The sequence below is a fragment of the Chenopodium album genome, chromosome 19 (assembly GCF_948465745.1).
Source record: "Chenopodium album chromosome 19, dcCheAlbu1.1, whole genome shotgun sequence".
Taxonomy (NCBI): Eukaryota; Viridiplantae; Streptophyta; class Magnoliopsida; order Caryophyllales; family Amaranthaceae; genus Chenopodium; species Chenopodium album.
In genome coordinates this window covers 3562164-3668484 of record NC_137852.1, presented here as the reverse complement: position 1 = coordinate 3668484, position 106321 = coordinate 3562164, and the positions used below count along the sequence as shown (strand labels likewise).

General features: G+C 34.0%; 11 protein-coding genes and 2 pseudogenes across 15 annotated transcripts; 9 read left to right on the top strand and 4 right to left on the bottom strand.

Annotated features, from left to right (window-relative positions):
• The first annotated feature begins 7170 nt into the window (after positions 1-7170).
• LOC145596150 (LOB domain-containing protein 17-like) lies at positions 7171-8371 on the top strand. Its single transcript, XM_081652574.1, has 2 exons — positions 7171-7449; positions 7937-8371. Exons 1-2 carry the CDS (start codon positions 7171-7173, stop codon positions 8369-8371), a joined length of 714 nt encoding a protein of 237 aa, XP_081508700.1.
• A 3751-nt stretch (positions 8372-12122) lies between these two features.
• Positions 12123-13887, bottom strand: LOC145595112 (AT-hook motif nuclear-localized protein 15 pseudogene; annotated as a pseudogene). The gene is made up of 2 exons (XR_014102914.1): positions 13798-13887; positions 12123-13488 (listed from the first exon to the last, which is right to left on the bottom strand). The product of XR_014102914.1 is annotated as an AT-hook motif nuclear-localized protein 15 pseudogene (transcript).
• A 3711-nt stretch (positions 13888-17598) lies between these two features.
• Positions 17599-21093, top strand: LOC145595113 (thylakoid lumenal 15 kDa protein 1, chloroplastic-like). The gene is made up of 9 exons (XM_081651475.1): positions 17599-17801; positions 17891-18031; positions 18118-18213; positions 18325-18397; positions 19305-19366; positions 19632-19713; positions 19796-19856; positions 19947-20005; positions 20198-21093. The coding sequence occupies exons 1-8, from the start codon at positions 17685-17687 to the stop codon at positions 19996-19998; spliced, it is 684 nt and encodes a 227-aa protein (XP_081507601.1). The 5' UTR covers positions 17599-17684; the 3' UTR covers positions 19999-20005; positions 20198-21093.
• Positions 21094-22445: 1352 nt separating this feature from the next.
• Positions 22446-28145, bottom strand: LOC145595154 (uncharacterized). Of its 2 annotated transcripts, none has more exons than XM_081651523.1 (4): positions 27139-28145; positions 24086-24631; positions 23452-23558; positions 22446-22711 (listed from the first exon to the last, which is right to left on the bottom strand). In XM_081651523.1, exons 1-3 carry the CDS (start codon positions 27994-27996, stop codon positions 23454-23456), a joined length of 1509 nt encoding a protein of 502 aa, XP_081507649.1. In that variant the 5' UTR covers positions 27997-28145; the 3' UTR covers positions 22446-22711; positions 23452-23453. The 2 variants fall into 2 exon arrangements, with proteins under 2 accessions (XP_081507649.1, XP_081507650.1); XM_081651524.1 differs by lacking the exon at positions 22446-22711 and adding an exon at positions 23164-23294.
• A 5121-nt stretch (positions 28146-33266) lies between these two features.
• Positions 33267-33911, top strand: LOC145593567 (uncharacterized). Its single transcript, XM_081649834.1, has one exon. It carries the CDS (start codon positions 33267-33269, stop codon positions 33909-33911), a length of 645 nt encoding a protein of 214 aa, XP_081505960.1.
• A 3922-nt stretch (positions 33912-37833) lies between these two features.
• Positions 37834-43365, top strand: LOC145593815 (tropinone reductase homolog At5g06060-like). Its single transcript, XM_081650184.1, has 5 exons — positions 37834-37980; positions 38126-38333; positions 39924-40140; positions 40236-40342; positions 42941-43365. Exons 1-5 carry the CDS (start codon positions 37889-37891, stop codon positions 43127-43129), a joined length of 813 nt encoding a protein of 270 aa, XP_081506310.1. The 5' UTR covers positions 37834-37888; the 3' UTR covers positions 43130-43365.
• Positions 43366-52781: 9416 nt separating this feature from the next.
• LOC145595110 (protein phosphatase 2C 37-like) lies at positions 52782-54640 on the top strand. The gene is made up of 3 exons (XM_081651472.1): positions 52782-53345; positions 53476-53796; positions 53889-54640. The coding sequence occupies exons 1-3, from the start codon at positions 52908-52910 to the stop codon at positions 54324-54326; spliced, it is 1197 nt and encodes a 398-aa protein (XP_081507598.1). The 5' UTR covers positions 52782-52907; the 3' UTR covers positions 54327-54640.
• A 3777-nt stretch (positions 54641-58417) lies between these two features.
• LOC145594875 (protein HESO1-like) lies at positions 58418-65662 on the top strand. The gene is made up of 9 exons (XM_081651220.1): positions 58418-58617; positions 60020-60183; positions 60547-60711; positions 62661-62839; positions 62918-63013; positions 63223-63292; positions 64107-64231; positions 64541-64651; positions 64742-65662. Exons 2-9 carry the CDS (start codon positions 60045-60047, stop codon positions 65306-65308), a joined length of 1452 nt encoding a protein of 483 aa, XP_081507346.1. The 5' UTR covers positions 58418-58617; positions 60020-60044; the 3' UTR covers positions 65309-65662.
• A 149-nt stretch (positions 65663-65811) lies between these two features.
• Positions 65812-74053, bottom strand: LOC145593814 (putative methyltransferase PMT11). Its single transcript, XM_081650183.1, has 9 exons — positions 73266-74053; positions 71521-71670; positions 71132-71402; positions 69840-69950; positions 69264-69423; positions 67687-67944; positions 67392-67514; positions 66977-67054; positions 65812-66457 (listed from the first exon to the last, which is right to left on the bottom strand). The coding sequence occupies exons 1-9, from the start codon at positions 73944-73946 to the stop codon at positions 66250-66252; spliced, it is 2040 nt and encodes a 679-aa protein (XP_081506309.1). The 5' UTR covers positions 73947-74053; the 3' UTR covers positions 65812-66249.
• Positions 74054-77194: 3141 nt separating this feature from the next.
• On the top strand, positions 77195-82574 carry LOC145595109 (BTB/POZ and MATH domain-containing protein 3-like). Of its 2 annotated transcripts, none has more exons than XM_081651470.1 (4): positions 77195-77800; positions 78349-78697; positions 80190-80460; positions 81962-82574. In XM_081651470.1, exons 1-4 carry the CDS (start codon positions 77379-77381, stop codon positions 82174-82176), a joined length of 1257 nt encoding a protein of 418 aa, XP_081507596.1. In that variant the 5' UTR covers positions 77195-77378; the 3' UTR covers positions 82177-82574. The 2 variants fall into 2 exon arrangements, with proteins under 2 accessions (XP_081507596.1, XP_081507597.1); XM_081651471.1 differs by having other exon boundaries at positions 80190-80498; positions 81962-82080.
• A 5764-nt stretch (positions 82575-88338) lies between these two features.
• Positions 88339-93127, top strand: LOC145595108 (uncharacterized). 2 transcript variants are annotated; one of them, XM_081651468.1, is made up of 11 exons: positions 88339-88742; positions 89208-89281; positions 89371-89455; positions 89542-89673; positions 89772-90008; positions 90197-90439; positions 90684-90727; positions 91688-91870; positions 92019-92109; positions 92561-92604; positions 92690-93127. In XM_081651468.1, exons 1-11 carry the CDS (start codon positions 88517-88519, stop codon positions 92810-92812), a joined length of 1482 nt encoding a protein of 493 aa, XP_081507594.1. In that variant the 5' UTR covers positions 88339-88516; the 3' UTR covers positions 92813-93127. The 2 variants fall into 2 exon arrangements, with proteins under 2 accessions (XP_081507594.1, XP_081507595.1); XM_081651469.1 differs by having other exon boundaries at positions 88340-88742; positions 90203-90439.
• Positions 93128-100311: 7184 nt separating this feature from the next.
• LOC145596149 (protein FAR1-RELATED SEQUENCE 5-like) lies at positions 100312-102440 on the bottom strand. Its single transcript, XM_081652573.1, has 3 exons — positions 102278-102440; positions 100809-101800; positions 100312-100674 (listed from the first exon to the last, which is right to left on the bottom strand). The coding sequence occupies exons 1-3, from the start codon at positions 102438-102440 to the stop codon at positions 100312-100314; spliced, it is 1518 nt and encodes a 505-aa protein (XP_081508699.1).
• A 739-nt stretch (positions 102441-103179) lies between these two features.
• Positions 103180-105641, top strand: LOC145595590 (hypothetical protein At1g04090 pseudogene; annotated as a pseudogene).
• Positions 105642-106321: the final 680 nt, after the last annotated feature.

Here is a 106321-nt window from a genome sequence, read left to right as displayed (position 1 = left end):
TTTCCCCCTTAATTAAACTTCTTAGCTTCTATCCTACAAATCCTTCTCCCTTTTTTTTGGTGCGGAATTTTATTTTATTTTATTTTTTTCTTTCTTTGTCTCTCATTTTCAATCGCTTGAACCTTATCCCGTGTTCAACACAATGCAAGCTAAGTAGCTAAGTGAGGTTTGTCACATTGTGTAAGCCTTTTGTCATTGACTCTTGTATGTCCTCTCGAGTTCTTTTCAACCTCTCATTATCTTCTATCCCACTTGATTAATAATGAACTGTCGAAATAGACTAAGTAGTAAATAGTTAAGTGTACATTCTTTAAATTTATTAAAATTTTGTTACATAAATTAAGAGTACATTCATTCAAAGTATTTATTCCGTTCCATTCGTAACAAATTTTTTTAATAATAATAATATTAAAACAATTGGTCCTCTGTTTAACCTTTAATTATAGAATTATATTCTAAACAATGATATATACATATATTCCTGCAAAACACACTAAAATAAGTGAAGTGTGTATTGAAATTTGCTATTGTCAAAAAAAAAAAAAAAAAATAAATAAATAAATAAGTGAAGTGAAGTGTGTATTAGCCTCTTAGGTATGCAAGAACAACACAACCTAGTACGGTGCCACATGGACTTAGCTTGGACCTTGCCTAGGCCACGGTTTTAAAGTTTTCAATAAGACATGACATGTAGCCAGTAGAAACTGAGCTCATCCATAGACCGAGCCTATCCAAATCCTAGACATGTGTCTTGGCACGGCTATAGCCATCTTTAGTGCTAGCTACAGTTGCTAGTGTCATACTTAATTACTTACAAATATATAACTTCATGAGCCAGGTTGGGGTTTTGTAATGCTTCAATAGAGAAGAGTCAGCAAAGTAGCCAACTCGGCCCACTAATGATTTCTATTCGTACTAGTACTTCCTTAGCAAGATGCAACTGTGGATCATAACACACCACAAATTAGCTGGGCCAACTCATAAAGTCCTAATTACTTGGTAATTTAATTTGTCTAAGTGTACATTCTAAGCTCAAGGGTCGGCTATCGCATCATTAATTTGACCACCTTAAGGCCCATGTACTTTGACTCTCCTTTGCCCCCGACTATTTGGGAATTGGGACTGTATGTATAATCAAATACCAATAGATGTCTAGATCGTACAAGCTTATACGAGTATTTTTATTGACAAGAAGCTAATGTGAGCATTAAGACCCCTATTATGAATCTATTAGCTTTATTTTCATTTATTCTAATCAGATACACAAGTTTAATAAAAAAAAATGAAATAATACTAGTATTAAAGATTAGATAAGTGTTACATGTGTTCAATCTATACTAATATATTAAAAAGCGTTTCTAAGAAGGTAGTAGGTATATGTGACACGTAGATCCCTATTGTGCTACGTCAATCACTCAACTTTTCATTTCACCTCTTGGCTCTTCCTAATTCCATATGTTTCTCATTATTGCATGTCATGCACTTTTAATATAAAAAGTTTTTCACAAGATTTGAGCATGCAACCTCTCATTCTAAAATTAAGTGTCTTACTACCACCAAGCTATGTGATATTTTACGTTATCTTTTGAATACAAGACATTAATATGTAGCGAATAATGGCAATACGATTAATAAATTTAAATTAAACAAATTATAATTGAGTCATAAATTAAAATGTAAAGTTATGATCATCCCCTTGTAATGACTCGGGGCATTGCTTGAACTCAAAAACTAGTTTACTATTGAAACAAGTCTTAATAATTTCATATATATATGCTCAAATAATTAAATATTGGGTGAATAAAATAAGCTAGTAATAACCTAGTTAGAGCACAAACAAAGAAAATACTCTCTTGAAAATCATTACAATAAAATTCCCATATCTATGTCTAGATGCACATTTAGATAAAATTTCAATATTTGAAGTATATTAAGATTTTTCTTTCAAAGAAAGTATAAAAAGGTTGTCACTTTTTATGCAATAATTAAGCTTTTCATCGTTAATTCATTGGATGCTAAAAAAATTGTGGATAGGAAGTATTATATTTGGTAATAGCCATTGAAAATCATACACGTCAACTAATAAACTTGGTGAGATGAAAATGATCCGGAACAATTGCACTAGCATTACTTCCAGCAATTGAGGTTTATGTTTAACTAACAGTTTAATATCGCTTTTTGGAATGAATGAACTGACAATTACACTTATAGTTATATTGTCTTGATGATGAGATTATCTCGGATTATTTTTTTCCTTTTACAACCCTTTTTGTACATACAACTTCCAAAAGCTACTTAGTGAACTCTTCATTCGTGAATTAGAGGGAGGAAGGGTAGTGAACCCCACCTCCAAGCGTAATTACAACTCACAACAATTTCCCCGCTCTCATACTTCTTAGCCAATTTTCATTTATTTCAGACAAAATAAGTTTCTCTTAATTAGCTTATTTTCAGAATTAGGGTTCGTTTGATTCACCTAATTAAATATTTAAATTAATCTGAGCTTATTTAAACTTAATGACCCTTATATAAACAACATATGTCCAAAGTTTACGTTAACTTTTAGTTACAACTTCAAAGTATTATTTGTGATATATAAAATATTCTTAAATAGCAACTAAAAGTTAACGTAGTAGTAAAAGAAAAAAAAAGGAAAAAAAAATCCCCGCCACCATTTTATGGCGTCTATTCCAGCTAGAATCAATGCATGCGTTAATAATTAATAAAAGAGTAGTTAGCAATTGGCATTGGAGCCAAAAAACCCGAAAGCTTAAAACAAGTTTGAAAGGACAAAAAGTGAAATCCATTTAATTTATTGGAGTAAATTAGGCTAATGTTTCCTTTCGCTGTCTTTGGTGTATGCATGCAACGAGCTGGATTTACTCTCTAGCGCTTCATCATAAATATTTAAGCAAACTACTAGAATTACAAAGTTAACACTGATAGAGTATAAAAACATATTCCTGAGCTTTAACCATCAGTTTAAGCTTTTGGTTGAGTTGGTCCTCTAATATGGTATCAGAGCCAGCGTGACACAAAGGTCACGGGTTCGAATCTCATCCACCCCCCACTTTCAACTGGAATATTAAGCGCAGGGTATAAGGAGGGCCCATGCTGCATCCACATTTCAAACCCAAAGGGTCTTTCATGTGAGGGGGCGTGATAGAGTATAAAAACATATTCCTGAGCCTCAACCATCAGTTTAAGCTTTTGGTTGAGTTGTTCCTCTAATAAACACAATTTAATGACCATTGTCCAAACATTCTACGGAGTAACTAAAAAGATAACAATTCACATCGGACAACGAGATCAAATTAGGCTAGACCAAAAAAGTTCGATCTAAAATGATTTTCAGGCCAAAATACCTTATATAAGAAGAAGTGAAGACCAAAATATTTTAAGGTGAAGAGAATATAACCTTAATGTCTGTTACCCTTGTAATAAAAAAAAAATCCAAAACAAGTGTCGATTGAGAGTTAGGATTGATTGAACCCGAGAAAGCAAACCACCAACATGTAATTGAGTTAATCGAAACGAGATTGTTCTAAAAAGGTTGATAAAAGTTGGAATTATCGCTAAGCTACATTTATTTCTATTAGCTTTACTCTTAAATCATTTGAAAATGTGATCTCCATGTAATTTAATTTTATTTCTTTCCCATAGCACTTCTTGAGCCTTTAATCATATGACATTAAAAGCAAATAGTGTTAAGCACTACTCAAAATTGCTGCCATATACTGTAAAGATTTTAATGCTCACTCCTTTTTGCTGTCTAGGAATGATAATGACAAATTGTGTAAAATAATGTTGATGGTGTGCTTAATTATTGAGAATAATGCTAAATATATGATGAGTCATAAATCTATATAACTAATATTTAAACCTAGTAAATATGCATATAGGACATTACAAGATCCTGTTTTGCTAGATTAAGAGTTACACAAATTTTATAATATAGCCGCCATGCACTAAGATTATATTTGATCAAGACATGCATAACATGACAGCATCTTTATGCTAAAACTCAATCCAATCAAAGGCAACATTTTAACAGAAAAAAGGATTGATTTCGGGAATGATTGTGTGCTAAGGTAGGTAAAAAGGACCTTATAAGGTAACACATGGTGAATGTAAATTCCATAATTGCTAGGATATAGGTAATGATCTATTGAGTATGAATCTAGGATTGTGACGTTGCAAAATTTAAGTAGTTTCTCGATCTTATTTCTTATATTAAAAGTACCGCATTCTTATAGTGTATACAATTTTAATAATTGCTCTATTATATATATCAGGCCAAGAATTGAAATACATTTTTCTTTTCTTTTTTTTTTATTTTTTATTTTAGGTTTACATTTTGAAAAACAGGTCAAAGAATCGGTTGAAGATTGTCAATAAAATGAGGAAAAAAACATTACCAAATGTAAAATTAAAAATAAATATAAGAACAAATTTAAAAAGATAGATAAAAAAGGAAACCAAGAAGATCGAACAAAGAAAAGTATAGCTTTAATTAGTATATAATTTCTACACAAATATGTTTTTTATGTTCAACCAATAATTTAGCAAGCATTAACTACGATTAATATACTCAATACAGTATAAATTAATATGCATGATCTAATTCAGATAAGATAAATTATTTAGAAATGCATATGCATTTGTGCATGTACATTTGTACTCGTACCTTGATAGAAAAAGTGATAGGAGAGTCATCAAGCTAAGTGAAGAATAATGAGTATGCTCCCTCTTGAGGATATAGAGGTCCATACTCATGAGTATTATTAAATACGTGAGACTTATATTATAATTATCTTTAATCAATAAACACTACTAGAAAACAAGCAAATTACGACGGACATGTTCCGACGGACCGAATTTCCGTCGCAAAAAGTGAAATTTCCGACGGATTTTCAGACGAATATAAATTCCGTCGGAAATTTTAATTTCCGTCGGAATATACAATTTCCGACGGAATTACAGTCCGTCGGAAAATTACGACGGAATTTTCCGTCGGAATTTACAATTTCCGACGGAATTATAGTCCGTCGGAAAATTACGACGGAATTTTCCGTCGGAAAATTACAATTTCCGACGGAATTATAGTCCGTCGGAAAATTACGACGGAATTTTCCGTCGGAAAATTACAATTTTCGACGGAATTTTCCGTCGGAAAATAATTAAAAAAATTATACTTAAACTCCCAAACCCTAAAGCAGCCCCTTCCCCCTTTGTTATTTCCGCCTCTCTTTCTCTCTCTAAGTTTTTGCTCTCTCCTTCTCTCTCTCCCCTCCTTCGTTCCCCCCTTTCTCAGTCTCCTCTTCTCCTTCTTCTCCTTCGTTCTCCCCTCTTCTCTTCTCCTTCTTTCTCCCCTCTTCTCTTCTCCTTCTCTTTCCTTTCTTCTTCTCTTCACCGCCCTTTCTCTCTCCTTCGTTTCTTTTCTCTTCACCTACATCAAATAACGACAACAACAACGAGATTCGCAACAACACGCCACCACCAACCGACAACAACAACCGCAACAACACACCACCACCAACATCAATCGCGCGCAACACACCACCAACAACATCAATCGCGCCCAACAACCACCGTCTTTTTTGGTAGATCTTGTGTTAATTTAGGATAGATTCGTAGATCTAGTTTATTTTATATGTTATTGTAATGATAAATTGTAAATTTAAATAGATAATTGTATATTTATATAGTTGATTTAATTTTTGTTGATTAAACATCGTTTTATTTTATGAAATTTTGATTAAATATGTAGATCTACTGGTTTTGTGTGTTATTTCTTGCTTTAGTCGTGTAATTTTTTTTTTTTGGGGTTAATTTACGGTTTTTGGGGGTATTTTATGGTTTTTGGGGCTAATTTTTTGTTGTGGTGGTGTCGGTGGTGGTATATGGTGGTGGGATAGGGTCGGTGGTGGTGTGTGGTGGTGTGGGTTGTGGTTGGGTCCGGATGGGGGAAAGACTGGTGGTGTTGGGTGGTGGTGTGTGGTTGTGGTTGGGTCTGGATGGGGGGAAGACTGGTGGTGTGGGGTGGTGGTGTATGGTTGTGGTTGGGTCTAGATGGGGGGGACTGGTGGTGTGGGGTGGTGGGTGGCTGTTTTTTTTTGTTTTTTTGAAACATTTTTACGACCGAATTTCCGTCGAAAAATTCCGGCGGATTATATTCCGTCGAAAAATTCCGGCGGATTATATTCCGTCGGAATTTTCCGACGGATTTTCACCGGCCTGAAAATCCCTGCCGACGATATTCCGTCCGTCGTAAATTCCGTCGTAAATAAGGTTTACGACGGAAATTCCGTCGTAAAATGGCCATTTTCCTACGAAGGATTTTCCGACAACCTTTTACGACGGAATTCCGTCGTAAACCTTATTTACGACGGATTTGACTTATTTTACGACGAAATTTTTCCGTCGTAATTAAGCTGTTTTCTTGTAGTGAAACAAGATAATCAAGTACTTTTTGATGATGATTGCTAAGTATAAGGAGAAGCCCACAAATTGACCCTTGAATAAAGAAAAATATATATTGTACTCATTTCAATTCTAAAAGGGATATCATAAAATAAAAAAAATCTGACTAACTATTAATAATAAACATTAAGTTTTATACAAATCATACAATTAGTATATATGGTTATATATGCTGATTGTCATAAGCAAATAACCAATCACAATGTTGATTACGCAACTAATTTCCATTAAGCACTTAACACACTAAAACATATTGTAGTGGTACCTTTTTAAATGGGTTAATTGTATTTATTAAGCAAACCTACCAAATTGAGCAAGTAGTGCAAAATTTTATTAGGGCTTTTTTAGCATAGAAAAATTTATCAAAATGCATGTTGCCATCAAAAGAATAACAAACATGTAGCCCATGAAGGTGACCTAAAAGAGGTTAACTTTTAAAATAAAGTAAGTATTGTCTAACCCTTAATTAATTTAGCTATTAGAAGAAAGATTAGCTTAATAAGCTTCTAAAATGAGCACTATAAAAGGCAATCCATGGTTGTCCAAATTTAACAAAATTATTAAGAGAACACATTTACTAAGAGTTAAAGCATCAAACAAAAACACACAAAAAAAGGTGGATTTGAGTAAAAAGATTAGAAAAGTTATTAGCAAAGTATAGTAAAAACTGTGTAATTAAGGAGGAAAATGACAGGAGTTAGTACATCTTGTGGAGCATGCAAATTTCTGAGGAGAAAATGTACAATAGAATGTGTTTTTGCACCTTATTTTAGCTATGATGAGGCAGTTGCTCATTTTGCAGCTGTTCACAAAGTATTTGGGGCAAGTAATGTTTCAAGGTTGCTTCATCATCTTCCTGAACACTTTAGGGGTGAAGCTGCCTTAACCATCTCTTTCGAAGCAATCGCTCGAATGAGAGATCCTGTTTATGGTTGTGTTGCCTATATTCATGCCCTTCAACAAGAGGTTTGCTTTCCTATTTAGTTATAAATCTTCTTTCACTTAACCTAGCTTCTAAAGAAATTTCAATATTATACTACTACAAGAGTACACAAGCTATATGTAGGCAAATCATTGCAAATTGAATTGATATTTAGTGTGCTTCAACATTAATGTTTTCCATCATACTATGTTTCATTTTATCTGACCACTTAACTAACTTTACCATTTTATTTCATATGAAATTTTACAACATTCTTATATATACGATTCTATTTGTGGGCTTAAAGGATCAATGTGGTAGTACTTAGCTTAAAATATCCATGCATTGACCAACATTTCCTAAAATTCTTGTAAGCACGCACAACCAAATTAAAACAATATATACATATAGAATGAACTAATTAAGCAGCAAGCAAGCATGATGTTTATACTAGCTTAGTATCATTATACAGATACTATCTTGATTCAATCGCGGCGAGAGGCTAATATTGTACCATGAATAACACTGCAGGTAGCAACTTTACAAGAGGAGATAGAAGTTCTAGGCAACCAAATGGTGAATACCATGAGCATTGGAATTACTAGTGATTGTGAAGGTTCTCAAGCAACCAACAACAATCCACTTACCTATGATTCATCACCCTTATTATGTTCACAAGAATATGATCAAATCATGAACAATTTACCAGAAGATTGGAACACTACTAGTACAAATTATCAAGTGGAAGCAGTCATACATGCAGAAAATAATGGATCATCATGTAGCACCCAAATGATGTTGAACAACAATCATATGATGAACTTATTCCCAGGACAAACTCTTTTTGGTATTACTGATACTGGATATGGGCCCCAAGAATGTCTTCTAGAAGGGTTACTTAACCCTGAAACTTTTGATAATTCTACTCTTTTTGGCTGCTTATCTCATACTCCCTCAATCCAATAGTTATAACTGCTATGCTTTATTTGAGTCATGTTAAATAGTTAAATTTTAGCTAGCTAACTGGTAGCGAAATGACCCTGTTACACACTTACTTTATCGACTACATACGGAGTAGGATATTAGATAAGGTAAGAATATATACTTGGGTGATTCGCCGTCTTTTAGCTAACTAAAATTTAGTTGTTGAGAGGTTTTTTATTTTATGAATACTCTCTCTATTTAACAATTTTTCAACCTTGGTATCTACTCTGGAACGGAAAGTCCAGTTATATAGCGGAGTTGGTGCTTATAAGTTATAAGTAATTAGTTGCTAGTGTGTATAAAAGCACAGTGTGTTTGCTTCAAACTGATATTAGAAGGTTCATTAATTAGTCTCTTTTTATCCACTTATATTGCTACATTATATTAGTATATGTACATAACCTTACTATATATCTTTGGTGTAAACTTTGCTGGATATATTAATCATAATAATGAAATTATGTATGGTAGCTGATTTGGAATATGACCCCACCCTAAGCCGATTTCAATATTATTAAATAATGTAGTCATGTATGTAGATACAAGTTGTGCACGAATATAATAAGATTATATTTGTATAAAAATTATAGTGAGAGATGCAAATGATACTTTGTGACACATAGAAACTCATGAATTAGTGATAAATCACAATTCAATACGGGTACAAAATAAATAGATTGAATATTAATCCACCAATAAAAAAAATACTTAAGCCTTTTTTTTTTTTTTTTTTTTGATGAGAACTTAAGCCATTTGAGTTGCAAACATTTATAGGTATACTCCCACAGTTCCTCCCAAATTAAATTACATGGTCACAAACTTGACTAAAAAGTAGAAACATAATTATGTGAAATTATGGAATCTTATAAGGTTAATCTTATAACACTACGATGTTCCTTTCTATTCATTTGCATTTAACAGGATATATATGTTCAAAGTTGTGTCTTAAGATTTATTCTGATTATCATTATTCCACTTACTTAAGGATAAATAAATTCTAATAAGCTCCTTTAGGAAATAATAAGAGCTATCCAAGATCAACTTGCAAATAAAACAAGCTATGGAGTATACTAAGTTTCTTTCAGAAAATTTAAGATATGGTCATATTGATGAAAATTAGGTTATGAAAGCATGGTTAGTGATTGCAAACAAGTGTCTCTTATATTTTACGAGTATTTGAAATGAAAGGGTATTATTAAACTATTTTATTTTATTTTTTTGACTCATAGGGTATTATTAAACTAAAAAAATAAAAAGGCAAACAAGAACCGTCTTTTCTTAAAATGAAAAGGAGTTACTTATTCATATATATAGTCGAAACGATAAAATGTTACGACTCTAAAACACTACAATTCTTTTCTTTGCTATTCTGTTTCTTGTAAAAAAAAATTCCAAGGTGGAAAAACACTAATTTTGATTTTGGGAGTTTGAATTACTACCTCCGTAAACTTTTAATTGCAACTTTGGTGGATTATTTGTAAGATATAAAATATTCCAAAGTTACAACTAAAAGTTCAGGGCATCAATGACAAAGGGATGAACAAATATCTTGTGACTGGGCGCACCAAAATTGTTTCTGAGTTGGATAACATATGTTCAACTTATTTTGACAATATCATAATAATAATCATGTTTATCAAGAATATTAGTACAAAAGCCCAATGCATCTTTCCAAGTAAGACAAACTTAACCACGATTATTAACGGGCCCCTGATAATCAAAGTCTCATTGAGGCTAACAAAGTTAAAGCAAAATAATACATCACGAGTAAAATTTTAATCTTAAGCTTAACCTACTCCGTTATCAAGTTTTTGGATCCTTGTACTTGCAATACCAATTACTCTATATATGATTCAAGGAAAAGGTGTTATATTGTACTACTAAAGTACTTATTATTAATTTTAAAGACGGCTTAATAACGTGGTCTTAATTTTTCAGTATGAGTTAAATAAACCCTAATTCGATACATTAAGAATGTAGAATAATACCAAAGACAATGTGAAACGGTTAATAAGCATATAATTAGGCTTTTTTTTTGTTTTTTTCCTTTTTATAGATCTTGCTAACGAACAACCCCGGACGTTAGATAATCCTCTACTTTACAATATTAATACCTTCCATTGCCATCAGCCCATCACAAACCTAGCTAGTTCCATTCTTATATCACAGTGGAAAATTTTGCAGGCCTAAAACCACCCAACCATACCCTCTTTGAGCAGAGGCAGGAAGGTTGTCCACCGGCCACAGCCACTGCACCGGCCGCCATGGTGGGCAATGACATTCGGGAGTTAGACAATCGTCAAAACAAAGTTAACAGTAGCTAGTAGCAGTAATGGAGCTGCTAGAAGCTGAGTTTTCCCTTGTATATTAACATAAAGCTAAATTCACTTTCTTGATTCCTTTCCTCTTATTTCAGTTTCCTAATTATTCCTTTCTTCTACGGAGTATCTAAATGCAACTCAGACAATTCTTGTCAGAGAGAAGCTAGACACTTAGGGCAAGTACGTGTACGACTGTACGAACCTCGTGGTGATGTTGCTGCAACTTCAATTCTGTCAATTTTATGGTACAAAAAGAGAACTAAGGATGACCAAGACAACTACCATCCTCCTTATTCTTAACTTCAAAATCAATTTTCAAAGGACAAAAGACATCACCTTTAACAATATCCTTTGTAATATCCTTAATTCTTCCTAGTACAATCAATTTAATCCTAGAAACCCTTCAATCTAGCAATCAAGACTAATTACAACAGTATTTCCTAAAACCATTTCACTTCATCACACGGCAAATGGATATCACTCTAGAACCCTAGTACAGTTATTACACTTAAGAATGCTTAACTTAACTTCACATCGGCTAATTTCATCCTTAAATACATATATCTACTAAAACTGGAAGTTTCAACTAGTTTGGAACTTATTTGATTGCAGAAGTTCAGTACATATAACTTGCAACATGCATACAAGTAGTCACCCAAACATAGAATTATAGTTTCATCTTCGTCTCCAGACTCTCCACTAAACACATACACACAAAACTCTTCTTTCATGTTCTCGTGTGTATAATTTAAAACTTTAATGAAGTATTTTGCAATCTAAATGGTTCAATGACATTCATTTAATCCATTATCATCCTCCTCATGTACAAGATTTTGAAGCTAAAAGGGGCTAGGCTGAGTAAGTTACTCTTCTATCATCATACCTAAGGCCTTCAACCTAATCAACATCAACCTTAATTTCAGGTCTCTCCCATAAAATACAGTAAAGTATTACGATTTTTTTTTTCCTGCGAAACCTTAAAATCTTATTACTAAAACAGTACGAGTACTACCTAAGCTTAATGATGCCCTCTTTAAGGAAAAGAATTGATGTAACTTAGTTCTAGAACCACACTCACTCACTGGTAACTGATGAGACATCACAATTAACAACATTGAAAGATGCTTTGACAAATATAGCAAAAAATACAGTGGCAGAACAAAAATTAACGATTGAAGACGGATTAAAATGATGATGTGAAATATCAATTGTCTCTTCAATCTCATGAACTACCATTGAATGCTGAACTATACTGCATAATATACTCGTATCGACGAGAATAGGAAAGAATAAACATTAATTACTAACATTCTATGTATTCATCTTGGTAGCTTGATTAAGATGCAAACTAGATCAGTAGATATCAATATCCACAACAAAGCTAGCAAACATTACAACTGAATAACTATGACTTCAAAACGAACAAACTAATTAATCAATCTCGAAGAACTATGAAAAAACTGTTAATATCACAAAGATCATCAAACTGAGTTCTCTAACATACACCTAATTAATAATCAATCCGCTAGCAGCTGCTACCATTAAAAGGATAAAAAGAAGTCCTAATCTGCTAATTTTCCACTGAAATCCTAGCTAATTCTTACAAGAGCTAACCACAAATTTAAGCATGCACTCCTAATTCTTTTGACAAAATGTTGTTAGTCCACCCCAAAGCTAACAATATCAACCACAAAATTCAAAATTTCTCGCCCTTCATAATTCCCTCATTAATAAGAAGGGGGAGGGCGAGGAGGAGGACCCCAAAACATATCATGAGGCATCTGACCATTTGGAAGCAAATTAGGAGGCATATTAAATATAGGCATTGGCATTGAAGACGTACTTTGATCACCTGCCGGGGCTGCGGCTCCTGCAGCTGCAGCTGCTGCTGCTGCACCCCCTCCTGCTACCAACCCACTTCCACTCCCATGTGACTGCTGAGATGCTGAACCGCCAGCACTTGCAGCCCCCACCTGCTGAATTGCTTCGGGCTGCGTTCCTCCTGCCTCCGCACCGTTCCCCTCAGGTCCTGCAGCATTGGACTCCTGGTCTTCAACTGGGAGCCGTTCATATGTAGCATTGCTAAAAGTAGCAGCAATAACCAACACAGGACCTGATGCCACAAGAGGCCCAACAACACCACCCCCAACAACCTGCCCTTGCCCACCAGCCAAATAAACCGTCAACCCGGTCGCTCCAGGTGGTGATGGGGACGGGAGAAACGCCCCCGAAAGAGAAAGAATCTCAAACCGTCCATGAAGTGTAACAACACCACCTGGAGCAGCCGGTTGGCGTAGTGTCACATTGGTAACAATCCCACTCCCGCTCAGCACCGACACACCCCGGTGTCGGCGCTGAGCAAAATTAGCCAAACTATCAGCAATATCAGCACCAGTACTAATCTCCAAAACATGACTCCTCAAAGCATTAGGACTTTCTTTAGTAATAACAATTGGAGGTTTAGGCTTATTCTTAGACCCTGGTGGTCTACCTCTAGGTCTCCTACCACTACTACCACCACTATTTCCACCACTCCCAAATTCCACCATTTCAAACCCGCCTCCGCCACCGCCGCCACTACTAAAATCATGATTATCCTCAGACTCCTGATTATTCTCCCGGCTATCGTCCGAATCCGGGTTCGGGTTTCCATTGTTACCATCAACATTATCCGGGTTCGGGTTTTCAGACTTTGATTGATCAGAAGACATGTGTTCAACTCCCCTCATAGCTACATTACCAGCCCACCATCTGTTTGCCATTTTTTTTTTTGTTTTGCTGGTAAAAAAATCAACAAACCCACACCAATATTACACCAAACAAAATAATATACAGTGTATTTCCTAAATTAATTTTTTGTTTTGATTTTCTAATGTCTATTCTTTTGAAATTCTTACCAAACAAAAAAAAACAAAATTGACAAGAACTTGTAAATGGTCAAGAAAAGTGGAGCCAACTTTTGTTTGATTTGGTAAATTGGGTTTTGTCAAAGACTTAAAAAAGCTGTAAGTTGTTACTTGTTAGTTGAGAATGCATTGAATTGAAATTTGATTCCCAAAAACCCTCTCTTTATTTTCTCTCTCTTACCTTGATTCTAGTGTTTTTGCTGCTTTTGAGTCAAAATACCGAAAGCAATACAAGCAACTTCTACTTCAAATTTCAAATTCTTCATCCCTTCCACCTGAAAAATTAAAACCAAGAAATACAAATGCTAATTAAGATAAGAAATCAATAATATCAACAATAATCAAATAATATTTAATCTTAATAACACAACAAAAAAAAAAATTAAATAAAAAACAGGAATTAAACAAAACCCACCTCAGAAAATCTGAAACTCTGACATGCAAACTCAAGGGAGTTAAGAACAACTCCAAAGATGAAATCTTTCGAACGAGGGGAGTCAAAAAAGCTCTTTTTTTTCTAAATTTTTTTTTTTTTTTTTGGATTTATAATACTATAAAATTTAAAGATGACCCACAAATTAAAAATTAATTTTTTTTTTTTTATTTTTAATTTCTTCTACCTCAATCAATCTAAAATATTCTGTACCTTGTTCTACTCTAAACTCTGAAGAAAAGAAATCGTAGAGAGAAAAGATAACAAAAGCGGTTAGTGGGTATACGGCTGAATTGCTGTTGTGAAGAAAGAAAGGGCAAAAGCGAGAAGAGAGAGAAAAATAAAAAGAAGGGTTAGTTTTAGGAATTCCAAGAAGGGAAGGATTCTTATGTTTTTCTTCTTGTTCTTACCCTTTCTGTATGTGGGTGGGGTTCCTCCTCTCTTTAATTTTTTAGGGTCTTGTTTTTATTTTGTCCTTGCAAATCTTGTTTTCCCTCCTTGTATTATGTGTCGTAACTTCAAAGGACAATTTATTAAAGTTACTAGATTTTGTCCCTATGTAATTAATTTAGCTAGTTAAGATTGACCCGACTTGATCTAATTGACTCGTATTCAAAATTTTGAATTTGACTCTAACCGAATTGACCGAACTCAATATCGTATTTGAGCTAAAGCTGATATGTTATCGCTATAATTGGTTATATACGTACTTAAAATCTAATCAGACACGACAAAATTCTGGTAACTTCAATCGGACTCAATATTATATTTGGGCTAAACTGATATGTTTTAGACATAATTGGTTTTTGTATGTATTTAAATTTAATTAAATATAACCATAATCTAGTAACTTTAATAATTTCAAAGTAATACTTGAACATTCAAAATTACCAAAGAAGTCTAGGGATACCGTTTAGGATTTCTATTTGCCAATGAGGACAAGAGTATGGGCATAGGTTGAGCCTGCAAGACAAGAATTTATGACAAGCAAAGCCTAGGCACAACCCACTAATTTATTTATATATCGAGCTGGCGTTTTCAAAAGGAAAACTCTTTAATACAGTACACGTGTTATGCTACCGGTCCCTAAAATAATGTTGGTTGTATATAAACAAGCAATTTATATTTGCTCAAATCATTAGTTTAAAATGATGTCCATTTATAGATCGTCCATTAACATAAAACTAGGCTACATCATATCATCATCAGGTCATATCGGTTCCGCCCATGATCAACTCTATGAACGCCACGGTATATATATTTCCTTTTAGGTTCTTTTAAATGTTCCTGTAAATTCTGTGATAAACAAGTTTCCTGTAGGAAAAGCAAGCATGTTGAAGGGTCCCATTAATCAGCCGGCGCAAGATAAGGATTTCCATCCCCAGGGCCCAGGGGTTCTAATATTGAATACTGGGGAAATTCAACAGTTTCTAGTTTTCATATGTGCCCCTTTTTTCTAAAAATGGTTTTCCTTTTCTTACCTCTTTTAAACTTGTTGGATCCAAGTGTTCAACCTACAACAAGTAAATTTTATCTACTGTAAGTTTTAAATCTAATCGTACATATTTCATGAAATGAATTAAAAAAGATCTCAGATACAACTATAATTTTCCTTTAAAGATTTATTATCGAAACAGGTCAAAAAGCATAATTAGCTTACACGTATTATTTAAGGTAAAAAGAACAAAGCCTCAAAATAAGGTGAGTGGCCCGGAGCGGTTCAACTTCCAAAGGGAAGCGGAGGCCGGTGAGTCTCAAGTTCCAATTCGAAGGGGGAGCTAGCAAGCTGGACCCTGGAGAGATGGTGGGGCAATGTGCAACGTGCGCATGAGATGAAGAAAGAACAAGTACCGACAAGAAATAACAAAAACATGCACAGTAATTAACATAATAACACTAGAATTTGAATTTGCACTATGTTTAAACAGTATGCAGCAATAGGCTACCAAAATAGCACCGCATGTATGAGATCGAGCACCACCTAGAAAGTTACAAGCAGCAGCAGCTGTTGTTTACTAGTCATACATTTACATTGGATTTGTGGGTGGGTGGGTGGGTGGGATTATTGGTATGGGTGTAGCAGAATAGAGGAACCCACCAGCTTTGCGCAAAGTAACTATTGCGGCTCCCAAGGTCACCTCCCCTTGCATCCATTCTCCTTCTCTTTCTTTTCCCTCTATTTATTCATCTACATGGATTATTATTCCAGGAGTTTTTCATTATTTATTAATAATAATAATAATAATAATAATAATTAATTGTGTTCTTGTGTTAATCGTGGGTTTTTCTTCAATTATATTCTTTCATTAAAAATGTACAAGTAATAATTTATTCATCTTGCTCTTCTTTATTTTGCATATGCTCTCTTTTTTAGTTTCAATTGCATCAACCTTGTTGGTTAATAAATACAAATCTCTAACTACTATCTAAACTTGAATAGTTGAATTGTATAAAAAAATTTACTTTACGACGTCTTATATATCAAGTATGGGAGCATGATGGTCCATCAGTAGTTGTGTTACATAAACTCGTTTTAAAGGCTTTTATTTATTCATAAAATAAAAGATACCCTGTAATATATACAAGTAACTAAGTAAGTAATACTCATAGTAGAGTATAATATATCCATCAGTTAAGACCATGTTTTGGATACGCCGATCCAATTCATTGGTATCTCACATTAGTTAGCATCAACAAATGTGTAATAAATAATCTAATGAAAATTTTTCAACACCTTAATGCATGGGATCCCACACACATAATTGGTGATTAGATTATCTCTTGCTATGCTAGATTGCTAGGCTGATCTCCAACATTATTATTTTCAAAATAGTCATATATCACATTCTTAAATCTTTAGAGATATAAATAAGCCTTTTTTTTTTTTTTAAAGGAGAGATATAAATAAGCCTATTATACTTTTAAATCAACTTTTATGACCAAGAGAGACACTTTTTAAATTAGTTGTTACATTCACTCTAATTTTGAGAAAACTAGGTTTTTTAAATTTAATGGTAATTGAAATTCAAATATAGAAGTCTCTATAAAGTACCTAGGCAAATTAATAATTCTACAAAATTCATTAAAAAAAAATTAAGAAAAAAAAGAAGAAGAAGAAAACTTAATAAAGTAAAGTTTAGGAGGAAAATTTTCTTCCAGATTAAACTGTATTTTAGTATAGGTATATATTTTTTATAATTGATTTGAAATTACATACTGTATTATATAACCTTCGAGCTTTAATAAATTGTTTTTATTTTTCTAGACCCAAAAATACAAAGCACGAGATATTTTCAATGAATCCCATGAGACCCTAGGAGACCATGTAGGTAGTTGAAGAATCACGAAGAGCCCTAAGAGTTAAGGTCTGGCTAAGTGGTTTGAGTCTATCATATATTTATAAAAAAAAAAAAAATATACTGGTATATATCTTTATAAAATCCTACAGCCAAAAAAAAAAAAAAAAAAAACCAATTATCCAATAAGGCAATAATCCAAAACTTAAAAAAAAAAAAAAAAAAAAAAAAAAAAAAAAAAAAAAAAAGAAAAAAGAAGAAGAAAAAGAAAATCCAGATGATGTAGAGCAACTCACAGAGAAAGGCAGAAAGGTGTGGACTTGGTTATTGACAACAGCAATGGCAGCACTGAATGTCTCCTTCACTCTCAAATTCCCACATAAATCTTTTCTCTCTCCTCCTAAACCTCTTCTCACCTCTTCTCTCTCTTCCCCACTTCATCATCCTCCTCACAATGTAAGACATTTTTCTTTCCCAATTATCAAACATTTTCAGTTTTTTCACCCTAATTTAGCTTAACTTTTCTGGGTTTTATTCATTAACAGGAGCTTCAAAAACTACAAGCATCAATTAATAACAAGAATGGGTTTTTATTACCAATTCTGGAAAACCCAATTGCTTCTGCAAGTTTTGCTCTTCTTCTCTCTGCTTCACTTTGCTTCTCTGACCCTGCTCTTGCTTTCAAGGTATCTAATTTTCTGCATTTTTCATCTCTTTATTTTTTTTTATTATCTGAATTTAATTTAATTTAATTTTGGGAAAATTAAAATAGGGTGGAGGGCCATATGGGCAAGGAGTAACAAGAGGTCAAGATTTATCTGGGAAGGATTTTAGTGGACAGACCTTAATTAAGCAAGACTTCAAAACGGTTCGTTTAATCCCTGTTTTTTTTTTTGGGTTAATTTTGTTGTTGTTTTGATTATTAATTATAGGCACCCTTAATTATAATGGGTTTTCTGCGAATTGAATCTTGATGCAGTCAATTTTGCGAATGGCTAATTTTAAGGGAGCTAAATTGTTGGGTGCTAGCTTTTTTGATGCAGATTTAACAGGTGTATTTTTTATCCACTTATATATGCTCGTTTGTTCTGTAAATGTTTTTGTAATCCTTAATTGTATAGTATAAGTAGAATGTGGCTATTCCTAGTTTTGATCAGAATGTGTTATTTGACAATGCATATTAAAGTTGCAATCGTTGTTGACAAAATGAGAAATATAAGGCCTTTTGTAGAAGTAGCTTGTGTAAGATAGATAATCATCATAAATGATAAAATCTAGAGCTTATTAAGTTGTAATAGTCGATAATCAAGATTTTTAGGGCTTTCAAGAAGTAGCTGTGTATTCAATGATAAGCATTACTAGTAAAAATCAACTGAAATGATGTGAATTTAAGGAAAATCCTAAGATATATATATACCATTTGTGAATTTAGAGTAGGATTTGGTGAAGTGTTTCCTTAAGAAATTACTCAGTAATTTGTTAATATGGAGTGCTAGATGCGAGTTACTAGACTTGGGTAAAGGTAGAGGAAAATTCAATATGCAAAGGATTGCAAACTACTCGATAGTAAGGATGTTCTCGGATTCTTTTAATGTATATGGGATTATTAATTAGGTGATGTAACCATGCAAGAGTGAATATGATGTGTAATTGTGTATGAATAGTTAGGGTTTAAGTTGGCTCAAGTTTGGGGGAATTTTAATGGCCCATGGTATGTAAGACACAATATGAAGAGCCTGAACTTTTCTTTGATAACAATAAGCATCCTTGGATTGCCCACTGAATCTATTCTAACTTGATACAATGAAGTTCATAGAGTTGCTCATGGGTCCTCTTCTCTATCACAATGTAACGTAGCTTTGTAAATGATTGCCATGACTTATATTGTTCCTGGCTTTCTGCTGGACATGCATAACCTGTATGTGAATGTTATAATATTGGTTCTGTCTGGTTCTGTAGGGGCTGATCTTTCAGATGCTGATCTGAGAGGGGCCGACTTTTCCCTGGCAAATGTGACCAAGGTAAACCTCCGACTTAATTTGTTGTTAACATGCTGTGAAGACGTTTTTGTAATTGAGATACTACATCTCAGACCAAAAGCTTATGCATTTCCTAATAGTAGTACAATTGATTTTGTTCTTACGACATGACTATTTTGTATTTTAACCTATGGTAAATGATAGTGATCTACAGCAATGCACAACAAATCCATTTCAATACTAGATAATGGCCTTAAACATAGTAGTGATTTCAAATGTTTTAAATACTTCCATTGTTATTTTGCAGGCGAATTTAACCAATGCTAACTTGGAAGGTGCTCTAACCACTGGGAATACATCATTTAGAGGATCAGTCATCACAGGAGCTGGTATACACATTTAATTCTTTCATTTTAGATGCATTTTTTTTTGTTTCTCCTGAAAGACAGGCTAATTATAATCACCAAACAGATTTTACTGATGTGCCTTTGAGAGATGATCAACGAGAATATCTTTGCAAAGTTGCTGATGGGTGAGATAATTTTTTACCAATTTAGTAATTTGTACAATTTTCTTCATCTCGCTGTAGTGGTGACCTTAAGAAGCCTGTCTTTATTTTTAGGGTAAATCCAACAACAGGAAATGACACAAAAGAAACACTATTTTGCAAATAGATTCCAGGTATGTATACTTGTTAATTCTTAATTGTATTTTTGTATTGTGTGGATCATACTCTATGGGCTAGTAACTAGCACTAAAAAGTCAAAGAAACCTTTGTATTTCAAGATTCATAGTGGCTAACCATTTTGAAGCTTAGACTGCATTTCATGGTGCAGGAATTTTCTTTATTAGTACTTACATGGTTTCTTTCAGGTTTAGCCCTGTCAAATATGGATCATGTATGTTAAAGTTTGGGCATGCATCTCCGGAGATCAATTCTGATTTTTACATATAACATCTGGAAGTTTCGATTATTCACTAGACACGGGAAAAAGTTGCAAGATACCAACTGAAGGTGAATTTAGTTATAAATCATGTAATTGTATTGATTTAAAATGTAAACAAGCTACTATCAGGAGCTCAGAAACTGTATTCTTTGACAGAATTATTACACTGTAAAGAATTTACTAAAAAGAGACAGAAAACCTATTGGAGAGTTTCGGCTCCTTTCCATATTACAATAATGGATACTTAATTCATAAAAAGAAAAAAGCTATTATTTGGTGGCGAAAGGCCGGAAGCTAATGGAGTAGCTGAGCTCAATTGTTCATGCCAGTGGCGTTCTTGACAGCTTCAGCAGCACCCCCTGCCTTGGCCATCATTTGTGAACCAGCCTGCATTAGAAATTGTGTATCGTTATTTTTTTCATAATAAATTGATAATAATGGTCATTTAAAACATAAGCATATGCGAAGCCAAACCTCTTGGACTGATTCCTTAGCAGACTGGAGCATGCCACCGGCTTGGCTGGTCTTTTCACTGGCGATGTCTGAAGCCTGGCTAGACTTTTCGCTGGCCATGTCTGATACCTGGCTGGTCTTTTCTCCGGCCTTTTCTGACATCTGGCTGGTCTTTTCTGACATCTGGTTGCTCATTTCTCCGGCCTTCTCTGACATCTGGTTGGTCTTTTCCTGTAATTGGAGAAAGAAATGATAAATCAGTTTTCTATTTTCCTGTAATTGAGGATTCGACTGCAAGAATGGTTTCAATTATCATGAACTAGGGTGACATTGTATGAATGAATGTAATGCAGTAAAATTATTAACAAAGTCTGATATTTGAGATGCTTGAAATCTGATTTACAAGCTTATAATTTCTTGAGCGAGTGCCAGCTGCATTAGAGGCATTCATAGTTAAAAATAGATGCTTTGTCGTGCAGTACTCGCTCAGGAGGAAAACATTTTCAGACATCCATATTATGGATGTGTGAATAACATCAAGTGAAAAGGCGAAACATCATAGCAAATTACCTCAGCCTGGGCCTTGGCCTCTCCGGCGTTGAAGCTAGCGTTCTGGGAGTTACTCATGTTGGATATTGCTGAAAGTAATGTAGAAGAAAGTGTGTATGCAGAAGATTAATGAGATAGAGAAGTATGTAATTGCTGATGTTAAAGAACAATTAACTTGCACTATTTATAATGTTTGGAGATCCGCTTTCTACTTAACATGTGTTTTGCAATCCGGAATTTTATTTTAGCCACAATTATATTTTACAGCAAGAATTGAGGAGATTTTGACTCATTCTGCTTTTCTCTAGAATTTGTGGTTTTAACTTACTGAAAGAAAATGGAGGTGGTTGCGTTCAACTCAAATTGACAATCACAAATACCCTGATATAATTGCTTGGTTTTAGTTAAAAAATGCAAAAAAATTTCACCCATAATTTTACCCCTTATAAAAGGTGTACATTGTTACACTTATCATCGTAGTCTCATGACTCTCATCATTTGAAATACTTTGTACTCGTATATGAGGTATATCATAAGACATCCATGTTTTTGAAAAAATGAATTTTGACTTCCAGTTTATTTTAAAGTAATACTTCGTATATCGTTAAAAAAAACATTTACACAGGAGGGTTTCGTATTTGAAGTTAGCAAAACCATATGAAGATGTTTCTAACAATATGGTTTCATAATATCTACCAATATCTAAAGTGGGGCTTGGTTTATAGTAGTATAATGAAGAAGATGCTATATAGTTTACCTAGCTTCGTGGAGCTTCAGTCTTCATTTCAAAGGTGAACACGGGGTTAGAGTTTGTTAAGGAGAAAACAGACTCATAGAAGCCTGGTGTCACATTTATCAATATTCGCAAACAAATTTGGCAAGCAAGAATAATGACGAAGAAATTAGGTGCATTCTATTCTCTTAATTTTCAATTATTTAGAGCTTATTAGACTTCATGAAGACTTATTATAGTTTAAAGTGAACTTAGATAGCCATTATGTGTCCTTAATAAGTTGAACTTTTGTGAATTTGTGCTTCTTGAACTTATTACAGTAGAATTTATCAAAACTTTACGGCCTTAGTAAGCATAAACATCAAAAAACTGCAACTAGATAATTAACAGCTTTATTACTTCAGAAAGAAAATATTACAAACATGTCAACTGTCTGAGGACTCCAGGCTGTGTTCTGTATAGTTCATTGTAGGCTGATGTCGCTGAAGGCGAACATGAAGGGTTACATTTACATACCTACACAGACGATCTTCTAAGCAGAGAAAAAATAGCTATCTGTGTGGAGTATTTGTGTACATAAACTAACTCTAATCTACTCCTAGTATAAGAAAAGAAAAAAGATAAAGCGGAGGAGAGTGCTCCTTCCTTTCTCTTCTATTTATAAACTTCGGTGCAGCCTTAAATAGAGCCGAACCTCCACATTACCTGAAAATTCAAAGAATTACAATTAAATCAACCATTTTGTTCTTTCCTGCTATCCCATGAGATTACACTTGTATAAACAAGCATCTAGTTACCAGGCCAGGAATCCCTTTGCTTTCTAGCATGATAAACTTTAAATATTCGATCTAAGAGGAGCTGATCTGAATCCTGAATAGCAGGATGCCAGGACATGACATCGATAATCAACAACACTGACTACGTATTGCACTAATGTAGAACCATGAAGTGTTTCGTAATGCAAGGGCTAATTAATTTCTTTTGGAATCAGTTCATCAGCTTTTCCTGCCATAATCTGACCCAAATTTACTGACATTATCAGCATATCATAGTATCCTGCTCCCACTAATGCTTTTTCTTCATCACTTTCAGTTTTCTTTCAAGTTAAGGTGCAGACAATCCATTAATCATCGACAGATTCAAGACTCCAATGAGCACAGAATAAAAAGAATTACTTCAAATAATGCAGGAAGGCAGTCATCCAGATTAAAATTTAGTATCTCCATTCGCATGGCATGATTGCATTTTATATAATCATATCTTTAACTAAGTGGAAAAACCATTCAGCCTGTAAATGTGCACAAACCCAACCTCACAAAGTCAACTCCTAGATCAAAACATTTTTGTATAATACTAATGCAGTAATGCTGTCTAAAATGTACAATTAATCGACTAACATATCTAAAATGAAATTAAAAGAAAGAAAGAAAAAGCTATAAGCTAACCTTCACATAGTGATAGTTTCCCTCGGCTTACAGCTTCTAATCATTATTCGCATGTTACTGTACACAGTCGGGCTGTTTCTAATCTGGCAGCACTCCCTTCGTGGTGCCTGTTCATGCAATCGTATTAAACTTGTTTGTACACATAACTTAATTTAACCTTAAAGTTACACTGTATATTCCCTCAACATATGTACCACATTAAACAGAATAGATGCATTCTCATGGTCATGAAGCAGGGCATCAACTCTAATGACCAGACATATAATAAATTAATAACGAAAAAATACGTCACAGGGGCAGACCTATATGGTCAGTAATGTAAGATGCTGCTAAAACTTTTTTAAGCTACCAAAATCAAGGAAAAAACAGATTTTTTTCAAAGATAAAACATATTGTTCTACGAAGTACATTAATTTAGACTGATATAGAAAGCCCAGGTGTTGTTAAAATACGTCTCACAATAGAAGTCTTAGTCCCCCATTTAAATAATTCTAAGTCTATGGCTGCAAAGTCATACCATCATACCTCATTGCTGAAACTATGGTCAGTTGCTCAAATACTCAAAACTCAGTAGCAAAATGCACAACAGATAGATAATCAATGGAAGCAAAATTCTTCTTCTAAGTAAACAAACCTTCATCCACTTCTCAGGGCCCGTCTTTGAAGCAGAAATTGTTATATTATCCACTGACAGTGCATTCTTGTAAGCTGGTTGCTCACATTCTTTTCCATCAGCAGCAGTAGCCCTCTTATAAGTACTTACGGTTTCACCTTCACCAACCTCCTTAACTTGGTCCAGGAAATAAATGATAGGCCTCTCACAAGGATCATCCTTCATGGGACGGGTATTGAACACAAAAGGTCCATCACTAGAACTGCGCCAGGTACGAAATGTCTGCAGAGGTATACTGAGGACCTTGGATGATACAAGGGAAGGATATAACTGCACAGTATAGCCCCACGATACGGATACTGACCATTTACGGCTGTGATCATAGCAGAAACTCTGCTGAATGGCAAGATCAGGATCAACATGGTATGCATGCAACAGCTTTCTTAGAGAGTCCAACTGATTTTCACCAGGAAACAAGGGCTTTGCACCAAGAAGATGGTGTAATGACACCAAGGGAGCCACAGGATGTGCAGCTAAAAGACCATAGACGTCTCCTCTGATGTCAAGCTAAGCAAAAAAACAAATGAAAACTATAATAATCAAAATTAAAAGACATTCTTCTTATAACAAAAACAAAATACTTATATGCATCAATCAGATTATCAAGGTGGTATTGTTTTCATCATCCTATTAATAAGGAGTAACATAGGTTGTAACTTGTTACAGCATACAATAGCCCACATCAAATTGTATTTTGTTTCACAAAATTAACATCCTATGCTCTTTTTTCATCCAAAAACATCTACCAAGAGACTAAGACCAATTTACTGGTATGCCCGCCAAAGATTATGTAAGTATTAAAAATACATTGCTCCATAGAGTCCCTACAATAGTTCACAGTTGTCTAAGCAAAACACTTGTCCTTTTAACTTCAGGAACAAATAAAGGATTAAAAAAATATATATATTAGAATAATTTCTTTTCTTAGTCCACCTAATCCGGAGCAATTTCCTACTACTATTTCAAAATAAGAGTATAGAAATCATAACCAAAAGGAACTTGACTAGGTCCACATGAAATTATACCATAGTACAAGGTGTTATAATTTTGACAGGCAATAACAGTACAAGAACACCTGAAAGCAACAAAAGTTTGCCACTCAAAAAGATAGAGACTTGTTGATAGCACTAGTAGTAATTTAAAAGGAATTAATAAATAAACACCACCGTCTAAAGTGGATCACCAAAATAAGTGAAATGCTATGAAAGTGGATTAGGTGTTTTTAAAGGGACAGACACGCACGCACATACACACACTAATTAAGAAGGCCATTGGTTTTGGCACTATCACATTAAAAACCTTCCCTTAAAACACACCAAACCATGTCACTAACTCACAGGTTGTAGAAAGTATGTATGTAAAGTATTTCTTAAGGCTGTTAAAGGTTATGAAATCATTTATTAATTTATACTTTAATAGTCAAAGTTAGCAAAATTAGATTTGAAAATTAAGGCTTCATAAGGAGAAGGAAAAATATACATCTTAAAGTTTGGCTTGTAGCATTTTATCATTTTGTTTTAAAAACAACCAACTTCTGCACTTTGTATTAAAATTCATGCTATAAGCTAACTAAACTACTAATATCATCAAAAGGTCAAATAAACAAAGTGATCATGCCTATTTAAAATAGTTTAATCATGCCATAAAATCCCAAAGCCTATAACTTAGTTAAAATAATTAATACGAGTACGAAGTATGCTGTGTTTCCTATCTACCTTTCCAAGATAGCTGGTTAAAAATTCTTATCTTCTGTCATTTTAAAATGTTAGAGTTAGTACTATGTGAGTAGATCTAACCATATACACTGGACAATTGGACAACTGGTTGGAAATACAAAAACGCCGCATGTGCTCCTCGACACTTGGCGATGATTAACATTGTTTGGTGAGCAACTTCCTTCAGTCCTTCACTTTAAAACTCATTCCGGCTCGAAAAGAATTGTCACATTATCACTCCGTCATTCAAATTACGCAATCAAAGCGACTATTAATTAAGGATAGATAAAGTACAAGTTTATTGATTAGCTAAAATTAATGGACATGTGAGTAATTTCGATAAAGAAAAAGAATCTCAGTAAAACAATATCAATTGGGCAAAATGATCAATAGGGTGGACCAAATGTGTATATTCTCCATTCATTTTTGTTTCATTTGGGGTAAAATAAATTACTGTCTAAGAAATTTAGTACATATAATAAATATCTTTGCCAGAATTTCATGATTCTACAGTCAAATTATATCACAAGCAGACTATGCAGTTCACACATTAGAGACTGACAGACTGCCTACCTTAAGAATACGGTACAACTTTTCAAATCAACGATACACAACTCCATAATAGACACTCGTTATCTTTAACCCGTTTTTTAAAACGTCATTAGTGCATCAAAAACGACATAATACAATTACTAAGGTTTTGTTCACTTCAACTCGTTCACATACACCGTACTTGATATTTTTCACTAATAATCTACTTAAACAACAAAAATCAGTCTAAATCAGCACATAGCTCAAGCCCTCAAATCCTCTACACTAGCATTTACTTAATATGTTGAAAAAGCTTCAATTTCTCGTAGATGTAATTAATGAAGTCATCACCAAACTAACAAGTAGACTCCTAGACATCATACATTACAAGTGTTTAATGGCCTAAATTGGCAACTCGGCAACCCCAACACGTGGAACATTCCCCACAAAGTCTGATTGTTTGTCCAACACCCAGAATTTATGAACATGAATCTATCTAAGCCATACACACAGTCTTCAATTTTAGAAACTATAACTCCCGTTTCACTCCATTCTTGAATGACAACATGCCCAGATTGTTCACAGTAATAACACCTCGTCCAAATTTAGTTATCACATTACTTACTTTAAATTACGCAATCAACGTGACAAATAATCCCGGATACAACATTTTTTAAGTAGTATATAGAATTTCAAAGTTGAATTTAAGTCATAATTAGTCAATTTAAACCAGGAAAAAAATAAAAAATAATAACTAAAATAACTTACCTGATGAAAGCCAGGTTCTTTAGTTAGAGGAACACCAAGTTCAGCAACACAAGCAGATACTTTTTCATCAGACCCATAAAAATTATGATATCTCTTAATACATCCATCCAAAATCCTCACCAATTCACAAGCTAAACCATAGCTCACCGCAAAACCACCCCCACCAAACGCAGTTCCATACCCATGCATCACATTTTGCTCAACACTCTCGCTCGATCCCCCGATATAGTACATTTCGCGGTGATCGTACTTTGACAGCACCTTCACGAGGTTCTCCGTAAAGAACACCGTGTCGTCGTCCCCCATCACGAACCACCTCACCCCGGGCAACCCGACATCGAAGCTTTCCTTCAGTATCCGAGCCATTCGATCGGAGTTCAAATGGTCATTTCGAGTCGGGCCGAATTCCAATTCGGCCCGACTCGAAACCCGGTACGGAGGAAAGCTTCCCGGGGTGATCTTAGGAGGATGATCATCCAACCAGACGAACCCACGAGTAGTGTTGGGGTCCCACCATAGCTGGGAGTACTCTCGTCGGGCCTCCCATGTCTTGGCAGACCCACCAAGCCCGAACATTATATGGGTCATCCGGGTCGGGCCAGGGTCCGGGCTCGACAAATTGCAGGAATAATGTGATGAATAAAATGTAGAAGAAGAAGGGATGACAGCGGAGAGAGATGAGAAAATGCGAGTAGGAGAAGGAGGGAGAGCGGTGAGTAAGGCGGTGAGGGCAAAAATGGAAATAATTAAGAGAAGAGAGAGAAGTAAGGTGGATTTAATTAAGCGAAAGAGGTGATTTTCATGGGGTTTATTTTCTGGGTTTGAAGAGTTTTTCATGGTGTTGTTGTTTTGATTCATTTTGATTGAGTTTCTGGGAATTTGAATTTTGGAGTTGCAGAGATAAAAGGAAGAAGAAGAAGGGTAAAAGAGGAAGAGAAAGGTACGTTTTTTTTGTTTTTGAAGGTTTAGGAAAGTGAGTTGTGTTTGTTTGTGTGGTTTCTTTTCATTTTTTTTTTGTTTTTCAAAAAAGATGGAAACAACTCAAACTAAACAAGAGATTTTTGATGTCGGTCAAACTTTGGTCACAAAAAGTCAACTAGAAAATTTTGAAATATTTTTGTGAGGTTGATCAATGAAATTAGTAAAGTGGGGACATTTGAGAGAACTATGCAGTATGTTGTATTTATATGGCTTCCACAAGACCACAATAATAACATAGGAATATTTGAGATTTGAGATTTGAGATCAATGAGATATGATAGTGGTAATCAAATCTTGTTCGATTTTCAATCTATAAGCTTCGAAAGGATAATGTGTTTCTATGATTTTAACTTCCTTCTTAGATTTTGGATTTACCCATAGCAAAAATTTATAAAGTGTAAAATTATCGTTGGAATCATAAGTATTTTGGTGTTTTCGAATCTAGAGATTTGATAATGTTTAGTAACACAAGTAAACTATGCATATATTAATATGTATACTCTAATCTCCTAGCTTGATAACTATCAGGAAAAAAATCTCCTAATTTGGTAAATCAATAGGGTTCATATTCATATTATGCATGATTCTTTCATTATTATGAACATTTCTTGGTGAAATTATCCATAGAGATATGTACCTAACACGCTAATTGCAAAGATAATGATTGATTTTGTACCAAACATACAATATTTATTTTCATTTACTTAAACTACCGATTAATTCACTTTAATGACAACCATAAAAATCTAATATATATATATATATATATAAAGGGGAGTTTTTTCCCGAGATTTTAGAGAGTCATGTAGGATCTAATTTTCTTAGCGCGCCACGTAGGATTATAGATCTTAATAGTAGCCAATTAAATAAGAGATTATTAATTTTTTTTAGAATTAAATAATTCAAATGCCACGTAAGCAAAATTAGCGAATGAGATTTTTAAGTTTAAATTAATTAAATATTAAATATTATCTTTTTTTCTTTTTTTTGAAAGAAAAATATTATCTTTTAATATTAGGTATATATTTAAAGGGGAGTTTTTTTCCGAGATTTTAAAGAGCCACGTAGGATCTAATTTTCTCAGCACGCCACGTAGGATTATAGATCTTAATAGTAGCCAATTAAATAAGAGATTATTAATTTCTTTTAGAATTAAATAATTCAAATGCCACGAAAGCAAAATTGGCGAATGAGATTTTTAAGTTTAAATTAATTAAATATTAAATATTAAATATTATATTTTAATATTAGAAATTTTTATCTAAATATATAACAAATTTTAGCTCATAAATAAATAACAATAAAAATAAAAAAAAAAAATTCAAACAAACCGTGCATCGCACGGGCTTCATCTAGTTATAAGTATTAAAACACAGTACAAAATATGAAAATATATATTATTATGACTGTAGGTTGTATGTGACGTAGCTGATGACTAAATGGTATGACGCAAGTACATTTCTATGTATAAAATTTTCCTTTAATTGTTAACAATATTTAAACTGGATCATTACTAAACATTGGAAGAATGAAATTAAATTTTGGATACATTGATGCATATAACCCTCAGCTTGTCAACCTTGAGAGTTGCTACCTATAAACAATTAAACATTTAATATACATTTTTTAAAAATTGACGCATAACAAAATCATACATTCAAATCCGTTTGATTAATGTTTAAATCTTCACTTAAATATTTTAGCAATAATCTACTAATTACTTCATATATTATACTTTGAATCTTGAATTGTATACTTTATACAAAGTACTCGAAGTTTTTTTTTTTTATTATTATTTGTTTATTTATTTTTTTTATACGTAGCTTAATCATTTGGAGCCTTGTTTCCTACCTATCCTAATTTGGGTCAAGTAGATCCAAGTGCATAACACTTGCACTATTCCTAGTAAAGTCTCAAGAAATTTTTTGTCAAGGCATCTAAATGGTTTATGGTAAATAAACACAAAAGTATTAAGTAGATATTTGAAAGACATGAAAATGTATTTGAGCATCAAATGGGTTCACTTTATCCTATGAAATTAAAAAGTCCCACTTTTTGTCAAGGCATCTAAATGTATAATGCTGGGTTGGCCTACTTTACTTTATTCCATTATTATTATCGTATTGTGTGGGCTTTGATCCAAATAGCGGTCGCTCTATGCGCGTCGTTTCATGGGCCTTATAGTCCAACAATACTCTTCATTTTACACATACGTGACATTTCATGTCATTTTTTTTTGAAACATTTCATGTCATTTTGTAACAGGAGAAAAACCAATTTCCACTAAATTATTGTTAATTTGTTATCATCAATTAGCTTAGCTATTGATAATTGTTTATAATTAAGTATTCCCTATATTTCAAAAGCGAAATCTATACAAAAGGTGGTTTGGTTGTCAGACCGTCAATTAATTATACAAAACATTAAAAGTTAAGAAGAAAAAGGTCAAAACTAGTGTATAATGAAAGTTTAATTACACGAATGGTACGAATAATGAAAGTATGGTAATTGCTTGTGGAATAAATGAGGTGTAATTGTATAACTAGAAAACTTTAATCTATACTAATATATTAAAAGGCGTTACTAATATATAATGGGATTCGAACACCTAACCTTTTGTGGGAAAAATAGTTACTTAACCATCTAAGCCAATCACAAATTATGTTATAAATATGAAAATAAATGTATATAATTGATAATCACAAGGTCTAATTAAAGTAGCAACCGGTGTAACGCCCGGGCTACACACTAGTTTATCATTAAAAACAATCTACGAGTAGTGCATATATATATATAATCTTGTTTATGAGCTAGCTAGAAATCGGTGGAAACTAAAATGAATACAAGAATGTTAACATCAAGAGGTTGACAGTACAATTATGCAATTTGACTTATGATATCTTACATTGGAGTAAAGCAACTAATTAAAAATCAGCACCGCCAAAAGTAACCCTCTTTAGCAAGCTAGAACAGCTTCCCTGTTATGACTCGATGATCAAATCTAGTTCAATAACTTTGTCAAATTAAGGTAATAGATAAATTTCAAACAAAAATATCAAGATATATAATAGATAATCCGTACTAGTTATTACAATGATTTTGAAAGTTATTCTTCACTACTGTTTTACAATGCAAAGTACTACATGATACATTGATACTTGATCTTCTTAGTTAGGTTAGAAGTCTCAAGAGAATGCACTTCGAGACTCCTAGCTTTGGAGTGTCGAGTTCGATATAAGATATTCACAACCCATTTGTTTATATTGTTTGAATAAGTAGTTTAGTACTGGTAGGAAAGTTTCTCCGTATTTAATTAGTTGTACTGAGTTAAATATTTTTGGCAAGGTAGTCGAGTTGATGGCTATCTTACGGTCCTGGGGTGAGCATCAAAGGTTGTTACAACAAGGCTTCTAAATAAAAAAACCTAATATACTTGACGTACTACTTGAGGTAGATTGGCCATTTCAAGTACGTGTATAAGTACTACACTAGAAAGAAAGAAGAAATTGTACATTGCTTTTTCTTTTTAAAATTTTGTAGTAATTAAGCGTAAGAAATTAAATTAAACACAAGTTTGCTTAAAAATGGTGGATGACGGAGAACGAAAGTCACAAGTCACGGAGGAAAGTCTCTTTCACGAGACAATATTTGCTCAATAACAGGAATTATAATAATATTTCATATTTTCATTACAAAAATAAGCCTAGCTAACTAAAATGTTTCAAACATTCAAATTTAGACTTTGGACGTATCTTTGGATAAGCAAGACCATAAAATCGTTTGCAAGCCGAACCTCTGAAAGATTTGAGATTCCGTTCATTAGCCAACTAATCAAAATCCAGATTATAACTATTTAATTACTTCCTCTGTTCTTTTTTTACTTGACCTATTTCTTTTATCACGTTTGCCAATGTAAAACTTTAACGATCAATAACTTAAATTCTGCATAAGTAAAAATTATAAAAGTTATATGTTATGATAGTAATTATAGAGACGAATCCAAAAAGATCACACATGAATATATTTTTCTTTACATATTATTCACAAAAGACGGTCAAAGGAGGAGTGATGAATAGTGTAAAAGTCAAAGCGAGTCAAGTAATAAAGAACGGAGGAAGTAAGATTTTAGCAAGTACTTTGACTGATTGATTTGTAGCTAGGTTATGGTTATACTTATACTACAACTATTTAATAGTTGCTCAATTGGTATTGAACATTTGAGCCTCTTAGATATGACATACTACATACAAATATACAACACATCCCCAAGCTGCTAACCTATTACCTTTTGAATCATTATGTATTGTTCATATATACATGCAAACACTTTATAGGATATCGGTAACAAAATTATATTTCACTCTATGATACTATGAAAGTTCACTTAATATGAAAGTTCTGCAATTACTCAAAAACCGATGATATACAACTAATCTTAAATTAATAGAGAGAACAACATAAATGTACGTAAATTTAAAACCTTGATACCAGTATTTTTTTTAGCTATCAAACATAGATCAAACCAAGATGCATTGTGAGACATAATGTACATATAGATGCGAATCTAAAGTGTCAATCAATTAAGGTTTATATTCAGAACTACAAATGGATTTCCAATTGTCTTCTTTCAAGCCATCTATTTTAACCATGGAAGGGTTAGGGTTCCATCAAAGGTATGACAGTTGCATAAATTCCTTCTTATATGTGGGACCATCCAATAATATTTTCCAAAAATAGCAAGTTGCACACACTTCAAGACCCCCTCAAACAGTACAACTCTTTTAGGAAATAATGACTCATATATAAGAAGCTAAGCTTCTTAATTAACTTCCCATCTACCAAAAAACATTAAACTTCTTTTTCTTTCATAATTAAGCAGCCTCATAAAAAGTCAGTTCATTGACATTTTTTCCCTAATTTAGTTTCTCTCTCTTCTTTTGTTTTTCCCTATTAAATTCTCATGTTACTTTCATGCCTTTAATATCCAATTAAAACACACTAACCAAATCATTTAAGATATACCAAGTTTCATTTATATCTAGCTACTTAGGTAAGTTTTTGTGTTACAAGGCATCATATTATATATGTATGGAGCAAGCAAAATGTTTGAAAATTCTTGGAAATATCATATTCCAACAACAAATACTATGAAGAGATTCCACCAAAAATCATGTTCTTCATGGGAAGATTATCAAGAAGAGGCTGCCTTTGCTAACGACGCGATTCGTGGGTCCCAAGGAGGATCAATATGGCCTCAAAGATCATATTCATGTAGTTTTTGTAAGAGGGAGTTTAGGTCAGCTCAAGCTCTTGGAGGACACATGAATGTTCATAGAAGAGATAGGGCTTTGCTCAAACAAGTAACCTCCCATAAAATTGATGATCATCATGTGATCAACCGGCTTTCGAAACCAACGCTTCCCATTAATCCATCTCAGGTTTGTAGCCCTAAGACTAGTGTAACACATCTTTCTTTATCTAGGGTTTCTTCATCAAATTCTGTTATTAGTGGGGTTAAGAAAGTAATTAGTAGCCCTAATGATGTCGTCGTTCAAGCTAAAATGTCCATGGGGTTGGATTTAGCTATTGGGACATACCGAAAAGATGAGGATTATTTTTATCCTCAAGGAGATTATTTGAAGTATAATAAGAGGTTTAAGAAAAATGTTGTTTTGTTTCCATTTTTTGAAGAGAATAGGTGTTCAAATGTTAAGGATGATATCGATTACAAATACCGGAAAATTCAAGTCTTAAGGCTGGTAAATCTATGGAGGAGTTGGATCTGGAGCTAAGACTTGGTGATCCACTTCATAATAAAATCAAGTAGCAAGCTAACAATCATATGTTGAAGTTGGAATGAATTAGCTTGTAATACCCTAGTTATGTATTCACATTGAATCAGTTTTTATATATACTACGTATTAATTACATAATTTTGCTAATTAGATTAAGTATTTTACATGTTTATGTCGGATTGTATGAACAAAATTCAATACAATGATATGATTGTTCCTCTGATCAGTAGTTATAATTGCATAGCTTCTCATTGTACTTAGTTTGCTTTTTTTTTTTTTTTAGGTCTTAAATATTTACAAGTACATTGCACGAATACTTAATAATGATTATTTATTTTACGAATTGAAGTATTTGTGATCATAAATTGATACTCCAATCCGTATAATATGATATTGTACATAGTATATTGATTTTACTCCCGAAGCAAGAAAGTGACATGCAATGACAATGTCACTTCAATGTACATGCTTGAAGCATGAAAGCTCCTTTTTCAAACCCCCAAATCAAATCAGTCATAATTCATAATAATGGTGATCTAACAAAATTAATCTGATATGATCGAGGGGTCAATGCAACAAATTAACATTATGTTTCAATAACAATGTGCGAAGAATCAATTATAAACTAATTAAGACTATTATTTAATATATTAGAAATATTTTTTTTTTGTTTTTGAATAATTAAAAATTCTAAGAAAAAATACATAGAATGAGTGTTAAATATCAATTCCTAGTAGAATATAAATGTTGGTCTTCTACAAGATCTAATACGTCTTTTCATACATAATACTTGTAACAGTGTATAATACACATAACATACACACTCTTATAAAATGTACAAGTGTATAATACACTCGAAATAGGACTTTGTAGAAGTACAACATATCTTCAATTGAGGCGGATTTAAATTAAGATAAAATGTATAACAAACACGTACAATAATATACTATAATTAATATGCACACTCAAATCAATCTTATGAATATATATAATAATGTATTGTATAATCAGTGCCTTGATAAAACTCTTCTACGAAAATTCTAGCAATTCCATGAACCAATCCAAATCCACGAAGAACCAATCAAGTTGTCAATTAAGAAAAAAGAGGGAGGTTTGTCGTGGTCGATAGAATATAACTTGTGCATTTGGTTAATCACAAAGGACCTTAGAAAAACAATAATGTTTAACTAATATAATTGGCATTATTTACGGGGTCTTTGTCTCTAATTTCTTTGACTTGTCGTGTAAATACATCGTCTCTGTCAATGTCTACATATACTTAGCCATTTCAGCTGAGATCAATGGAGTTTCGGTGGAATGATTTTATTTTAATATGCTTTTAATTACTTGTATAATATAATATAACTTGTATATAGTATGTGATTAGTTAGCCCTAATCTTGGCATTAGTCTTGTAGACACGTAGGTATGCTTTGTTATTCCACACGGAATCGAAGTTGATCATACATGAATCCCATTGGACAAATTAATAAAATTAGTTTAGTAAGACTAAACGGATTAATTAGCTACCTCACACTTAATAAACATGCATGGTTGTACTCGTCAAAAAAAATAAACATGGTTGTAAAAGAATAGAAAAATAGTGTTTGTTTCAAAAAAAAAGAATAGAAAAATAAATCATAACTCTCTTATGTGGCCTCGCTAAATACAATATCTATAAACTTATTAGGAGTTATGTGGCTTATATTTTAGTTGTTTAGATTCTATTCGTGACTACGTGAGTACTAATGTAAACAGAAGCATAATCATTAAAGTTAAGTTTTTGTTAATTAGCATGTAAAATTGAGATCTGTAAGTTCTATCATACACCTGAGTGTACCTATATAATAACACGACAGCAATGATTTGGAAATTGACAAATGACAATCATTTCACCAAAAGGTTAACTTTTGAAATGAAAGTCCAGAGAAAGTAGAAAATGTACAACTAGTGAGAAAAGGATGTACTAATATAATTAAACCTAGTACCCATAACAATGCATGCAAGTGATGCAACCACTAACAAGAAGCAAAGGCAGCAGTTGACAAAGATTGTTCATGCTGTAAACAACAAACAAGTATCCCATAATATTCATGTAACATCGCTTTTGCCCATAAATAATTACTCGTATTTACTTTTTCTACCTTTTATATATATATATATATATATATATATATATATATATATATATATATATATATATATATATATATATATATATATATATATATATATATATATATATATATTCCATAATATTTACAATTCCCTCATTTATTTTCTGCATTTAAACTGAGAAATAAAGAATTGTCTGAGACATGAAAACTCAGTTTACCAGAAAAGGTAATGCAATGTATCCTTTTACCCATAAACTGATAAGAGGTGATTAGGTGAATAACTAGTTTCTACTAGTACGTGGGATCTTTAATTTCCTAGGAGAAATTTTTTGACAGAGCTGTAAGAGATCAGAGCAAAATACAGAGTAAATTTCTAGGAAGTAGCTTTTGTACGGCTGATTATATATAACATTTAGATTTTCACATCTGTCGATACATATATCTGATAATTAAAATCTTTAAATACCATCTAAATAAATTATAAATTGATATTTTGAAGACATATACTAAGTCAAATCTAAAATAATCCTACATGACTAAATTGTTTTCATACGTATAATTATAGATCACCGATACAATCAAAATAGATTATGTAAATTTTACAAAAATCAGAACATTGCAACTTAAAAAAATAAACACGTAAAGTATTTACTACGTACTTCGTATACAGTCTTGCAGCAAATCAGTTTATTATAAAGAGGGTCTGACTTATAAAATTTACTGTACTAAGTGATGAAGAAAGGGAGACAGGAGTTAGCACATGGGTTTATTAACATGCATGCATGTATGAGGACATGAGGTACACAGTTTCGGAGGGATTTAATGTAGGTTTCAGAAACCAATTGAACGAATCCGAATTATCTTTCAAATAATGTGGATGGTTACTATAATTGGGTTTTTTTTGAGAATCGATCGTTTATAGTTTTAATGTGATGCAATGTTTTGTCTTTGGACTTTGTTGTTGAGAGTTTATTTATACTTGCTCTTGAAGCATTGGGTAATTCACTTGTTTGGAATAAGCTCCAATCACTTGTATAAGCTGTATTTGTGGTTGGTAAAGGTTTATCATTCAACTAGGTACCTGCACAATCAATAAAGATTAGTTGTCACCAGGTTTGCTCGAGAATAACTATATAATAAGAGTAAAAAAGGTGATTTGAGAGTTTATGAGGGTTTAGGCTAAGAAAATGGTACCTTAGAAGTGAAATATGCTTGGGTATTTATAAAAATCCCCAAGTTGGTGCCACGTGTTGGTCCATGTAGCAAACTTTTTTGTCAAGTGGGCGGTGGGTGTCCACGTGGCCATAAGCAGGTGGCCATGTGGCCAGCGTTATAGGCCGATATGGGCAATGGGCAGTATTTGAATATGATTTAAAAGTAAAATGTCTAACCTAATTTACCTTATTCATATCGTTATCGATATCATCCGTACAATCAGTATAGCGAATACATTACGATTAAAAAAAAAAAAAAAAAAACTCGTTACTCGTATTACATAATATAAGCACATTAAATTAAATTATCATAATACCCAATTGCATGTAAATCTACATCAAACGGGGTGTGTAACTTGTGATAATTGGATTTGATATAGTACTCGTAACAAGATCAAGTGAGCCACACTACTAAAAAAAATTAATTACCATAGTTCCAACAAGTCAACAACATAATATTGACATCTCAATCTCAATCATATCGACAATTGTATGAAGAGCTTGTCAACACCTAGTACCTTCAAAATAAAATTAATCAACCAAATTGATTGCTAATCATCAGAATTTACCTATTTTAAACCAAAGTTGGCTATTAAATTAAAGTCCCTAAAAAATCCAAAATCATAAAAAATTGAAGAACAAAAATGACAAAACCCCAACATAGTGGCACCACTTCTCAACGATGGTCTCTCTCTGGAATGACTGCTCTTGTCACTGGCGGCACTCGTGGAATTGGGTCTCTCTCTTTCTCTCATCTAATTGTTAAATGTGTCAACTTTTGAGTGCTTAATTTTTCTGGGTTTTTGATAAATTTTTCTGGGTATTCAACAATTTAAGGTTTTAATTTAATGTGATTTTATATCCGGGATTTTGGTTTATAGGAATGCAGTGGTTGAAGAATTAGGAGGTTTTGGAGCAAAAATTCATCTTTGTTCGAGAAATGAAGAGGAATTAAACAAGTGTTTGGATGAATGGAAGGTGAAAGGTTTCGAAGTGAGTGGTTCTGTTTGTGATGTTTCATCTCGGGAACAACGACAGAAACTCATGCAAGATGTTTCTTCAATCTTCAATGGCAAACTCAACATTCTTGTAAGATCTTTATTATTGGCTCTGAAAATTATGTTTTTTTACCGGATTTTTTGAGAATTTGCCGATTTTATTGATGATTTCTTATATGGGGTTTGATCAATTGGAATAAATTTGACATTTTGTTACATGAATCTTGACGTGAATTAAATATTTGAATTGAAATGATAAGTTTTGATGTCTATAGGTTCTTCATGATCATGAAGTTGATTGGGATGGTCAATGGTGTATCTATGTGCGGAAATTCGGAATTGATATTTGGTAGTGCTCCTTTTGTCCGGAATTAATAGTCACGTTGATAGTGTATATTGACTACACACGGGGGAGGGAGTATGCACATATTTACTTATTACTCCCGCCTTGTTCTTGTATAGTTGTACTCTCACTGTGTTATAGTGTGCATCAGTGCATGGAAATATGGCACTGTAGCCAGGCAGCCTGGAAAGGTTAAAGAACCTTTGGAAAGTCACCAATCAATTCTCAAAGAAAAATTCAATTGCATCATATTTACTAATCTAAATATTTGAGTCTATAATCCAGCCCAATCTGGCTTATTTTCCATCTTAAGTCAGCTAAAGGGTTGTGAGAATCAAAGTGGTAATGCAAATTGGATCCAGCTTGGATTAGACCTTTCGAGAATTTACAAAAATCCCATACTTCCTGCATAGCGTCTACTTAACCTTCATGTTGTTCACGATGATTAGAATACTCATTGGAAGGAAATAGCCCTGAAGTTGAGAGATATTGATTTTGAGAGTTCCTAACATTTTGTTTCACATCACAGTGAAAGAGCCCTGAAGTTGGCTTTAGATTGAGAAGTAAACCTTCAATTTGGTAAAACATCCATCCTGCTTGATTGTTCCTTCATTACCGGCCAATTGACTTCCATACTATACAGTATGCAATCTTGAAGGTGTACAGATATTTCAGCTTAGCAATCTGAGTTTTACCTTTTGGCTTCACACATAACTAACTGACTTGTCAAGATAATAACAGAAGACTTGCAATTGTGTTGATAGAAAACCGTGGACCTAGATACGTCCAAGTCCTGTATAAATTGTAATACACACCCTTACCCAAGCAACATAGCACTGCATTACCTTCAAAACATATTCAGCAATTTATTTGACATAAAAAGAAAATCTTCCAGTTGAGGAGCCTTTTGACTACCAACCCTATTTTGCCTTAAAGCAGTAGATTTTTTTGATTGATTATTATGTGTGAAGTCTCTCTTATTCAGTATGATGTGTTTTTTTCCCTTGGTATCTACAACTGTAAAAGCGCTCTGGGCTGCTGGTTGTTCTTATATGCCTTTCCTTTTCTTCATTTGTGTGTGCCTGTTATAAGGGATATGCCAATAATGCCATCATCTAAGTTAGTACCAAGTCCTCAAAGAGATAGTCTTAGTCTTTCTGCTGGCTTCAATGTGTTTGAAAGCTCTACATTCAGGCATTGTAATCAGATCTGTCTCCTGCTTTGTACAATTGGAACTTGGAAGTCCTTACATTACATTATAAAAAAATGCTTGTGGATTAATTAAGGTATCAATAAACTGTCATGTGCTATCTCGGTTATTATATACTTTGCTTCCAGGTAAATAATGTCGGTACGAATAAAAGACAAGCAACTACTGAGGTCTCTGCTGAAGATTATGCAACGTTAATGACCACCAATTTGGAATCTGCTTATCATCTCTGTCAGCTTGCACACCCTCTTTTAAAAGATTCTGGAGCTGGAAGCATTGTCTTCATATCATCTGTTGCAGGGGTTACATCGATAGGTACTGGTACTGTTTATGCGGCTACTAAAGGTGCGTTACTACTTACTAAAGGCTCTTTTTCTCGCCTTCTGCTCATCTGAAATAATGAAGATTCTTGATAGCTATATCCTGTTTCTCATTTTCAGCTGCAATTAACCAACTGACCAAAAATCTGGCATGTGAATGGGCAAAAGACAATATCAGGACCAACACTGTTGCACCTTGGTATACCAGAACCTCACTTGTAGAGCATGTAAGGCCCTTCTATATATTCTTATCCTACAAAGTTTCTACTTGCAAGTCTTTGCCAGTTAATCGAAAGTGTTTCTTGTTTCACCTTTCAGTACATATTCCATGTTAAAAATATTGATGTGAAACTAATGAGTCAAAATATACAGCTCAGGGAAAGAACACTCAGTCAGTCGCTAAAATGTTATGCTGTGAAGTTCTGATGATCAGCCTCTGCCAATATCCTAATGAGTGCCATATTCTTAATTTAGTAACAAATCACAAATGAGAGACTTTCATTATAAAAGGGAAGGGTAGCTGAACACTGATGTATCCTCTTAGGAGTGTTTCTACCAATTTTGGAAAAAAGTATGAGCTGACAAAATATATTGCTAATACTCCTACGAGTACTAATCTAATCTTTTCCCCCCACCCCATATTATTTCGCACTCTTGCCTTCATTGGTTGTCCCTTATTTATCTCTCTATATGCACTATTTTTAACCTCTGCGCCAAAGACAAGTGTGCACATTATTGTTGGAAGGAGAGAGTAATTTTTTAAATTCTTTGTCCACTTAGAAGGAAGCACTTTCATTTACATGATGCTACTATTTCGAAGAGAGGGTGTTGGTTGGTGGGGGGGGGGGGAGACAATTAACTGAGTAGAATGCATACTATATTCTCCAGCCTATCATGGTCCATGAATGTGGGAAAGTGTGTATAGTAACACAATGCAAAGTACTTGGACTTCATCAATTCATCCCACTTGATGAAAGACAGTTTTATATGTACGAAGATGTATTCATCTGTCTTTCCCCAAGGTTTCAAATTTTTATCTGGTTGCTTTTTAAAAAATTTTGGATCCTTTTTCTCAACCGACCATTACTGGGCATCATTTACCCTACATTACCTTCTTTTGAGACTTGTAAATGGTTAGCCATGGTTTGGGAGGAATATAAAATATGCATGGTACTTTGGATCAATTTTTTGAATTCTGCAGTATGCATTGGTAGGACATATATTTATGATGTATACCTTCTATTGCTTATGTTGTTCATGTCTAGGTGATTTTATGAGAACCTGCTTTTTCTCATGGCTGAGATTCAACTAATGTAATAATCCTCATGGATGTACCACCAAAGATGAATAAGTATACTAGGAGCCGAAGTTCCTGACTCACACAAAGATGAATAAGTTCACTATCTAGACCATCAGGCACTCTTCGTTTTTCTACAACTTTAGATTTCCAAATGCCTCCTATCATATTTCTTTGCAAAGGAGATGCTTATACACATTAAAGGAATATTTGAGAATGCAAAACCCTCACTAATAAACAGTAGGTTAGTAAGAATACAGGAGTGATCAATTTCCTTAAAGCTACATAGCATGAATAGATTTAATGACTGCAAGGTATTGCTGAGTTCCTGTCACTGCTCACTTTTTCCGTGAAATTGTGAGTCTTCCCTTTCATTCCCACTTTCAACTCCACCACTACTCTTACTCTTACTCCGTACAAAACATGTATGGAACTATATAATAAAAGAAGGTTTCTTCACTACATTCCCAGCTCCACATGCCAAATAGGTGGTCGCTGTCGAGGTAGATTCGGTGAGATTCATAACCCCTTGAAACCCCAATCCCACCCTTAAAGAAGACTATAGGACTTTACAGATCTAAGGACTATGGTGATCCTTATCTGTTATTTTTTTCCTTGTTGGAAAAGTAGCATCATTATTGAATGTAACTTAGTGGGGCTTGGCCCATGATGCTGATGGTTAGAATTGTTTCAAGTATTTAGAATGACCATGTAATCCTCCATAATGAACCAACCACCTGATCTGCTAAAGTTAACAAAATGGTAGCCAATCTTCCGTCAATTAAAGGAATCACATGCTCTATTGTGCTTACCAATTGAGGGAAGGTTTGGGTTACGGCAACAAGTCCCTGACCTAGGGGCACGCCAGCAGCACAGCAGGGGCTCCGCTTGCCAACTTCCCTCCCAGGGGAGGGGGTGCAATAGTGAGCGACATAGTTAAGGTTTATAGATCCTTGTATGTAACCTTCCAATGTTATTGTCAGATTTGTCTCGGTGTCTGTTGACCCACTTTGACCCTTTCTTGCTTCTTCCACTTTATCTTACCATCTTAGACATCTCTCCTACTCTTTTTGGGACCAATGTTATAACTAGTAACACTATAACAGACTAACAGGTTTGAGACTTATCCAAGTGATTACCCTACCCAAACCTCCTATTCATGCTGACTCATGTTTGAAATATGTGCTTTAGCTCTAGATCATTTCTTTTGGTTGAACTATGAATGCTTTTTATATCTTTTGGTTGAACTATGAATGCTTTTTATATTTTTTTTTTTCCACCACCTGTTTATGAAAATGCATCTTAATCCCAACATCTTTATTACACGATTGTACAAGATTTATGATAAAAACATAAGTGTCAAAATTGGTGAGGTAAAATACAGGACTTTGAGAAAGGTGGTATCTTTTATTTCTCCTCTATGTACATTGAATTTGGTTATATTTTCATATACAAAGTAAACTTATCTAGGCGCCTCCAATGCTGAGGTAACCTTGCTTATGTTATCTTCGTTTGGTTTTAATTTCAGTTGCTTGCTGACAAGAGCTTCTTGGAGAAAACCATTTCGCGCACACCTCTTGGCCGGGTAGGAGAACCAGAGGAGGTATCATCAATAGTGGCATTTCTCTGCCTTCCTGCTGCTTCTTACATCACAGGTCAAATAATATGTGTAGATGGTGGAATGACTGTTAATAGTTTTAACTCCGGGCTTTACTAGTTATTAGTTCATCCTTATCAGTCTAAACGCCTTCTAGTGAACTAGGTTTGGCTACCGGTCACCAAAGAGTCATAAGCATCTATTTAACCGTGTAAGGTGTTCATTGCTAGGGAGCTGTAATTTTCACCCATATTTTCACAAATTTGCTTTTGGAATAAATTTTCGGAGACGTATGGACTGAAAAGTAATGTTTGCATTATATCATTCATATATGATGCCATATCTCATTTGATTGATATCAATGTCCGGTTTTTATAAAAGAAACGTTTCGTTTCTTTTTTTTTACTCTTTTCTTTTTCAGAATAGATTATTGATGATTTGGTCCCATGGGCCTTAGTTTGGTCCAACATCAAATAATACTCATGTTAGACAAATCCAATTCTCATCAAAAAAAAATAAAATAAAATAAAAAGGAAAAGCCACGTGTTCATCAAATAGTATTAATTAATGTACGTCATTATCTTGGACCTCATTATAGTATTATTTTTATTTTTATTTTTATTTTTATTGAGGTGAGCCTAATATCTAACTTTCTAACATTTTAAACCGTCAATTTTATTTTTATATATATATATTATTATTGTTATTATAATTTTGCCACCTTACTGTTTATTAATACAATAATACTAATTTCTTACTTATATTTTTATATTTACATTTTCTCGAAGAAAATCGTAATCCTCGTAGTCTTTCATAGAGTCGTAGGTACGGCATTATTAATTGTTTTTTCTAATTATATTATAATCATCAGCGTGACACGTGGTTACAAATCTTAATGTAGTCACAATATGTCCAACTACTAGCTGGTGCATCTATGCACCGCACCAACCCAACTTCTCGTATATAATTTTGATGATTTAAAGAAACCTTCTTTGGAAAAGATATTTATCTTATCTATCGGAGAGGGTTTAATTGTCAAAAGAGTCGTAAAATGAACTAATGTATACGAAATTTGATTTTAGATTTTGTAGCGCCACCCGTGACAATTTAATTAACACATCAACTCGATATTAATATGAGAGTGATAACAAAGATCTATTTTCTAGGGATTGGTTCATCGAAGGTTAGACTAAGGATCTATTGAGGTTTCTTACTTTACGACACGTTGTGTTGTATTTGATGTGTAGCGTTGCTGATAGACTTGTATAGAATAATCTTATTGAAGACTATAATATAAAAATCGTGTGGTTCCTCTGCTAAAGCTTTTAAACTTCATTCCACATTGTTGTGTGCGGTTAAGGCAAGAGTGTGATTTCATGAATGATTCATAGTCTTGCCTCATTGAGTCATATTATGACTAAGAAAAGACACAAGTAATCGACAACTTATGTACAAAAAATTAAGTATGTAATACGAAATACTAAAAAGCACCAAAATGTCCTTAATTTCATCCGAAAAGACAAGTTAATATTAGTAAACCACAATACTATTTTTATTTTAAGCTGTCATATATATATATATATATATATATATATATATATATATATATATATATATATATATATATATATATATATATATATATATATATATATATATATATATATATATTGTTACAATAGATAACATTATACTCGTATTATATACCTTTTATAATCTGTCTATACTTAATATATATTAAAAGACGTTTCTAAATTAAAAGATTCGAACCCAAAACCTCATTGAATGAAAACAACATGTATTACCAGCTTAGCTAGAAATAAATCATGTTCTGTTAATTCGGATTTATTTATGTATGGAGTATTAAAATGTACGGAGTAGAATAAAAGCAAAATAAATCCAAAATAAATTATTTTGGTCATTGTATATTAATTTATCCACAATCTAGAAGTTAACAAGACTTTTAAATTAAAGCAACTAGATAAAAATAAAATTATTCAAAGTATCACTCAGAGCGATGTCCGAGTCACACACTAGTTATTAATTAAAAAAAATCAAAGTTAATTTGGGTTATAATTGAACATTGACAAATATACTACTACAACTCTAAACAACATTTTATATTTCTAAACAAATTAATAGAGAGTTGAAAAAAATCGGAATTTGCTGAACTATTCCCTAATTCCTATATATTACCTCCGTTATGTACGGAGTATTATTTGCAACAATTAGACATTTTTCCTCTCTACTTTATGTCAAATCGTTGCAAATAATATGTAACGGAGGTAGTAAGTAACTTTGAAGAGTGGGCCAGCCTTAGAAAAACTTGAAACAACACCTTAAAAGGAAACGTTTCATGATTAAGATTAGAAACTAGAAACGGGACAGCATCAAATCAGACACGATGCAACATTACTTTTATGCCCTAAAGCCAGTGGGCCCTGCTCATTTGATTGTCTCCAAGGCCCGTTAATTTATATTCCATTACTTTCTACAGTAATTACTGTCTGTTTACATTGTTTGTTTTTTTTTTTTTTTTTTTTAATTATTATGAGATTATTTTACAATTTTTATTTTTACTCCGCTATAGTGTAAAATTTTGGGTGCCATCTTAAAATATTTTGTCAATTAGTAGACAACTAGACATATATGCATGCTACTTTTTTATTAGTAAGAAGTACTACGTACTAATGATAGCACGTCATATATAGGAATGTAAGATGTAACTCAAATGTCATTAGTTAGTTAACCAAAACGTCCTTGATTTCAACATTCAAGGAGAGTACAATTTTAGCCAATTAAAATATAACTTTGACAAATTATTAAGCCAATTAGTGTTGTGAATGTATAATTTAAATTTAATACTTTTGTAATATTTGACCCGTTGATGATTTAATATCTGATTCATAAGTACTTTGTATTATTCTACACTATACTATGTAGTTTTCCATGAATAGTAATTAGTACTAACCAAATTAATATTGACATAAAAGAATTAAGTACAGTATTATGCAAACTGATTCTCAACCTCAAACTTAAGGGAATGAATTGATTGACATGTCAATAGGATAATTTTCCACTCTTTCTTGTTCTTGAAATAAAAAATTATGGAGTAAATTAATTAAACACTCCGTAAGTAAAAAAAAAATGATTTACTATAAATAGAATTAAAAAATTAGGACAGTCGTCACGTGGCACTAGAAGGAGTGAAGGGTGAATAATAATGGTTGACAGTTGCCAGCTAATAGAAAAAATACGTGGCAAAGTATAAGTGGAAAATGTAGGTTTCATGTTAGGTCTGTTTTAGGATTCGTGTGATCTTCCTTTGGGTCCCACAATTGTTCCCAACTCTCTCTAAAAATGACCCTACACGTGTCACTTTCCAAGTCGCCCTTTCTTTTTAGGTCAATCTATCTTCGGACTTTTTTTATTCCGGCGTTTCCAAGCAACATACTCAAATAGCAATTGCAACTTTGCAAAATGCAACATGATCATCAACTTTTCCTAAATTTTTTTTTTTTTTTTGAAAGAAAAAAAAAATAAAGAAAAATAAAATAAAATACAACAGGGATATTTTGTACAGTAAATTTGTACTCCTTTCACATCTTTATTTTACCCACAAATTATAGAGTTTAAATGGACCTAATTTAACTTGATGTACTCCATAATAAATTAACAAAAATTTAACATTATATTCACACCAATCTATATTATGATATTAGGTCAAATTACGTTTTTTGGGAATGGTCGGCCATACCGTCCAGCAAGCTGACACACATCAAAACATCGACCGGATAATCCCTGACCAAGTAATTTCTGACCGATCAAGTATCTAAACCCTAACCAAGTAGCTCCGGCCACACCGTGTGGCAAGCCATATATAAAAATTTATGAGGGTAAAATATAATCTTGTTTAGTTTGCCTCATAATTTCTTAAAGACCTAGTTATTATCGATAAGTTACAAAGCTAACTTTAGCTCAACCGATTACTTGATTTTTCCAATCGTCTATGTCACTTTCAAAAATCAATTGTCAATGGGGTGAGAATATAGAGAGGTTTGGCAAATGATCTATAGGTTTGGCAAAAGGGATTGGAGTTACCATCCTCCACCTCTGCCCCTTTTGATGATATCCCTATTTGCTTCTTCGTATCTTCTAAGTCTGAATATGAGTTGTTGACTATATATACACAATATATGTAGATCATCTCCATCCCTACCTCCTCAAAATTGAGTATTATTCATTGTGAATTGTGATTCTATGTTTGCGCAAAACTATAAGAAAATTCATTATATTACATAACTTGTCTTTTTAAATTAAATTTAATATGTACTAGTACGATAATAAGTAATTTTAAAATAAAACAGAGTTAAGTATAATACAGGGGACTCAATTCTTGCAAAATGTGGGGAAAGGGGACTCTATTTATTTTACAGAGGAAAAGGGGACTAGAGTTAAATTTCTGGTGTTAGGAGGTATTTTCAGGTGACTTAACTCCCCTTTAACCCAAGAAGAATTAAGTCCCCTCATTATTGCCTTGATTAAACCAGACAAATTCAATCCCTTCATTAATAATTTCTGCTGATTGTTTTGAAAATATGGCTGTTTGAAATTAAGAAAGTACAACAACAATACAAAAGCTTTGTTCTTGAAATTTTTTTAATGTTTGTTATCCAAAAAAAGTATTCTTTTAATAATTTTTTAATGTTCTTCATCTCTCTGGTTTGTAGCTTATTTGTCTTGCATTTGTAGTAGAAGCACACATCGTAATTTTAGTGAAGGCTTGTAGGGCCCTAATTTTTTTTTTTTTTTTAAAAAAAAAATTATCGATAAGCCTAGTGTATATTGCAATAGAAGGTCATTAAGGAGAGTTTCTAAGAAAGTCAAGCATCCTTTTATGAGATTTCTAATATGCCCAAACTATAAACAAGTGGATGGGTGTGATTATATTAGGTGGTAGGTTGGTTGACAGTCCACGTGAGTCAGAGTTAGTTTATGAGATGGTCATAATTTTAATTAAAGAGAAATGTGGAGTTAGAAGGTCGAGGATGTAATGAAGATGATGAAGAAAATAAACATTCAAAGTGTTGTAATTTTATGCTTTATTTTTGTTCCAAAAAGAGTAAGGAACTTTTTTTTTTATTGGTCTTAAATTAAAATATTTACCAAAAAAAAAAAACAAAAAAAACATACTCCTTTTTTTTAGTTGATCAAATTGACTCAATTGTTTAACCAAGGGGACTCAATTCTTTCCCTTAATTAATTAGAACCCACCGAAAACCCAAACTCATTCTAGTCCAGTCCCTTTTCTCTCTATAAAATAAATAGAGTCCCCTTTCCCCACGTTTCGCAAGAATTGAGTCCCTTGTTTTATACTTAACTCAAATAAAACATCTCATATGATGTACCTTTTCTTTTTCCTTATCCGTCCAAATCTTTCAATTCCCTCCTGCAAGACGAATAATAAATTTGTCAAATAAGATCAAGAAAATGATGCCTCTAGACTATTTAATAAGAATGTTTAAAACAAACAAATTATTGTTGAATTTGCTTACTACTTTTGTTCAGGGATACGGCTGTAATGACCTAAAAAATACTTGTGTAAGCGGAGCAAAGATTTATTTATTTATTTATTTTTTGGTGAAAGTTTTAGAATATGAGAATTTGAATATATGACTAAAACAAATTATCAGACTGCCAATGTACGTGATTACGTGGTGAGTCTTGGTGACTCTTGGTTGATTATTTGTTGCGAAATTGATCTTGAAAATGCTGCCCTTTTCTCATGCGACATGGGAGGTATACTTTTTTTTTTTCTTTTTTTTTTTCTTTGAAACTGGGAGAGTGGGAGGTATTCATCTAAGTCTGCAATTTAATGCATTCATTCTCAGCCACTCATTTCTTAATTTTACATGTAGCCGTAATAATACTCCGTAATATGATACGGAGTATGATATTCCCAATAATAAAGTCATAGTTTAGCAATATTATACGGTTTTATCGTATACAATTCGAAAATATAGTAATCGTAACATACTTGTACGATGAGAGATTAAAGGATAGCTCAAGTAGTAAAAACATTTATCCCGATTCCAGCAGATTTTGTGATTGATTCTCACTCCTGCCCTAATGACTCTCTACCCCCCCCAAAAAAAAAATAAAAAAAAAAAAATCATACTTGTATGATTGTACAGAGAATTATGCACACCATTGGTACTTTATACATATTCTGTAAGATTATAGTTTTTGAGTAGTTTATATAGTTATTGTTAATTAAAAATATTATTATTATTATTATTAATTAATTAATTAATGTTGTACATTTACATATTACATATACGCCGATTAAAGTTTAACCATTTAAAAAAAAAAAACATATAGAGGAATTATAATTATATTGGCCCAAAATTATTAGGGTCTGTTCTCATTGACCGAACTCAGCTGAACTGAATTGAACTGAGCTGAACTGAACTGAACTTAACTTAATTGAACTGAATATTTTAAAAGAGAAAAAAATTAGGAGTTGAGCTGAACTGAACTAAACTAAACTAAACTGAACTGAATTTCAACGTAAGAGAACAGGGCCTTCATTTAATGTGAATTATAATACAACTAGTGGGAGTTGAGTCATGTGAATGATATAATCTTTTCTTTAAATCTCGTGATTTAAAACCCTACAAAAAATATTCTAATCCTAAAAATTAAAATGAGAAATATACACATGTCAGCAACTAACGTGAATAATATTAAAAAATTTATGATGACTACTTCTTAGAAGACACGTACAAAGATACATGTACATAGTTGCAAACTTTACGTTCTCCTTTTTTTTTTTTTTTTTTATGTATATATTTTCAATTAAAAATTCCTTTAGTAGTAAATTTTCATACCATATTTTCATAATAGAGGTTGATTCCCATTAAAGGCAATAATTTTAAAAATAAAAGTAAAAGTAGAGGATGATTGTTATTGGAGTGTCGAAATTAGATTGGATCAACCTTACTATATTAACGACTGAATAACTAATCAAACCATAATTTAATTTATAAGTAGCATAGGTTAGCTAACTCTGACATTAGCATATAGTACCCTCTTTAATTAACAAGAATAAGGGAAGGTGACAGTGAAACATACGAGTAAGATGTTTAATTAATGTAATTAAACATCAGTCAGCGCCATTTGCATGAAAAAAGCCATTTACTTTATTATGGACGGCAAAGACTAAATATTTAGTAATCGTTAAAGTAAACGAAACCTTATATATGTTCCAATATTCCTTTTTTTTTTTTTTTTTTTTTTGACATCCAGGTCCAATATGTTTAGTTGTTTACTAAATAAAATAACGACGTATACCTTTTATGTGGAGAGTAGGGGCGTACCGCATAGACACAAGAGTTATAAGGAGTATTTAGGTAGAACATTGAAACGGTTTTACACAAAAACTTATTGATTGATACTCGCATACTCCATATAAAATAATGCAAAAGTCATCTCTTCATATTAATATAGACTAATTCACATAAATTTTAAATAAGTTAGTGAAAATTTGTCAATCTGTCTGTTGAATTAGCAAATACAGTACTACGTACTTTTTAAAAACAATTCCGCATACACAAGATTAGAATCATCTAGCCAAGTTCGAAGTTGCCTTCGGTATATGTTAACTTAGTAACTTATTACTAGTAGTACGGAACAGTAAACAAAAATAAGAGTTTATTTATATTCTTGAACAGTTTCCCCCTTCCATGTATATACAAATAAACCTATGCATTATTTTTAAAGAAAAAACAACCTACACAATTAATTTTTGGATCATCTAGTTGACTTATTGGTGTGCCTCAATATTTATACTAATATAATACAGTTTTACATTAGTTGATACATTTATCTAAATACGTTAACATTTGAAAAATAACCGTGAAGACGAATCAAACAAAACTTCACTCAACTTATACGTTTTTTTCTTAAGAATAAATCACGACTGAAGTCAAAGTAAATGATCGTGTGAATAACATCAAAAGTCAAAATGTAACAGCTGAAATTGAAAGGGACAAAGTAATTTAACAAATTGTGTCATGAAATATAGCTAGGTTGGTTAGAGTTTCCCTCTTAATTTTAGGAGATTTTATGATCGATTCTCATCATCTGTCCAGAGTAAATAAAAATATTTCTCTCCTCCCAACCCCGAAAACAAAAAAAGTACTATCATGAAATCTTCTCAAAATGGGGAAAAATAAAAACCGGTAGAAGCAGAGAATGAAGCAATTAAATACAAATGCAGCAAAATCCAAAAAAAGCGGCTTCAGAGCCACGTCAAGCAAGAGACAGGTGTCGAAAGTAGAGAGTAGATTGCTGAAGAAATGAAGACTCCCTAAGAAAAAAAGTTTAAATTCTGGATTTATGAGATGTGGCATTTGTATTTTGTTTGTGGTCCCATTACCACTCAGATGAGTCAGATCACTCACCCCTTCACATTTTTCCTTTATTTAATTTTTTTTGTTTTCTGAATTTCTGCCTTTCCCTTTGCCTTTGAGAAGGACACCTCTTTTTAAACACCTGTTGCCTCTTCACATTTTCCATCTATTTCCTCTACCCACCTCTTCCACCTTTTTTCCTCTTCTGTTTTATTATATTGTAGTATTGGAAACCTAACCAAGATTATGCTCATTTCTACAACCTTCTTATTTTGAGGTTTGTTACTCCTCTCGATCTCATATTACTTTCAACATTTGACTTAACACACTTGTCTAACCCTAATTTCACATTTTGTAAAACATAGCTTATTATTCCATCCATCCCTAAATATTGTCAATATAGCTAATTTCACGTTATAGAGTCGATGACTTAAAAATCATACAGTTGATTACATAAAAACTATCCTTCCTCTATTTTTTATTACTTGCAATACAATGGGGATGAGAGATTGTTAGGAATATAATTCGGTGGGTTATGAGCTATAAATAAGGTTAATAGTACAACTTTTAACAATAAAAACAATCCAATTATTGGCGTATTACAAATATTATGACATTTTCATTTTAGAAACATGTTGCAAGCTAAGCATTAAAAATCGAAGAAAGTATTTGATCCATGCAACAACAGAAAAAAAAAAAAAAAAAAAAAAAAATTAAATAAATGCCAAAATAAAAAATCCTTATTAGAGGATCAAAGATTCAAAGCCTTCGCAATCAAAAATCCCAAATTGGACCCAACAAATTCAACCCTTGGCCCCTTGCCAGCTTAACTTTGAATAAATTCCATGCGTGTAAACCATACTACTACTCATACTAAAAAAAAAATACAGTACTACTCCCTAGTAAAATGGTTATTATCAAAAAATGGAACGGTAAAAAAATAAATAAATAAATAAATTAAAAAATAAACAGGAAACCCAAAAAAAAAAAAAAGAAGGTGAGTGTGTTCGGCGCGAGGTTGGTTACGGGTACTGCAACAAAAGGACCACATGCGTGTCAGAAAAGGAAGGCCGGTTCAACAGTTCGTGTTATTCTCTAATTGGTCCACGTATCCTCTCTAATTCCCCACCTCCCACCCGTCAAAACCTATCTCCACGTGTTCTTTCATCTCTCACTCCTCCATTCTTAATCCAACGCCTCTCCTTCCTCCTTTCTTTACTCTACGTCACTCCAACTGGACGTGTCGGCCCACCCTCCCCCTGCCCGCTTCTTTCACGGGCAGCCCCTTTCCCTCTGCCCGTCTTTCCCCCTCTTTTTTTAAAGACCCCTCTTCCCCCCCCTCCCATTTCTCTCTCTCCATTATTTCTTCACTTCAAACCTTTTTTTCTCTCAATTCATTTGTTATTCTACATTACTCCGGTCTAAACCCGGTTTTATTCTTTCTACAATTCATCATTGCTACTACTATTACTTTCTCTGATCAAATGGCGGGAATGTGTTGCGGTATCAACGTTGGTGAGAATGAACCGACTAGTCCGGTTGAACCGGCCTCACGAACCGCTAGGAGGAGAAGAATGGAACTCCGTCAGATAAAGTTTATCACTGATATTGCTGATACTACTCGCTTCAAACGCCGCAAAATTGAAGATCAAGATGAACAACCACCACAACAACAGCCGACGTTGATTTTACCGGCGGCGCAGTGTGAGAATTTTTTGACCTTGAAATTTCCCGGCGAAAAATCTAAGAAATCAACCGTTGATGATGACTTTCCTAAGTTCGGTTACACTTCTGTTTGTGGTCGGAGAAGAGATATGGAAGATGCGGTTACCATTCGTCCTTCTTTCTGCAAAAAAGACGATTCCAAAAATCAAACCGGATTTCATTTCTACGGTGTCTACGACGGCCATGGCTGCTCTCATGTAATTACCTACTCGACATCTTTTACAATGAATCTGGATTTCACTCATCCGATTCAAAATATTTGAGCGCGTGAGTTGATATTTTTTTTTTTTTTTGGTTGCTGATTGATTTTTTGCTTGTATATTATAGGTTGCGAAGCGATGTAAAGAGCGGATGCATGCGATTGTTAAGGAAGAGATCGAGAAAAACGAAGACGATGACTGGACTCAGGCGTTGTCTCAGAGCTTCACTAGAATGGATAGAGAAGTAGGAGACAGAGCGAAGAACGGCGGTGCTTCAACATCGACGAGTTGTCGATGTGAGCTTCAAACACCACAGTGCGACGCCGTCGGATCTACCGCCGTTGTCTCCGTCGTAACGCCGGAAAAAATCGTTGTATCAAACTGCGGTGATTCACGCGCCGTGCTTTGCCGTAAAGGCGTCGCCATCCCTCTATCTAATGATCATAAGGTAATTTCACCGGTCTATGATGACGTCATAATTACAATTTTATTTTTATTATAAGGTGGAGAATTAATATTTATTTGAATTTGTTATTGCAGCCGGATAGACCCGATGAGTTGGCCCGGATTGAAGAAGCCGGTGGTCGAGTAATATATTGGGATGGTGCAAGAGTGCTGGGTATGTTAGCAATGTCCAGAGCAATCGGAGATAATTATCTAAAACCATATGTGATACCCGACCCGGAAGTAACGGTTACGGATCGGACCTCAGATGACGAGTGTTTGATTTTAGCCAGTGATGGACTATGGGATGTTGTATCGAACGAAACGGCTGCGGCCGTGGCGAGGATGTGCTTGATTAATGCCGAAAAGCCGGCATCGCCGCCTCGTTCGCCTGGGAACGAAGCTGTGGTTGTGGCTACAAAGGATAGTTCCGATAAGGCGTGTTCGGATGCTTCGATATTGCTGACGAAGTTGGCTTTGGCGAGGCAAAGCGCTGATAATGTCAGTGTTGTGGTAGTTGATCTTAGGAAATGAATGAAATTATAATAAAAATGATTGAAATTTTGAGGTAGTTTTTGTTGCAAGTAGGATGGGAATTTTTAGATTTTTATTTTTTAAATTTTATTAGCGTTTCTTTGTAGGAAGGTTTCGTAATATTGATGGTTAAAAAAAATGGCCAAATGTATGGAAGGAACTCAAGGAAGGGTAACTTTGGGTATAGGAGGAATCATCCACGATGATGTTAGATTCATCAAATTGTAAAAAAAGAAAATCGTGGTAATTAATTTGTACCATGTTCTATTTTAAACTAATTAATTGTATCTATTAGTAGATATTTTAATGCCCAATTAACTTATTATTATTGTTATTATTATTTTAATTATGAAATTAGTGAAAGGGGATGCTGAAAGATAAGAAGAATAATAGAGGAGATATTTAGAGAGGCCCACTAACATGGTGATAATTTATGGTGATTTTGATATGAAAATACTGTAATCATAAGCGTGATTTGAAAGTAAGACTTTGTCTAAATTTCGTGAAGGGTACATAATACATATCCCAATAATCTGTGGTGTGTTGGGGGATTTAATCAGTGTTCCTCAAGACATATCAACTAGCTTGCTTGTCTTAATTGCAACATCATCATCATCGGTACTCGATCTATCATCACAATGTCTTATGGTTACGGCCTTACGGGTTGTTTTGGTTCTACCCTAAGATTAGGCCGATTCTTATAGAGTTGATCATCTTCGGCCTTGCTTTGAAACCCGAGTGACTTGATTTGTGGGCGATTGTAGGCCTAGCATGGTCCATAATAAGCTCTAAGTTGATCAACTTTGGCCTTGCTTTGAAACCCGAGTAACTTGGTTTGTGGGCGATTGTAGGCCTAGCATGGTCCATAATAAGCTCTAAGTTTCTAACTTCTAAGTATATCAACGTTTGTCTTATTAATTATTGTGTATTACTTACAATTAAACAATGATTTCCATTTTATCCTTGGTTTATGCTTAAATTGCATCTTATCCTTAGATCAAAGCTATTGATCAGTTAATTCCGTCTTGTTCTTAGTTTATGGTTAATTGCATCTTATCCTTTGATCTTTATGGTTAATTGCATCTTATCCTTTGATCAAGGCTGAAATGATAAATGATTTCCATCTTACCCTTGATCTATGGTTAGATTGCATCTTGTCCTTGTACTAAGGATTAATTGATGAAACGTACAATACTTTTCTTTGAGTTTCCTTTATTTGACAGCTTTGAGCTGAGGTTGATGTAGCAGAAACAAATAGTGCTACTTTGTTAGGTCTACATGTAGTAAGATTGTGCTAGATTTATTATATGCAGCTGGCTGATAGCACCAAAGATATGATATACAGTACGGAGAATTCAAAAGATCCCTAATGATATTTGGACTTAGATACAGAGTAACATTAATGAGGGGTACCCGACTACCGGGTATAAGAGTTAATACTATAAGAAGTAAGGCCTTATTCTATTCACCTTAAAAAAATAATATTAAGTAAAAATAAGTTCAGTTCAGTAAAATTAATTTCAGTTCAGTAAAAATAATTTCAGTCCAGTAAAATTCAGTTTTCTTAAAGAAAAATTATAATAGAACATCAGTAAAAATAATTTAAGTTCAGTAAAAATAATTTAAGTTCAGTAAAAATAAGTTCAGTTCAGTAAAAATAATTTCAGTTCAGCAAAATTAAGGTAAGTGTATTGAATTTTGTATTCACAAGAATTTGGCAACTGTGCAAAGAGACTGACCTTCATGGATGTGTTTTGTATCTAATAGATCACAAAACAAATTTAATATCCAATGAAAAATCAAACTAGTTTTCTTATGTATCTACTCCACAAAAATAATTGGTGATTGCATCTTTCTTATAAAAATGTAATATAAATAAATTAATAAATAAAGAGGGAATTGTATCCACCAATTTATATGTTTGTTTATTAAACTTGAAGAATAATGTATACTTGAAGTACAATATTAAACTTTGACCATATTATAATAGTAAAAAAAAACTAAATCTTAATTTGTTCAACTAGTAATTAGTCTTCCTCAAAAAAAAAAAAAAAAAATAAAAAAAAGTAATTAGTCAAGAGAGTATTATATAGCGATTTGATAACAGTAAAAACTACAACTTTTGTTGAATGAAAAACAGAATCATTCAAGAGAAGAACAAAACTGTATGTTTGTTTTGTTTTTTTTTAGTGGATGGAAGAAAATGGAAGTAGGGCTATCAACTTATCTTTTTTCCAGGAGAAAAAAGTTGGGAGATAATTAATGAGAAGATATGGCAAGATTTTGATTCCAAGTTGAAAGGCCTTTCATAGGTTTGAAGAGCTACAACTTGTCTATTATCCTATATATATTCCCATATTATTATTAGTTATTATTATAAGAAGATAATACACGTATGCATCACAATGGAAAACAATGAAGGATAAATTGGTAAAAAAAAAAAAAAAAACAAAAACAAAAGATGTCACGTCCAGATTGGTCAGTGGGGTTATGATTAAGGAAATTGAGAGGGCAATAAGGTCATTATGCTTCAATGGAATGGTAAACTAGCAATAATGTTATCCATTGTAATGGTTAGCTGGGTGGGATGACTAATTCTTTGGCTATAATTATGAAATGTTGGACATTTTAGGGATCGTTTGGCATTGTTGTGGTTTTCTGTTTTTTGGTTTTTAATTTTTCAAAATCATATGATATATGTCGTATAATGAATAAAAAATTGTTTAAACTTATTAAAATCATTATAATTTTGAAAACTGAAAACAGAAAAGTGAAAACATCTTTTTCTTATTTCATGTTTTTGGTTTTTTGTTTTCAAAAAAATAGAATACTAAAAACCAAAAACGATGTCAAACAAGCCCTTAGTTTTTGGGTTTTATCTCAATTATTTTATATTTAAATAAATCATTTTGAGTTCCACCTTTAAAATGGTTTTCCTCTTTTCATTGACTCAAATAGAGATGTCTAATATGGTAAAGGTTTTGAAGGTACGAGTAGTTATTAAGACTCGAGAACAATTTATGTGTATATCATTGCCATGTGCCCCTGTTATACTTTATAGTTTTGGTAAAAGTCTAAGTTAGGCTGGAGTAGATGAAAAAATTCTCATTATACTACGTATTTTCTTTTACAAAAAGGAATTAGTCAAAATTCTCCCCCAAAAATATTGCAAAGATTTTTCTCCATTAAAAAAAAAAAAAAAAAAAAAAAGATGATTCCCAACATTACAAGATTCGCCACTTCTTAAAATGCGATTTTCAAGCCCATGACATGACTAGCCATTCCACATCCATTCAACTTAATGTTTTGAAGCCTATCTAATGAGAAACCCAACACTTTCCACATCCATTAATCTTTGATGTTTTCAAGCCCATCGCATGTCCGTGTGTTTGTTGGGCCTTATATAAATATACTCCATAATAAACTCATAATTTAAATTATAGCATAAAAATAATACTCGTATTAACTATCATAATTTGAGTGAAGTCTACAAACATTATTTCTTGGTTCTTATGCAAAAATTCCAACCAGCAATTACCTTTTTTCAATCCTCAAATTCTCATTTTAGTTACAAAGCAACCCATCTAAACTTGATTATAGTGCAATTTTTGGCGAGGATTTCTTAGCTTCTAATAATTAAAGTCATGAATGACTCCAATAATACACGTTGATATTTCACATGATACCAGGCTACCAGTAACAAAATGTATTGATATCAACAAAATATTTTTGCATTCGTTGATATCAAGGCCATTGGTATCACTGAATAAGGTTGTTGATATCATGATGATACCATCTAATATATAATGAAATACCAACACATGCTATTTTTTTCCAAATGCGGTAAAAGTGAACAGACGGATATGCCCTTATTAGAGTCATTTATGACTGTAACAACGACAATCTTACAATTCCTAAATTTTGGCTTACCATCCAACACTTTTGTTTTCCAAAGTGCCAACACACAAATACTTCATGTCTTTAGGTCAAAGTTAAAAAAAAACACTGATTTCTCCTCTCTTTTTCCTCACAATCTGTTGAACATTTCTTAAGAGTTGAGTAATTACTTTACTTAACCTGAGAATAAAGAAGCAAAATTTATCATCTTTTTTCCCGCCCCACATTAAAAAACTTTTATTTTCCCCTTGAAATTTCATACTAGTCCCATTTTATTTTTGGGTGTACTACTTGTAGTGTGTTCAGAGTTCACACTTTCAGGGAGGAGGAGAGAGAAAGAGACCCACTCTCAATGGCGCTACTACGATCAATCTAACCCTAACAAAATCTCTGAGTAAGTTTTTTTACTTCTGGGTTTACATTGAAACTTCGATGCATGCAATTTTGCTATTGCCCACTAAGTGTTCGATGAATTGTTTGTGTGAATTTCTCGAATGGGTGTTCCGATGTTGGTTCAATTTCTGATTTTTATCATTGCGGGAGTCTAAATTATGTTCTTATTGCTTAGTTGAACAGTGTTTCTAACTAATCAATTCTGGGTTTTTTTGATCGCTGCCAACTTCTTTGTTTGATTAATTGTCGCAAATTTATGCAATTTCGACTCAATTACGAAACTGCCCATAGTTTGGAATCGTTTACTCCGTATTTGTTTTGTTTTTTTTTTTTTTTTTTAAATTTTCTGGTTTAAAGTTGACTTCAAATTACTTGAATTTATTGCCTCGTTTTAGGGTATGAGATGGGAATTGTCGCTGTTAGAGAAGATTAAAGTATATTCTTAATTTCATACTCAGCTTAAAGTCCTACATTTTTATTTTGTCAAATGAGTATTCCGTACTAGATTTTTTCTCGAGGTTAAAGGAAAAGTAAACAATTCTAATTAGTTCATAGAAGATGCAAAGACAAGGTTAGAGATAACATAATAAAAGGGGAGTGGAGGTTGGGGAAATCCGAACGCAAGACCTACATATGGCTCCAAACCTCAGTCTTAAATTCTTAATCATGAACCAAGACCTTATTGGCAATCTCAATAGTTTTGTCTCTACAATTTATTGTTAAAGTTAATAGCATCGTTCTATTTGATACATTGATCTTAGGTGAAATTATCCATAACGCAAAGTTATGAACGAAGGGGTCCCTGTATGGCTGTATATATATGAAAGTTAGTACGGAGTAGCAATATAACTGAGCATTCCTAAGCCAGTTGGTGGGCTTAGATATTCTCCGTATCATATTTGTGTGTCATATAGTACTGAAGTGAAGTGTACCTACTGCATTAGGGTGCATCCTATCCACAAGTTTTATGGTGTTCAAGCATTCCGGTGTCTTTTTGTAGCGAAGTATTTTGAAGCTCAGCTGTCACCTGATATCATCCTCTTTTCATCTAGATCAGTCTAGCAGCTTTGCGTGCTTTTAGGTCCTTAATGGTTGTGGTCTCTCACGAGTATCAAATCAAGACATTCAACCGCTGAAAGATGATTAGGTTTTGACTTTATCTGAAGTATTCATCCACTAATATTATGTCGTTGGGAGAGAAATTGCTATTTAAAATTTGATTTGCTTGTTTGGATTTTGTAATTATTGAATGCATTTGGAATCGGGAGATTTGATAAAGGAAGCAGGCTACAATTATGTGTTGCTTGTAATGAGATTGTACGAGTAATGATTATATTCTCATATTTGACAACTTAAAGGTTATAATGCTTGAATTTCTAAATATCCTGATGTATCACCTATAGGTTCAGCATCTTCTAGTCCTTTGAAATGGGCTCACAAAGTATGTTGGAGCTTACTCTTAATGAGATTCTTCATGTCATCAACCCCTTGAGAGAGGATTTGGAAACAAGAATGCAGATAATTGAGGAGTTACGGGTTGCTATCAGCACAATTGAAAGTTTGAGAGGTAAGTCTTGGAATTTAGAAGGGTTGTTACCGTTCTGCTTTTATACTTATCTGTGTAGCTAATACAATGTTTTCTTATGCTCGGAATTGTTCTGCCTCCCCCTTTCTTCTGTACTCTCCTTATTTTCATGATCCTTGCTTGCTTTTTTGGACTTTAAGATCCGTGTGATGTAACAGTAGTAAAGTTCTCTGGTTTTGTTTGGACGATTAGGTATTTGAATGAGCTGCTCAGAAAATAGTGGTTGATAACAATCTTTAAACCATGTTCGCATGAGTTGTTCTTTATCATTCACAAGTGCATATGTATTTAGAAATGTTGGATTTTTTTTAGTTTTACTGATATGGGCTGAATTTCTGCTTTTAGGTGCTACTGTGGAACCATTTGGGTCTTTTGTGTCACAGCTATTTTCTCGCTGGGGAGATCTGGATATATCAATTGAGCTATCCAATGGATTATACATTGCAGTTGCTGCCAGGAAGCACAAGCAGGCTTTATTAGGGGATGTACTTAAAGCATTACGGAGGGCAGGTTATTTTCTGTAAATCATACTTGATCATCTTCATGTCTTTGTTGCTGATAGTTAACGTCTGCATATAGGCATACGTATCTCGCTAATTATTGGATGCAATAGTTGCACAGTGGGCAATCTGTTGAAACTTAGGTTATGTTTAGTTCATCTATTTTTTCTTTTTTCTGATGTGATTGCTTGATTTGACTAAACTTTGACTTTATATGTACGCTAAAGGAAAAATTATATCAAATGGGGTCTTATTAGATTTGTATTAATGTGTATTTTTTAAATACTACCTCCGTTTCTGAAAGTTCAACTCACTTACTATGCATGGGGTCAAAATAAAATAATTTTGACCACATTCTATGGCTTATACAATATAAATAAATTAGCATATAAGATCTTATTAGATTCCTTATTATAAATTTTCTAGATATCAACTTTTTATAATTTTCAATTATACATAGCCGAAGATATTCATGCTCAAAGATGTTCATTGGAGACCGTGCAAATGCAAAGTGAGTCGAACTTTAAGGAAGGAAGGGAGTATCTTATATTCTCTTTTTTTTTAATTTTTATTTTTTTAATTTTTATTATGGAATTTGAAGATATTTAGCAATGAAAAATCGCATATAAAACAATGAAGTAGATCTAAACTTTTTTTTTTTTTTCCTAATTTGATATGTTAAGCTTTGTTTTTTGGTTTGATATGGAATAAGCAACAAGTCCTTAAATAAAGTGAACTAAACATAGCCTTAGGCAATAACTAGCAATGGAATCGACTGTCTGTCATTAAAAGGAAATAGGTTTGAAATTATGCCTGTAATTTTGAGTTCAAATGAGAAAAATCTATTCAATGCAAGAACACCTAATTCTTTATTATGTGATGGCAGCATTGCCAAGATCTCTTAAAAGATAACCCATCTGTTAAATTGAAACTTGAGGCTTGCTGTCTAGGGTATATGACTATATGTTACTCATGATAAAAGGGAGAGGCTTGTTAGTTGTTACTATAATTATATGAGTTTGTTGTTTAGTATTTGACAGTATAGGATTGTCAGGGGAAAAGAGTTGTTTTTTGAGATGTGAAATGAATATTACTTCGTATTAGCCTTGTTCAAAGTTTGTGGACAAGTAATTGTCTGATGAGTTTGGGTCTGTGGGATTATGGTCTTTATATTGAACTCATATTTCACAACCAACAATTTACGAAGTATTAATGAAAAAAAGCTAAATGCTAGCATTCTAATTTTGACAATTGTTATGCTATGTGCTGTCATATATAATGCTTACACGTGGACATTTTTTTTTTTTTCCCTGTGATAGTTAGCAATGGGTTCCATTTGGGAAGGAATTTTGGTTGTTGCTTTGCTAAGTGCTAATATCTATAAATGCAACTCGTGTTTTATAATATCTTGACCTTGGCATCACTTGGGAATTGGGATCATATTGGGTTTCTGTTGTCAAACTAACTCTGATCTATGTGATGTAGCCTTAAGGCAAGAAACCCTGTCCTATGTGGAAAAATAAGTTTGTCTGAAAGTTGGCCATTGATAGATGATCATGAACATGCTATACAAAATCCCATAGTGTACTGTACAAAATGTAATAATTGGCTCTCTTAAAAATTATCTTACGCTGAATTTACACCAGCTGCCAGGTGTTTGGGCAAATCTGCCCATTTGAGTAACCTGAAGAAATATAGTCAACACGTATGAGATTGATATAGAGAACCTGAAGAATTGTAGTCAACACGTATGAGATTGATATAGAGACTTGTGACTTTGACTCTCGACTTTCTATGCCATGGCAATAGAATATAGAATATAGAATACGACTCTTAGGCTGTGAGTAGCTGAGTACTGCCTATCGTGTATCTTAGTAATATAGAATATGTGAGAATATTGTTAGTGTAAGCCGCTTGTTTATTTACCACCTTTTTTTAATAGGAAATTTTGTTTTGCAGGCAGCTTTAGAAGATTGCAGTCTGTATCTCACGCCAGAGTTCCTATTCTGAAACTTGAGAGCAAATATCAGAACATCTCTTGTGATATTTCAATTAATAACGTGTCAGGGAAGATGAAATCTAAATTTTTGTTATGGATCAGCCTTATAGATCAGCGTTTCAGGAATATGGTTTTACTGGTATGATTGTTAACTACTTGATAGCTGTTTTATTCATGGAAATAACCTTAGTTACAGGCATAAGACCTTTTCTTGTAGGTCAAGGAGTGGGCAAAAGCAAACAATATCAATAGTCCAAAAACTGGGACTTTTAACTCATATTCACTGTCCTTACTTGTTATCTTCCATTTTCAGGTATGCTGGTTTATTGAATTGCATGAATAGGTCTTTTGGTCTTGAGGTTTTAACTTTCATATCTTTTATGCACAATTACAATTACTTCATGCATGACTTTATTTTACTGTGTTTGACTGTCTTGTCTAGTACAAGTAATTCACTATCATGTATGGGCATTACAGTATTCAGCAGACCTTGTAATTTATTGTTGTGGCCTTCTTGTGCAGACTTGTCTTCCAGCAATTTTGCCTCCACTCAAAGACCTGTACCCTGGGAACATGGCAGATGAACTTATAGGTGCTAAATAGTGTCTGTCTGATATTTTAATTATTGAAACCCTCACCCTAACCCCTTCCAGCACCTTGAAAAGTTTTCCAGTCATATTATCATCTTAGAGAACTGATTTCCCTCCCTTACTATGTATTTATTGGTTTTCTTGGAAACAAAAGCGAGCTATGATGTTGAGTATCGAGACCCTTTCACTTCTTTTTTTGGTAGACATACTTTATTAAGTGAAGAAAAGAAGGGAGCAGAATGGACTTAATAAAATCACTGTCATGTTGATGTATAGAGTTATTTCTTAAGTATCTATGGCTTGATGGTTGTTCCATATTTCCGGATGTTAATAAGAATTTTCTGTCTTTGCTAAGTATAAAGTCAACATGTGAACATTGACCAAATTCCAGTACCTTCAACGGCTGTTGTCTTGGATAGGTTAAACAACCTTATCCTTGCAATGATGACCGGGTAGTTTCCGATTGACCCTTGTAGATAGTGATACACAGAAATTGTAATTTTGTTTTTTGAGATACTCTAAAAATCTAAAATGGGTGATGATTTTTCGGATGGGGGGTGACTTAGTTTGTTAGGGGTTTATGGTTTTTGTGATATGTTTTGGACCTATTTGCATAATTCCCTGTTGTTTCCTCCCTATAAACGAAAAGGGAACAAAGAACAGTTTTTAAGAACTATCTCTTTCTCGCTAGATTCTGTAACGTCTTTTTATCACCATAGCACAATTAGTTACCATTTTAAGTTTTTGTCCTGAAATATAAGTTTACCCATAAATTTTTTATAAGTTCCCTGAGGGCATGTATTTATCTTTCTGCAGGAATAAAGGCTGATGTAGAAAGGCGTATTGAAGAAATATCTTTAAGTAATATTTCCAAATTTAGAAAAGAGAGAAGAGTTAACCACAGCAGTTTATCTGAGCTATTTACCTCTTTCCTGGCAAAGGTATGATATGTCACTGATATGTGCCTCTGCTTCTTTGGACCTGTTGGAAGATTCACTGATTTTTTCATTCCTAGATAATTTAGATTTCTACAAGAGGCAATCCCTTTTGCTCTGTTTCGAGCAGTTCTTGTTAGTCAATTTTGTATCAGGCCTTGGGAGAAGAATACACAAACTTGAAATTTAGACTTTTGCATCTGTTCTATGATCTTCATTATTATTTGAAGCCATCAGTATATTTCATTTGAGGTTAATGAGTTTACTTTGGTTGGTTTTTCTGTTGATATATGATTATCTGGCACTGGTGTGCAGTTTTCTGACATTAGTACGAGGGCAACAGAGCTAGGCATTTCTACATACACAGGCCATTGGGAAGACATAAATACAACTACAAGATGGCTTCCTAAAACATTTGCCATTTTTGTATGCTCTCTGTTATTTCCCTTCTCTCTTTCTTCTTGTGCAGCTCTTTCAAAAGGGGCTTAAATTTATTGTCCTTGTATCTGATCACAGATTGAAGATCCTTTTGAGCAACCTGAGAATACTGCAAGAGCTGTTACCAACACTCAGCTGACAAGAATAGGTGAAGTGTTCACAAACACCTACCACAGGATTATTGCTCCGAATCAGACTCGAAATACTCTTATCCCCAGTTTAGTAAGGTATGAAATTTCCCATTTCTTCCCTGGAGCGGCGTTTGCAAGTCCAATGGCCAATGGTAGGACTTATCCAAGGACGAATCACAATGCACGCTATAGCAGTAGCAGCAACTCATCCCTGCAATTTCAGCATCCGTTTCAGAGGACAAGGCAACTGAGTCACCCCAACAACATGACTCCACAAAAAGCTAATCAAGTATTTCAAGGACAAGCATCTGCAAACATCCAACGGTTTCCAAGGAATAGCCCTCGAAGTCAGCCTAAAAGAGTGGCCAGAGAAGCTGCTACGCCATCTGAAGGACTCGCTCAACCACACACACCACAAGCTGGCCAAGTCAATAATGTGGCTACACAGAAACCTGCTAAGGTATCTCAAAAGCAAACCCAGCAAATTTGGCGGCCTAAACAATCTGAAAGTTAGCAAGTTGGAACTCTCTTCAGTTTGATTTGGTTTATCAGGCTACCAATGCATTATCAAATTTTGCATTCCACAGTGAAGAACCTTGTTCATTGCAGTTAGGAATGAATAGTGTTCATACAGAAACTATAGTGAACTGTTGGAGTATCAAATTTTGAGAAATCTTCCCTATAATAGTTCATAGAGAGAGGTCAAACATACCAATGTTATTTGGAAAAATTCCCAATAACAGTAATTGGAATATACCAGTGTGGCAGTGTTAAGGTCCAGAAACTTTTTTATCGTTTTATTTTTTACCTGTGGAATCCTGTTAGTGTTGGTGAAAATTTTGAATATACAAACTATTTTTGCCTGTTACTAAATTATTATTGTGAAATCTTTCAATTACCCCAAGTTTTACAGTATCTATCAAAGTTGAAGTACATGTAAAGCCATTTGTTTGATGACAATACCAGCCATGCACTCTCAATGTTAGGTAAATACTCCATAACTCAAGTAGTCAAATGTCAAGAATAAACTCAAGTATTAAATTCATTTCAGGCATAAAGTAGCGGCTCGTGGATATTTTTACAAGTTTTACTAAATGCTAAAAATAAATACATGATTAGAAGAATTTAAATTGAGGTACAGGTTATGCAATAGTTACACGATAACCCCTGGCCTGTCGCCCTTTGGGTTTATGAGTGTAATAATTCCTCACCAATTACAAAGAACAGCCCTATATAAATTAACTCATATACACCAGCTAATACAATGAATCCTTTCGCCTCTTTTATCTCTATTTCTGATCATTTGTCAGCAGTCTCCCAGTATGATTCCTCGACAGCCCGCAGCAACCCCTCATTAGGTCTCATAGACAATACATGACGATTAACAGAGCTATCAGAACTTTCCTTTTTCAAACAAAATTTACTAACGATAATTTTAACTTCCTATATAGCTGGCTACCTTCGCAACAGCTGCTTATCACATGCCAAGACCTTATAGCTAGCATGAGGTCCTTCAGACGTGTCATGGATAGCTGCTCGCCATCCCATTGCCTTTGCAATTTCTTGAAGTTCTTGGACAACAGAGATAGTGTCACGGATATATACACGACCACCAGGCCTTAGAATACGATCCATCTCAAGCATGATGCTAGAAACGTTGCATCTGAGATTTAACAAACAATTGGCTGAGAAAACTGTAGAAACTCATAGCTACAGAAACTAACAAGCATTGATCTCAAAAACTGCTGAGAAGGGGACGTCAACAGCTATCAGACAAAAAGATTCGAGAGGTGAAACAATTTGCTTGCATAGGAAAAATAACCACTTGCATGCTGGAAAGTCTAAAGAATCTTAACAGGCTAACAGCTCGCTTGGCACAAAATCATAAATTGAAAATGTGGTATCATATGATGGGTAATTAATATGTAACTACTAGGTGGTGATTAATGTTGATAAGAAAATAATAATGTATACTTGGTACTCAGCAGTAGAGACACTATACCATGAGACAATGAAAAATAAATGCCGAAATTAATTTTCATCTATGTCCATGTATCAAACAAGTTGTAAAGGTAAGAAGCATTGGAAAGCAAAGAAATTTGGGGCATATTGTTTCATTACCAACAGCAAATTACAGTACAATTTGAGCAAATGAGCAATAACTGATGGAAATGGGGCATACCTTTTCCGTTCTATGGCAAAGAGACCAGAGGCATGTAATAGATCATAAGTTCTTGGATAAGTGTCAAAGGGTTCGCACCTGCAGAAGAAATACGCAAGTCATTATGCATCAGTAACACCACTAATATGTCAAATCCAGTAATGCTAATAACCAATGCTACAGTCTTTGCCCCTTATAAAAGGGAATGTAAGTAAGTAGATGCTTACTAGTTATTCCTAGCTGAAATCATACATGGCAAATTACAATCATCGCGGAATTAGGGCCAAAACAAACTCTATTATCATACCACAAGTAGCAAAATTGCCCTCAACACCCCCCAAATAGATCTCCATATTACAATTGGCACTTAGATACCCATTAGAAGTTTTAGGACCAATAACATATAAAAGGCAAAATCAGCAACGATAATACATACCAGTCATGCATGACTCCAATCAGTCCACGGTCATTGATAACAGGCAACGTATTTGGCCCACTGACAGGAATCACATTCATAACCCAGCAATCTATACCAAAATCAATCAACGCAGCTGCAAATCTGCCAAAATCGTAAGGAAAAAAGAAAAAATTAAAGGGAAAATGCAATATGAATCAAAGTGCTCCAATCTAAGATCAAATAGAGCAAAAGGCTAATTACTTGATCAGGGTTCCTGGAATAGAGAGAGAGAGAGAGAGAGAGAGAGAGAGAGAGAGAGAGAGAGAGATGATACCCTCCATAGCCGGCCCTCATGTCCAAAACATTTCTAAATTTCAAAGTCTTCCAATGCCAAGCACGAACATAGCTTCCTATAATTTCATTCCAATATTTTGATTCAGCCTTGAAGAGCTCTTTCCTAGATATGTAGGCATCAATTTGGATACTCTGCAGTCTATCAGGCGGGGTGTGCAATCTTTCAGGCCAATTAGTTACATTTCCACCATAACCATTCTCTGGAAGACGAGTGATGCATGGCTGTAGATTTACATACCTAGTATTACCATTGTCAAATAGTGGTCACAGGGAGTACCATATAGGAGGATAAAATAAATAAATAAACAAAAACTTAGAGAGAATACAACTTCTATTTGCCAAGTTATGCAGACACAGAATACTAATAAAACTAAACAAGAATCTAACCATCAAGAATATTTTGACAAATGAAATGCATACTACAGAATTCTTTTGAAAATGATATATCCTTCATGCCTCAGCATGATTGTGTCTGCATATATTTTAGAATAGATGATCTCAGCTAGATGCCTCATATGTAGGTAACCTTGCCATGCACTGCTATGATTGCACATAGCAGTCCTTAGGATTACATCCATTTGTTGGACAATGGTTATATGGAAAAGAAGCAAGCTGGCCATTTGGACAGATGAAAAAGGGAAAAGACATTATATCAGTTAATCAACTCACCCACAGCATTTTTTTTTCCTTATATCCTACCACTCAAAACCTTTTTCAAAGCCCATCAGGCCATCAGCTTCTTCTCTTTAGATATGTGGAACTACACATATTATTTTCAAGAACAAAAATAACACAAACGTAATTGGAACTACATATTAGCAAAATTGATGTAATAGCAATTCATATCATGGGATACATCTGAAGGGAATATAAAACTCAATACGTCACCTAGTTGCTGCTACAGACAATTCTACATTCTCTCCACCCAGTACACACTAAGCAATTTGTAAAGCAGTAAGGATATGCAGGACTATCTCAACTTGGGATGCTATTCTCCACCATCCACTCTCATTCAAAACCATGTCTTAAGTGACTAGGCAAGATTTTTTATTAAAAAAAATAAATAAATAAATAAAATAAAATAAAAACTTGGGAAGGGGAAAAGCTCCAGTACAAGAGCTCACTGAGTCTCTGTAAGAGCTCCTGAAAATACCCCATTTCAGGCAAAATTGGGGATCTCAAGAGTTTTACTTGTAGAAATAATATCGGAGAGTCCCTCCAACTCTCCAATTGCCCCGTTGCTCATAGCCAACATACAAAAAAAGTAGGATTCAAGAATGAAGTAAAATCTCATAGCAAAGAAGGGTTAACATTCATACATTTAATCAAGATGTAAAACATATCGCAGATGTCAATCCAAATTTCTTGTACATCATTTTGACGAGTTCATGCATGAGCACAAAACAACTTGACAGAAGACCCAGAGATGAGGCTAAAGCATCAGTTGAGGCAGTATAGAAGCCACAATAAACACAACTCTTATATTTGCACATTATAAAGAGTGAACCAAACATTATCTAAATTATCAAATTAAAATCCTGATTAAACCATACATACCAAACATTATCTGGATCATCATCTTTGTCACATAGAGGAGGGAGAGTTCCAGCTTCACGGCTCAGATAGCAACTGTTATTCAAGGGCTTTTGCCATATTGCAATATACCCTTCCTTTTTCACCAGCTCCCAGCAAAGACGAGTAGTAAGGTTAACCATTTCTGGAGAAAGGGTAAAAGGCAAAAAAATGGATTCAGATCATGGATATAAGGGACTCATTCCTATATAGTAATAATGCAAACATAAGAAAGGTGTATTTAAAAGGTAAGCTGTTCATGCTTTATTTAACAAAAAGGTTCTTCATAATGATAATTATTTTGACCACTTTGTCAGCTATATCAGGTTCCTACTTTCAGGAGTACAATTCTATATTACTGCTATAGATATAAGACACCAAGTTCCATCTGACAGACAAACTATTTCAGATGAGGTTGGTATTAATTTGTATCAGATAAAACCCTTGTGCCATCTAAATGATAGAAAGCCTCACCGACATTGGAATACAATTAATTAATTACCAACAACAGCAACTTTGAACAATTGTAGAGAAGGATTTCTAGGCCCTAAAGCCTCATACCTTTCCATTGTTCTTCTAAAATCGGTTCATGCTTATAAACTGGCTGTGCCGCCCATGCAAAGTAGCCTCCAGCCCGCAACAACCTATTGACCTCAATTAGAAGAATTCCATCTGTAATACACACACACACACACAGAAAATCAGACTATTAGAGACGAAATTCAAAAGTATCAAAGCAATGGTACATGAAACAACTTCACGTAAAATTATATTATCAGCTTCCATGCAAAAGTGTTCATGCATTTCTCCTCTCCTAACAATTAGCATTGTGTTAAAGAGTGCATTTCAAGATCCCAGAGGACCTAGACCTGGAAAGCCTTTTGCAATAAGAGTCATACTCCATAACCCAAAATAGCACTTAATGGTCTATGCTGTCATCATGCCTTCAAGCAAGACCTTGCATACGGAAATTCTTTTGCAACAAGAGTCATAAGTCATAATTGCATATAGATTTTCTGAAATGCATACCATCATGCTTTCATACAAGAATACCTTCCACAATCCACACAAACATGCTGACACATTACATATACATGAAGATTGCAGCATATTTGTGATTGTAGTCATGCATTAAAAATACTAGCCTAGAATACTGATTCAATTTCCATTTTTGTTTGTCCCTAAAAGATGGCAACATTTCCTTTTCAGTTACCATTTCCTTCAGTACAACTCATGATAAAATAATAAGAAGGCGATGGGGAAATATATGTAAGGGATGTAGTAATTATTTATTTAAAGTCACAACCTAATATTTTGATCAGGAATGCATAATATTTCACATACAAGTAGCATAAATATATCCAATTAATGATTTCTTTCCAGAAAACCACTACATATTGACAATTCTTAGAAATGCCTTCTTCCAAAAAACCATTTGAAGCAAAGCATTTGAAACACAATGCTACCTGCACCATTGCACCAGCTGCAGCACTGCATAATTAGTCATATATAAACACTTCCCAGTGGGCCTGCCAAGCAGGTTGGTCATGTAAGTTCTGGGCCAGGCACATTTAAGTTCTAAGCAGGTCGCATTTTTTGGGAAATAGTTAACACGATTCACAAAAGCTGCACATTGACGGCTAAGGAGCCACAGAGACATTACACATAATAATACTAGGCAATGGCACCAGTGCACCACCTAAAAGAAGTCCATGAAACTGTATATAAGCAGTTTAAAACACGTCACTAAAGGCTTTGTGTGCTTGACAGATAATCAGCAAAATTAATTATAAGCAATGTATTTGCAATGGATCAGAAAACCGTCAACCAGGTACTGAGAGGAAAAAGCTTACCATCACGAGTCCAATTGATTCTGCATCTTGAGCAATGTATCATATCATAAGCTTGACTTGGATATGGTAGGCGGCGTGTAGTAAAGGCAGCCACCATTGCTGGTACTCCTCGTTCAAGTGCAAACTGAATTTGATTCTCGTGGACATCCTTAGGAGCAATTGATAAAGTGGTCACATTTCGTGACATTAGGTAAGCACCAAAGCTTGCAACACCACATCCAACATCCAGTACAACACGGGTATGTTGGCCAAATGTAATTTCAGGGATCATCTACATAAAACATAGTCCGAATCAGACCAAAAAGACAGAATTTTTATTTAAATTTTAAATTTTAGTTTAAATAAAGAGCTACTGTACTACATCTGTCAAAAACTGACAAGTAAAGCACCTGAGAAATCTGATCCAAGTATTGATCAGCACCATGTATAAATTGTGTTCCACCTCCAGGAAATTTAAATTTGTCCTTATCTCTAATCATCCAGTTTTGACCTCCTTTATCTTCGACAAGACGTGTATGAGGAACATTAAAATACCACACCTGCATTGTAAAGCATGACTTCATTATTAGACATCAGAACTCCTAGAATTTCAGAGAAAAGAAGAAAAGTACCAATGAGCTATCATCTAATCAAAGAGCATATTAACAAGCCATCAAGCCTCAATGACTAACTTGATGAGTGGATGGGAAACAATAAATCCATAGTGTGCTTGGAAAAACATTTATGTTAGGAGTTACAAATTATATATGTTCATTTTAACATAGTCTTTAGGGCTTAGTTATATTCAATAAAAAAATTACTGTATCTATCTATTTATATTCTCCTAAATATATTATTTACTCAACTCAACCCATCATTAGATCAGTTAACATAAGATGAGAGGTGTTGAAAGAATTGAATCTTGATGATTTCTATGCATTTCTGGACACCAACACCAAAGGCAACCTAAGAAAGTTCATCACAAGACCCCTTCAAGCCAATGAAGTCAATATCAAGGTAGATATTAATTTAGAAACTATCTTGATTGGTCAAGAGCACATTAGCAATTGACAAGCCCTAGAAGAGGGTTGTAATTTTCAGCAAGAAAGAGCCAGAGCTTTATTTTCAGCAGGGCTATGAGACTCCCTATGTGCCTATGAGGTAAGGTTTAAGCATTGTGTTCAATATTTCTACAAGATTGAATCAAAACTCCACAATAAATTTTCCACAACTTTTGATATCTCCTTTCCTGACTGGAGTGTGAAGTGACAGATAGAACAGGCCTTCCTGAACAAGGAGTAGGGAAACAGGCACCTTAAATTTGATACTTTCTTTCCTGACTGAAACTGATAGCTTTGTAAATGGCACCAGAGTAACAGTAAGATATGGTAATCAACTGATCATGGCGGCAAAGTTTTTATACGTGCATCCTACAAGTTGGCCAGATTGGATTACATACTTTCCTACCAATGCTAGTTCCATCATATCCCAAACACAACTTATAGGCCTACACTAGAGTCGTAAGTCGTGGTAAAATGTCAGAATCCTTATCATAGACTAATACAATTCCTAGCTCTTTTAATCATAAGCCTTCCTTCGTGGTCGTTTATTTCTAAAATCCATTCTCACTTGAGCTGACCTAATTAATCCAATTATCCACTCAGCATTCTCCCTTCCTCCAGTAGAGAATGCCACCACTTCTACACTAGTTCACCCAAAAAAAGTACTTGTATCATATCTCCACATAAATATACGTGTTTGTAACAACATGCTCTTCTGCCTAATCTGCCTAAGTTTGATTCTTCCCAAACGAAACCGGCAATCTCTATTAGCTCACTCAGACTGAACACAAGCTACAATTATATTCAGAACTTACTCAACACAGCTTCCTAAACTTTAACCAGATAGCTGATGCAGCATTCTTCAAGAGATAATCGCGTAAACATGATTCATTCTAATCTGTTTTTTAGTTGTATCAAATGCAACAAAAAATCCAAGACATAATAACACAAGTCTGCAATTAGATATTCCTAAAGCACATCATCAAACAAAATTGCAATGTAGACTAATCAAATTAACAACAGCAATCCATATAAATTTAATCCTAATCAAAAAAAAGTAAATCTTCGAAATTAGAATGAGATAAAAACCGAACCTCATCACGGCTTCTCGGCCAAGGGATCGGAATCTTGTAATTCTTGGGCGCCGGTATCAAACAATTCAACTCCTTACCTTTCTCCGGACAATGCCGCTCAAACTTCTCACCTTTCTCCGTCGAAACCAATCGTCTAATCGCCTCTTCATTATCCATACAAGGAATATACTCTTTCAATTTATCATCACAAATCGGAAACTTTGAAACTCTAACCCTAGTTTCCGATTTCACAACCTCAGAATCACTGGAATTCCCCCAACTCTCAACCACACTCGGATCATACTCTCCGATCTCAAAATCCTCCGTCATTGTCCCATTCTCATCAACGATCCCGAACCTCTTCACCGGCTCCTCCACCGGCGGCGGCGGAGGCGGAGGAGGAAGCATCAATGGCGGAGACTCAGAACCACCGCGAACCGCCGTTGAATCGGCGGAAGGAGACGGAGAAGAGGAGTTGATAAGAGAAGCAACATCGAACGATTTGTTGAAATTAGGAGAGAGAGAAACAGAAGGAGAAGACGAAGAAGAAGTGGAAGAGAAGAAGAGGAGCTGATTGTAGCCGACATCGGAGTAGTGCTTACCGATGTAGAAGAAAGCGATGGAGATGAAGAAGAGAGCAGAGATCTTGACGCATAATGGCGATTTGAGAAGGTCGCCGCCATTGTTGAGAGCTCCTTTCATGGTTGAGAGAAAGGGAAGAGTGTGATCTACTCTGTTTCTATCGCAAATAGAGTGTGGGAGAGTTAATAAACAAAGTGGAGGAGAGAGAAAATGATGGCACGTGGTGTTTTAAAAGCACCGCTGAAGAAATCTATACGGAGTACTTTGGTGATCGGTTCGCAGGATTTTACTTAAGACATCGTTCTTACAATTTATAAACTCCGTAATGGTCAGATCGGAAAAACTTTGAAGCTGCATCTGACATCAACAAAATTTTGGAGTCATTTTCGGCCTTTTATTCCCACCATATTTATCGTGAATGAAAACGAAAAGCATATTGTGCTGTTTCTCTTGATTTTTTTTTTTTTTTTTTTTTTTTTTTTGAGCAAAGGAAGTGCAGCATTAAGTAATAGAACGATACACTGATATTGTGCTGTTTCTCTTGATTATTCTAACCCCCGATACACTGATATTGACCCCTTTAAGGATGCCAAATGTCCATACTTTTTATTTCTAAACTAGATAGATTAGGGTTCGATCTTGCAAGAAAACGATCCTGATCTCCCATTATATCTACCTTAAAAAAATCTAGTAAACTATCCACCAAGCCACTAAAAATAAAGCATAGCAATCAGGAAACTTATTGTAACTCAGCATAATTAATGATATTTTAATATTGTATTAGTAGTAAGTTAAATATCGAATGGGTAGATTATTGCCTTGCTCGCTCAAATCTTAGGGTCTATTCAGCTCAGCTTAATTTTAGTTCAGTTCAGTTCAGCTCAGTTCAGCTTCAATCAGTTCAATTCAGCTCCTAATTTTAATCTCTCATAAAATATTCATTTCAGCTTAGTTCACTTCAATTCTGTTCACTTCAGTTCCATTCAGTTAGGTTCAGCTCAGCTCAGTAAATGTGAACATACCCTTAGAGTAAACAATAGGGGTGTCCATTATTCGGATAAAAACCAAAATCCAATCCAATCCAAACCGAATTATCAATTCGGATCGGATCCAAACTTTAAATCAGATCGGATCGGATTGAATTTTTTTTAAAATTCGGATTTTCGGATCGGATCGGATTGACATTGTTCAGATCCAAAAAACCGAAATAACCGAATTATGAAAGTGTTATTTTACAAAAAAAATATTGTTAATATTAATCATGTTAAACTATGTTCATGATTATAATAATATTAATAATGTAAAGGAAATTTTCACTTTTGCTACCAGCAAAACACATGCATATCACTTTTGCTACCGGAGAAAAATTTTATTTTATTTTGCTACCATACAAAAACAAGTTTGTTAAAAATTGCTACCACTTAACGGATTCCGTTAAGTTTATTTTTTTTTAAAAAAAATAATAATAAAATAAAAATTAAAAATAATAACCAACTACCCTTAAAACTAGCCAGCCCCTCCCGTTAGCCACCCTCCCCCTCCCCCTCCCAGTGACCGGCGCCGACGACCCTATCCCACTTCCTTTCCCCCACAAACGCAGCCAGCCCCTTCCCTTTTCCCTTTCTTTCTTGCTACCTCACCCCAACCACCACACCAAATAGCGCTACTGCTTCTCCGTGGGACAAGATTGCCGCTTCTACGACGAACAGGACTTCGGTTTTGCCGGAAAATAGGGGTGCGGCTTCGCCAATGAAGTTGACAGTCTCTGGATTTGTCGGAATCCGACGAATATCGGTGGTTTTGGGGCTCTGGAATTTCTATTACGGATGAAGGTCGACCCATTTTTTAAATTTTTGGGGGAAATCTGATTGTTTTCGGTGTGGTGGATGGGGTCGCGGCAGCAAGAAGGTGAAAAGGGAGGGGGCTGGTTGTGTTGGTGGGGGAAAGGGAGTGTAATGAGGTCGCTAGTGCCGGCCGCCGGTAGGAGGGAGGGGGCAAGGTGGCTAAAGGAAGGGGATGGGTTGGTTTATCTTTTAAGGGTGGTTCCTTTTTTTTTTACAAAAAAAATTTAATTTTTTTTTTGGTAGCTTACGGGGAGGCAGTTAGGGTGGCTAAGGAGGGAGGGGTGGCCTGAAGGTGATAGTGTGGGTGGCTGGATCTCACTAACTGAAAATGTTAAGTGGTAACAATTTTTAATAAACTTGCTCTGGTATGGTAGCAAAATAAAATAAAAATTTTCTCCGGTAGTAAAAGTGAAATGCATGTGTTTTGCTGGTACCAAAAGTGAAAATTTCCTAATGTAAACCTATGTTTTCAATACTTGTATGAATCATGTACTACTATACTTTTAAAAATTGAATTTTATTATTGCAATTTTATTTTTGTAATCGCATTAGATCCAAAAAATTTAGCAATGTATTTTAATTCGGATTTTCGGATTGGATCCAAATAACTGAATTATAATTCGGAAATTTATTTCGGATCGGATTGGATTTGGGCTAAATCCAAACCGAAAACCGAATGGACACCCCTAGTAAACGATTTTACTGAAAGTCCATCTAAAATAATAGTCATATTCAAGATTTAAGTAAGATTATTTATTTATTTATTTATTTATTTAATGAGAATGTTTAGTTCAATGCACGCAAAGAAAATTCGAAAAAAAGAGAATCACACATTATACAAAGCGGATTAATTTTGTATCGAAAATTAGTACATAACCATTGAACCATTCTAATAATTGATGTTAAATTTGCATATTTCATATTTCGTATACATGCAATTTATTTGTCTAAAAAAAAGTTAATTGATAATACTAAGGCTTTGGTAGGTTTTTCGGATTTACAATAATGATTAATTTACGCATGTCATACAAAGAGTAATCTCTTTTGATAATACCACCCAACAAAACATTAACATAATGTACTCCATATTTAATTTAATAGTAGTGTAAATATCTAATACATCAATACTCGTAGTAACATTAATCAAATCAAATTAAATGACCAACAAATAATGAAGGTCAATTAATTTGATACTTTTTTTTTTTGAATAAATTAATTTGATACGGAATACTTAATTCGTAAGAAATGATACAGTCAAAGTACAAATCTCGTGTACACCATTGCCGAATATGTATAATGTGAACTTGGACAACCATTCGATAATTGTTCGACGGATCGTGCCCACCACACCAACGCGGATGCAAATAGTATATAAATCCCACAGCATCCTCTCTATCTCATCACCTCATCTGCCCGTCTGCCCCCCTTCCTCTTCTATAAATACGATAACATATTTATCCCATTTTTTTTACAAACAAATTTCGTATTTTCTGGATTACTTTATATTTTCACATTTTCCATACCTTTTTCAAAAACCCCCAAATTCCTCCGATTTACCGTCGATCATCTAATTTCTCCTGAATTCAACGATTTCAAATCAATCTCCTCCCTTAAACCCTAGAAACCCTTAATTGTTTTCCCCAATTTCGTATGCTAGGGTTTGATCAAAGGGTTTATACCATCGAAACCCTAGAATTTCCATGAAATTATGGTTAATTTTGATGCAGGCGAAGTTACTACTCCTTCTAAAGACCTCAATCGAACGGATAGCTCCGATCTCTCTTCCTCTAAGTCGGTAATTGAAACTGTTAATGGGTCCCACCGTTTCGAAATCAAGGGGTATTCTCTTGCCAAAGGTATGGGTGCTGGAAAATACGTTTCGAGCGACATTTTTACGGTTGGTGGGTATGATTGGGCGATTTACTTCTACCCAGATGGGAAAAACCCAGAAGATAGCTCAACCTATGTTTCGGTTTTTATAGCGTTAGCGAGTGAAGGGACGGATGTTAGGGCGTTGTTTGAATTGACATTGGTGGATCAAACTGGGAATAAGAAACACAAGATTCATAGTCATTTTCATCGGGCTCTCGAAGGCGGGCCGTATACCTTGAAGTATAAAGGGAGTATGTGGTATGTTTGCTCTTGATTCTTAGCTATATTGTTTAGTTTTTGAGCTTTTCTTGGTTTATTTGTTCTGTTAGTGTTTCGAGTTTTGCAAATTTGGAAATTGTTTACTTATGATGTGGGAAATTGAAGAAAATATTGTATAATCTGAAATTTGGTTCTTGGATGTGAAGATTGTGAAAGATTGATATTGGCAAAACAATGTTGGTCTGAAACTTTGCCATCAGTCCTTAGTGGCCCCATTACACTAGAATTTTGAATATTTAGATTATAGGCTTAGATATGTTTGAAAGTTTGGTGCGGTAATATGGACAATTAAACAAGTAGCAATATAGTAACTCAATTTTGGTTTAATTTACAGCTTATTACAGTTAAAGATGATTGGTAGGTGCATTGTTTTATTATCTGTATGTATGGATTGATGATTGGGTTTGTTTTGAAATTCTGTGGTTGTAATTTTTCGAACCTTGATGATAGGGTCCTGCTTATACCTTCTCTCGGTTCAGAGGCATGTTTTCTTGCCTGACCAGTCGTGGGATTTTCACAATTTTCAGGGGGTACAAGCGTTTCTTTAGGAGAGCTGCTTTGGAGCAGTCTGAGTTCCTGAAGGAAGATTGTCTGCTATTGGAATGCACTGTTGGAGTTGTAAGAAGCCGGATGGAGAGACCCAAACAGTATAGCATAAGCATGCCACCATCTGATATGGGTAGTTCTTTTAAGGATTTACTTGATGATGAAATTGGGTGTGACATTGTTTTCAAAGTTGGGGATGAGAAGTTCAATGCCCATAAATTGGTGCTTGCTGCTCGTTCTCCTGTGTTTAGAGCTCAGTTTTTTGGACTTGTTGGAAATCCGAAGATGGATACAGTGGAGGTGGAAGATGTTGAGCCTTCTATATTTAAGGTATGTTTGTGCATACTTGTCATTTTAATGTTTTATATGAGTATAAGCATGTGTACTGTATAAGCCCTTTTGTTTTCTTTATTGTCGCGTGTAAAAGTTAGTGCATTTATTGTTTCTATCATGTTGGTTGCCAAATTGTATCTGCTCTTTAGCATCAATTAGTGCGTGTGCGTGTTTGTGTGTGTGGAATGATTCTTTGTCAGCATAGTAGCAAAGGTGTCAAACTTGATATGGACCCAAAGTATTATCTAATTTTGTTTATAAAATTTGAACATTAAGTACTTAAGTGGGATTTGTGTATCTTTACCAGAGTACTTGCCAATGTACATTTTGCACAAGTATAACTTTTTTTTTTCGCATTTTTTTAGTAGCCTTACTCTTTACTTCTTTTTTTCTAGCTAAGTATGGCTTAAATTTAAATCTAAATTGTGTAGCTGTCAACAGTCATTCAGATTTATTTCTATTTTATTCAAGATGAGGAATTATGTGATCAACAATTTCAGTGCTTAATCTGCCTCCTTGGTTTTCCTTCAAGTATTTTTAGTTCTTGCAAAAGTTGGCTAAGATACTAAGGGCTTGTTCTCTTACGTTGAAATTCAGTTCAGCTGAGCTCAGCTCAGTTCATTTCAGCTCCTAATTTCCTTCTCTTATAAAATATTCAGTTCCGTTCAGCTGAGTTCAGTCAATGAGAACAGGCCCTAAGATTATTACTATTTAGTTACTACACAGGAAAGTCTTACAAATATTCGTCATCTGGGGACTATTGGGGATGCTTTTCCTGTATTTATCTTGTACTTGCTAGACTTTAAGGACTTGCATATATTGTCCTTCTTCCCTACAATAGCCACTCTTTGACCTGGCTGTTGCTGACTTTTGGGCAATAAAGTGATATCATTTGTATAAGTGTATGACTATGTTGTAGCTGTGTTGTGCCACATTGTTGCCTAAGTAGATCAATGATGATGATGAAGTGTCAATTTTGACTCATGTCAGTTCAATGTGTTTGTGTGCGTGTGTTGGGTTTTGGGTGGGGGGGGGGTGTTTTGCCAGTTCTACTATGTTTTTCTTCTTTAGAAACATTACGTGGTTCGTGATGAGTTTTTATATCATGGATATGGAGAGTATGATATTAGAAGAAATTAGTGTTGACAATGATGTTCTTTGGAATTCACTTTTGGTGGATGAGGAAATGAGCCTCTGTTTTCTAGGTTGTCGTAATGTAGTTTTTCATGTTCTATTTATAGAATTAGTTGTAGGCTCATATGGGAAAGAAATGGTTAATAGGGACTTGAATTGGTAGGGGAAAAAATGCCAACGATGACTGAGTTAAGATTTCTACAGATATGTGTTGTTTTTATTATTTTTTTAAAAAGTCAACGGTTCTTGTTTTGTGTTTATTGTGCACATAACTTTTTTTTTTCCTAGCGCAGTGTCATCTGGTGACACTGGCCCATTTAACCGTCTTTAACTTGGCTCGTTATCTGATTTGCAGGCCATGCTTATGTACATATACTCTGACTGCCTTCCTGATGTCCATGATATAATGGACTCAAATTCATCTTGCTCGTTTGCCATCATGGTGCAACATTTGTTGGCTGCTGCTGATCGTTTTGGTCTAGACAGATTGAAAATGTTATGCGAACACAAGTTATCTGATGAAATTACTGTGGAAACAGTTACTACAACTCTCTCGCTGGCGGAGCAGCACAGATGTGTGCAGTTGAAGACAGCCTGTTTAAAATTTGCCGCAGCAAATTTGAATGGTGCGTCTACTCTGTAGAATCTGATGATCTTGTGTCAGGTTAAATCTTTTTAGATTTCTTTAATTGTTTATTCAATGGTTGTTTGCATCAAAGTGAACAAACAGATCTGAGTGAAGATTTTCAACGTTGTTAATATTCAGTGATGATTTACATACATCCTGTAAAGGAAACTGAATTGCACTAGAGAGGTTGGATTTTTGGATTTACATTGGATTTATATAGTGTGTTGTGAATTGCTGTGGGATCTGTACAGGTAAACAATCACGGCTCCAGGTCTTTTTCTAGCTAGTGTTCCTGTTCTTTGAGAGTAAAATAGAAGTATAGTAGGCTATTGGCAGTTTATTTACTCAGATGTTAGGTTTCTCTTGGATCAGTAAACAAGTTCTACCAAGCAGATATAATTTTTATCAATTCGGAGTTGAAGTAACTGGGTGGATATTTTGAAAGCCAAACCCAACGGCGGGGAAGATGTTATGTTGGAGGATGTGAAAAATAGAAGATTAAGGATGACGATTGGCTGGTTGGCACTTTTATGATTGAGCGGCGTTCAAATTAGGATATAATTGCCATGAGTGATGAAGAGTTGTGTGTGTGTGTGGAATTCTTGTGGAATTGCAGTCAGAGGGTCATGATGACAGAATATGCACATTCAGTGAAGAGTTTGTGATGGTGAAGTAGCTCTTGTTTGTAACCTAAGCATCCCATATTTAATGCTGGGAGCTTCATGGCTTGGAAAGGTGCCCCCTAGTTTTCTGATTTTTTTGAACTGAACAAGCCAAGCTGGACAATTATGGTAAAAGCACCTTTTGTCGTCATGGTTTTGATAATATATCTAAGTTTTGTACAGTGCACTCTGAACATGGTTTTGATATTATACCTAAGTTTGTGCAGTGCTTCTGAATATGGTTTGTCAACATGGTTTTGTTGTTATACTTGGCTGGATCAGTTCAAATTGAGGAATGCTGCTTTAAAGAGACCATGTGCTACTATTTGAAGTTGCTCATATTGGCTGTTATGTTATTTGGAGATGGTGCTCAGCTGGGAGAGGAGAGGGGAAGAGGGGGCAGGGACTGGGTGATCATTTAAGGTTCCATGGATATTTTGATGAAGAGGTTGCTTATATGTGGGAATATCTTTTTAGGTTTGTTATAATGGCTCTGCTGGTAGAAGATAAGGTTTGGTGGGGAGCTTGGTTATCATTTAGGGTTGAATAGATATTCTCATTAAAAAATTATTTTTGTGTAGAAGCTGTAGATATCTGAAGTAAGTGAAAATAAGGTGTGGAGAACGGAGTCGTGAAGTGGTTAGCCCTAAGCTTATTGCCCCAAACTTGTATTATTTGAATTGTTTATACCTAAAATAATTAAAAATAAGGTGTAGAACAGTGTTAACTGTTAAGTTGTGTTCCGACTCTTTTTTTTTTTATGTTTCTTTTTATAGGCCGTAGTATTATTTTCAAACTTGTTATTTATATATATATATTTTTTTTGTCTTTTTTCAGCGGTGATGCATTCGGAAGGGTTCAGGTACCTGGAGGAGAGTTGTCCTTCACTGCTTCCAGAACTGTTGCAGACAGTTGCCTCGGTGGACGATACTGGTTTGCCCTTGAGCAAGAAAAGGAGCATCAGCAGCGTGTTCGCACTTGACCTAGATGCTGCAGATAGAGGAATTCCTGCAGAATCAGTGAATGGCAGACGTTTCAGGAGACGCCTGTAGTACAAACCCTGCCGTAATAGGGCACAGATTTTAGTAACTTTTAGTGCTTTCCTTACCATCCATAGCAATGAAAATTAAGGTGGTGTTAATAGCAGGTTAACTTGAATGATGACATGTTAATGCATGGGTCACTAACTACCTACTGTTCTCGTTTCAGTATAGAAAGTTTCTTCTTTGTTGCAGTTCTTTATAATTCGTTCCTTGGTTAAATGTAGGATCGTGTTTTATATTTTTTTTGTAGATAGCAAAATTGACGGTTTCTGACTGTTTACTTGGTGAAGCATAGATGAGCAAATGTTACTCGTCACCATGAGCTTCTCTGTTACCATATATGAATACTTATGGTTGTCTGTCAAATATTTTTATTATTGCATCATCTACTCAGTTTGTTCTTATTATCAATGGAACATATTATTTTTATTTATTTATTTATTTTATTATTTATTTATTTTTTATTTTTTTTTGACAATGCAGAACATATTATTGATGACTTGACTATCCTTGTTTTTCTTCATGAAGTAAATGTGCAAGTACTTAGCTTGTAGCAATGGCAACATAATTGAAAAGAAACAACATTAACTAGGAAGTTGAACCATAACCTATTACATTCCGCCATGTTTGTATAAGTAAATACAGATGAACAAAACAAAAGAGCAAACAAACAAACTTTTATCCTTGATGTTTTTCCATTGAGATTATGGAATATACGATGATGCAACACATATTGCCATAGCTACCTAGTTGTATTTCTTGCTTTCGCCGTAGTTAGACCAAAGAAAGGTGCCCATTGCAAACTCTCTTTTGAAAGCGACATCGCCTTTCACGGAAAGTCCATACTCAGCAAAAAGCCGATCAAGAGTAGTTTCAGGCATGTGTTGGTAGTCATCTTTGGTGTACCTTGGGTAGTGAAGTGGCATTTGGAAGAAGTAGTTCTTTACCCCATTATTCTTCTGCCTTTTGCTTTCCATGATCTCTTCTCAATTCCTGCTTACTGCCTTAATTTTTTCCCCCCCTTTTTTTTCTTTTGTTTATGAGATGATCACCATTTAAATTATCATTAGTTAGCTTATTGATTATTGTTATATAATAAAGTGGTTTATTGGTCTCTCTATAACCATGCATAAACGAATTAAAAAGGCTCAAAATGCATGAAATGTTGTCACAAAAAATGGGTGGTGTACCATATATCTCTACCTAGCTCTTAGGTGCTACATGTGTTGTACCATTTCATGCAAATTATGTTTTGTTATCTTCTCGAACACACACATGCACGTCACATTTGGAGCGAGAGAAGAAGTGTACTTTTGTGTGTTGCCTTACGTAGTATTCATTTGATTTTCTAGGACAATCATATCTTAAGTCTTTTCTTTATGTTTTTTTAATGTGATATTTGGGGTAATACTTATCAAACTCTTGAAATGCCTAGATATATTGAGTTTGATCTTCTTTCCAAAATTTAAAGGTTGTATATTGGCAACCTTTAGATGGGACGATTTCTAATTTTCTTTGGTCTAGTTAGGTTCGATACCAACTAGCTTAGGTGTTAGGTTTATTATTATTATTATTATTATTATTATTATTATTATTATTATTATTTTGGATTGGTACTTGGTAGGTTCCACAAGAGTTTATAGTTGTATGTATCGTTTTGTGTACAACTCATACCTTACCAAATGCGCTTTGGAGTGGAAAATTTTCCTTATTCTCCGACCCCTCACTTCTAAGAGTTCTTGCCTAATAAAAATCTTTTGCAGGCTAGGGTTCTGGTTCGAGAACACAATTCTTCATCCCTCCCTTTTATCTTACTAACTAAAAAAAAAAAAAAAACTTGAATCCTCTATTATTGATTATTTTCGGATATTGATGAATACATCACATATCTCTAACCTCTAAGGCTCTAACACAAGCTATACAATTCCTACTTCATCTTAATTTGAGTCGCACAATAATTTGTGTCCTACGTACAATAATTTATGCAATAGTAAGCATCACAACATGACCTACAAAATTCATTACGAAGTATCAAACAGAGGAGTACGAAACGTCGCCACTTAATGCCTGCAGTATCGTGGTGTTTCCATCACAAAATTAACAGAAAATTGGCAATTCATAACAATATCATATAATTCATATTTGATGACAACAATGTTATATGAGGAAATTACATCATCTTAGAAAATGGACAGGAAATATATTATTGCATGATTAATAATGGGACCTTAGCTTATTTCTTCAGTTTATAAATGGACAAGATAAAATAACTGTTCAAAAATGGACATACAATAAACAATATGAAAATTGAGAGCCATAAACTATATGTTATACAATTTCACCACAAAAATGTTACATTATTGCTTAAATTAAGTTAGAATTTTCAATCATTGAATCCTTTTTTTGAACCACAAGAACTCTTTACCAAATTATATATGGGCCAAAGGAAATGCTTCTTTGCAATCGAATGATAAAATTTATGAACACGTTATGTTTTAAGGGGCTATAGTTGTGGAAATTGTTCGTACATATTCTTGTACCAAAATATTTGAGCCACGTACACGATCTCTTTACCAAACCATGTATGCATGGGCCTAAGGAAATTATTCGTACGATCATGTACGTCAAATGCAAAATTAGGTAACCCTTCTTGTAATGATTAGGGTCAATTTATTATCTAAAAAAGTACTCCCACGGTTTTTTTAAAAGATTGTTCTAATTTGACAATTTGACATACGTCGTCACTTTAATTAATGTTTGTGCTTTATACATGAGTTATATGTAATCGAGTAGTTACTAGTAAAATCCATTTCAATTTTTAGTTTCTAAAAATAAAGTTTATAATAACTTATTTTTTTCTTAAAAAGAAAAGAATAACTTAAATTTATTGATAATTCGATATATAATTGATCAAAGTTTTATGTGGACATATGTGTTGGTCAATATAGAGCAATAATAATAATAATAATAATAATAATAAAAACAGATCGAATATTTTACATTTCTTATGTTAATATTGGTCGTAATATTTAATACGGAGTAGTTATTGAGTTTGCATATATTTTACTCTATGAGCATAAATAAAGATATTGATTATCAATTAATGATCAGGTTGGGTTAGGTTAGATAAATTTATGTTTAGCTTAGTGTTCCGATACTAAATGAGGAGCTAAGGAAAATCTTTCAAATGATCCCCATGAAATGTAATCCCTATACTACATTGCTACGATTCTAAGGTGGAGAGCAATGGCAACTTTGAATTTCTTTTAAATTATTGTGCTTTGCTATTGTTGCAACTTCATCCAACTATGATACGAATCAGAATAATAAAACTCTATACTTTTAATGGTTGGCCTTTTAGTTGAGGGTTAAACGGTATGAAAGACAGAAACGCGTTGGAAAAACAGAAAGTTGTGAAATCAGTAGCTAAATGGTTCTACTTTTGTTACCAAAGGTAACCACTTGAAAATGAGTGGCTCCCAATTATTTACATGTTTCTAGAGGTCTAACTGTGCAAATTTTAGACTTTAGCTTTAAGGTGTGGTTCACTCTTTTTTTTTTTTTTTTTTTTTTTTTTTCTAGTCCCCACTCTTTCCATTTCAATTAATTCCATTTTTTTGTGGGTTGATGATAATCCATGGAAATGATTGAATGCATAAATAAGTTAGTGAATGTGACTACAAACTTTTCAGGTTGGGCCAATGGGACCCAATAAGGTTGCTAGAAGAGTTGGATTAAGACCAATCAAAATTGGTGATATAAAGTCTATATACAAGTATACAACTATTATTACATCCGCTTTTGCGTTCCCTTTTGTTCTTATAATTTTATGAAATAGTGTTCTTTCGATTTAAAATCTTTATTATTTTACCGTACCCTTATGATACTTTCTTAATTCCTTTCAACTTTTTAAAGGCAAAGTGCATAAAAAAACCATATTGTTTGTTTAAAGGCAAAGTGGATGGCTTCAACCACTCAATTAACCTCCCATGACCCATGGGTGTCATGGTCCATGGGAAACTTCTCGACCTCTTTCGTTTTCGGGTCCGAAAATTTTCATATTAGTCCAAAAATGAAGGTTATAATCTACGCATTTGGACTACTTTTGGAGGTCTTGCGACTCGTTGTCAAATAATCTTGACATCGTAGAGAAAGCATCTTATGGTCATATAATGTTGTTTAAAATTGCTTATGGACAATAGTTTGTCATATAAAGGCACATGGTGGTTTTGACTACGATAAAAAGGGCGTGTACGATAATGACTAAATTGACGATTTAAAGACAAAGAATATTGGTTTAATTTGACCACCCAAAGGCCTCCCGATGTGTTGGGGGTTCCAAGGAAAGAACTCCAACACCGTCTTTCCTTTTTAGGTTCTAAAAAATCTATAATACAAAGGTTACGGGATCCGTTATAAAAATATATGGAGGTTGTAAAGGATGCCAAATATTGGGGTTCAAATGATGAAATTTGTTCATTTATGTGGCTATTTTAAAATTATGTTGCATTGGTATTACATCTAACTTTGGGGTGTTTTGTATTTTATACCTTTTTAAGAAAACAATTCTAAGTCAAGTCTATCTCCAAATCAAACAAGTACTTGGTTTAAAAAGTGAATGTCAATTATTTTAAATGGTAGTACTTATATGTGTGTGCGATGGTATTGGTGCGAGTAATTATTTATTTACCAAGTACATATGATATCTTTTTCTCAGGCTTATGGCTACTTCTGGTACTTTGATTATATATGAAGATTTGTTGTTTGATAACTCATCTCTTGATTCATTTGAAATAAATCTCTGTCTCTTTTGGAGTGAAACGAGCTTGCCTAAATCCGAAGTTATTGTATGGTCTTGGTCTCTTGGACCATCATTTCTCGATAAGTATTTTTTAGTAAATTTGGTAAATTCCTTTAAGCTAAGAACAATTGTCAAATATTCCCTTGACTTGAGTGAATATAAGATGTGATAGGATAAAGTGAAAAAGAAAATAAAAGGGGGTGAATATATAAAAAAAGGTAAACAAAATATTTTAGAAAAGTTTGCAAATGTGTAATTATTGAGTTATAAAAAGTAAGATAAGATAAGATAAATGGATATAATGGGTATATATAAGATTTCTTCCTTTTATTTTAGAGGATAACTCATTGATCTAAGATTATACAAAACTTACTTGCTTCACAAAAAGTAACAAGTATCAATTTTCAACTTAATTATTATATATAATCTAAATTCATTTCAAAATATGACACAAAATGAGATACTTATCTAAAATAAAGAGCAATTCACTATGTTTTAAGTTAATTTTCTTATACATTATGGCTCTGTTTGGTGGTAGGATTTGAGGTAGCGATTAACGTTGTTTAATTGTTGTACATTTTAATGATATCCTACATAGATTTTGTGTACTCCGTTTATATTAGCTTTATAGCAATTTGTGTGTTTAGTACAATATACTTACATCTTATCTATTTTCTATTACAAAACTAACTAAAATTTAATTAATTGACAATGAAATTAAGCCAATCAAATTGAGAATATTTTGTTTTTCAATTATACTTTTTTGCATCACCAAATTGGGCAAAAGAATAACTTTGTAAGAGTAAGGTGTCACACCCACAAAAGTCTTACACCCCAAAAAACCATCAAAGTCTTACCCAAAAACAAGATTAATTCACCACCACCAAACTCACCATTTTAACAAATTGACCAATTAATCCATCCTTTTACACGTGTCGATTGCTGAGCCCTCCAATTTAGCAATTTAACTAATTTTCAAAAATAAAAGTAAATAACTCAACAAAAAGCACATTTAACAAAATAATGATTAGAATCAGCTTGTGAACATTCGACACGTGTCAAGATCTTAGCAAAACCAAGCAGGTCGGCAGTCAGTAAAGTAGTAGTAACTCTAGAACGTACTCCACCCACTCTTCCAGAAACTTCTGGGAAACTCCTGGTCAAAATTCATCGAACAATGTAGTGGCTCAGATTTTGCCACTTGTCTTAATATTCCACATCACTATCCTACGTGGCACACGGGTTGCTCCGATAATGATACGCCCCCCTTTGTATTCGTCTCCCCCACCCCCATTTTCAATTTCTCCTAAATTAGGGCACTTTCTCTCTCCTCTGAAAAACGGAGTATTTATTTTTGCTCCTGTAAATCGCAAACTACAAACCAACTGAGGTGTTTGCTGGGTTTATTTTAGTGGGTTTTTGCTTAATTTTTATGGGGTTATTTCAATTTGTTTTTTAGTTGGATATTCTGTTTGTAATTTAGTTTTAATTAATTGGGATTTTCTCTGTTCTCTGCAATCGATTTGGGGAAGGAGGAAGAAGGGTGCCATGAATGGTGGGGAGGGAGAAGGAGGAGGAAGTGAGATGCAAATGGAGATAGAAATGGGGGAGGAAGAGAGAGAAAGAAGGGTGTATATGTGGGGGTATTTGCCGGGAGCATTGCCGCAGAGAACGCCGTTACAGTCGCCGATTGTTGTGAAGCTTCCGCCGTCGATTGGAACTTTCTGGAAGGATGTTTGTGGTGGTGGTTGTGGTTTTGCCATGGCCATTTCTGGTGCACTTTTCTCTCTCTTCTTTCTTTCTCTGTTTTACTTTGTTGGAATTTAATATGATTGGATTTGATTGAAATTGAGTGATTCCGCTTTCTGATGATGTTGAGCTACTCGATTTTGATCTCGATTGTAAAGTTAGGGTTTTTGGGTTTGAATTTGTTCAGGTTTTGGGTAAAATGTGATTTAAGATAACGGGAAAATGGTAGGATTTAGCATTTGGTTGTTATGAATTGACTTGTTTATGATCAAATTTAACTTCTGGGTTGGTGAGGGATCACATAATTGATTTGGATCAGCTAATTTTGATTGTGATGGGTGAAGGATAAATTTAATGTGCAATTTAAAGAAAAAATTGAGGTTTGATTTGAGATGCAATAAAGTTAAATTGTACTATGATTTGTGTTTAATTTTGCAATGTGGGTAATTGTGAGTTGCATTATAATTGTTGAGCTGTGTTTTGAATCCAGATACTGGGAAGCTGATAACTTGGGGGTCTACTGATGATTTAGGGCAGAGCTATGTGACTTCTGGTAAACATGGGGTAATGCACTAGTTTCTGATGCCCTAAATGCTACATTTTATATAAAGATTAATTTTTACTAAAATGGATGTAAAAATGTATTTTTCAAGGAAACGCCAGAGGCTTTTCCACTTCCTACAGAAGCTCCCGTTGTAAGGGCAGCTGCTGGTTGGGCACATTGTGTTTCAATTACAGGTATTGCTATTCATTCGTGTTTTCGGGTTCGTGCTGGATCTTTTTTGAATAGATTGTTGTTTAAGTTTTGGCCTTAATGGATTCAGACGGCGGAGAAGTTTATACTTGGGGATGGAAGGAATGTGTTCCCTCGGGGAAGGTTTATGGAGATTCTTCTTCTGGAGGAAGTTTAGAGAAGGATGCACTTGAAAAACAAAGTTTGATCTTTCCTGAACAAGGTAACTATGGATAGTTCAATTACTTTTAGTGTAACAAAGAGATCATGCTCTTTTGCTGGTTGAATTATCAGATTTGCTTCATAGATGATTTTTGGCAGTTAGCCCCCGAGGGTCAAAAAATGCTAGTGGTAGTGGTTCAGGAACTGGTTTCGACAATAAAGGAGCAGGAGAAGAAACTTCGAAGCGAAGACGAGTTTCTTCTGCTAAACAACCTGCTGAAAGCTCCACAACTAATGAAGAAACTCTCTCGGCATTGCCCTGTCTAGTGACACTTAGCCCTGGAGTAAGGATATCAACTGTTGCTGCTGGGGGCAGGCATACTTTAGCATTGTCAGGTAAAATTTGAGCATGATCCTGCTTTTATTTCTGGGTGTTGTAGAAACCAAAATCGTTAAATTAGCTTGTTTTTTTAATTAATTTCAGTCTTTGAGTATAGAAAAATATACTGATGTAACTGGAAAGAATGATAAAAAAATACGTATGTTATGTGATGAGACTGCTGATGGGTCTTATTTCCCTGAAGCTTCAGATGTAGGACAAGTGTGGGGTTGGGGCTATGGAGGAGAAGGACAATTGGGCTTGGGTTCAAGGATTCGAATGGTATCATCTCCACATCCTGTACCATGTATAGAGTCTTCTTATAGGAAGGACAGACATTCAGGGTTTTCTCAAGGTGGCTTAAACTCGGATGGCCATGGATATAGAGTTCCTGGGTCATACATCAAGGGCATTGCCTGTGGGGGACGACACAGTGCGGCAATAACAGGTGAGGATCATATAATTCACCATTATTGTCATCATAAATATGCAATGCAGAGTATAAGTCAATGTCTATAATTCACCATTACAGTAAGGGAGGCGTTCTATTGATTTCATATTTACATAGCTAGTCTTGTAACACTTTTAATATCAATCTAGCCTACCTGCACAGTGGAGAGCCGCGGTTTGTCTGTATAATTTGTTTTATTCCTGCGTACTGAATCTTTTTTTTCCCCGGTTATGCTGAATAGATGCTGGAGCAATCCTCGCCTTTGGTTGGGGCCTCTATGGACAGGTATGTAAGAGACGCCTAATATTTTCCTTACGCTTGTTACTGGGGTAGAATTAATTAGATTTTATGTTGGGGTGATGTACATGTACCTAGCATCAAAAAGCTCAACATTGAAAGCTGCTATTGTGAAAATCAGTTACTTATTTTGCAAGCACTTGTTATGGTGCCTTCTTGTAGTAGGGCATACTATTCTTTAATTTCTCTAGAAAGATTACGGTTTCTTAGTTGGATCATTTATTTTAGCTGTCAAGATACTGCTTTAATTATTGGAGCGATAGTAACCTTACAAAGCTCTTGTACATCTTTGAGCATGTTTGGTGTAGAATGCAGCTGTGGAATAAGTAACATTTAGAATTAAATGCTTTATGAAATGAACAGAATAGATTTTGGCTAGTATTAGATGTGATTGTTTTAGAGTTATGAGTGACAGTGACATATATGCTTTGGAGAAATATAAGAAAATAAGTATGGGGTAAGAAACTGAGATTGTTGCATTGGTCCTTCTTTGTTATCAAACTTGTAGTCACCAGTTGACAGTTAGATCCTGGTATTCTTGAAAAACTATTGTTTCTAAACTGTCACTTTGAATCCACTTTGACTAGCCAAGCCTCGCCTGAACAGAATTGTAATCTTAAATGGGTAGTTAATGTGTCATTTGGTTAATGCTTGTCAACTCTTTATTAATTCAAGAGGGCGTTTAACGTATCAACTTTTGCTTTCATTTTTGATTACCCGTTGCATAAACTGCAGTTTGTATGATTATGTAGGTAAATAGATTTGGTGGAGAGAAAAGCAAAGTAGATGTTCAAGATGAAGCACTCTCTAGCAAGGGATCAGATGATTATATTCTTCTAACTTTATTGCTTTACTATTGTATTTATTGTTAGAGGGAAGGGAAGTCAATGGAATAATTGACTGCCTCTCTCGAGACATCCTTGACAAATCATGACTGTGCTGTTGCAGTGCGGGCAAGGTGCCACCGATGATGTGCTAAGCCCTACTTGTGTATCCTCGTTGCTTGGTATTCAAATTGAGGCAGCTGCGGCAGGCTTATGGCATACACTCTGCATATCTACAGAGGGCGATGTTTATGCCTTTGGAGGGAATCAATTTGGGCAGTTGGGAACTGGTTCTGACCAAGCTGAGGTATATCCTTTTCAGATAGATGATATATTTCCTTTTGCTCATTATTTTATTCATTCTTTTCGGATTTGCAAGATTTTGTATTTATTTTACATCTCTTCTGAACCAGTTTATTTAGCATGTTTCTTATGATAGCATGTGTTTCTTCCAGACTCTCCCAAGGCTGTTGGATGCACCAAGCATAGAAAGTGTTAATGCAAAAATAGTATCTTGCGGGGCACGTCATAGTGCCATAGTTACAGGTTGGTGTCTACTTTTTGCATCTTTACTGTCAGTCTTATCGCATGCCATTTTGCATTTAATCATTAGCTAATAGTCAGCGATTTGATGTTTATAGCTCTTAAGGTACTGGAAAGTTGTGAATTCTGGAACGTTATGTATATTATAGCATAGGTGCCTGTAGGAAAATGCTGCAAGTTAGCAAAATCAGTAAAGATCTAGTGCCCTTTTTTGCATACCCTGTTCACATGTACTTCTTAAACATTTATCTTGATCTGTTTCATCTGGGATAGCTAGTAAAGAGCGACTTGGTCGAGCTGTAACAACCCGTGCTGCATATATATCTTGGATTGAACTTATTATAAGACTAAGGGGCTGTTCTATATAAGTATGGGTTTCTGGTGGTATAGTAATACGAGTAGTTTTATAGTTACAGATAACTATAATTGCTAATGTTATACTTCTTTTGTGTAGAGGACGGGAAAGTTTTCTGTTGGGGCTGGAACAAATATGGACAGGTAAGAAATTTTGTCATTGTAGCCTACCACAGGATCAACACTGGCCATCTCTTACTCCTTAAATTAACTTCTTGATAATATGTAGCTTGGATTGGGGGATGCAATTGATCGCAACATTCCATCCCAAGTAAAGATTGACGGTTGTGTGGCGAAAAACGTGGCGTGTGGCTGGTGGCATACACTCTTACTAGCAGAGTCTCCCACTTGAGCTGGGGAATTTAGCTAGCCGTGGCTCAGTTTTGTTAGGTTAGCAGCTTAAGTGATTTATATGAATCTCTGTAAATAGGGAAAGCATAGGCTCCGTTTGTATACAGTTGTGCGTGTGATCATTCTTTTCATGGGGTAGGCTTTGATATTTAGCTTCAGTCTCTTTGCTTTTCTGATGAAGACCAATGTACTATAGATTTTGGTCAATCCTGTAAATTAGCTTATCTTGATTTGGCAACTCATGAAAACGCCATTGTAATCATGCAAGGGTGTAAACTATTGTCTGGGATTTCAATAAAGAGCACTTCTAGTACTAGTATGTTTTTCTTCTTTTGTTAGAGCCTTAGAGTCTTGATGTACTTTTATATGAAAACCAATGTAATATTAGTACGAAGTATAATACGATTGAGTATGTACGGAAATAACCAAAGAAAGTATGGTTGTAATCCATCCTTATTTGTGGCAAAATTGAATGCATTTAGCACCCATGTTGGCAATGTGTACCTAGGTTTATGACCTATATATGTTGGCAATGACCACCTAGGTTTATGAGCTACCCTAGCTGGCTAGCTCAACATACAGTGGTGGAAGCAAGGCAGCAGGCCCTTTTGTGGTGTCGGATGCACCGTATAAATTTGTATGATCTTGGATGCGCAATATAATATTTATTTTCTCTTCTAAACTTTGACAAACTATTCCAAGAGAAATAATCTCATGTGTTTTCTTGAACTTCGAAGGTGGAGTTAGGGATAAAATCCCTTACATATTCCACATATCATAACATCGGTGGTATAAGAAGAAATACAGATATTAATAAAAGAAAGATTAAGTAAGGATATTCTAAAAATCTCTCATTTTTTTTGAACGTCCAACTCATTTACCAATTTTCTATCTTTATCTTATACTTGTATCGCTATGATAATTTTTCTTAAATGAACCTGGTCCACAATAACATTATTGTGGACCAAAGTTGTCACGTGACTTTACTCAGCTGGCTGAGTTTACTCTCCTCTCCTCTCCTTTCCTATTTTCTTACATATTAATTGCTCCAAATTACCAATTTAATTCTTTCCTTTATTTTTCCAATTACTCTGACATTTTCTCTCTCTTCCCTTCTTCCATTTTCTCTCTCCTCAGCTCGAGCTCATCAATGGCGAGAACCAGAGGAGGTGGTACATTTCAACGAAAACGCGGCCTCCGTTCTTCTGCTACAAAAGTCGACGAACCACAACCTTCAGGTAATCTTCGTTTATTTCTTTTTTACTGCAATATTTAGTTGATTAATTGTTGTTTTCTTTAACTGAAATTATTTGGATCAATTTTGTATGAATTTTCGTTCAATTTTGATTGTTTTTTGTTTTGTGATTCAATTTTATTGATAATGTGTTGTTGTCGATGATTATTTGTGTTAATTTGAACTGGTTATTTGTTGTTTTTCTCTAATTTCAACTATTTGTATGAATTTTTGTTTTAATTTTGTTTTGTGGTGAAGATCTAGGGTTTTACTATTTTCGATTTTTATTTTCTTTCAATTTTATTGTTTCCTGTTTTTCATTCAATTTTATTGTTAATGTGTTGTTCTCGATTAAGATTTGTGTAAATTTGAGTTGATTAATTATTGTTTTTGTTTAATTGAACTATTGTTAATGTGTTGTTCTCGATCTAGTTTTTTGTGAGGTTTGAATGTAATTTTGATAGCAATATGTTTCATGTATGATTTGTTAATTGTGCTTTATATAATAATTATAAAAATTGTTAAAGGTTACTATAATATACATTTTGATTTCTTTTGTATACAAATGTTGTCAAAGGATTGAAGAAGAAAACTAGAGCTAAAAAGAAAAAGAATGCTCCTGAACAAGATGTTTCCAGAGAGCTTCATGAGCATCAGGCAACTGGTTCACCTTCGTCTCGGCAAAAGAGAACTCGAGAAGATGAACCTGAATCTAGTGTTCGCGCTACTGCTCTTGTACGTGTTAAGAGGCAAAGGACAAGAACAAATGCAGTTGAAGCTGGTGGTGATGTACCTATGTAAGTAACTTTGTTTACTTTGTAGTGTTCTGAAAAAATTAGATTCAACGTGCATGTTTGTGTGACTTTGCGTTATTATTTCTATTTTGCAGATTGCGACCATTTAAAACTAAATGTAGGCCTTTGCAATTGGTTGACTTGATGTCTAACTTTACTGATGCTCAAAAACTTTCTGTGAATGAAATCGGCTTTGGAGGGTTGTTATCATTGAAATTGAAAAGGAATCCTACTAGTATGTATAGGTGGCTAATTGACTGTTTTGACTATGGTAGCTGCATGTTTTCAATAGACAATAGTAAGGAGTTTGTGGTCACTGAATATGATGTTTATGACGTATTTTGCCTTCCTTTGAACCCTAATAATGTTGAGGAGATACCTCGATCTGCTAATAAAAGTAATCCTGACTTTGTTTTCAAACATAATTGGAGGTTGAATTTTGGGTTGGCAGATGAAAATGACCAAATTCCACTTAATTTGTTAGAGGATAGGATACCTACTTTAGATCAAGGTGGTGATGAGTTTAAGCAACTCTTTGTTATGCATGCAGTATCCTCTTTTCTGGCTCCTACTTCTAACCGAACTGCTGATCTTAGGATTGCTAAGGCAATTGATGATGTTGAACAAATTAAAAATTTGAATTGGTGTAAATATGTTCTTGAAAAACTGTGTGAAGGTGTTAAAAGTTACCAAAAAGGAGAAATTCAAAACTGTTGTGGTTGTATTTTGATGTTGGAGATTATTTACTTTCATAGGTTGAGATTTAGGAATGTTGAATTAAGTACTTCTTTACCCTTAATTCAACATTGGAATGATGAGTTGATTAGGGATAGAATTAAGAAGGAAAAGTTGTCGAAAAGTTTTGGTTCAGGGATTTTGCTCTGTGATGTGTATCCTGTTAGTCGTAAGCTGAATTTACAGGATGCTCCCGTATGTACTACATCAGGAAGTGTGGGAAATGTTGAACATGTTAGGGAGGGTAATGATGGTACAATACAGTTTAATCTCCCGCCAGGTTCTATGTCAGATCAGCAGATTCATTCATCTGTTATTGATGTAAGGAATTTCTGACTTTTATTCCTTTTTTTTTTTTTTGAATTATTGGATTTGATTTCAATATTTATACATGATTTTTTTAATCTCTTTGCAGCCTGTTCATGAACAATTTTTGTTCATGAAAAGAGATATGAATGTGATATCTTGTTTTTACAATGACAAGATAAAGGAGATTCTTCTTTCACGCCACAATGAGATTCAAAATGCTACCGGTGTTAATGATTCTCAGGATGATCGTTTTTTTTTTGGATCCTCAAGTTCAATCTGTGATTGATGAGATCTCTGAACTTGCTATTTGGGTGACAAAAATGCCCGAGGTGTTGGATCAAGTTTCTGCATTTGAGCAAAACAAGACAAATGAAGGGAGGGAGGAAATTAGGGAGGAAAATAGGGGAACTTTACCTGTGATTGGCTTTGAAAATATTATTACAAATGGAGGGTCCAGGTGTTCAATTTCTTTAAATTGGAAATCTGATGAAAGGCTTATTGTTATTTCACACTTTTTGAAGTCAAATAACAAGGAAATGAAGCTATTGGATCCATTAGTCTTAGAGATTGTTAACTATTGCATTATCAATGATTCTTGTTTGCCTCCTAAGTAAGTAAGCTTTTACTTGATTACATTGTTTTTCTTTTATTTTTTTATTTTTTTATGAAACACTTTTTTAATTCTTATTTTATATTCTTTGACATAGTGAACTATTGGTATGCTTTCATGAAAATCATTTGATTCAAAGGCAAGAGTTTTACACATTAGGAGAGCCTTCTGAAATCATGAGCAGTAGTATTTTGGATTGCTGGGCGTTGCTTCTCAATGAAAATCAGAAATTTGTTAAGGATGGACCTCGAAAATTGTACTTTGGTTCTTCAATTAGTGTGAGTTTTTTTATTATTTCAATGTTTATACATGTGTTTACTTTTCACTTATTTTTGTATTTGTTTAAATGTTATGAAGGTTACAATAGTAGAAGCTGCTTGCAGTGATGACAATTCACAACTAGTGGACAATGTATATCAAGAATTGGAGGAGTGGATGAAAATAGCTTGCAATGATTTTGATTTGTCAGAAGTGGAGCTGGTAATACTTTCTTTTTTTGATGCTATGATAATATAGTTCCTTTTTTTTATGTTGTAGTTACCTTTATTTAAATGAGAGTGCATATTGTAAAATACTCTTAGAAAGTCTACATTATAAATTTTTTGTGACCTTAATTATCAGTTGATAAAGGGTGCCATTTTTAGTTTGACATTTTCAGAATGAATGAATGGTTTTGAATTGAAGAGTATCAGTGGGTGCCATCACTGGCATACTTTCTGACTTTCAGATATATTCTCTATGAATAGAAGGGGATGATTTTAGAAATGCACTTATCCAACTCTTCGCCCTTTAGCTATTGATTTGATTTTGGCTGATCTTGTACACAGTTGCAAGCTTGGTTTGTGACCTTAATTATGTGTGTTTTGGTATGTATTAACTCCTATATGTAACACTTAACTACTCAAAGAACCTGTGTACAGAAAAATAATTTCAAATAAGAGAATTTGAGGGAAGAAAAATAATTTTGCTAATTATGATATCTTTGTTGCAGATATTTTTACCTTGTCTAAGTGGCAATCATTATTGCTTATTTGTGGTGAATTTGACTCAAGGAAAAATTCAGTTTATTGATAATCTGAATTATGATGAGAATGGTCGTAACTTCTTCAAAAAGTTATCTAGTCTCTTGGTATTACTTTCTCACTCTTCCATATTTTCACTATATTCTTGTCTAAAGGTTTTTACAGTGAGTTTTAGTAATTAGGATTTGGACAAATGTGACTGTGATCTGATTATATGATTTTTTGGTAGTGTGATATGATCAGTACCTTCTTTGATCAAAGACTTACTCAATCTGGAGCTATGGTTGACTATGCTTTGGAGTTTCCTACTTTGAATTGGAGATCTAGCAAAGATAATTCAGATTCTGGTGTTTATACTATGATGAGTATGCTTTTATTCAATGGAGCTGATGAGTTTAAATGTGAAATTTTAAAAACAGTTATGATTCTATTCCTTTTAACTTATTTCTTTTATTTCTTTTAATTAATATCACAATATCTTATATCGATTATATATTTTTTTTAGGCTTCAAATAGGAAGATTCTCCAGGTTCAAATTGCTGCATCTTTACTGTTATCTGATATGAATGAAGCTAGATCAAATGTAATTGGTAAGGTGGCTGAATTCAAACCTGATAGGCAGCATCTTTCAAAAGAGGTTGAAGAAAGAAGGAAGAAAGAGATTGAGCAGAGGAAGAATAAGAAGAAGCAGACTGTAGACAAGAAGAAGAAAGGAAAGGCTTAAGATATCATAATTTTCTGAAACTAACCAAGGAAAGGCTTAACATTGTGAAACTTAGTTGTTATCATAATTTTTTAAACTAAGCAAAGTACTTTGAAGAATGTATAGCTAATTAGTATTCATTCAACTTTTGTGTAGGTTATTGAATGAAGAATGGAAAAATATTCATTTTGTGTAAACAAGCTTTTGCCAATATATTATGAAAATGGTATATTGTTTGTTTAATTCAATTATTAAAGATCTCTGTTATCTTATGTCACTATATGTTAAAATAAAGTCACTATATTATTTATAAGGTCATTGTTTGGTTCAAAAATGTCACATTTACCATAGATCACTATATGTTAAAATAAAGTCACTATATCATTTATAAGGTCTTTAGTTGGTTTAATATGTCACTTCATTACCATAGGTCACTATATGTTAAAATAAAACTACTATATTATTTACAAGGTCTTTGTTTGGTAATAAAAGGCTACTTCCTTTTCAATATTTTATAGTGTCAAAGGTATAAGGACTATGTTTTAAATTAATGGTAATTATCATAGGTCACTATATGTTAAAATAAAGTCACTATTTTATTAATAAGGTTACTATTCTAAATATAAAGGTAACTAAGTCAAAATTATGGACTATGTTAACTAATGGTAATAAACTAACAATATATATAAGGGTATTATATAAAGATTACTATATTAAAATAAAGATCACTATATTGTAAAAAAAGATTACTATTCCAAGAAGTATATACCTCAAAATTAAAGGTTACTATGTTAATCATAAAAGATACTATATCATAATAATCAGTATTTAAGATTTAAGCATTTCAATTTCTTGATTTGTTATCTGTTGATCACAGGAAACATTGAAACAACTTTAACAACTAAAAGGAGCCTTCTGTGTAGGACCGAAACTACCAATTAACAACAAGTTTAGAGAAAAAAGGTTTGTGTATAAGGTATTACAGTACTCATGTGCTTTATTCCTTGTTTCTTTGAAAAGCAATAAGTACAATTAAGATCAAATCAAAAGACATAATACTATAACAAAGGACACTATGTCAATCATAAAAGACACTATATCATAAAAAAAAAGACACTATATCTTAAAAAAAAAGAAACTATATAAGTATTTAAAAGATATAAAGTTTCCAAGAATGAAATTACAAATAAAAGGTAACCATGTAACAATTCAGGTTACTATGATAAAAAATATTAATATTTGGTGTCTTAAAACTATCAAAGCATATACTCATTATTAAAATTTGGTGTTTTGGCACCAAATTCTCTATGTTTCCTCCTCTTCCCCTTTTTCATGTAGTCATAGCTTCCTGGAATCCTTTTATTTGATTGGCCTCCTTTAGTTTTTGCACGAGCTGGGTCTAGTACTTGAACCACATTAGACGAAGTTGCTTCTGAATTCTCTTCTACACCTGTAGTGTTCTCAGAATGGTTGTCAGTTGACTTCATAGCAGAAATAATCTCATCAATTGCACTTGAATCTTTTGCATAGCTTTCTTCTAACACTTTCCTTGCTTTTTCAAACTTGTGGCTCTGAAGGATTAAACTATAATACTTCCTCACCATGTGTAGCCGCCAGGGTGTGAAGTTGTTTAATGTCCCCTTCTTCCTTTGCTCTGCCTCAATACTCTCCCAAACTTTATCCTTAGCCACTTTAGTCCACCTGATAGATATGTATTGCTCTGGGATTTTTTCAACAGAATGCATGTGTAAGATTCTAAGGCTATGGAAGCATAACCAACCTGACTCTTCAAAATTCTTGCATGGACATTGAATTGTTTGGTTAACAGGATCATAAGTTACTGCTTGAGTTGTGCCATCTCTGCCTTCAAGGTACACTTGGTAAACCATTTTGTCTCCATTAATGAATAGCAGTTTAGTTTGTGATCCAATGGCTAGGTTGAATTCTTCTTCAAAGTCCCTGAATAATGTATGTGTATAAACCTCAGCAGCATGTTTTAGTAAGGCAGACATTGGATAGCTTGAAGTAGGAATTGATTTTATGCTATTGAACTCATAAAAATCCTCATTCCTTCTCCAAGTCTTCACTGTCTTCTAAAATATGTTGTAGAATTCTGTCAAACTTGTTTTCTTGTTTGCTTTGAATCCCACTGCATGATTTGTGCTCTCACTTCTCTGTGATGACAAGATTCCCGCGGAGAAAAAGTCCTTACTTAGAGCTGTTGACCACTTGTGCTTCAGTGAGTATAACCTTTTGAACCAACTATTGTTTTTCAGTTTGTACTTTGTCATCATTGAATCCCAACATACTTCAAACTGAGCTTCATTAATACAACCACTCAAGCATTTCATGAAAGCAGCTTTGAATGTATCATCACTCTTCAAAACTCCAAATCTTGTTACAGCATTTTGAATCAAGTGCCATAGACATAATCTATGTCTAGTATTTGGAAATACCTGCACATTTTTATACGGTTACTATAGTTTCAAAATTGGTTATTGCATTTAAAATATAGGTAACTATATAATTTTAGTACAAACATATTTAGATGTAGTGGTATTCAAAAAGTTCCTTCAAAATTAGAAATTACCTTTGGTATTGCTGCTGCCATGGCTGCATCTTGGTCTGTAAACAGTGATACAGGACATTTACCACCCATTGCCTTTTTGAAGGTCTCAAATAACCACACAAATGAATCTGTGGTCTCGTCTCCCATAAAAGAACAAGCAAACATAGTGTTCTTCCAGTGGTTGTTTATTCCTGCAAAAGGTGCACAGATGAGGTTGTAACGATTAGTCCTATATGTGGTGTCAAATACAATGACATCCCCATATATTTTATAATCTTCAAGCATCATGGAATCTCTCCAAAACAAGTTACAAACCCTTCCATCTGAATCCAACCTTACTCTGAAAAAGAAGTTAGGGTCCTCAGAATAAGTTTCCTGTAGTTTGTCACAAACTACTTGAGAATCTCCTCCTTCAATGGCCTTTATTTTCAGTTTATAACAATAATTCACATGGTCTTTCACTGTATGACCAATAGCATCTTCTCCACCAGCTTCATTTGACATGTAATTAAAGGATTCCATAGGTCTTAGTCCAGATTCTTGCATGGCCTCAATTACTTGCCCTTTAATTCCAGTCATTGCACGCTCTGAACGGTGGAAATGGTTCCATTGTGGTCTAGTGAGTGGATGATTGTGCACCAACACATGCTGAACTATCTCAAATTGCCCTTCCTCATTCAATTTTGCTATTATCAAAGCATTACAATTTGTCCTTGTTATTGGAACTCTCCTACTTTGTCTTGTTTTTTTTTTAACTGAAGAACTTTCCTCTGTCAAGAGTTCTTCTGCAATTTTTTCCTTTTTTTTACCAGAATTTCTTAATCCTGCTGCAGAGCATACAAAGAACTTTTTGGTGATGATATCTTTAGTTCCAATTTTGCTTGTTTGTTTTGCTTTTCTAACACTAAAACCAACTGCAGTAGCATGTTGACAATACAATTCATGTATTTCCGCAAGTGTTGCTCGAGTTTCTCCTACTAACCAACCACTAATCTCATCATTATTACTTGCACCTGTTTTTTTTAAAAAGAGATCACTATACTATCACTAAAGGCAATGATGTTACTTAAAAGTGGCTTTGCATGTCAGAAAAGCTTTAACAAGCATCATATAAGTACAATGTATTTATTTTTAAAAATAGATTACTATACTATTACTAAAGGCAACTATATTACTTAAAAGTTGCTTAATTATGCATAATCGCTTAATTTCAATCAACATCAATTACACTTAATCGCTTAACTTTCACAATTACGCATAACTGCTTAATTCACAATTACGCATAATTCAATAACATACATTACGCATAATTACTTAATTTTCAATCAACGTAAATTAAATATGCATAATCGCTTAATTCACAATTGCATAATATAATCGCCTAATTCAAATTATCAAATTAAAACCTAAATTATCAAACAATTGCATTATCGTTTAATTCACATTATCAAATTCTTATATGAATTGCATATAAATATATCGTATAATACCTTGAGGTTTCATTAGAGATTGATTTTCGTCATGAACTTCATTATAATCCTCAGCTTCAATAATAGCTTGTTCTTCATCTTCAACAGCTTCATTCAGATCGAAATTGATGACATTAATATCGAAGTTTTCTATAGTGTCCTGTATACTTCGATTTAGATCCATTTCAATTGATTGTATAGAAGAATTCTCCATGAAATTTGAAGAAATTGATTGATTAAGTAGAAAATTAAACCTAGAATTGCGTAGAATTAGAAGGAGAGAGATGAAAATTCGAGCTCTATTTTAGTTGTTAATGGCGACGAACTGCAATTATTGAGATACAAATGAACACGTGAAATAAGTAGGTTGTGGCAGAAGAAATGGCTTGTGAAATAAGTTAGTGGACTGGGCTGTGAAATAAGTTAATAGTAGATGGGCTGCAGTGGTATGTGGCACGTGAGTCCCTAAGGTCCACAATAAATTTATTGTGGACCAGGTCCACCCAAGAATTTTTGTCGCTATGATCCCTCCTTCGTCACAAAAAGTAATTAATCCGCATTGGAAAAAAGTATCATCAAAGTAAAAAAGAAAAAATATATTTGGAGAATTAGATATCCATTTCGATCCTCCTTAACCATCTCCCTCCTCCTTTCAACTCTTTCCAAGTGCCATCGTATAAACCTAAAACAAAAAAAACAGAACACAACAACTATGAACAACAAAATTCGTACTTTTACCAAACAAGCCCATTTTGAACAAAATTAAACCCTGCATTCCAAATTCATGGAATTTCCTACAATAATTCAACAAACTCCTAGAAAAGTAGCGCAAAATCAAATATTTAGAACCTAAAATGCGTATAATAAATGGGATTTGAATCATTTGATCTAAAGGTGAAGTCTTGAAGAATAAATTTGTGGAGATGTTTGGATGTCAGCGCATGAATGGGAATTATTCAATTAATCTTTCTCCTTCTTTCACTAGTTTCTTATTGCCAGCTCCATTGCCTACCTGGCCTCAAGGTTTGTTTCTCAACTTCATTTATTTATTTTTCAAGAATTAAATTTTTGTGTAATTTTTATGAGTAGTCTTCTTCTATAACTAATTTGCATAGATGAGCACTTGGGTTGATGTTGAAAGTGTGAGATTTAATGGTACCTTTCAATTTTGGACAAAATTGGTAGACTTTAATGAATGATACTTTGAATATATTTGTATTTTGTAAGAAAATTTCCATATTAATTTGTTGGAACTCCATGACAATGTAATTGTTAAATCTCCAACCACTCGATACCATCTTTAAAGTGGTAATAGATGGTAATGAAAATTTACGGACTTTGGGTAGAATGTACATATTGTGTATATAGGCATTATTAGACTATCATACATATTTTGTATAGAATTCATTACCATTACCACCATTTTAAACCACGTGTCTACCAGACGGATTATTAAGAGTATTAGATGTTGCAAATTAACAAGGATGGATGCATGCACGCTACAAGTAGTTTTGTAGACTAGATTAGTAATGTGAATTTCTAGACTCAGTTTGGTTTAGAAATTATCTGTTTTCACTAATGATTGAGATGGTAGAGTTTAGTGTGCCATAAATGCCAAAAGTCAGCGAAGTAGTGACAGGATTTGAATTGATTAGATAGAAATGATCAGTTCATATTGGTTTAACAATTTGATGTGGATCAAGTGTTGTTCCTTACTTCCTTGTTAGAATCTGGCTGATATTACAATGTCGCGGATTTGACATGTATTGTTTATTTTTCACTAGGTCAAGGATTCGCCACTGGAACAATTAATCTAGGAGAGCTAGAAGTTGCAGAAATAACCAGGTTTGAGTTTGTCTGGGGGTCTCATCTCTCACATGACAAGCGAAAAGGTGTTTCGTTCTATAAGCCTTTAGGCCTACCTGAAGGATTTTACAGTCTTGGTCATTACTGCCAACCAAATGGCAAGCCTTTAAATGGCTATGTTCTTGTGGCTAGGGATTCTGTGTCACATAATCGTAGCAGTGACTCTGAATCCATCTGCTCACCGGCTCTTATGATGCCTCTTGACTATAGTTTAGTTTGGGTTTCGGATGATGGCTTGGGGATTCGTGATCAACCTGGTCACTTTTGGCTTCCCATACCTCCTTCCGGCTATAGAGTCCTAGGCTTTGTTGTGTCAACTCTACCAGGAAAACCTGATTTGGATGAAGTAAGGTGTGTCAGAGAGGACCTTGTTGATGATTCTGAGACTTGTGGTTTATTGCTTGACATATTTTCTAAATTCCGAAAGATCTCTCTCAAAGTTTTCGAGACTAGGCCTTGTAATCGAGGCTTGCTAGGGAAAGGTGTCTCGGTAGGAACCTTCTTCTGCAGCAGTACCCTGTGGACTGCAGGAGAAGAAATGCCTATTGTTTGTTTAAAGAACAAGAACTCAAAATGGCACCATGGAATGCCAAATATTGATCAAATACATACTCTAATTCATCATTATGGTCCAACCATTTTCTTTCATCCTAAAGAGGTCTACTTTCCATCTTCTGTCTCATGGTTCTTTGTCAATGGAGCTTTATTGTTCGAAGCAGGGCAGTCCACTGGCGAACCCATCAGTGCTGATGGCTCTAATCTGCCTTGTGGCGGAACAAATGATGGAAAATTCTGGCTAGATATTCCTTATGATGAACGACGAAAAGTTCTCAAGCATGGAGACCTTGAAAGTGCCGAACTTTATGCTCATGTAAAGCCTGCTTTAGGAGGTACTTTCACTGATATAGCAATGTGTGTGTTTTCGCCTTTCAATGGACCAGCCACATTAAAGGTTGGACCAACAAACATTGCCTTAAAAAAGACAGGTGAACATATTGGTGATTGGGAACATTTTACTCTTAGGATAAGCAACTTTACTGGTGAACTTCATAGAGTGTACTTCTCCCAACACAGTGGTGGTCAGTGGATAAGTGCTTGTGACTTGGAGTTCATAGAGGGAAACCGACCTATTCTGTACTCATCGAAGAGCGGCCATGCTGGCTTCCCTCATCCAGGGACTTATCTCCAAGGTTCCTCAAGTCTTGGTATTGGTATAAGAAATGATTGTAGTAAAAGTAACTTTTCTCTGGATTCTAGTACTCAGTATCAGATTGTTGCTGCTGAATATCTAGGAAATGATGTTCCTGAGCCTTGTTGGCTGCAGTTTATGAGAGAATGGGGACCAAAGATCGTATATGATTCGAGGAAAGAGTTTGACAAGATAATCAAACGGCTTCCACGAGTGCTACGAGGCTCAGTCACTAACTTAGTTGGTAAGTTGCCTGCGGAACTCTCCAAAGAAGAAGGACCAACAGGTCCAAAGGAGAAGGACAACTGGTTAGGGGATGAAAGATGGTGAAACATCAAAAACATATCAAATTAAATTATGTAGCTAGCATTTGCTGTAATGTTGTCAATATATGATAATTATTCAAATGCTTTCACATACATCATTTATGCACCAATATATTGGCTTAGTACATAGCTTAATTTGGGTCTTACGAGTCCGAGTGTATATTTTTTGCTTTCTTATCGTGCTCTAATGATATTTTTTCATGTTCTTAGTACCCTTTTGATCGACTTCCTGCGTACCTTGCTAATTTTGGGTACAATAATAATGTAAATGTGATTAAACTTAATTGTGTAGTTTCTAGAACACTACCTTGGCTAAAACAGTACCAGCCAACAGTTATTTTTGTTGCATTTAAATTTACATTGAAAACAATCAATTTATCTATACTAATCTATTAAAAGGCGTTTATAAAAATGTCAATACGCCACGTAAACTCCTCCATATCATGTCATGTCACTTCATAAACACATTTATGATGCCACATCACCTACCAACATCTAATCATGCATGCCACACCATCACTTCGTATAAAAAATTATAGAAGGTTCAAACCTCAAACCACTTATAACAAAATTGAGTACTCAACCATCTAAGCCAATTATCAAACACGTTCCAAATATGCATAACTATAAACCACATAGTTTAAAAAATACACACACACATTCATTCAAAAAAAAAAAAAAAAA

Excerpts from the sequence above, each read along its gene's own strand:
- LOC145596150 (XM_081652574.1), top strand. The coding sequence starts at position 7,171 with ATGACAGGAGTTAGTACATCTTGTGGAGCATGCAAATTTCTGAGGAGA. Across the intron at positions 7,450-7,936 it reads TTCATGCCCTTCAACAAGAG|GTAGCAACTTTACAAGAGGA; the intron begins GTTTGCTTTCCT and ends ATAACACTGCAG.
- LOC145595113 (XM_081651475.1), top strand. The coding sequence starts at position 17,685 with ATGGCAGCACTGAATGTCTCCTTCACTCTCAAATTCCCACATAAATCT. Across the intron at positions 18,032-18,117 it reads ACCCTGCTCTTGCTTTCAAG|GGTGGAGGGCCATATGGGCA; the intron begins GTATCTAATTTT and ends AAATTAAAATAG. Across the intron at positions 18,214-18,324 it reads TTAAGCAAGACTTCAAAACG|TCAATTTTGCGAATGGCTAA; the intron begins GTTCGTTTAATC and ends ATCTTGATGCAG.
- LOC145595154 (XM_081651523.1), bottom strand. The coding sequence starts at position 27,996 with ATGAATCAAAACAACAACACCATGAAAAACTCTTCAAACCCAGAAAAT. Across the intron at positions 24,632-27,138 it reads AAGAACCTGGCTTTCATCAG|CTTGACATCAGAGGAGACGT; the intron begins GTAAGTTATTTT and ends TTTTTTGCTTAG. Across the intron at positions 23,559-24,085 it reads GCCCTGAGAAGTGGATGAAG|GCACCACGAAGGGAGTGCTG; the intron begins GTTTGTTTACTT and ends TTGCATGAACAG.
- LOC145593567 (XM_081649834.1), top strand. The coding sequence starts at position 33,267 with ATGAAGAGATTCCACCAAAAATCATGTTCTTCATGGGAAGATTATCAA.
- LOC145593815 (XM_081650184.1), top strand. The coding sequence starts at position 37,889 with ATGACAAAACCCCAACATAGTGGCACCACTTCTCAACGATGGTCTCTC. Across the intron at positions 37,981-38,125 it reads GGCGGCACTCGTGGAATTGG|GAATGCAGTGGTTGAAGAAT; the intron begins GTCTCTCTCTTT and ends TTTGGTTTATAG. Across the intron at positions 38,334-39,923 it reads ATGGCAAACTCAACATTCTT|GTAAATAATGTCGGTACGAA; the intron begins GTAAGATCTTTA and ends CTTTGCTTCCAG.
- LOC145595110 (XM_081651472.1), top strand. The coding sequence starts at position 52,908 with ATGGCGGGAATGTGTTGCGGTATCAACGTTGGTGAGAATGAACCGACT. Across the intron at positions 53,346-53,475 it reads ACGGCCATGGCTGCTCTCAT|GTTGCGAAGCGATGTAAAGA; the intron begins GTAATTACCTAC and ends TGTATATTATAG. Across the intron at positions 53,797-53,888 it reads CTCTATCTAATGATCATAAG|CCGGATAGACCCGATGAGTT; the intron begins GTAATTTCACCG and ends TTGTTATTGCAG.
- LOC145594875 (XM_081651220.1), top strand. The coding sequence starts at position 60,045 with ATGGGCTCACAAAGTATGTTGGAGCTTACTCTTAATGAGATTCTTCAT. Across the intron at positions 63,014-63,222 it reads TTGTTATCTTCCATTTTCAG|ACTTGTCTTCCAGCAATTTT; the intron begins GTATGCTGGTTT and ends CTTCTTGTGCAG. Across the intron at positions 64,652-64,741 it reads CTAAAACATTTGCCATTTTT|ATTGAAGATCCTTTTGAGCA; the intron begins GTATGCTCTCTG and ends ATCTGATCACAG.
- LOC145593814 (XM_081650183.1), bottom strand. The coding sequence starts at position 73,946 with ATGAAAGGAGCTCTCAACAATGGCGGCGACCTTCTCAAATCGCCATTA. Across the intron at positions 69,951-71,131 it reads AATCAATTGGACTCGTGATG|ATGGAATTCTTCTAATTGAG; the intron begins GTAAGCTTTTTC and ends TGTGTATTACAG. Across the intron at positions 67,055-67,391 it reads ATTGGAGTCATGCATGACTG|GTGCGAACCCTTTGACACTT; the intron begins GTATGTATTATC and ends TTTCTTCTGCAG.
- LOC145595109 (XM_081651470.1), top strand. The coding sequence starts at position 77,379 with ATGGTTAATTTTGATGCAGGCGAAGTTACTACTCCTTCTAAAGACCTC. Across the intron at positions 77,801-78,348 it reads AAGTATAAAGGGAGTATGTG|GGGGTACAAGCGTTTCTTTA; the intron begins GTATGTTTGCTC and ends CACAATTTTCAG. Across the intron at positions 80,461-81,961 it reads TGCCGCAGCAAATTTGAATG|CGGTGATGCATTCGGAAGGG; the intron begins GTGCGTCTACTC and ends GTCTTTTTTCAG.
- LOC145595108 (XM_081651468.1), top strand. The coding sequence starts at position 88,517 with ATGAATGGTGGGGAGGGAGAAGGAGGAGGAAGTGAGATGCAAATGGAG. Across the intron at positions 89,674-89,771 it reads TTTGATCTTTCCTGAACAAG|TTAGCCCCCGAGGGTCAAAA; the intron begins GTAACTATGGAT and ends GATTTTTGGCAG. Across the intron at positions 92,605-92,689 it reads GCTGGAACAAATATGGACAG|CTTGGATTGGGGGATGCAAT; the intron begins GTAAGAAATTTT and ends GATAATATGTAG.
- LOC145596149 (XM_081652573.1), bottom strand. The coding sequence starts at position 102,440 with ATGGATCTAAATCGAAGTATACAGGACACTATAGAAAACTTCGATATT. Across the intron at positions 101,801-102,277 it reads ATCTCTAATGAAACCTCAAG|GTGCAAGTAATAATGATGAG; the intron begins GTATTATACGAT and ends TAAAAAAAACAG. Across the intron at positions 100,675-100,808 it reads TGGCAGCAGCAATACCAAAG|GTATTTCCAAATACTAGACA; the intron begins GTAATTTCTAAT and ends AAAAATGTGCAG.